We start from the raw sequence: 121,442 nt of genomic DNA, 5'->3' as shown, positions 1-121,442 counted from the left end.
CCTAATGGAATCTAAGTAAGGTAACTAAACCATCTTCCAAGGATCGCAGCGTAATGAAAATTGGCAGCTGTGTGTAGTTCTGATGGCAATACAATAACATGGTTCAGTCAAAATGGCCTGATGATGGAGCCGGAAGATAGACGTTGGCATTCCATGATGGAGTATTTTAAGGGTATTTTGACTAACGCCTTGTATCATCTTCATCCTCCTGCCTTTATCCCAATTTTAAAGCATGTTTTCTCCTTCCATACTCTTCTATCTGCCGTCATCTCACAAGTAGGTAACATTCTTTCTAACCATATCGACTTTAACACAATCCACCCATTGTATACCTACAGTTAAGTATTTCTTCTTCCTGCCTTGTTCCCAAGTCGAAACTTTTCTTCCATTTTCCTTCTTATTTATGTATTCTTCCAGTCAATCAATCCATCTTTTCCTAAATCTGCCTCTACTTCTCAATCCTTTGACATTTATACTTAGCACCCCTACAGTACTTAGCAAAAGTAAAACCCACAACTCCTGTCCGAGGTATCCCTATTCCACGGTATGACGTCATCAACCCCGTCGCGCCAGAGTCAATATTTTGACAGCAGAACTGAAACAGCAATAAGTACGAAGTGAAGAGTACTTGCTCTAATTTGTTCGTAGAAATGGGGTGCAGGAATAGTTATTTGTCCGTAGGAAAGCTTTTTGCAAAAGGTTTCTCTAGCGGTTTATTTGAGTACCTACATAAAAGATCTATGAAGGAGCATGATTGGTTTTAGTCAGTAAAGGGGTCTACACACCAAAGCCGCTGACCCGGCGGCACAGCCCGGCGGCACGACTGCCGCGGCATGTGGTGTTCTAGTAATTGTCAAATACTCTATGAAAGCCGGCGGCATGATTGTACAAAATACGGCCGGCGGGTTGGGCCGCCGGCTATGCCGCCGGCATCAGCGGCTTTGGTGTGTAGACACCTTAAGGCTCTAGACAGACGGACTGCATTTTCAACAGCTGCAGTTCAACGGCAGTTTGAATGCAGTTGATACGACTGCAACAGAACTGCAAATCAAACGTGCAGTCCGATTGCAGTTGCATTGCAGTCGGTGTGCAGTCATGTTCTGAAGTTGATTTGCACTTCTATTGCAGTCGTATCAACTGCATTCGAACTGCAAATGAAATGCAGTCCGTCTGTCTCTAGAGTCTAGGGCCTAAGAGTCTGACACTTTCTCACCGCTGCTAACCCACAGTGAGAGGAGTCATTTGATGATTTTCTACAAAAATCGGCCTGATTTTCTGTTCTACAAAAAGTCTGACGTGGGAAGGTAAAGACACAGTTTTCAAACCTACACAGGCAAGGTATCTACAATTCACCCATATTACTTAATAACTTATGATTATGACCCAATACTAATTAGTAGTTTCTAGAGCTTCTTCGTACATAAATAATTATATTTCACGGATTTCTTGCGTGGGATTAAACTATGGGAAAGTACAGAGGTTTGCTACAAAATTAGACCTCTTTCGAAATAGTTTCGGAACAGAAAACATATGAAAAGGTCAAAGTAATTTAAGTAGCTTCTTGGTTTTACCTCCTATATTATTACTGTGGTTCTAAATTAAGATGCAGGTGCTTATAACTTAATTATTTATGTGGAAATTTCCTCGAAGTTTGTCTGTTTTCCCATTGGAACTTTTTGAATTACGGAAATGGCCCTCAAAATTAGACCATCTTTGCTAATCTTGTGTATTTCGAAAATAACTTAACAGGCTAATTCTCTAAAAGAATTAAACAGGGAAGTAAAACTTTTCTATAGTAAATTGAACCATTATTTGATATTTTTGGTCGTGAAACCGAATTAACCGGGCGGCGAGCACTGTGTAAATATTTGATTTGGTAGTATTTTTGGATCATGCTCTTTAAAAATGAACTTGTCGATAGAAGTAACGCCTAATTGCCTATTTATGTGTTATTTTTGGTAGAAGAGTATCAAAAGGTATGATAATAATTAATGAAGTTATTTCACTACCTACTTTAAATTCTATTTTTTATAGGTATTTAGCCAGCATTGAAGCTTGTAGGTTTTCGTAATGTTTCCATTCGTTATAAGTTATTAACCGCATAAGAGACCAGCATATCATGTGAAATTATAGCTGACTATTTTACAGATTTTACATAGAAAACCATATGAGGCAAAAGACCACCTAACTAATCTGAAAGAAATAAAAAATAACACGATCAGTCACTGTCTGTCACTGTCAAGTGTGTCAATGTCATTGACGTGACGAAGATGTCAGTCTTGTTTTGGTTTTGTAAACATTTCAATACTTTTATTAACAATTATTACATACTAGCTGTTGCCCGCAACTTCGTCTGCGTGGGCAATATAGAATAGTCAAAATACTACTTATCCCGTAGGTGCATTCTTTCACGTGACAGTATAATTAGGATTAGCACTTAGCAGTCGCATAGATTCATTGATCAAGGTTGTGTTGTGGATGTGACCATTTATCTAAACAAAAGAAGTAAAGTTTGTGACGTTGTGAATATCTCTGGACCTAGTCAGCCAATTTGGAAAATTATTACGTACTAGCTGTTGCCCGCAACTTCGTCTGCGTGGGCAATATAGAATAGTCAAAATACTACTTATCCCGTAGGTGCATTCTTTCACGTGACAGTATAATTAGGATTACCACTTAGCAGTCGCATAGATTCATTGATCAAGGTTGTGTTGTGGATGTGACCATTTATCTAAACAAAAGAAGTAAAGTTTGTGACGTTGTGAATATCTCTGGACCTAGTCAGCCAATTTGGAAAATTATTACGTATGGTGCGTAAGTAGTTTTCACAGGAAACGGTTATAATCTATGTCTATATGCTTTGAGTCTGACAAAGCTGTCATTTGTACATTTTCTGCAGCTGCTGCTACTAATCAGAAACCAGAAAGTCTGTCAGTCTTACCATGGATATCGGCTTGTGTAGTTGACTGGATTGAAGATAGGTAGATAGGTAGTCGCTCCAAGCAAAATATTGGTACTCAAACAGATTCGGTGACTGGAAGCCAACACCAACATAGTTGGGGAATAGCTGGATGGATGATAAAATGAGTCATCATCATCAGCAGGCGCATAGGGTAGGATAGTTTCACTACTGGGGAGAAACACTTGTATGACGGGGGTTTTCTGTGCACTTACTCACTATGGTAAGGCTGACCCCACATTAGGCGTGCGCGATCCTCGGGCGTGTGAGTAGCGCGGGCGTCGCGAGCACGCTGCATGAACGTCGCGTTTTGCTGCCCTGCGGCATGTGTGAAGAGTGCAAGCGATGCGCTCGCGGAGAGCACGCGGCGCTCGAGTTGCGTTCTTACCCCTTCGCCAGCTATCCCCGCCGCCCGCTAAACGCCTTAGCAGTTAAACGTCAAGGAGAGCGGCGCGTGCGCGCCGCGAGCGCGCTGTAGGTAAATGCCGCAGGACAGCAAAACGCGACGTTCATGCAGCGTGCTCGCGACGCCCGCGCTACTCACACGCCCGAGGATCGCGCATGCCTAATGTGGGGGAGGCCTAAGCCGGGACTCCACCGAAATGTTTGCATTAGTTCACGAATAGTCAAAATGTACGTGTCTGTGAGAGTCCACTTCATTTGTTCGTACTTGAAACGTGCAGTTTTGCCAAGATTTTCAAAATGTAGGTACGCTTGCAATTTGTCATTTCTTGGTGGAGCCAGCAAATCGAAAGAAACATAAGTGTTGTATACTGTGCGTCACTACCGCACACCGGGAAAATTTCGCTCATGCGGAGGACGTTTATATACCATATTTTGTGTCACACAGGACGACAGTAAGTATCTGATGAACGAACAAATCAGACCTAACTTGGTCACCTGGGGCCAATCAGAGCTCTATGAAGCGATAATACGCTTTGGCTCCTACTGTTATTGTGGTTTCTGAAAATTTATTCACCTCATTCAACGATGAATGTAATTCTGATGGTACTATTAAGAACACTTGCTTAGCGCAGAAGCTGACGTTGGCAGGTCGACTCTTTTGACTTCTCGAATAGGATACCATTGGTTTTTGTGTAATGCACACCTGCAATGCATGCTGGATTAGGATAGGATACAGGTGGATAGGATTTGCAACAGAAAACAATTCTGTCTTTGTGATTGAATGACATCAAACGTAGTTTTATATAAAAGGTGTTTTTTTAGACTTGGCTCGGGTCTTACTGAGACTGTTCGTAATCGTGAACAGTGTATTTGCGATCAGAAGTTGAAAGTAAGCATGTCTCTGGTATGCGACGCGCAATTTGTACGTTTTCAGACGCATAAAGCATTTTACGTGTGTATGGTATTAAATCGAGAAAGCTCCCATTTCTTATCTGCACTTTGTATCTGGGCTTGTTCTTAAAGCTACAGAATCCTACATTACCTACCTACCTCACGCTTAGCAGCGCTTGCGAGAGACAGATCCTCCTTTCTTCTAGAATAAAGTTTACATATTTTGCATCAGAAAAAATAATGAAGGTCTACTTAATACTATTCACTCAAAGTAATTTGTTTTAAGGCCACCACATTAGTGGAAGATAAGCTAAACTATGTTTATGAAAAAATCCTGATATAAACTCCATCTGTAACTTTAAATGATAATTAATTGTTATACTAAAGTCATCATTTTTGACATAATGTTCGAAAAATAATTTAGATGGCACTGTTTTAAATTTGGCTGAGAACTATTATTTTCCTTTCATCAAGGTAATAATTATAATTGGATTTTGATGTGGCACGGCAAACTGACAAACACTATTGAAATGTCTATCGAAAAATTACACTACGTGTTAAAATATGGTGAATTACGGAAAATACACAACTCCATCTGTTGAAATAATAATCCTCTATAAAGAATGTATGGTAATTTATTGTCATTTACCACCTCGCTCCTTTGACAAATTTTATGTATTTTATTTAACACAGATTACCACAGATGGAGCTACTTTAACCTTGGCTAAACACAATTTTCATATTTTTTTTTCTTCCGAAGTTACTTATGAAGGTGTGATTTTCTGTGTAAAGGTTAATATAGGCCGATCAACTAATATAAGTACAACATTCAAATGTACAGTTTTGTTTAAACAGATTGCATGTCGAAATTTTTTTTCATCTTGAATTCACAAAATTAATCATATCTTTTGATAGAGTGAATCGATTTCGATGAAACAAAAACTAAGTAATACCCCAAGTTACGTAGAATTTTTGTATATAAGCATTGTCTGCATTGAATTCGTAGATTTTGCGTGAATCCCGAACGAACAAACAGATAAACAGACATGAATGACAAAAATTATGGAAATGGGTTCTGTTAGTTATCCTTTAACATGCTGGCTATTTTTTTTGCCAATTTCTTCAATGTACAAAAATTACTTTTCTACAGATTTATTATATGTATAGATGTCGGCGCCGCCATAGAGAATATGAGAATACGTCGGATTAGAGTTACAGCTGAGGGAGTGTCACTCTGACGGAGCGTCAAGTTGGGAGCAGCGCGGGAACTTTGACATAAAGAAAAAGGCCCGCGCGCCCTCACCAGGCGAATCGTCTCAATTCGACGTCGTAATTTAGTTTATTGTTTGTTTCTCACCATAATTGTTATTTCTAACTATAAAGTGTACTCAAGACAGTGCTGGCATTATTATTCATTATAAATTAAGCGTCTGCGGCTAGAGTAAACGATGGAGATTTCTGATGTTGGTAACGAAGAGCCGACATCAGAAGTGGGATGCAATCCGAATGCCCACATGCGTTTCGAATTCGCCATGCGAAGATAAATTTCTACCCACTAACACAAAAAATAATGTAACGTCGATAATTTGAAATAGAGTTTGTAGTAGAAGATTTATTAAGAATTTCAGCGAAGGTACAAGTATGGTAACCACGGTTATGGTAATGGTATCGTTTTCCATTGTTACATGTCAAGCTAGTTATTAAGGGTATGCTAGAAAATTAACCGAATCTGTCTTTTTTTTCATGTTTCAACAATGACGGTGGTTATTGTGCAATATGGCGACAAAATTACTGCGGAGCATCCCAGCCGCCTGCCAGGAGCCCAACGTGTCATCGTGAGTTCGGAGTGTTGGTGCTCGTGAATCTCCGTGGCTGGCTTCACGTTCGCGAAAGCCGCTGTGCTGCGCGCCATGGCGATGTGCGCATCGTCACGCACGTTGAGTGGAAACCCGGTGAGACCGATCCATTTTTGCTTTATGTTGAGGTTATTTGCCTTACGACATTTATAAACTTGAGAGGCAGTTTCAGTCTCGTTGTTTAGTGGGAGTGCTTATTAATTAGTGGAATCGTAGATAATCAGAATCAGAAACCGTGAACCTAGGTTTGATCCCAGAGTTGAAAATTATTAGTTACCTGCCGAATTAAAGAAATTTTGTACTGAGCACAAAATCAGTCTTAATTTCATTGCAACAGGTTCTAGTAGAGCGAATGGTCAAGTAGAGAGAGTCATGAGAACGTTGAAAAGCTTGCTTACGACAGTAGAAAATGAACAGAACAAAACATGGCGTGACGGACTAGGCAATATTCAGTTTGCGCTAAATAGTACGAAATCCACAGTGACTAAATACTCACCAACAGAATTAATGTTCGGGATTCGCGCACAATCATTGGGTATGTCTAAAATTTCAATCGCACAATCGGACGAGGAGATTAAAAGGTTAGATTTAGAATCCGTTAGAGAGAATGCGTCAAATAATATCGAAAAGGCTGCATTAGCAGACACTCGTCGGTTTAATCGTAGTCGCGCCAATATCAAACCATTCACCAAGGGTGACTTTGTTTTTCTCAAAACCGGTGAACGAAACCAAACTAAATTAGACAAGAAGTTTAAAGGGCCATTCATTATAACATCGGTATTAGAAAATGATTGCTACAAACTGAAAAATATTAACGGTTCAAATCGCGTTTACAAATATGCTCATGAGAACTTGCGCCCAGTACCTAAGGGACATACCGGTTTACTTGAAATCACTGACAGCCTATTGAATGAAGAGGAGGCCGTGTCGGCGTCGGATGAATTGACACAAAACAGTAATGATTTCGGTGATACTCCAAATTTCGGGGATATGTTGCGTGCAGACTCGGTCACTGCTTCAGCTGATTCTGAAACGCTCACTGCGTGGTCAGATACACTTATCCTCTATGACTCTAACACCTTAGATGTACAATATGAAGTCGAAGTTCATACTGAGCAGGATCGTCCATAACAGAAAGGTTAGTTACTGTGTTATGTATTATGAATGAGTATGTGTGATAGATCAAGGTTGAGAGACAGTGCAGTCCGGTCTATGTTTGGGATGTTGTGTTACACAAGCTGGTCGAAGGGACAGTGTCGTCCGGTCCATGTCGCTTTGGCGGCTGGTCGAAGGACGCACTCGTCCGGTCCATGCTTGTGACAAACTGGTCGAAGGGCAGTGTCGTCCGGTCCATGTCGCTTTGCCGGCTGGTCGAAGGGACGCACTCGTCCGGGCCATGTTTGTGGTTGTGTTATACAGGCTGGTCGAAGGGCAGTGTCGTCCGGTCCATGTCGCTTTGGCGGCTGGTCGAAGGGACGCACTCGTCCGGTCCATGCTTGTGACAAACTGGTCGAAGGGGCAGTGTCGTCCGGTCCATGTCGCTTTGGCGGCTGGTCGAAGGGACGCACTCGTCCGGTCCATGTTTGTGGTTGTGTTATACAGGCTGGTCGAAGGGGCAGTGTCGTCCGGTCCATGTCGCTTTGGCGGCTGGTCGAAGGGACGCACTCGTCCGGTCCATGCTTGTGACAAACTGGTCGAAGGGGCAGTGTCGTCCGGTCCATGTCGCTTTGGTGGCTGGTCAAAGGGACGCACTCGTCCGGTCCAAGTTTGTGGTTGTGTTATACAACTGGTCGAAGGGACAGTGTTGTCCGGTCCATGTCGCTTTGGTGGCTGGTCGAAGGGACGCACTCGTCCGGTCCACGTTGTGGTGTGTAATGTTACGGTGTATGAAGTTATGGTGTGTAAAGTTGTAGTATGTAAAGGCGCCGTGTGTAAAGTTGTTGTGTGGGCAAAATGTTGCTTCTGTATTATGGTAGACATTATGGCATTATGTTCGTCAGGGTGGACGAGCGGATCATGAGCCGTGTACTGTTTTGATCTTTCCAGGACGCCAATAAACTACTACGTCCGAGGACGGACGATTGTCAGTCTGGCCGTGTCGGCGCCGCCATAGAGAATATGAGAATACGTCGGATTAGAGTGACAGCTGAGGGAGTGTCACTCTGACGGAGCGTCAAGTTGGGAGCAGCGCGGGAACTTTGACATAAAGAAAAAGGCCCGCGCGCCCTCACCAGGCGAATCGTCTCAATTCGACGTCGTAATTTAGTTTATTGTTTGTTTCTCACCATAATTGTTATTTCTAACTATAAAGTGTACTCAAGACAGTGCTGGCATTATTATTCATTATAAATTAAGCGTCTGCGGCTAGAGTAAACGATGGAGATTTCTGATGTTGGTAACGAAGAGCCGACACATATATAAAAGAAAATGCCTCCGAAAAAGAAAAACTCGGAATTATCAACGAAAGAAGAGTTATCAAAACTAGATAAAGATGTAAATAACACTCTTAAATTAACTTTTCAAGAACATAACCTCTCCTCATGTATTTTTTAAGTTTTTTTATTTATTTACAGGATTTAATAGCAAAAATAATACAGTTAGAAGCTCATAACTTGCAGCTAAAGAATATTATAAGTAAGAACTTTTCGGAAGCTACTAAAAAGGATGAGAAGGACCATAAAATAAATTGGATTTTAGCAAGTAAGTTTTTTGAAGAATTCTTGTTTGGGCATCGATAGTGGCTTACAGTAGAACTTTAAGTAGACATACTCATATATATCAAGTTGCCACAAACATACACCTCACTATTCAATATAAGATTTAACACTACCTATCAAAAACATTATCCCTGCCTAGCCTTTTCCCAACAAAGTTGAGACTAGTCTAATTGGATGCAACTATTCATTATTATATTGAGTGACTGCCTATTTGACCTCCTCAACCCAGATACCTGAGCAACCTAATTCTTAGACTTGTTTTCAGACTTTCTGTCTTCCGACTGACCATTCCAAAAACAAAAGATAATATCTTCTAATATTCAAGAAACAATAATTACATGTTCCCAGGTGCCACTTCCGAAGAGTACTCCTCCGGATCCTCTACTTCGGTTGGGACTACAATGGTCTAGCGGTACAGGAAGACACGAATCAGACGATCGAACATCATTTGTTCCATGCGTTAACTAAGTCCTGTTTAATACAAAGTAGGGAGACATCTGGTTACCATCGATGCGGACGCACTGATAAGGGTGTCAGTTCGTTCGGCCAGGTAATTAAAGTTTAAGCTAATTCGTTCTAGGATATAACGAAGGAGATCAGGCACAGGACAGTCATTAACATGCTCGTGCACACGGGTGAAACGATCACCAACTTCCAGGCTATGGGGTGCTTCGTGAAAGTTTCTACAACTCACAAAGCGATAACCCGGTAATCTAACCCGAGACCACAAGCATAGCAGTTGTACTTGCAACCACTAGAACAAGGAGGCAGTCAAAGGTATAGTAAGTCATAGAGTCCTCTACTTTCGTTAGAGCAGTGTGGGAAGACACGAACTAGACGATCGGACATCACCTGTTTCATGCGTTAACTAAGTCCTGTTTGATACAGAGCAGAGAGACGTCTGGTTACCATCGATGCGGACGCACTGATAAAGGTGTCAGTTCCTTTGGGCAGGTAATTTAATATTTGACCTGATTACAGTTCTCATCAACTTATTCTACAAATGTGAAGTTAGCTATTTGATTCATTGAATTTGCAAAGAAACGAGAAGCTTTGCTTGTCTGAAGTTGACTAATGTTATGCTTATATTAGACTTTTAAAGTTATTCACAGAAAGTAACTTTGTAACAGAAGTTGGCTACTAATAACTTCTACATTTTGCCTTTTGGTCAAAATGCATTGATGAATAATTGAAAATAACATTATACCTAATAACATTGGCATTACAAAATCACCTGTTTGATACCCTACACTTGTGTAAATGCAATTTCTACATATGTTTTTACTGTTTCCCAGCAAATAATAGCTTAACAGAGAGGTGCAGCATATAACTATAATTGTACCATTTTTAGATGGGTCTCAGATTTGCAATTTCATGGCTGATTATGGTTTGGTAATCGTTATAGTTAAATGGTGCAACTCATCCTTTTCAAATTCTTTTACAGGTCATATCAATATCACTACGGAGTAAGTTTCCACCTTCAGAACAAAACACACAAGAGGCCATAGACAATGAGATGCAATACTGTAAGATACTAAACAGGTTGCTACCTAAAGATATTAAAGCAGTAGCTTGGATGCCTATACCTGAAGATATGCCTGAATATAGTGCTAGGTAAGATTGGTATAATTATTTTATTGGTTTTAGCTTTTGCCCGTGGACAAAAAATTAGTGTACATGGATACTTTCACGTTTATAAATATGCATCATCTGCTTAGACTTTCCTCAAACTATGTTGTTGTCAGCCTACAGTCTACTAGCCGGATACAACTGAATACACACGCTGGTGTTTCAGTCGAGTGCTTGCCTATCTGACCTCCTTGACCCAATACCCGGCCAACTCGGTACTCCTTTTTAAGACTAGTTACCAGAGCTTCTGTCTTCTGAATACTCGTACCTAATACCAAAGATGCCGGGGAACCATCAATTTAACGTGCCTTCCAAAACAAAACTCCATAACTTGTCATGATCACCCTATACCCACCTGCGTGCTCTTGTCACTTGTGAATGGTCTGACGTACCCTTACTGAAAAATACTCTCTCCAATTTCAGATTTGACTGCAAGAAACGCCAGTACAAGTACTACTTTCCCCGTTCAAACTTAGACATACAAGCGATGCTTGGTGGGTGCGCTCGGCTTGTAGGCTGCAATGACTACCGTAACTTGTGTAAGATGGATGTCGGTAACGGCGTGCTGCAGTTTACAAGGGAGATCATTAGCGCTCATGTCTTACCTGTTCATAGCGCACATGTGGACCAGCGTGAGTATGCGGCTAGGCTTTTTGATTTAGTGTTTTCGATGGAAAAATGTGGCAACTTTTCTGCGCACCTGGATAGAATTTAGCCAGTAGACTTTGTGGATAAATGTGTTATATAAAACTGAATACATGTACCTACTTTATGTGGTTTTGGTGGTGCTTCGACAACTTCCGGCATCTGGATAAAAAAATGTCCTTGTCTGGGTAGGTTTTGGGTTCATTTGGCTAGGCTTTTGGTTTTGTTGTGTTTTCTTGGGTTTACTTTTTTTCGCACTTGGCTAGAATGTAGCCTATAGTATTTCTTGAAAAATCAACAGTTCCTGATTTTAGCGCGTTCAATATACCTAACAAGCAAACTCTAGATACACAGTCTAGCTCTTATTTATTTAATACAAGCAGTTTCTCATGGTTCCACCCATGTCTCGTGGAAGCGACTTCCCGCAGTCGGTTAAAAAAGCCCTTCCTAAGCTTCTAGGATTTTATGCAAATCCGTGGTTTTTTGTTTGTTTGTGTTTATATCTAGCTACTGTAGACATACAAGCGATGCTTGGTGGGTGCGCTCGGCTTGTAGGTAGCAATGACTACCGTAACTTGTGTAAGATGGATGTCGGTAACGGCGTGCTGCAGTTTACAAGGGAGATCATTAGCGCTCGTGTCTTACCTGTTCATAGCGCAGATGTGGACGCAAGTGAGTATGCGGCTAGGCTTTTGATTTGATTAGGTAAATGTGTCTTTGGTGTGCTTCGACAACTTCCGGCACCCGGATAAAATTACACTTCAGATTCATAATCTACATTTTTTCTGAGATTCAGCCGAAAAAGTGAACTATTGGGATTGACAATCTAAAATTATAAATAACTAGCTGTTTCTTTAGTGTAATACTTCACGTACCGGGATAAAAGTAATTTTTAATGTTCTAGACTTTTGAAAATCGGTATGCGGCTTGCAATAACCGATCCATCGATTGTTTTTCGATGAGAGATTCAATTTTGACATTATTTATATGAAGCTAGCTTTTCCCACTTCCCAGGGGTACTACTTCCCGCATCTGGATAAAAAGTCCTTAGATTCTAGACTACGGATTGCAATACCTTATCCATCCACCGTTTTTCGGTTAGAGATTGAAATATCTAGCTACTGTAGACATACAAGCGATGCTAGGTGGGTGCGCTCGGCTTATAGGTAGCAATGACTACCGTAACTTGTGTAAGATGGATGTCGGTAACGGCGTGCTGCAGTTTACAAGGGAGATCATTAGCGCTCGTGTCTTACCTGTTCATAGCACAGATGTGGACGAGTGTGAGTATGCGGCTAGCCATTTTGTTTTACTAACTGTGATAGTGTGCTGAAGGTACTGTTTCCGCATCTGGATAAGAAGTCCCTCCTTAGGCTCTAGCATTATGGAAATCGGTTCCTTGGATTTCAATAACCGAACCATCCGTTGTTTCTTCGATTAGATATTGAAATTTGACCATAATTTACATGAAGCTAGTTTTTCCCTTACCAAGGGAACTACTTACCGCATTTGGATAAAGAAATACTTGCTTAGCTTCTAGACTTTTATGGAGATAGGTTCATTGCGGATTGCAATAACCGATCCATCCATTGTTTTGCGATTAGAGATTGAAATATCTCGCTACTGTATACATACAAGCGATGCTTGGTGGGTGCGCTCGGCTTATAGGTAGCAATGACTACCGTAACTTGTGTAAGATGGATGTCGGTAACGGCGTGCTGCAGTTTACAAGGGAGATCATTAGCGCTCGTGTCTTACCTGTTCATAGCGCAGATGTGGACGCAAGTGAGTATGCCGCTAGGCTTTTGGTATTAATGATTGTTTTTGTGTGATTTTGATGGCGTCTCTAGACAGCTTCCAGCACATGGATATAAAGTACATACTTGATGCTACTTTACATAGGCATACAAATAGTATCTACTTATGCGTTCCTCATAAAATGAGTTTTTTAGTATCTATATCTAACCCTGAAACAATAAAATTGACATCCAAAACTAATATTTTTGAATTGGTCCAGCTGTTTTTGAAATTCAGACGAAAAAATTAACTGTGGGATTTACATGAAAAAATGTTTTTTTCTTGCTGTTTTACCCGCCTCCCGAGGGACCTACTTTCCGCAGTCGGATAAAAAATACTTCCTTAGGTTCTAGTATTTTATGGAGATAGGTTCATTGCGGATTGGAATAAGCGATCTATCTATTGTTTTTCGATTAAATATTGAAATTTGACATCATTTATTTATATGAAGCTATCTTTTCCCACTTCCCAAAGGAACTACTTCCCGCATCTGGATAAAAAGTCCTTAGATTCTAAACTACGGATTGCAATAACCGATCCATAGCTAGTTTTTCGATTAAACATTGAAATATCTCGCTACTGTATACATACAAGCGATGCTTGGTGGGTGCGCTCGGCTTATAGGCTGCAATGACTACCGTAACTTGTGTAAGATGGATGTCGGTAACGGCGTGCTGCAGTTTACAAGGGAGATCATTAGCGCTCATGTCTTACCTGTTCATAGCGCACATGTGGACCAGCGTGAGTATGCGGCTAGCCTCTTAGTTTTACTAACTGTGATAGTGTGCTGTAGGTACTATTTCCGGCACATGGGTAAAATGTCATTTTTAAGGTTTTAAAGCCTTACTTATAAAAATCTCTAATCACCTTCTAAGCAACATTTTAACTAATCACTACTTAAAGTCGTGTAGTAGTGATTAAAGTAGTAGTAAGGGTGTTAGAATCTAGACTGTTGCAAATCGGTATGCGGCTTGCAATAACCGATCCATTCGTTGTTTTTCGATGAGAGATTCAATTTTGACATCATTTATATGAACCTAGCTTTTCCCATTTCCCAAGGGGTACTACTTTCCGCAATCGGATTAAAAGTCCTTAGATTCTAGACTACGGATTGCAATAACCGATCCATAGCTAGTTTCTTTGATTAGAGATTGAAATATCTAGCTACTGTAGACATACAAGCGATGCTCGGCGGGTGCGCTCGGCTTATAGGCAGCAATGACTACCGTAACTTGTGTAAGATGGATGTCGGTAACGGCGTGCTGCAGTTTACAAGGGAGATCATTAGCGCTCGTGTCTTACCTGTTCATAGCGCAGATGTGGACCAGCGTGAGTATGCGGCTAGCCATTTTGTTTTACTAACTGTGATAGTGTGCTGTAGGTACTACTTCCCGCATCTGGATAAAAAGTCCCCTCCTTAGGCTCTAGCATTATGCAAATCGGTTCCTTGAGGATTTCAATTACCGATCCATCCGTTGTTTCTTCGATTAGATATTGAAATTTGACATAATTTATATGAAGCTAGTTTTTCTCTTACCAAGGGAACTACTTCCCGCAGTCGGTTAAAAAAGTCCTCTCTTAGGTTCTAGACAAATCGGATCATTGCGGATTGCAATAAGCGATCCATCTATTGTTTTTCGATTTTGACATCATGTATATGAAGCTAGCTTTTCCCACTTCCCAGGGGTACTACTTCCCGCATCTGGATAAAAAGTCCTTAGATTCTAGACTACGGATTGCAATAACCGATCCATTGCTAGTTTTTCACTAAGAGATTGAAATATCTCGCTACTGTGTACATACAAGCGATGCTCGGTGGGTGCGCTCGGCTTATAGGCAGCAATGACTACCGTAACTTGTGTAAGATGGATGTCGGTAACGGCGTGCTGCAGTTTACAAGGGAGATCATTAGCGCTCATGCGCAACCTGTTCATAGCGCAGATGTGGACCAGCGTGAGTATGCGGCTAGCCACTTGATAATACTAAAGTTAGGTGGTGTGCTCTAGAAATTACTCACCTTCGCGCACCTGGATAAAAAGTAGCTTATAGCGTTACTTCACAAATGGGTTAGCTAGCACAGAAATATTTTTCAAATCCGTCAAGTTTCTCTGAGATTCAGCCAAACAAATGAACTCTTAAGATTCACAATTTACGATAAATAAACTTCTCGCAGTCGGATAAAAAACTTTGAATAAAACAAATGAACTCTTAGGATTGACTGTCAAAAATTTGATAAAAATGATAAATTACTAGCAGTTTCTTGGTTATCCCTGCTTTCCCAAGGGAACTACTTCCCGCATCTGGATTAAAATGTCATTCCTTAGTTTTTAGACTTTTATGGAAATCAGTGTTTCTTTTGTTTGTTTGTGTCTATATCTCGCTACTGTGTACATACAAGCGATGCTTGGTGGCTGCGCTCGGCTTGTAGGTAGCAATGACTACCGTAACTTGTGTAAGATGGATGTCGGTAACGGCGTGCTGCAGTTTACAAGGGAGATCATTAGCGCTCGTGTCTTACCTGTTCATAGCGCTGATGTGGACGAGCGTGAGTATGCGGCTAGCGTCTTTGTTTTACTAACTGTGATAGTGTGCTGTAGGTACTATTTCCGGCACATGGGTAAAAAGTAGCCTCAGGCGTTCCCCACCTGTCATTTTGTTTTGTGTGGTTTTTGATAGTGTGCTGTGGGAGCTACTTCCCGCATCTGGATAAAAAGTGCTTCCTTAGCTTCTAGTCTTTTATGGAGATAGGTTCATTGCGGATTGTAATAACCGATCCATCTATTGTTTTTCGATTACATATTGAATTTTGACATCATTTAGGTATATGAAGCTAGTTTTTCCCGCTTCCCAAAGGAACTACTTCCCGCTCTCGGATAAATAGACATAGTTAATTTGAAGCTACTGTAGACATACAAGCGATGCTTGGTGGGTGCGCTCGGCTTGTAGGTAGCAATGACTACCGTAACTTGTGTAAGATGGATGTCGGTAACGGCGTGCTGCAGTTTACAAGGGAGATCATTAGCGCTCGTGTCTTACCTGTTCATAGCGCAGATGTGGATGAGCGTGAGTATGCGGCTAGCCATTTTGTTATGTGTGGTTTTGATAGTGTGCTGTAGGTACTATTTCCGGCACATGGCTAAAAAGAAGCCATAGGCACAAAAGATAGCCTATGGATTATCTAACACTAAAATATATTTTACGAATCGGTCCAGTAGTTCTTTTTCAGAATTTCAGATTCAGAATTTGCTTAAATCTTAAATTACTGCTAGTTTCTTGCGGTTTTAGTTTAGGAAACAACATCCCGCAGTCGGATAAAAAGTACTCTTAGTTTCTAGACAAATCGGATCATAGCGGATTGCAATAACCGATCCATCTGTTTTTTTTTCGATTACATATTGAATTTTGACATCATTTATTTATATGAAGCTATCTTTTCCCACTTCCCAAAGGAACTACTTCCCGCATCTGGATAAAAAGTAGTTCTTTAGATTCATTTTGGATTGCAATAACTGATCCTTGGTTTATTTTTCGCTAAGAGATTGAAATATCTAGCTACTGTATACATACAAGCGATGCTAGGTGGGTGCGCTCGGCTTATAGGTAGCAATGACTACCGTAACTTGTGTAAGATGGATGTCGGTAACGGCGTGCTGCAGTTTACAAGGGAGATCATTAGCGCTCGTGTCTTACCTGTTCATAGCGCACATGTGGATGAGCGTGAGTATGCGGTTACCCATTTTGTTATGTGTGCTTTTGATATAGCGGGAACTACTTCCCGCATCTGGATAAAAGTCCCTCCTTAGGCTCTAGCATTATGCAAATCGGTTCCTTGCTGGTTTCAATAACCGATCCATCCGTTGTTTCTTCGATTAGATATTGAAATTTGACCTAATTTATATTAAGCTAGTTTTTCTCTTACCAAGGGAACTACTTCACGCATTTGAATAAAAAATACTTCCTTAGCTTCTAGTCTTTTATGGAGATGGGTTATTTGCGGATTGCAATAACCGATCCATCTGTTGTTTTTCGATTACATATTAAAATTTGACATCACTTATATGAAGCTAGCTTTTCCCACTTCCCAAGGGAACTACTTCCCGTATCTGGATAAAAAGTCCTTAGATTCTAGACTACGGATTGCAATAACCGATCCATCCATCTTTTTTCGAATAGAGATTGAAATATCTAGCTACTGTGTACATACAAGCGATGCTCGGTGGCTGCGCTCGGCTTGTAGGTAGCAATGACTACCGTAACTTGTGTAAGATGGATGTCGGTAACGGCGTGCTGCAGTTTACAAGGGAGATCATTAGCGCTCGTGTCTTACCTGTTCATAGCGCAGATGTGGACCAGCGTGAGTATGCGGCTAGCCACTTTGTTTTATTTGTGTTTTCTATAAAAAAGTGGCAATTTTTCTGCGCACCTGGATAGAATTTAGCCAGTAGTCTTTATAGCTAAATGTGTCATATAACACAAACACTGAATATATGTATTTTGTGTGGTTTTAGAGGTGTGTTTGCGAACTTGGATAAAATGTAGCCTATAGGTAGGTATTTCTAGATAAAAGTCTTATCATGCAATTAAGTTCATCCGTTGTTGTTTAATTAGAGATTGACGTAATTTATGTAAAGCTTAGATATGTCAAAAACAACGACTAGGTCGGTTATTATAATACATAGGTAATTAATTGTTTTGGCGAGAAATCGGAACAGAAAGACTAAATAATTGCCCTATATTTTGTTCCAGCCACCTCAATGTACTACCTGAACATCGAAGGGAATGCCTTCCTCTGGCATCAGATCCGGTGTATCATGGGGCTGCTGCTCCTCATAGGTGAGGGTAAGGAGACGCCTGACGTTATTACTGAGCTGCTGGATGTTGAGAAGTGTCCTAGGTATGTGTTAATATGATTTGTGTATGTTCTCGTTGTTAGAATCTCGTTGTTAAAATACTATTAAATGACATCATAAAATATATTTAATTAGCTTCTATTTTTTTAACTCAGTACGTTTAACATGTAAGCAAGCAACATGCAGCAAGCATCGCTTCTGTCACGGCTCCGGCGTTGCGGGGCTCCGGCGGTCCCATGCGAGCTTATCGTCGCAAATGGTTTTCAAAAACTACCTGCGCCTCAGCTCGCAGGCCGCCTCGCCCCTCCGCGCCTACGCGGTTTTGAATTGCACTCTAGGGGTACTGCAGACAAGACTACGTGGAGTCGGTTTTGCAGCGATTCGTTTTCGTCACTAAATTCAATTTTTAATACAATGTTTTTTAATTGAAGGTTATAAATGGCAATATACTAAAAACGATGCCGAGTTAGTATGTATAAATAATGTATAAATAAGAAGGACAAGTCACAATAATTGATGATCTTTACTTGAAGCTTTCTATAAAATATTTAGTTGGCGTTGTAAAAAAGACGAATTAGTTTATTAGAGGCTATGTCATTTCCCCGTTGCTTAGTTATAAAATTAGAAGTTTAATCATGTGTTCAATAAATGATTTTGTGGCTACACATATAATTTCCCATAGCTTAATAAAAGAAAGACAGAGAAGTTTTAGTCTTCTAGTAAATGTCCCTTTAAAAATAAACACAGAATCTTTTTAGCTGTCGGGTAGAATGAACTTAAATATCTAAAAGTAAACATCCTTTACTCAGCTCATTTTGTCAACTCCCGACGTAAAAATAGAGAAAATTCGTCAAATATGGAATACCATTATAGTAGTAGTAGTGCTGTAAGTTCAACCGCTACGTATGTATGTCTGTCTGTCTGTGGCACCGTACCCCCTAAACGGACAAACCGATTTGGATGCGGTGTTTTTAGTTGACAACTGATGTTCCTCCTATTAGTGGCGCAAAAGTGCATAAACAAGTCTTATTAAATGGTTTATTTTCTTTTAATCTTGTTTTTTTTTTCTTTTTTCACAGAAAACCTCAATACAACATGGCATTGGACCTACCTTTAAACTTATTCCACTGTTCATACGACTTACCGGATGGATGCAAGTGGATTTATACGAAGCAAGAGATTTCTGAAGTTTTGACGCAATTACAGAGCGAATGGACTATACATAGTATCAAGTAAGTTATTTAATTAAAGCTCCCTCTAGTACTATTAATTCGTTCCGGCAATACCTGACTTTCGGAACTAATTAATTGTATAATTACCTAAAGGTTCTTCTAACTTAAAATACCGAAAAGTGTTGTGGGAGTTTGGTCCACCGAAGTGGTGGAACGAACTTTGAGATAACCTAGTGTACATAAATATATCTATAACAATTTATTTGTATAAAAATGAATGTACATAACTACATACAGTCTTATGTATGGTTTATTCGATGTGATTCAGATTTTTAGCTTAGTTTGAACAATTGGGAAGGTCCCTACCTATCTATTCCGTGCACCCAGATAACCGACCCCGATAAATGGTCTTTCTATCACTGAAAGAATTTCAAATCAGTCCAGTACTACCAGAGATTAGCGCCTTACAAACAAACAAACTTATATCTTTATATGGAGTTTCTTGCCCGTTCTACTCCATAGGAAGCTACTTTTGGAATGGGCAACTAGAATCAAACTTAGTTATAATTTTGACGTTCATAAGTGCTTGTAAAGGCCTAAATGAAATAAATTTTAAATGTTTTTTATTTTAATATTAATCTATAATAGGGAAATATTAAAACTAGGTATCAAAATATTCATCCGCATCGCTGTCTGGGATCGTGCCCAAAAGGCTGGCTGCATTGCCACGCTGGATGGCAATGCATATCCTTTGACCGAAGTATAGGCCAGCCCTTTGGTCACGAGTGGACTCCACTAATCGCTTACTAATTTCTCGAAATAGTCTGTGGGCACTTGGGCCCCATGGTCCCAGGGTTTCAACCCCAAACGGCTCAAAAATGCAATTGCCGGTGAGGTTTACATATTTGTGCTGTTTGAGGTTTTCCGCGGCTGCAGCAGCTGCACCGACACAGCTCGCCGTACTGGGAAGGTGGGAAGGTGCAAGGGTGTCGACGCAGGTTGCGTCCCACACCAAAGACCTTCCCATCTTCCAAGGCATTATAGACATCCCGTCTGGTCTCTTGCCATCGTCGCGTGCCAAGCCTCTGGGTTCTAAAATGGCTGGCACTCCGGCGGTGACAAGAGCACGACGGATAATGTCATTTATGCTGGCGTGTCGTGCCATGCGACCAGCACTTTTGCTACAGGAAAGACCATGGTGCCCAAGGCGGTCCACAGATTCACCACACTGGCAGCGATGCGGAGCCGCAGTGGGAGCGCCGAGGCGTAGGCATGTAGCGAGCCGGAATGTAGTGTCACCCAGCATGGTCCCAACGCTGGGTGACGGCAGTGCGTGAAGCCATAGCCCTGACTCCCACTCTCCCACAGCCAGTAGGCGGGCACGCTCAGCAGTATTGACAGATGTTTCAATTAGTTTATTTCTCGTCAATCTGCAGAGCGGCTCGTCCCACTGTCTCTGGGAAGCCGGGTTTTCAGGGAAGGCTGTGTTTGGGCAAGCCACTTTCCAGGCGTTCATGCCATCAGTCAGACACGGCACCTCAGAATCGACCAGTGAAGGGGCTAAAATTATTCTGGTCAACTCCTTAGTGCCGCAGACCGAGGATAGGAACGCCGGTAGACTTAAACTGGAAATTTTGCGGACACCGAGGCCACCGAATCTGATCGGAAGGGTGGCTTGAAGCCACGCTCGGTCGTCCAAGGCCAAATTAAAAACAGATGTAAGAGTAGTACGGATAATTTGGTCAATTCTGTCTAAAAGATGTGGCTGCTTCCATAAGGGAGAGGAGCGAAGGTTGTATATAAATTTTGGGCCAAAACAACAGTATTTTACTAAGGTAAAAGCCGAATGAAGATTAATTTTAAAAAGTCTATCCGAAATGTCATTAAAATTTGAAATTTTGTTATCTATGAATGTTGTGAAACTTTCTTCCAAAATAGGTGAACCTAGGAGGTGCAATGATGTTTCGTCCAGAATTTTAATTTGAGGTGCTATGACATTAAATTTTGATATGACTGTCTGTCTGTCCGGGATGTCAGGAACAAAAATTTCACATTTTGATAAATTTAGATCCAGTCCAATCGAATGAAATTTTTCTTTTAGGAATATGAGGTCTTGGTAAACAGTTTCACTGTCTCCTCCTAGGGTCCCGTCATCCAAATACCAGGCGTTAAATTTTGAATTTAGTTTCTCTATTATGGGGTGAATAGCCAAGCTGAAAATGACCGGCCCAAGGGGGTCACCCTGTTGGCATCCAACTGCAGATTCCAAAACATGGTCCTTGTATCAGTGGCGGCGTAGCATCGGATGGCACCCGGGGCGGCTACCTATAGAGCACCCCAAAGATTTTTGTATGGATTAATTTTAAATGCATACTACATATTCCTGCCATAAGTGCCGTGTGCAAAATTTTTCGAGTTTTTGGGACACAAAAATACCCAAACAAATTCAAAGAAACCAGCGTACAGCGCAAAAGCCGCGAGCGCAGCGAGCGCGAAACTTTTTGAGTTTAGGGGTACAAAAGTACCCTAGACAGTTAAAAGAAAGCAGTGTAAATGTAGGAAAAGCCGCGAGCGTAGCGAGCGCGAAATTTTTCGAGTTTTGGGTTACAAAAATATCCAAAGCAGTTAAAAGAAAACACTGCAAATTTGGAAAAGCCGCGAGCGTAGCGAGCGCGAAATTTTTTGTCTTATGGGACATAAAAGTACCCAAAGAAGTAAAAAAAAGTACTGTAAAGTGGAAAAGTCGCGAGCGTAGCGAGCGCGGAATTTTTCGAGTTTTGTGTTACAAAAATACCCAAAGCAGTTAAAAGAAAACATTGCAAATTTTGGAAAAGCCGCAAGCGTAGCGAGCGCGAAATTTTTCGAGTTATGGGATTTAATAGTACCCTAGGCAGTTAAAAGAAAGCACTGTAAATATAGGAAAAGCCGCGAGCGTAGCGAGCGCGAAATTTTTTGAGTTATGGGATACAAAAGTACCCTAGGCAGTTAAAAGAAAGCACTGCAAATTTTGGAAAAGCCGCGAGCGTAGCGAGCGAAAATTTTGAGTTTTGGGTCACAAAAGTAATCAGTCAATTTATTGTGATTTTGGCGCGAGTCGGTGCGCCAAGGATGTGAGTGGAAAGAGAGGGTGACACTCGGACTGTGTCACCCCTCTCAGTCCCGTGGCGATGTCTCGGGCCGGGCTTGCACTCTGTGAACCTAGGCTTTGCAGATTATTAAAGCCCTCCGTGAATGCTCCCTTTTGCCCGTGCCATCCTGGTCATGCAGATATGTGCCGACCGAGATGGCACCCCCTAGACGTGGTACCCGGGGCGGACCGCCCCCTCCGCCCTACGCCGCTACTGCCTTGTATAGTAATTTAGAAGGGTGCCTGTAAATTTAGAAGGGTGCCTGTTAAGTTTTAATATTTCCCTATTATAGATTAATGAAATAAATGATTTGACTTTGACTTTGACTTATAAAATAAATTTAACTAATTTTCTATTTCCAGAACAACAATGATTCGCGACGTCATAAATGAGTTAGAAGCTAAATACTCAGAACTATGTGAGAGCGAGATAACAGATGCGGATGGCAATAAGAGAGAAGGACAGAGTTATAGCTTATACGGAATGTTTGCTTCAGGGCGTGAAATCTAGAGTTTATAAGCCTTTGTTAAAAGGGATACTTGTTGTAAGTATTAAAATACTACTGTCTAAAATAGTATAAAATACTAGCATGAGTATAATACTAGTTTTTTAGACATGTACTGGGATAAAATATATCCTATGTTACTCGGGAATAGTGTAGCTTCTTAACAGTGAAAGAATATTTCAGATCGCTTCAGTAGTTTTGGAGCCTTTACCCTAAAGGCTAACAAAAAAATGTTTCCTCTTTATAAAATTTTTAACTTTTCTTGCATTTTTTTACCCGAGGGAACTACATCCCGCATCCGATAGACAGTATATGTCCTTTCTCAAACTCTAGCTGGACTCTGTAAATCGGTTCAGTCGTTTTGGAGTGAAAGCACCACAGACAGGCCGCCACTTTCGCTTCTGTAATATTAAGGATTACTCCTAAGTATCATTATAATCCATTCCATAGTTTTTACTTGAAAAAGTATTTATATTTTACCCTTCTGATCTGATCTCCTCAGCCCCGTTACCTGGCTATATGACTACCCGTAACGACTGCCAAAAATCTTTAAATGACAGCCGTTTATAATATTATCTCTATTTTGTTTGTTACAGCAAGCTTAGAAGAGAGAATTGAACACTACAGGAAGAAAAGAAAAATAGCTGATCCCGCTGAAGATGTAAATAGTAAATAAATATATGTTTTGTTACAAAAACACCTGTTTTTATTTAAAACACACCCCAGCATTAAAAATCTCTCCAAAAACGCGCGCATTTTCTAAATAGGTGCTGCTGTAAACCTAAGCTCGCTTCAGTGGCTTGACTCGCGTCCCGAGGGAACAACTTCGCGCACCCAGATAAAAAGTAGCCCATGTCCTTTCTTAGAGTCTAGCTTAGCTAGACTATCTCTGTGGTACTGGACATTTAAATTGGTTCAATAGTTTTGGCATGGAAAGCCGGACAATTAGACAGATAGAGTTACTTTCACATTTATGAGATTAGCAAGGATTTAATTTTATAAAAATCAAAAAGTTTTTCACTATGTAGGTACCTATAATCTCACTATCACTGTATTTAGGGCCCTCGCGACAGTACAGTCGTGATTATGATCATCGCATTATTAAAATAAGGTCATTGAGCCATTCCACTATTAAAAAGCACGCAAACGACCTCAAACAGTAGCGGGACTATTTTGTGCAGTAATTGTCTCCATAATTATTGTGGCATTGTAGGTACCGTGAAATGCTCCAACTTTGCCACCAGGTAAATCTTTGCCCCAAACATAATTTCTATGAAAATCTACTAATTTCACAAAAACTACCAAACTTACGACCACTTTAGTAATATTGGTAGAAAATCGAATATGCATTTGGCAACACAGAATATAACGTTCGCTCGTAACTTCACTCAGTTACCAGTCGAAACTTGTCGAACACGGAGTGTATTTTTGTGGGCAATTTCTGTGAATATTTGGAAGTTAATTTGTGCATTATGGCGAATACACCGGTAAGTTTAATCTATTGTTTATGTGTAAAATAATGTCCTGAGTCTTTTGATGATAGTTTCGTTGCTGTAATTCATGTAAATAAAAAGTTATGATAACGGGCAATGTTACCCAGTAATGTTCAGCCGTATCATTGTCAACATTGCCCGCTTTAACGAAACACCTAGGGTTGACACTTCTTATTTTATTTTTACACGACTATCAAAAAATGGGTGTATGTTTTAGGGTTCATATCTTTGATTTTATAATTTCTAGATGGAGCGCGTCTTAAACCGCAACAATAAAAATGGCGCAGCTTCGAGTCTGAGCATTAGACGCTCATTTATATAGGTTTTTTGTTTGACCATAACTCACTCTATGTAATGTCTGGGGCAGAGCTTGTTATCGGTTTTTTCATATTCGTCAAAGTCAAAATGCTTTTTAATGTAAAAAATTATCTTTTCTTTTCTCTTTTCCCGTCTCTTCTCTCCTCTCTCTCCTCTTCCTTCTCCTCTTCCGTCTTCTCTTCTTAACCTTTTTGAACATAAACTATCCGTATACGCATTTGCATTTTTGTATTTCAGAAAAACACACATAAATCACGCATTAGACAAAGAAAGTCAAGACGAGAACTGGGATCACGAATGTACAAAAATTATTCTTACGAAATGTTGATGCTTGCGTGTGAAGCTGTTCAGTCAGGTCAAATTTCATCAAGAGATGCTGAAAGACAATTTGGAATCCCAAGGCGTACTATAGTTAATAAAATAAAACAAGTACATTTGAAACCCGTTGGTCGCCCTACTGCTTTAACAACCAAAGAAGAAGATCAAATAGTTAAGGTTTTACAAGCTTCTAGCACCTTTGGCTCCCCGCTAACAAAATTAGATCTGAAGCTATTGATTCATGAATATGTGAAGAAAAACTCAAGGGATCATATTTTTAAGAATAAAATTCCTGGTGATGCATGGGTACAGAGCTTTTTGGTAAGACATGCTAATGAATTGACTTTGAGAACTACCCAAAATATTTCAAAGGCGAGAGCTGAAAAGGGATCTCAAGAAATACTTAATTATTTCAAGAATTTAAGTACAACATTGAAAGATGTACCAGCTGAAAACATTGTCAATTTCGACGAAACTAACCTTTCCGACGACCCAGGCTCTTCTAAGAGCATTTTTAGAAGAGGGGTGAAATACCCTGAAAGAATAGTGAATTCCACTAAAGGAAACATATCTCTGATGTTTACAGCTACCGCTGCTGGTAGGTGCCTCCCTTTATATGTGGTTTATAAAGCAACAAATTTATACTCTGAATGGATTAATGGAGGACCGCCAGAAACCAGATATAATTGTACTAAGTCAGGCTGGTTTGACAGCGCCATGTTTGAGGATTACTTTGAAACAATAATTATTTCGTGGGCAAAAGAAACTGAGGGGGCAAAAGTTGTCATTTGCGACAACCTATCTAGCCATTTCAGTGTCAAAGTAGTAGAGTTGTGCGCGCAACATAATATTAAGTTTGTATTCATCCCTCCGAGGTCAACACATCTTACACAACCACTAGACGTTGCTTTTTTTGCGCCTTTAAAAAAGTGCTGGCGTAAAATTTTGTACCAGTACAAGCTCAAAAATCCGACCCAAACTACGTTAAATAAAAAACATTTCCCGAAATTGCTCAATGAATTAATCGAAGTAATTAAGATAAATGAAAAAAGGAACATAATAAGTGGCTTTAGGGCATCAGGAATATTTCCATTGAATCCGCAAGAAGTTCTGAAAAAGATCCCAGAAATGCAAGAGGAAATAATATCATATGGAATCGATCAAGTACTAGTGGATTATTTAACAGAGACCAGGGCGCAAAAGCCTATGCAAGTACAGAGGAGTAAAAAAGTCAATTGTGAGCCAGGCAAATCGGTAAGCATTTCTGATATAAATGTTGGTACCTGCAATAAGAAAGTAAAAAGGCAATCCGTTAAAGTTTCTAGTGTTCAAAAAACAAACGATGAATCTTCCTATTTAGACGAAAAAACTGGCTTTTATGTACCAGGAATTGTTGATCTTTGTTCAGAAATTAATGATAATTATGCTCAAGACTTGGAAAATACTATCAGTATCCCCCAGTGGCAGGATACAAATATTCCTGAAAGTCTTAGCAAACAATGTATTGATGTAATAAATTCTTATTTAAGCCAATCATTGCGTATTGAAATGACAACATCGTCCTCTGACCTTTTTAAAGCTTCAAATGATACCACAAACACATGTCCTGCTAAGAAAAGTAAAATAACAATTCTTTCGAATATTCGCATAAAATCTCCAACACCAGCAAATGATGTTTGTTTGTTAAAAAATGCTACCACTATGGCAGAGAATATGCCGTTTGTAGCTGCGTTTAAAACAGACTTGCCGATATGCCTACAAGACGGGAAGAAAAATAAATTAAAGAAAAAAATAGAGAAGATAAAAGATAGAAACAATAAGAAAAGTAATAGTAACCATGCAGTAAGAAAAAATCGAAAGGGGATAAATTCAGTCCGAAGATGTTCTTCAATAAAAAGAAAACATAAACAATATTCTGATACTGAGTCAAGTTCTACATCGAAAGAATTTTTAACAGTTGATACCGATGAAGAATACGAGACAATAAATGATTTTTACATAGCTGAATTCCTCCAACAAGAGGATAAAGAAAATTTTGAGCCCCCACAAACGACTTCCTTTGGATTACATGACATTGAATATTTTTCTGAAAATCAAGAAAAAATTAAAGAAAATGATTGGATTATTGCTAAGTTTGCTACAAAAAAGAGTTTGAAACATTTTGTAGGTAAGGTTTTATCGATTAATGGTGTAAATCCTGTGGTAAAGTTTTTACGCAAGGTTAAAGAATCTAAATGTGATACAGGAACGACTTTTTCTTATCCAACAGTTGACGACATTTGCACCATTGAACATTTAGAAGATATTGTAACAGTTTTACCCGAGCCAACAATTACTCGACGCGGTCAGATTATATTTCATGTAGATTTCAGTAATTTTAACATTCAATGAAAATTTACTTGCCGAACTTTTCTGAATTATTGTTTCTTAGAATTCCATTTTTCGAAAATAATTTCATAAGTTGGTAAAAATGTTAATTATAATCCCGTAAACTTTAATTGCAACTGAGTGAAATACTGTTTTGAAATATTGTTTTGTTGATTGTTTGACAGTTTCCAATCTTATTCAATCATATATATAGATAAATAAATAATACATAGATTATAATGATTGATACTAGTAGGTAAAATGATAATAAATATACCGTGAAATTTTAATGGTTGTTTTCCCGCAGCGAAAAAATACAAAGCAAGTAGTCCAGTTGATTAATTTTTTTATTAATATGACAAGAAGTTTGTTCTACGAAGTCGAAGATTATTTTGTCTTTATAGTGCGATTTGTTGGCCACTGTAAGATAACTGTATTTTTTTAAACTAATAAAATCTATACATGTGTAATGAATAAACTATATCTACACAAACATAATAATATATAGAAAACAACTATTAAAACACGGTATGCAACTCAGTGCATTGATTAGTTGCTAAAAAAATAAGTTAAATTACTGAAGTGATTTGTTAAAGACTGTGTTCTCCAAAGAATATTTTAGTATGTAGATTGAAAAAGTGAGAATTTATACCATTCCTCGCGTTATATTCGGGGAAAGATAATTATCTAGTTGAAACATTATTAGGTTTACATTTTATAATTAATAATAAAAATGTTAATAGGAGTGTTGACAATTTTTTTAAAGTATAATTTTGATGTTTATGTAAAGAAGCGTTAAAAACAATTTTAAGAATTCTAGAAAAATTAAATAAAATCTTCTCATAATGCCAGAGATATTAGCGTCCAAAATTCGAGGAGATATCGCTATCCTCTTCTCGCTCGAAGTTTGACGGTATTGACGCCACGGCAAAATAATGCCTTCATTTTTCATTATTTTTTTACATTTGATATTTTTTATTTGGTTCATTTCCGTGCGATCTATTTCATGAAAAGTGTAACTATCTGCAATAGGTAGATATACTTTTTGTGAAATAGATTTCTTGATAGAGACTTTGAGCTTGTGAGGTTAAAGACTAATTATTTTTATGTTTTTTTTTTTAGTTACTTACGAATAGGTATTTAATTTTGTTTTGTTTAGTTATCAGATTTCTTTAGTTGATTTAAAAATCTCAAACACAATTACGAGTACTTACGATTGATTTGACTTAATAAACCACTTTGTACCTAAAATGTTTTATTCCCTGACTTTGTAGAAATTTATCCAATGAGACAACCCTGGCACTTTTAAATCGCTATAGAGCGTTTGTATGGAGAAGGGAAAAAATATCAGGGTAAGATTGCCCATCCATTTTAATAGGAAAATATTCATGATATGGCATAACTTTATTTAGCTATCGCTTACATTGCCAGAAAGCTTTAGCTAGTTTTTATGGCATTGAAATAAGGGTTATAATTCCACTAAAATCATGGTGGGTAAAGTTGGCTAAAAGTCCAGATAACTTTGCCCGCCTTAAAATTTGTTTATATGATCAAGAACGCGATGTCAAAATTTAAATATTGGCTAACCAATGCATGCGTTTAATCTTAGTGTTGCCACAGATAAAATATATATCCCAGGTTACATACAAAAATCTTGAAGTATCTTGTTTTATTCAAAAAATGTGGGCAATGTTGGCGTATTTCACGGTATATTGTACCTGTATTACCTGTGCGTAAACCGGCCGCTACGGCGAACGGCCATTACTATCTCGCGTTATTTCTTGAACAGTAGGTATTAGAAGGCCGCTGCAACCGGACAGCAGGCTCGGCCGCGTAAAATTTCGAAACAGAAAACTTGGATATCTTGCTAAAAGTAAAACAAAACGCACCATTTAATTTTTTTTGCGCCATTTTTTTTCAAACTATAACCTAACTAAATTGTATAGGCGCGTTTGTGGGAATACTTGTTCCGTATCCGTGTTCCATTTTTTTCGATCGGGTAATATATATAATTTTGACAGTTCAATGAAAATATTTACGTGTCGTGACGTTTATGAAAAACTTTTTGCGATAGAATAAGTTTTTAAATGTAAAAGTAATGGTTTAGTGACTGTTTTTTGTTTGAAAAAGCTGTAAAAATAATGTTGTGAGTGTGTGTTGTTAAGTGATATAAATGTAAACCCTTGGATTACAATTTCGAGGTGTGTATTATTTTTTTACGATTTATAGTTAGCAGTTTTCAAATTATATATATTTTTATTGTTCACTGTGTTTGAGTAGTATTTGAAACTGTTAATATTGTAGCGTAATGCATAATAAACAGCGTTATTAACTAATTCCTGTGCAATTGCTGCAGTAACTTCAATAATATTAGATTTAGATTAGGTAACAAACCTAAACTTAGGTAAAAAAAAAAAACAATTGAAATCAAAAACCATTTCCAAATAAGTAGATTTAAATTAAAAACTCTAAAGACACAAAATGTTCTTCATAAATTATTTAAATTTACTGAAATTCTTCTAACATAAAATGTGAAAGGTGAATTTAAGCCATGAAAAATGTTTTTCTAGTAATTTAATCTAACATACAGTCATGTCATGATTAGAAAAAACTTATCACCATCTCTTAAGCTTCTTTCCCAACTATGTTGGGGTCGCTTCCTGTCTAAACGGATGCATCTGAGTACCTATCAGTGTTTTACAAGGAGCAGCTGCCTGTCTGACCTGCACAATCCATTTACCCGGGCAACCCAATACGTACGAACCCCCTGGTAAGACTCGTTGTCAGACTTACTGGCTTCTGACTACCCATAACGACTGCCAAGGATGTTCAATGACAGCCGGGACCTACAATTTAACGTGCCATCCGAAACACTGTCATTGGTGTCCAAGATATACTTAGCAAGTACATACAAACTTAGAAAAGTTGCATTGGTACTTGCCTGACCTGGAATCGAACCCTCGCCCTCATACTTGAGAGGTAGGTTCTTTACCCACTAGGCCACCACGACTTCCAATCATGTATCTGACATCCAATCATGATAGTAAAAAACTCATGTTCAAACATTATTTACAAAAGGGCAATTATAGGCTGAATGAATTATTTCCTATGCCATTATTCACCTACAAAAGGAATTAATAAATTCATGTTTCTTTCTGGTTCCTTGGTCCACTTAATTTATGACTGGCAATAAGTATAATTAAGTCTTTAAGAATGCCACCAGAATTATTTTCTAAGGGGCCATAGAGGACACTTGTGGATATACCAACTTCGAATTGTTAGGGTCTATTTATTTTTGAGTGTTATAAATTAACAAAGTAACATAGTTATTTTACTAAACTTCAATACCTAAAAGTTAGGTGCGATTGAACAATCCCAATGGTGCAATGGTCACCATGCCGTTCTGTCGAACATGAGGGCCCAGGTTTGATTTATGCTATGGATGACATTTGTGTAATGAGCATGCTTGTTGGCCATGGTCTGGGTGTTATGATATGTATTGCAGTTGTGTTAGCATCCATAACACATCATGTTAATTAATAACATACTATGGGGTTTACCAACGGTGTGTGAAGAGGTGTCACAATTCTTAGAATACCAACTATTTTACTCAATAAGTGCACCTGTTTTGTCATGAAAGCGTTAAAACAAACAAACCACTTTGTTAAATCATAATAAGGATTTTTATATTTGAATAAATGGAGCGGTTCTGTGGTAGGTACTAAGTACCTACCACAGAACCGCTCCATTTATTCAAAATGAATAATGATAAAATCTTTCATATTAATGCAGTGCGATAAATACTGCATGCTCGTTCGATAGATGGCGTTGTCCTGGTCTAAATCGCGCTACGGTTTTTAGTAAAAAAAAAAAAAATAATTTCATGTGATAGCGCCATCTACCTCTGGTAGGTACTTAGTACCTACCACAGAACCGCTCCATTTATTCAAATATAAAAATCCTTATTATGATTTAACAAAGTGGTTTGTTTGTTTTAACGCTTTCATGATAATAATAATACCTCCACGAAAGTCGTCTTTGGTCCTCGTGGCCCCTCTAAAAGGCAGAAGACGGCACAAACGCTGAGGTTTTTAGTGGGTGCAAGCCCCACATAACCTCACCGTCTCCCCGGGCGGTGTGTGTATGCGTCAGGCATTTTCCTCAGCCAAAAAAAAAAAGGTACTTAGTACCTATGAGTAGGTATAGAAACTTAAATTAAACAGTAAGTGGGGCAAATGTATTTTAGCCTTCAAAGAATTATCAGTGTTAGGGTTCCATACCCAAAGGGAAAAACTGAACCTCACCATGTTAGGTATATCTTCACAGGAAAATAACAAGAACCGTAAATTGATAAATTTTCTAGGTAGGTAGTTGATCAACTCTCAGGCACGAGTCTAACTCGCACTTGGCCAGTTTTTTGTGATTTTACAGTATTTACGTAGTTACAAAGTTTTTGTTTATTTTGCGTGTTTTTTAAATATGTTTTTGGGCCATCTAGACACACGGCAGTGTGTCCGCCAAGTTCGAGCAAAAGGCGACACACCGGCCGTGGGTTATATTACACGAACCATTTCGGGCCAAATTCGACCCCTGTAACTCAAAATCTATTTTATTTACGCATATCAAATTTCTAGTATCTGTTGAGACCCCCTCACTTATCTAAAATACAAAATTTCATTAATATACCTATTGTAGGTCTTGAGATATTGACGTCAGAAAATCGCTATTTTTACTATACACTGATTCACTGATTCACTTATTCACTTATTCACTTATTCACTTATTCACTTATTCACTGACTCACTCATCAAAAACCTAGACCACTTCCAATGGTCGTATTGACTTGAAATTTGGCATGGAGGTAGGTCTTTATGTCAAGGTAAAGGGAAAAATCTGAAAATGGCCAAGTGTGAGTCGGTTTCAAAATAATGAAGGTGTTTTATACCCGGTGTAAATTTATACCCCTAAGGAACTAAAACGAACTAAATTTATCTATATTTATATAATATATCTTCGAATGGTTCAAAGGTTTGTATTTGGTCAAAGTAAAGTAAAAATCTGAAAACGGCCAAGTGTGAATCACTTTCGAAAATAACGAATGTGTAACTTTGATCCACGAACATAATATAATATATGATAACATGTCATGTCAGTCAGTTGGTAAATCTAGTCATAGTTAATCTAGTTCATTTCTTTGTAAGAAACATAGTGCATATTAAAAAATCTAAAAGATAGTATAAATGAGACATTTCTTTAACTAACTTCATCATAAGAAAAAAATAAAATAAACAACCTTACAAAAATAAATGAAATCCCACCCAAAACAAAAATGTGAAAGACTGCCAAGTTCGATAATATGGGAATGCTTCGCCTATAAAAGAAGTGAGATCTGAATAAGTACCAAGTTCCATACACATACCTCAGTTAAAAATAGTTACTTTTTAATGATGATTACTTGGCAAGTTTTAATAGAAAATTAAATACTTGATTCATTGCGTTTAGTAGGTTTATAACAAGGCGTATGAAAACTTGCCAAGTAACATCATTAAAAAGTAACTATTTTTAACTGAGGTTGCTTTGTCTTAACGCCTTTGTACCACGCCTTGTATGCATAATTAATGCCAACTCTAATATGGTACTGCCCTTTTTATATTCCAATTGAAAATATCATTTTAATGTTAGACTAGTCACTTTCCCGCGGTTTCACTCGCATCTCTTGCGAAATACCGTACCGGGATAAAACATAGACTATTACTTGGGAAAAGTATAGCTGCCCAACTGTTACAGCCTTTTCATCGTCCCACTGCTGGGCTGCGGCCTCCTCTCACACGGAGAAGAATTGAGCATTAATCACCACGCTTGCTCAATGCGGGTTGGTGATTTCAGACTATATAGTCCAGGTTTCCTCAAGATGTTTTCCTTAACCTTTTTATCAGTCGTTGGTGTCCAAGATATACTTAGAAAGTACATACAAACTTAGAAAAGTTGCATTGGTACTTGCCTGAACTGGAACCCTCATACTCAAGAGGTTGGTTCTTTACCAGTCAAAAACGACTTTTTGACTTTTTTGAGCTGCCCAACAGTGAAAGAATTTTTGAAGTTGGTCCAGCAGTTTCGGAGCCTGAGATTTTTTTTCTTTAGGTACTGCATTAGTGTAGAAAAATACTTTTGAAAATGTATTTAAATGATTTTCTTTTGTTTCAGATCCATCAACTATAAGCATGAGGCACCAACAAAAAGAATTAACAAAAAGTTTTAAATAATAACAAATTACTATAAAGAGGCCAGTATTTATTTAAATGTAGTTTTTTCAAGTATGTGATTCTCTTCAAAACTTCTTAGTTGAAGGCCAGTAATGTAATATTAAGTTAAAAGTAGAATGTTAAGTTGTGTTTCTACCATGGAGCATAGAATACCGTTCCTTTGTAAGTATTTTTTCCAATTTATTTTAGTTCTTTTCTAGCGAATTTGGCAGGAGTTATGAATTGGGGAAAAACGTTTAAAAATCTTGATTGAGAACCCCCTCTTTTTTTGGGAAGTCAGTTCAAAATAATTTCAATTGGTTACTCTGAAAGCAGTACACACTGAAAATTACTTTGATGATTAGAGAAAATTAAAGCTCAGATAAATAAAAATGGTTTTTGCGCAACGACCCGCGTAATATTTCGTGATGACAAAAAGTTTGGCGTGAACTTTAATTTTGATTGAAATAAATCCTACCTATGTAAGTACTAATCTTCTGAAATGATTGCTTAATGGTCTTTCCTTGCCCCCCAGATCGCGAATACAGCATGTGAGGTGAAGAACGCACTAAAGGAGTTTCATGGTTTATATGGTAAGTAAATACCTATACAGTTACTGGTAACCATAACTAAGACTTTGCTGTCCGTCCGTCGGCAGCCTGTAACTCATGTACCCTGATAGACAGTTGAAACTTGCACAGATCATGTACCTATTATTTTTCCGGTACAACAAAACTACTGAAAATATATAAAAATACTACGAGTATATCTTAGAGGACTTCCCTACAACAAAAGTGCTCAAAACGCTCGTTTCATAGATAAAGCTTCTGCTAGTGGCTCACCCGCTTTTTGAGGTAATTCCTTACCGCACTCGGATATAAATATATTCTATATGCTATTCTGATATATAAGCTATATTGCTGCCAAGTTGCATCAAAATTCATTGGATAGTTTTGTGCGAAAGGCGAACAAAATACAAACTTTCGCGTTTATATATTAGACGGATGGCACACAAATATTCGTACATGAGGCCTAGTTTAAGTTTTCTTAACTAAAACTAGCTTCAATCCAAAGATGCCACATGTAAGCCTAATGAGCGGAGATTCGCCGAAGGTGTGGTAAGCAGTGTGTCAAAATAGAGCGGCGATGTCCTGACCTTGCTATCTCGACCATCGCTACTAGTAGTCTCACTTAAGGGCAAGATATAGTCCCAAGCTTAAAAGAACTCAATTCGCGTCGGTGTTATGGAAAGTTTTCACCAAAATGGTTCGTGAACAAAAAAGTGTGTACTCGTCGGCAGGAGTCATTTTACAAATGAATGTTTCTTTGAAACAGATGCACGTAGATAGGCAAAGATTTGAATTTGTTAATGAGGGTAAAGTTCGCGCGTCATACAATAAGGGCTTGCTATTTATTACATACATAATTTCATGGTTAAGTTTTAATCGTTTCTTTTTACAAGAAATAAAAATGAGGCCGTAGTAGTGGTTGGATCCAGTTGGAGCTGGATCCAACAATCAGCCTTACAAAAGGGTATCATGTTGCCTGGATTACTACGTTGAAAAAGTCAGATATGCAGTCACTCCTTGTGAAATATTAGTACATAGCTGTATCCGGTAAGACTGAAAACAGACCCCAACATACATAGTTGGGAAAAGGCTAGGCAGATGAAGATGAGATGGTTAAGTAGATCAGGAGATTATCCCAATGTTTGTAATCTACCTCTTCATAATATTAGTTTACTAGTCTATATGATGTTAAAACTACAGTTACGGTTATAAAACTAAGAGCTTCGCCTTACGAGACGAGCTCATCAACGAAGTCGTGTCGCAACACACGATTTGATACATTCGGACACGAACATGCCTTTTTATCGACCTTACTGTACTTGGAAATGTAACTTCTACACCTTCAATTAAGTTTCAAGACGCCCTTTTTGCAGCTGGGAGAATTATCCGTAATAGTACTTACCTATTTACTGAAAGAATCCAGACTCGATGTATTTCATACTTAGGCCTTGATGAAATTTTACAGAGGGTTGAAATGGAACTTAATGAAAAAAATATCGTTAGCCTAGCTATGAATTATTTTGTTGTACCTACTTCCCAAAAATGAGCAGGTTTCTAGTTCAACAACGTAATACAATTTTTATCTTTGCTTGACGTGTGGTAGTTAAAAAACTCTCTTATTTTTTTACTCCCAAAGATCAGGTAGTTCCGCTATCCATCCATACCAATATTATGGTGAAAGTTATGTTTGTATGTTTGCCCTATTTATTGAGGAAGGCTAGACTTTTCACCCGGTGGCGTGAATTAGCCACCTCGGGAAGCCGGTAAAACTGCTGCCAGAAGCTAGTTCTTTCATATTGACCTTTTATTTGCTAAAAGTACCACAGTCAAAGTCGCAGAACAATACTAGTTACACTTATGATTCGCCTTTTAAAACTAATCCACTTAATAAGATCGTGTGGCAAGCCACGACTCAGCCTCTTTACTGACCTTCGTAGGTAACTCTTTGAGGTCATGTTGTATCCTCTTCCTTTTTGAAATACATGTTTATATGTTAGTAATAATATTAAGTAATCAGAACTTACCCGCGGTTCTTCTGTGTCCCGAGGGAACTCACTTCTGCACCTGGATATGTACTAGCCGATGCCATTTCTCAGGCTCTACACTACACCATCTATCAGGTACCTAATAATTCTCATCGGTTCAGTAGTATTGGCTTAAAACTGTTACCGTAAAAAATAAAGACCATATACTTAGTTACTTTTATGTTTATTATAAACTTAAAGAGTTTATTTGGCTGAACGCGCTAATCTCAGGAACTAGTCCGATTTTCAAAAATCTGCCAGTGTTCGTGGAAGACTTGATGGAAATTACTGTTTTCCATGTGTTCGAATTTATTTCCTCGGGACGCGGGTGAACTCTAAAAATATAGCGAGTGATGCGAACCTGTGAATCGGTATGGGTAAGCAAAACCACATTGTTTAACTAGTCACTTATCTCAATATAAATCTGACCGTCCTGCTGCGGCAAAACTCTAGAATATTTCAACGGATTTTCATGGATTGGTGAAAACTGCATGAAAATCCGTTGAGTTATTCTAGAGTTTTGAGTTTTATGAAGATTTAGTTCTGTAATTTCGACACATTATATCCGAATCTCTAATGAACAATAGTATAATGTTATCATTTAAATTCTAAATCAGCAGATGAGTAGCAGTTTACCTTTAACTACTATACAGGATGAGTTGGCGCCACTAGGTGAAGGCCGAACAAGATGGCGGCGATGCGCCTGCGCAGAACTCCTGTAGTCTTCTATCCATACTACTTAATATAATAGAGGATTTTTTGGTGGAGGTTTTGAAGGTTACGAACCTACTGAACCGATTTGAAAATGCTTCAATTTGAATATTGCTAAAACTATTACTGTTGGAAAACTAGACTAGCTCCGAGTAACATATGTCATATTAGGTCTCTGGGGTGAAGTTCTCACGGGATGCGGCTGAAATTCGAGAAACAGATAGTTACGTTTATGTATGTGAATCAGGTAGTTTAAGCCTCTTATGGTTTTTTATACGCAACTAGCCGTTTTCCCGCGGTTTCACCCGCGTCCCGTGGGAGCTACTGCTCGCACCGGGATAAAATATAGCCTATGTTACTCGCAGATAATATAGTTTTCTAATGGTGAAAGAATATTTAAAATCGGTCTAGTAGTTTTTGAGTTTATCCATTACAACCAAACAAACAAACAAACAAAGTTTTCCTCTTTATAATATTAGTAAAGATATAAGAGATTCGCCACAAGAAAACTTAACTTCGAGTCAGAAATCATAACTAGTTTGTTTGTCGTGCTTCTCCGAAACGGAAAATTTTGTGCCCACTGCTGGGCACAGGCCTCTATCACATAGAGATATTTCAAGATGTACCTATAACAAAACTGATAAATCATGGTTTTGTTACCTTAGTTTAAATAAGTTCAATGAAACTCATCAAGATGCTACAATTACAACTGCTAACTGAACCGGAAACTATACAAGTCTTCCACAATGTACATATGTATGTAAACATACATAGTTCTGCTTAATATGGAGCCTACATGTAAAATGACAGCTGACCTTGTATGGGAACTGAATACACACGGATTGATAGGTTGTGCAATGTTGGTAATTCTGCTGGGAAAATACAACTAGATTGGGTATATGCAAGTGTGAAACATACATGAAAAATACCTGGCTGATTTTGATAAAAAATGACAGTAATATAGGTATGTAAACTTGTATTAGAACAACATATGTAGTATTTACGCTTTTTTTCGAGGGAGACTCTCACTGTAAAAGTCGAATGCTATGTCGAGCTGAAATTGCTGTGTGGTTTTTTAAGAAACTTTTACAAAGCTGCCCAGAGTTTAGAAGTTGATGAGACACTTTTATAAAACGGCTGGCAGGAGCTAGATGCGAGAAGCCGAAAATGGATCTCAGTGGCGTGCACTTGGAGAGGCCTGTGTCCAGCAGTGGACTGCGATAGGCTGATGATGATGATGATGATAGGTACACTTTGGCGTCAGAGACCTCGTTAATGTCAGTTTTGCTTATAATCTCTTTCTGGTGATATAGGATTGACGACCCATCGCGCGCAGAGAGTGAAGGAATAGTGAGTGCACCTGTGTCCAAGCAAATACTTGTGCCCTATTAAATGTCCTGAGCCATTCGCCTCCGGTCTAGATGCCGTCACTATTACCTATTCGTTGGGAAAAGGCTCGATGATGAAACAGCCAACATGTTCGCTACCTATCTACTCCGTGAGTCTCACAACACATTTACTTCAACAAATGTATCGTGGGAACAACATAGCATTTTGCGCTTTCACTCGACCGCTTGAAGCGTTCGCTTGTCAATCTTCACGATGCTAGATTTACTGCCTAGCGCCGATTTGCGGTTTTGGTTGTAGTTTTTGTGGATATAATATGAAACATAGTGCTCACTTAGGCCGTTCTATCTAAAGTATGTAAGAGCTAGCGCGCATTGGTGACTATTATCACCGTGACAATTGTGGATGGATGCCAGATGCCACCCAGTTGTCACGTCGTAACATGCGCGCATATTCATACACTAGCTGTTGCCCGCGACTTCGTCTGCATTCTCGTGCATTTAATCGTTCATTGCTCATCCCCGTAGGTGATAGCGTGATAATATATAGCCTATGTGTTGAACCGGCCCCAGGTAATATTCATGCAAAATTTGATTTAAATCCATGCAGTACTTTTTGAGTTTATCCGGGACAAACATACAGACATACAGACAAAAATTCTAAAAACTACATATTTGGGTTCAGAATCGATTATGGATCACCCCCCAAGTATTCTTTTAAAAAAAGATTCAATGTACAGTTTTGACTTTCCTATCATTTTATTATATGTATAGACATCCACGGACTTAATAAGTGCCAAAATTTTCACCATGACAAAAGTCACCAGTGCTCGCTGGCTCTAAGAGTCTGGTTCGATTCTAGGTCATGAAGTACCAACTTTACTAAGTTCTTACTTTCAAAGTCTTGGACTCTAATGACTGAGAAAAGGTGGAGGAAAACAATTTGAGGAAACCTGGACCTTAATGTTGGGAATTGCCAATCCGCCTTGAATGATTGCTTCTCTGTACGAGATAACTCCTTACATTGGGATAGCGTATAAAGCTGATGATGATGAAGGATAGTCAATATGGAACATAGCACAAATCAACTTGATGTCTGTATGTTTGTCAGTATTTAATAATGGTATTATCTTGTTTCAGGATGAGAGGGAGGGCGCGGGGCGTCGTGGAGGCGCCGTGCTGCCCTCTACAATGGAGGTGAGTACCTCCCATTACTTTTACGACAACCTTTACCAGCCTAAGAAAGGGCATTGGCTACGATTTATCCGGGTGCTGAAGTAGTTTCCTTAGGGTAGGAAGATAAAAGAGGTACAGAAATGTGAACGCGTCGCGTTGGTGCGACTCCATGACCATGTGTTCGCTCATAAAGGTTGTTATTCCACAGACATTTTAGAAATGTCCACAGGTCTGTTAATGTTTTTAGAGCTAGTAGACCAGAAGAAACATTTGTGTACGTCCCAGTGCCGCTTTCCGGTGCCTTTAGTCTTACAATATTGGCTTCAACTTTGGAGTTAATCATCCTCCGAGCCTTTTCCCAACTATGTTGGGGTCGGCTTCCAGTCTAACCGGATTCAGCTGAGTACCAGTGCTTTACAAGAAGCGACTGCCTATCTGACCTCCTCAACCCAGTTACCCGGGCAACTACTTTGGAGTTAATATTTGCAGTAACAGTTGGCATAAGGTGTATAACTATGGGAATGAGCACAGGTGATGACCCTATCTATTCACCATGATATACCGTCTGATGTATTGACGCCTGACAACCCTGAGTGACGACTGTTAATTTTATAACCAATAAGCTTGTGGTATTGGATTGCATTTAGTTTGTCATCACAGTATTTTATATTCTTTTTCTTCTCGTCTCTATCAATCCAAAGGTTGTCTGCAAGAGTTCGTTGTAAGCGATGAGACCGCCCATTATGTCACCTTCTTTTAATAGTTCTGCTGTAATTTGTGTCTTTAATGTGCTAAAGCTAATTTGTCTGCGTGTAAAAAAAATATATGAGATATAATTTCTGAAAATAAGTTATAGTTATAAGTTACAGGTCACATCCGATAAAAAAAAACTTAAATAAAGGTAAACCCTTTGGTTTTATATATTATTTAAGTTTTTTTGGCACGAAGGACTAAGAATGCAGAATTCTTCATCTTCCTCTTATTTAAAACTACAGCGTCGGTTATTTTATTTTTATACAAAAAGTTCCTAGTTTCTGCAAAAGATACCATTTTTGAAGCACCTATGTATAAGTAGATAATCAAAACCTATAAAATGGTAAATATTCTAGAAAATTCTATCATGAAGAAGTCAACAAGATTGCATGGCCGACCAGTATCTTTATGAGAAATAAATGGCCAACGGGCGTGTCTCCATAGAATATTATTACGTGTAAATTGCGCCTGAGCAATTGTTTTTACCATAAAAGGGGCTTTATCGAGGTAAAGTCTGTTTAATTTGAATAGAGGCAACCTCTAAAAATATTGTAACCTTAGGAATAGTAAATAAAAGAAAACTTAAATGGCTGACCATCTCATCATGAGTTCCTCCGCGTTTCGGAAGGCATGTTAAATTGGTGGGTCCTTGCTGGCAATTGAACATCTTTGGCAGTCGTTACGGGTCAAAAATTATCATCTGGTAATTGGGTTAAGGTCAGATAGACAGTCGCTCCATTTGGCACACTGTACCTTTCACCTGGCACCTGGGTCCACTGAAAGCCAACCCCAACATAGTTCGGAAAGAGAGAAGAACTCTCCTACTTCTTAAAGCTGTGCCCTACAGGGTCCATATTGTCACAAATCAAAATGTACCACCTGTTGTGACTTATGGAATTCTAATAAAGAATTGAGTATTGAGACTGAAACATCATAAAGACGGGATTTTGCGAAAATTCAACCCATAAAACGTAAAAAATAAATAAAAGTTAGTATGAAACTCAATGTTTTAATAAGTTAGTTGTATGTTGTATATATATTTATTATTTAGATATTGTAAAAAGTTATTTGTAAATAAATTCCAAAAAAAAAAATCACGCTCACTATCTTCACCGAGAGTTTTCATATAAGTTTAAGACTTAACACCTTAAATTAATCTCCACTACGTTAGAATATCACTTATACGTTACATAACAGTAGTTTAACCTATAATAGAGACTACCGTTAAACCAGTAAAGACGATAACTGAATCCAACCTAACTTTAACACCAGTAGCCGAGTTACACTTTTACTAACCATAAGAGTACCACACTACAAACTTTTAGTCGGCCGATAGTTTGTTTGGGCTCATATATCAGTATGAAGATGAATGGTGGGCTGCGGGATTGCTCGAAAGAGTTACCGCGGCCCTGGTACATAAAAGCCCTACGACGGAACACGATGGTTTTTAGTCAGTAAGAGTCTGACACTCCCTCACCGCTGCTAACCCACAGCGGGAGGTGTCATTTGATGATTTTTGACGTCGTTAAAAAAATAAAGATGAATGGTAGTACGCACATTAGGATGATCAGGTATTTAGCCGGTATTAGAACGACTGAAAACTTTGATTGGATTCAAGATTTTCTTTCAAAAATTGGCAATCATCGGGTCAATTGTCGGCCGACTGTTTAGTCTACAGTATGTGGGTAGTCTAAATGCCATTATATTCACATGAATATCCTATAAAAGCATAGGAGATAAACATAACGATAGGAACCTTCAGAATTCTCAACATCGATGAAATAAGGCACTAGATAATCGATTCCGTATCGAATAGGAATCGGGAATCGCCAACAGACAGCAAAATGCAACCGTTGCAAAACTCATTCCAAATAAATTCTAAATTTAAATGGACCAATGCGATACACCGATTTGAATATGGAACGTTCGAACGGACCAATCGTAATTGATCTATTGATTTGTCAGTTATCTGATTGTGCGACGGGATTGGGCGATTGCGAAACGTTTTCTATTCGGGTTCCATTCGGGAAAGTTCGGCTTTTATAGTGTTGTGTGAGTGGGTTGGTAGCACGGAGGAAGGAATGATAGCAGAGATGCCATAATTCAGATAGGCCAGGCGCATTCTTCTAGGTCAAATACATAAGGTATGGGCATAACCAAAACGATTAGTTACAAGTGAACTATCGAGGCGTTCACGTTCTTTGAGACTTCTGACATCGATTTTTGGTACTACCAAGAATGTATCGGGTCCAAAGAAGGCGTTTATGGACGAAAACAGTCAAATTCTTCATCCTCCGAACACCCGCATGTTGTCGCGCTACTTTCTTAGGAGATATTGCGTTATGACATCTCCGCTAGTCATTTTGTTATCCATGATCTGGTTTATGCTGATATTAATTTAATTAAGGCGGCTGAAGTTGTAAAATATGAGGTAATATAAACTAGATTTGTGCTACAAATGCCTTTATGTTATTTGTAAGGTTCTAACGAAGTGCCTTATTGGTTCTGCTTTCAAAATTAAGATTTAGCGCCGTGGTGACCTAGTGAAAGCTGGTCCTGGACCTGTAGATTATCGGGGCTGTGAGATTGTTTGAAAGAGTTACTGCTGTCCTGGTATATAAAGGGCTTCAGAAGGAACACATATGGGTATTACTTAGTAAATTTATAGAATTCGATCCCTCTGCACCCACTAGTTTATCTGGGACGCCTTGAAACTTTCACAAATCAGCCCGGAGACTGGACGTTTGTGATTAATACACCCGTGCATCGGTGAGAACGTAAATGTCAGTCCTGCGCCTGATCTCTCTCCGGTGGTGTCGGATTGTCGTCCCATCGGGCTATAAGAATGAAATAATAGAGAGTGCACCTGTGTCCAAGTAAATGCTTGTTCACTATAATATGCCCTGCGCAGCTGGCTGATTTCCTTAAATAAGAACAGCAACTTTAAAAGACAATTGGCCTCGACGCCATTATTATAGATACAGAATGTGACAAGAAATATACTCCTTATAATGTCATCAAAGGCCGATTTCGGGTACAGCGGCTGTACTCATACTCTTTAAAAAATGTGTCATGTACAGCAATGGGTATTAGTCTAACCAAGGGTTATTGGGTTGCCCGGCTAACTGGGTTGAGGAGGTCAGATAGGCAGTTGCTCCCTTGTAAAACACTGCTACTATGCTGCATCTGGTTAGGTCGGCCTGACCACAACATAGTTGGGGAAAGGCTTGTGAGATGATGATCATGTACAGCGTTGGCGTCTCCAGTTAGTTCCTGATCTAAGAAACCAGCGATATAGTAAATCATGATGACGTACAAGCTAGGCGCGGTCGGTTTCCTAACGCTGCTTCATCGGTAACATCCTAAAGTTACGCAAACTGAACTGTAGTTAACGATGTGGTGTAATTTCATGATCGTTTCGTGGAGTTTAAGTTGGTTATTTTGGGAGGTTTTTGTTTTATACTATGGAAATTGCGTCAAAATTATCTTCAACCCGAGGTTTCACCCTCGACCCTTGGGTGTAGGTCCCACTTTTTATCCGCGCATTTGTATAAAAAGTTGCTTCTCTCGATAAATGGGATATCTGGCACTGAAAGAATTCTTCAAACCGGCTTCTGAGATGATCGTCTTCAAATAAACAAACTCTTCAATTTCATAATATAAGTAAATAAATAATGTCTGGACACATTTTTACACACGGTCGGTTAGCCCCATGGTAAGTTATTAATTAACTTGTGTTATGGGTGCTAACACAACTGATAAACTAGATATATATAGCTGCATATATACATATTGATAAATATATATTGTAACACCCAGCCCACGGCCAACAAACATGCTCATCACACAAATGTCGACCGAACCGGGAATCGAACCCGGGACCCCATATTCGGCAGTCCGGCATGGTGACCATTGCGCCATTGAGGTCGTCATCTTCATACGTTATGGTAAGCATAAAGATGGGACTTTTGAAAATTCACCGTTTAAAGGGGTCTCACAAGTTTGAGTGTGTCGGGTCGATTCCAGGTCACGCAAGTAGGTGCAACTTTTCTAAGTTTGTATGTACTTTCTAAGTATATCAGGGACACCAATGACTGATTAAAGGTGAAGCAAAACGTCTTAGGAACCGTCGATTAAAAGGCTGATGATGATAATGACTAGGTAAAATGGGAGTGCAAAGTTATTATGAAACTTTGTCGTTTTCTTCGGGACTCAGCTATTCAGCAGCAGTAGAGCAAAACCACGGGAAACAGCTAGTAATTCATAGAAAGAAACTAAATAACTATGTTTAGGAAAACGCTAGGTATGTAACCAGTACTACTGACAATACCGGCTGAGGTAGCGTGCTTGGGCGCGGCTGATTTCATAAGCGGATGTCGGCGCCATCTAAAGGCGTTTCACATAAACAATTATAGTGTTTCTACCATCAGTTTTACTTCTTGAAGGTACTTTACCTACATACTTTCTTAAATCTTCATGGATTTATGTCTGCATACCATTCTACCTAAAGTTTTAGTGGCCTCCTGAAGGTACTCTACATACTTTCCCAAAACTTGATGGTTTAAAACTGTCTTTATATCTATTATCATCTGTCTAGTCTTTCTCAACAATGTTGGAGTCAGCTTCCAGTCTAACTACATGTAGCTGCGTACGAGTGTGCCACAAGGAGCGACTGACTATCTGATCTCCTCAACCCAGTTACCCGATACCTCTTGGTAAGACTGATAGTCAGACATTCTGACTTCTGAATACCCTTAACGTCGAAAGTCAGATGCCTGAAAGTCTAACAACTAGACTAACCAAGTGGTTTCGGGTTAGCGAGGTCAAATAGGCGGTTGTTCCATGTAAAACACTGGTACTAAGCTATATCTTGTTAGACTTGAAGCCGACCCCCACATAGTTGGGAAAAGACTAGGCTAATGATATTTTTTTATGAGCACGACATAATTGTGACCTCTTTTCCTTCGCAGACAAGTTAATTTGTACATGTCCACGCACGACAATGTAATCACGACACAATTAGGGCTGTTCACGTAGTTATCGATAAAAATCGTGATGTTACACAAGTGTGAAGGGGCGTGTCTGCTCGGTGTGTATGCGCAACTCGTTGCGTTGTGTGCGGTTCGTTATATAGCGGATTATAGTTTTTCTTGGGTAAAGCTTGTTGACTTGAAATTTCTTATCGAGTTAGGTTTTGTCATCTGACAAGTCCTAGTGTCAGAGTTTTCTCAAATCCGCCTCTGACGAGAATTGTAACGACTGCTTTTGAAATGCGGCGGCCTGAAAATATATAAAACAAACAAATGAGTAAAATCTAGTACGGCTGTTAATGAAAATCTCCATAGACACGAAAGTAAAAATCCTCTTCTGTCTGTCTCTTTTATTTACATCGCTGTAGAAGTCGGTGTATCAAGGTTTTTATGTTAATTTTGCCACCGACTACTAGAGCTATGTATAATTCCTCATACATATGAGAAAAATATAATATTTTTGTACTGTTGAGAGTTCCAAAAATATTTCCATAACCATTTTAAATCAACAATAATGCAAATCACGTCTCTAACACTAGACCCTCCATATCCCACACGACCTACACACGAAGATGCACGATCAACGCCGAACTGTAATTCTATGTAGTGTTATAATTCTCAAGTAAATTATGTGTTATTAACGGCTCAAACTAATTGTTTCTTCAGGTTGAAATCTTGCAGGACTTTGTTTTATGATATGTATGTAGTAATAAGTACATTATTGTTTGCCTAGTCTTTTCCCACCTATGTCGGGGTCGGCTTTCAGTCTAATCCGGACAGCTCCCATCACCTCCCGAGCGTTTCCAAACTATGTTGAGGTCGGCTTCCTGTCTAACTGGATGCAACTGAGTACCAGTGTTTTACAAGAAGCGACTGCCTACCTAACCTCCATAACTTAGTAACTCAGGCAACCGGATAATGCCTCTTGGGAAGACAATTTGTCAGATATTTTGGTTTCTGCCTACCCGTAAAGACTGCCAAATATGTTCAAATGACAACCTACCAATTTAACCTGCCTTCCGAAACATAGAGAAAATCGTCATGAAATGATCATGACTTCACGGACTACGCCAAGCATTGCTAAACCTTATGATCTATCGACCCGAGTAACTGGTACTTAGCCACGAGCTCCTCCACTTAAAAACTGCTTAACCTTGGTCTCATTACGAAGCCACTCCCCATAATACAGCATTTCCACCAATTGAAGTTAATAACATTTAAATTAATACCAAACGCGGCTCTATAAAAACAGGTATATCCGAAACTAATAAAAAACTCAAACGTTTAAAACCAGTTGTTAAACTTACTCCGTTTCCTTTAGGGTTGCCTATTTGAATATTAATTTTACATAATTAGTGGTTGTTTTCCTCAGTTTCATTCGCATCCCACATAACAGTTTCTAGGGTCTTCTTGACCCATGCTTTTCATCTCAGCCTGTTCATTAGTAAGAGCCTACAAACTTACATTTTGCATTCTAATTAGCCGAACAGCTGGTTTACTTGAACGCGTAAATCTGAGGAACTACTGGAACGATTTGTAAAATTCTTTCAATGTCCCGAAAATTCTAATTGTATGCTCAGAACTTTCTAATACTAGATTCTGCCAGCGGTTTCATCCACGAGCCGTAGTACTAAGCTTCGCACAACGTAATGAAAAATAGCATTTTATCGATGTCAAAATATTTTACTGTTTCATCTCAATTAGTACCTAGAATATAACATCTTCTCCGTCCATCCACTATTCGCTACCACAGCAGAAAATCAATACACAAATCGAAAAACTAATACTTCTCAACCACAGAGATAATAAACAAAATCTGACAACCCTAATAACCACTGCCGTTTTCATAGTAATCGTTGAAAATTTCATATTTAGCGTCATAGTTTCACAATTAACGACGTTACTGTTGATTTATCCTTAGGCTTGTTCATGCTTTGTTTAATGGCGTATGTGGAAGAGGTCAAATCATTCATTAGTTGGGGTACTGTTGGTTTTTTTAAGGCATCTACCTATTGCCATGCATCGTAAAATTCCTCCGGTGCTGTCTCTTTGTTTTCATTAAGTTACTGACCGGTGTTTCATCCACGTATCAGTAATTGATTATTTATTATTATTTATTTATTATTGCTTACAAGGTACATTATATTATTCTAAAAGGTACAAAATGTCCAACAAAACTGTATACAACAGTTTGTCTGTTGGATCAGATTTTTTTAAAACTATTGACTTTGGAACATTGGTATTAACTATTAAGTTTACAATTAATAATATTAGTATGTAGATAATTCTGTATTTCTAAATATGTAATTAATATTAAGTAATATTAAGTACGTAAGTATGAAAGTCGAAAATTATATAGTAAAATTAGTATAGATATAGATAAGCTTTGTGATTGCTTAGATTGTGATCCACGGGAGCTTTTCAAGCTGTTTCCAGAGGGAACTTTTTCAGCACTTATCTGTACCTGTACCTGTACCTTGGTATTTAAATAGGTTCGGGAAATTATAATATAGGTAACTAGGGATAGTCTTGCCAAGTCGGGTTGATTCTGAAGTTACACACGAGTGTCTCAATTATTTCTGGATCTTAACAGGCAGTTGTCATCAATGTAGATTTTAATATTAAGATAAAATCCAAGAAAAAGCTCATCAATGGCACTGCTAGTAGGTTTCTATGCTAGAAAGTGATATAAGCCGTCGAAAGGTCAGCGGTTCGAGTCTCGAACGGTGTAAAGGTGGCGCGCATCTTGCCCTATTGAACTACTAGCGTAACTTGTTTTATTTTCAATATTTACCTTATACCGTGGAATTAGATGAAGATTACTGATATAATTGAAATACATAACTTATGTCGAATGACCCAAATAACTCATCCTCATCCTCCGAGCCTTTTTCCCAACTACTTTGGGGTCGGCTTCCAGTCTAACCGGATGTAGCTGACTACCAGCGCTTTACAAGGAGTGACTGCCCTATCTGACCTCCTCAACCCAGTTACCCGGGCAACCCGATACCCCTTGGTTAGTCTGCTCTCAGACTTACTGGCTTCTGACTACAGGTAACGACTGCCATGGATGTTCAATGACAGTCGGGACCAATGATTGAATTTTTACCAATTTCTAATGACCCAAATAAGAAGCAACGGAGGGAAGGTATGATGGACCAAGGAGTATCGTGTGGCCCGGTTAACACTGGTACTCAACTGCAACCAGTTAGACTGGAGGCCAAAGAAAGGGCTTAGCACATAATGAAATCCAGAGAAACTTGAATGACTTGTAGTGATGGTTCTGGCAAAAAAAAACTTATTTTAGTTTAAAGTTAGATTAGCTGCTATTTACAGGATCAAAAATCGTTTTAGATGGACTGTCACTTACAAAAATAATAAACAATTGCAAAAGAAAATCTTGTTCCATTTGTAGTTGCACAGGTATTTAAACCGATAAATTGTTCGTCTCATTGTTACAGGCTTGCGTGCCGCCGATCCAGTTGGAACCAGTAGACCTGAGCCTCAAGCGACCACCTACTCCTAGAAGACGAGGTCGTACAGTTGGTAAGTTGCTGTAGCATAAGTCCTTATTCCAGTTGACTCCATTCTGGAAGGCCTAAAGCGCTTACTAATTAGGATTTAGTCAGTCAGAAACTTGTGGTTCACAATGCTATTTAGATTTGGTTATATATCACTTGTCTCAATTACTGAATTATTCAGGACGACTGAATTTAGTGAATTGGGGTAAGGGCTATGACGCTAAAAGTGTTTTATCCACTTTTATGTAATATTAAACCGGTTGAAGGATTGTCCGAAAGAGATACCGAGGCGGGGAAAAACGCTGGTAGGTTTTAGTCAGTAACTCCCTTCCGCTGCACATTCGTTCAAAATGCCCATTTATATATATTATATTATAAAGCAAGCCCGTTACTAGATGCCTTGTTCACCGCTAAAATGGAATGAAAATACTAATAAATTAATCAAAATTCCTTCTGTGATAGAAATAATATAAGATTTAATAAGAATTCTCACTGTACTTCGTGCCTTATAGAATTCATCTGTGCCTATTCCTATCATTGAAATACCTGGTTGAATTATTATTAGGGCCTACCTACTGCCAATTATTACGTTTTAACACAGCATACAGAAGTAGCTTTCGCTATACCATGACGTCACAGCTTGCGTGAACATAAGTGCTGGTACTCGGTTTTGGTCATTTGCGACACCATGATGGCTCTCGTTACGGTAAAGATTGCTGTTACAACATGGACGCTATTATCCCGTACTTAGGTACCAGTTGATTTTAGTTTAATGTTTCTTTTGTATGTAGTTGATGTTTTTGACAGGTTTATGTATTTAGAGAATAAGTATTTGTCTGGTAGCATTTAGTTTATTCTATAGTCTGATCAACATGTCTTCTTCTTCTTAATGTGACGTCATCTCAAGTTCTTTTTAGTCATATCATCGTTCACACTATTTGTGGTGAAATATCTTTTATTTGATAGTTATATTGCTCTCTTTCCACATGCTGTAATTATGTCCTACTACCCTATCCTCTGGATGCTGGATGCAGGTCGCCTCCAACAGGTATCTGTGGAGATCTAAGGGGGAGGCCTAGGTTCAGCAGTGGACGTCCTATGGCTGTGATGATGATGATGATGATGACCCCTATCCTAATATGACCTAAATGCTCTTGTTAACCGATTTCCAAAAAGGGGGTTCTCGATTAGGATGTTTATGTGTTCATTCAAAAGTTCTACTAACACTTACCTATACATAGTCCTATTACCTTTCCTTTTAAATAGGTATCGAAATAGGTAGAACCTGTGATGATAGTTGTTTGTTTTGGTGAATAAATAAATAAATTGGCACTTGATTGTAAATAGTTTTCGCGAGGACACGGCGACAAGGATGTACCATGCCGGATCTCTACTGGTTTTAATAGGTATAGGCTTCTTGTATTATCAAGTATTTATATCGAAATATGTTAATAATTATGCATATTGACAACATATTTTGATTCTTTTGTAGGCTTGCAAAAAGTAAATATCTTTTTTTGAGAGAACACACGCACATTGACATTCATAAAATTATGATATTAATAGGGATGCGTAAGATAAAGTAAAACTGAGCTCCCTGGTCTTTCTCCAACTATGTTGAGGTCTGCTGGAAGCCGAAACATTTTTTGTTTCTTTGTGGGTACAAAAAGAAACACATTTTTTGTTTCTTTGTGGGTACAAAAAGAAACAAAAAATGTTTCGGCTTCCAACTTAAAGGCGTCTAAACTACTGAACCGATTTAAAAAACTCCTTCACCGTTGAGATAGCTACACTCTTCCCGAGTAACATCATCAGTACATAGTATAAAAAACGAAGTTGCTTTTTCTGTCACCATATGCCTATGTATGCTTCATCATCATCATCATCATCTCAGCCATAGGACGTCCACTGCTGAACATCGGCCTCCCCCTTTGATCTCCACAGATACCTGTTGGAAGCGACCTGCATCCAGCGTCTCATCAGCGTCAGGTATCTGTGGAGATCTAAGGGGGAGGCCTATGTTCAGCAGTGGACGTCATATGGCTGAGATGATGATGATGATGATCTTTCACTGTTGGAAAGCTACACTCGAGTAACATAGGCTATATTATGCCCTCTGCAGAGGTAAGCTCCTCCGGAACGCATACCCATAAATCCGCGGGAAACGGCTAGTTATCAAGTAAACTTACTTACATTATACTTGAACCCACTTATAAGTCGTGTGTTTGAATTATTCATACATAATAGGCGGAAATGTCGCCTCCAATCAGCGATGCTCAAATTGATATACAGCGTTCTCGAGGTCGGCAGGACTAAACGGATGTATTCCCGGATCTAGCGACAGATTTGTATTAGTAGATATTTTTTTGGTTGGTATCAGCTGTAATGATCGATCGATAGATTGGACTCTGGTTAAGTCTAGATTCTTGCGTACTTTAAAAATGACGAGATTTTTTGGTATTTGAATGCATTCATCATCTGCCTAGCCTTTTCCCAACTTTGTGCGGGTCGGCTTCTGGTCTGACCTGAAGTTGACGCAGTGTTTTACATGGAGCGACTGCTCTCCACAACCTAGTTACCCGAGCAAACCGACAACCCTTGGTGGGATTGTTTATTGGCAAAACACAAGCTTTCTGGTTTCTGACCATTGATATACAGAGCTTCTGACTATTCGTAATGACAACACATCTGTACCGATACCATTTTATCGTGCTTTCTGAAACACGAAAGAACTCGTCAATACAAGATGCCACCCGTCTACGGATCCATCCCCGGAGGAAAGCATATTGGGCTTTTTATCCGGGTGTGCAGAGAAGTTCTTACAGAAAGCAGGTGAAATCGTTGATGAAAGCTAGTTTTAGGATAATCTACTAACGCGTCAATTAATCTCTGAACCACTATGACACAACAAGCCGTTAACTAGAAAACGCCATTCAATAATAATATTCGTTACAAAACGTTGATACACTTGGGTGCAATAAAACGGGGCGTTATATAAACTGAAACTGCAAACAAGATAATCGTAAAATTGACGATCCCGTTAACGCAATTGTCAACATGTCGATCTGCTGAAGTGAGGGTCCCAGGTTCGATTATTGGTACGATCCACTTTTGTGTGATGAGCATTGAGCATGTTTGATCGCTGTGTAAATGTAGTTTATCGGTTTTATTACCATTTACTAAGCTTAAAGTGCTCATTTGACGTTAAGAACCTTTCATTCTTTTCCATACATGTCATAGGATTTGAATATAAAGAAAGAATCAGGTGAAAACAGTGCTATTTCTTCCAAACAGACATAACTATAAATAAGTTATAGCAATAAGCATAGATTACACACTTTTTCGGCAGTAGTGCACGATGCTTTAGAAGAGATGCTCTAGAAACTGAAAATCTTTTCCACGTTTTGTGTGTATTGTCCAAAAAATATATATAATGTGGGCAATGAGAGTTGCACCTACCACTCCTATTTCAATACCACCCTAAGGTAGACTGAGGTAGAGAACGCCTATGGCGTTATAAATAAATAAATAATGTTCTGACCCAATTTCCACGCAGCACACTGTACCTATATATCGGCAAACATTTGAAAGTAAACTCGCTATTTACATAAACCATTATGTTATCTAGTTGTGTAATCCTTTCCCTTTAACATGGTGCACTGGTAATTAAATAGTTATAGTGAGACTTACACCAGTCTAACTAAGGGTATATTGGGTTCCTCAACGGGGCCCAGCAGGGCCAAGGTCTGCCGGGGCTGCGGGATTGTTCGAAACAGTTACCGCAGCCCTGGTATATAAAAGGCCTACGACGGAACACGACGGTTTTTAGTCAGTAAGAGTCTGACACTCCTTCAACGCTGCTAACCCACAACGGGAGGGGTCATTTGATGATTTATGACGTCGTTAAAAAAAAGGGGTATTGGGTTGCCCGGGTAACTGGGTTGGGGAGGTCAGATAGGTAGTCGCTCCTATTCCGGTTATACTGGAAGCCGACCCCAACATAGTTCGGAAAAGGCTCGGGAGATGATGGTGAGACTTACTGGCTTCTGAATACCCGTAACGACTGCCAAAGATGTTCAATGACCGCCGTGTGATTATACCTATGTACATAATATTAAAAAAAAATATATTGTTACTGACTCAATTTACACGAATTCAAATCAATCAAGTCAAATCGTTTATTTTGCGGAGAATATGGGTACAAAATAAGATGTTAAATCTCAACCTATACTGGAATATTTTTAAGCAGTGCGCAAACTTTGACCACTTACCGTCGTACCACAAAAACTTTTAAACGTCAGCTGAACACTTGTCTAAAAGATTATGTTACAGATTATGTCGTTAAAATAAGGTCCGTTTTGCTGCTACATGTGTTTAGACAAGTGTTCAACAGATGTTTTAAGATTTTGTAGTTAGGCCATTATAGTTAAACTTACTATACTTCTTGGTGGAAGTCATGGTGGCCTAGTGAGTAAAGAACCAACCTCTCGAGTATGAGGGTGTGGGTTCTATACCAGGTCAGGCACATACCAGGCAACTTTTCTAAGTTTGTATGTACTTTCTAAGTATATCTTGGACACCAATGGCTGATAAAAGGTGAAGGAAACCTGGACTATATAGTCTGAAATCACCAACCCGCATTGAGCAAGCGTGGTGACTAACGCTCAATCCTTCTCCGTGTGAGAGGAGGCCGCAGCCCAGCAGTGGGACGATAAAAATTCTGTAACAGTACTTCTTAAAATATACTATATATCGTCTAGCATTTTGAAAGTAAACTCGCTATTTACATAAACGTTCTGTTATCGGTTGTGTAACCCTTTCCCTTAACATGGTGCACTGGTAATTAACTAGCGATGGTGAAAGGGAAGGGCTGATACAACCTGTTTGTTGGCAGATATGGGTATATGAAGGTTTAGTATTTCTAAGACCTATGTTTAAGAATAAAATGAAGGATTGAAGAAACTGTTTATCTATACTTGTCCTCCTAGCCGATTATAATTATCGGCCATGGCGGCTTTTCTCATATAGCGAGAGCCAGCTTGCTTACATACTTCTATGATTTCTGAACCCCATTTTTACATATTTTATTCCGGAATGGCATGTTGACACAAGACACACAAGTACATAAAAAAATAAATTGTTACAGCCTTTTTATCGTCCCACTGCTGGGCTGCGGCCTCCTCTCACATGGAGAAGGATTGAGCATTAATCACCACGCTTGCTCAATGCGGGTTGGTGATTTCAGACTTAAAGTCCAGGTTTCCTCAAGATGTTTTCCTTCACCTTTTTATCAGGCTTTTAAAGTCGTGGTGGCCTAGTGGGTAAAGAACCAACCTCTCGAGTATGACGGTGTGGGTTCGATTCCAGGTCAGGCAAGTACCAATGCAACTTTTCTTAGTTTGTACGTACTTTCTAAGTATATCTTAGACACCAATGGCTGATAAAAAGGTGAAAAAAATAAATGTGTGTGCCAAATTGGTTCAGTAGTTCAAGCATCTTTGACTGTTTCCCGTGGTTTTGAACTATACTTCGGCCGACGCACCCTTAAGAAGCATTCCTAGATGAATGAGCTATTAACAACCCTGTTTTTTTTCTTGAGAAACCTTTGTTAAAGACTGGTTGTCAGACTAACATAATAATGTAAATGTTAAGTAATCTAAGAATAGCACAGGGCTATGTACAAATGTGCATATGATTCGTAAGATTATAACGGTATACAAATCTTAAGAACACCGCTAGAATGCCTAAAACACTGAGATTTGGTAATGCCTAGTCACGTTGGAATATTCGTATCTTCTTTCTGAATACCTACTTATGGGGTTTTTTGCACATCCAAAGCTTAAGTAGATATGACTGTTACCTGTACGTACGTTGGTACGTATATCTAGTCTTACTCTCTTACTGAATGCTGTGCTGTCAGGTCTCAGGCAAGATTCTCGGTTCGGGTCCAAAACGCTGACTCTAGCAGTTGGTGATTGATACACCCATGCATCGGAAAAAAACGTTCGTGTCGGTCTTGCAACTAATCTCTCTCCGGTGGTGTCGGATTGCCGTCCCATCGCGCTATGAGAGTGAAGGAATAGTGAGTGCTCCTGTGTCTGTGCATTGCTTGTACAGTAAATGTCCTGCGCAGCTGGCTGATCTCTTTAAATGAGAACAACCAATGTGCCCGATAATCGGCTAGGACATTACATGTAATGTAATCAGTACGTAACTTTAAAAGTTGTTTTTCGCGATTTTTGTATGTAAAAATAAAAACTTAATTATATACCTACAAAAACATCTTAACGCCCATCTTCGCGATATTACAATAAAATAATAATTACAGTACCAATAGTTGTTTTCCATTTTTCCATTCAAATTGGTAGATCCACTTTGTGTAAACAATTAAAATCAATGCTATACCGGTACCTAGTACCTAATTATTATTTTATTGTTACCAATAAAATTAATACGTTTATTTAAATTAAAAGGTCGATGCGGTACTTAAAATGCTGATGCTGTTTAAGACCCTTTGAAAATCTACCTATCTTCTTTGTCAGGAGCTCCCCTTTAGTTTCAATAAGTACCTTAAAGTTTAGAAGAGCTAGTGGTTAAGCTAAATCGAGTGAAGAATCGATCTATCTTAGGTCACGTAACGCTTGACACGGTCGGTCCATGGCAGTATGGACTGGCTTGTCCTGACGAATTCTTGATTGTTGTTTCTTGTTTCGGATGACACAATAAATTGGTGGGTCCCGGCTATCATTTGTACATCTGGCACTTTTTAGCTTCTGAAAACGCGTAGTGTTCAGAAGCTAGAAAATTTGACAACCAGTTTTACCAAGAGGAATAGACCTGAAAGAGAGGTCAGATAGACAGTCGCTCCTTGTAAATCACTACATACTTAGTTGCATCCGGTTAGACTGGAAGCCGACCCCAACATAGTTGGAAAAAGGCTAGGCAGATGATGAGGTACCTTTAAGTTTATAGCTCTAGCTTTACCGACAAATAAATATTCTTCAAATATTGTACTGTTTATTTTAATTCGTTATAAAAGCTTTCCATCATTTTACGTAAGTCGGTGCATCAAACAGCATTCCTACCCATCCCTCTTAGCTTTATAGGCACGTAACTTATGTTTAAGTCAAAAGTTTATCCTACAAACAGCTCACTTTCTATGTGTTTGAATCACGGAGTAAATAAAGATATATGGAGACGCCATAATGCAGGGCCTGCGGAATTGTTCGAAGGAGTTAACGCGGGCCTGATACATTAAAGGCCTACGAAGGAACATGATGGGTTTTAGTCAGTAAGAGTCTGACACTCCCTCACGCTGCTGACCCACAACGGGAGGATTCATTTGATGGTTTCCCATAAAAAATCCTACCTTTAATGCTAATAGGTCAGGCGCCTTCTTCTAGATCTTTACTGTGGATCATGATCAAAACGATCGGTTAAGAGAGAACTAAAGAGTTCGGGTTCTTTGAGACATCTGTTAATGATTTTTGGTATTACAAAAATGGTTGGATCCGAAGAAGGCGAATAAGGGCGAAGACAGTAACGTTCCTCGTCCCCTTACACCTGCATGTTGGCGCGCTTCTTTCTTAGGAGATTTTTCGCTATGGCACCTCTTTTCGATGGTAAATCATCAAATGACTCTCTCGCTGTGAGCCACGTTCCTTCTAGGCTTTTTATGTACCAGAGCTGCGGTAACTCTTTCAAACAATCCCGCGGCCCCGGCTCCATTATTGCACCTCTGCTAGTGATTTTATTCTCCGTGGTTTGTTTGTATGTGTAATCGCGTATCGATGTGCAGTCCATCTGCCGCGCCCGTCGTGATGTTACCGTTCTTTGAATTTAGACTAGTGCTGGGACGTGTATCGATAAAATTTTGTCGATAGTTTTAAATTTAGTTCCTACTTGTGTATAACTGGTACTCAGCTGCGTCCGGGTAGACTGGAATCTGAGATAGTTGGAAAAAGGCTAGGCATATAATAAGTTAGAATTTTATATCATATGTTTAAAAGAGGCGTTTGTGGTGTAGCGTCTTTATTTATAATTCCCTACAACTCATTCGATCTTGAGGTATATGAATAAAATTACATAATTAGATTGAATAGAAAAATAATAGAATTATCTGTTGTTTAGCTACTAGAGCTTAGGAATTTAACATTATTTGTGTATGAGGCTAATGTAAAGATTCTATATCTAGTAAACAAATCAACAAATAGTGAAGAACAGAATATTAGGAACGGCCGTAAAACGACAGTGTTTTAAAATTTTAATCAGTTTTCAAATTAGAAATAATGAGGGTTTTTAATGATTTATTGATCCTAATTGTTAACAATTTGCCTATTTATAAGTAGCGCTATTAAAGGATAATTGCCAATAACTTACGTAAGTAACAACAAATTAATTAAAATGATAATGTTTCTAATTTGCTCAAAACAACTTGTTTTCTATGAAATTGTGAGAATAAAGTGTTGCAGTTTTAATTAGATTGCTATGTGTCATGAAATCTTTAGATTATTTTCTGTTAAACTTTATTGTTTTGTAGATTAAGTATATATTTGTAGGGCAAAATGCTTGTGCGCTATATATAATATGTCCTGCGGAGCTGGCTGATCTGCTTACTTAGAGCAGCCTCTGTGGCTGGCAATCGGAATGGACGCCATTATTATTGAAATATATTGATCAGTTTTAAGAGATAATTTAGGAGATATGATATTATAGATACGAAAAGTCCTGGACTGCTGCCTCCCCCAAGGTTCGCCACTTTGCTGGTCTGCAGCAACCAGCATCCACTGCTTCCCGGCAACCTTGGCCAGATCGTCCATCCATGTTGTAGTACACTTACTGTTCATACGAACCTCAAAATCAAGGCATAGTTGATTAATGTTTCATAATAAATGAGATATAGACAGAAATATCTTTCACTACGAGTTTTCTAGTACAGATATAAATAGTTAAACGCTTAGCGTGTTTTCATAAATAACCTAATATCCACTCCGTAACAAAAGTGCCATTATGATAATAACACTTAATTATTATCGACCTAAATTAAATTCAAGGTTATATAAATAGTAGATTTGTACAGAAAATCGTTTTTTTTTGTACATATTGGTCTATTACCTTCCGCCAGCGGTTTTAACTGCGTCCCGTGGAAACTATTTCGCACACTGGATAAAAAGTGTCATAAAGCCTTTCTCGATTGATAATGATAAAGGGAAATAGTTTTAAAGCGGGCTAGTAGTCTTAATAGTTAACAAACAGCTTAGTTTTAAACAAAAATTAAGGAGCTCTAAGAACTTAGCACGGTTCCCCAAGAAACTAGAAACTTTAGACTGATCTGCAAGAAACTAGACAGGAATGAAAGAAAAATCAATTTTGTACCCAGGTAATTTATCTAGCCCGTAAAGCTTACGTACTTGTTCGTACTTCGTATATTTACGAAACTAAAAACTATTGTGCCGAGGATACGGACTGAAATGTAGGTTATAAAGGTGTCTATAGTTTTCTAATTTTAGTTGATCACACTCCATTAAAAGACATTTGATGATTTCCCCGCTCGAAAACAATTGTATCAAACAAAACTTTTTTTTTTCCCAAAATTTGCCCCTACGCAAGAAAGTATGTATGATCACAGTGATTTCCAACTCCATTACCTATCGATTTATTACAATTTGTATAATTATTTCAGTTCAACCTCAAATTACGCTATTGATTTATCGATATCATCAGATAATGATGTCCCAGCACGCGACTTTTGGTCTCTTTTAGTAATTGTTATTTATTAACCGTAGTTTTAGATAGGAGTCTAATTTATACATTAAGGTGAATACTGTGATTTTTAGCGCGAAATTCTAAATAAAATGTTTGAGTATTATCTATTAAAAAATCGTGGTGGCCTAGCTGGCCAACCTCTTAAGTATGAGTGTGGGTTTGATTCCAGGTGATGCAAGTACCAATGCAACTTCTCTAAGTTTGTATGTACTAAGTATATATTGGACACCAATGACTGTGTTTGGGAGGGCAGGATGGATAAATTGGTGAGTCCCGACTGTCGTTTGAACATCTTTGACAGTCGTTACGGGTAGTCAGAAGCTAGTAACTCTGACAACCAGTCTTAAGTGCCTAAGGGTTGCCCGGGTAAATGGGTTGAGGAGATCAGATAGGCAGTTGCTCCTTGTTAAACACTGGTACTCTGCTCCATCTAGTTAGACTGGAAGCCGACCCCAACATATTTGGGAAAAGGCTAGCCAGATGATGAAGTTGAACCATTCTCCTTAACAGTACTTAGTAAGATAGTAGAAGTTTTATTCATTTATACATTAAATTATGAAATCCGGTGTTTATTACTTAGCGAGAAAATCTTCAGTTTGTCGACTGTTTTTTTAAATTAACTACTGAGATAATTGCAGGCGCTTGCTTTGATTGTTTGGCCCTTTTTGAACTAATTACAAGGATATTTATAACTTTATTCGTGTTAATGTGGTTTGCGGTATGATTATTCAAATATATTGAAGCAAAAAACTATGTCTTGTTACTGATATTATGAATGTAAGGAATTAATGTTGAATCAATTTCTGATTTATATATTTAATACTAGCCGTTTTCCCGCGGTTTCACCCGCGTCCCGTGGGAGCTACTGCCCGCATCGGGATAAAATATAGCTTATGTTACTCGCAGATAATAAATGACTGTTACTAAAAGCTTCACCTAGTGATGCAAAGAAACGTGCTTTCCCAGTAAACTGTGACCGTAAATTCAAAACGTAACCCTTTTGGGAGAAAACAAGAGAATATTCATGTGCTTTAAATTAAACCAACAACTAAATAAACTGATTTCAAGTACATATATAATTTTCAGAAGCTTGGTGGGTAAAATATAAAATAGCGAGAAAAATCTTATCGATAGTTCACTATTTATCGATAACACCGCACATCACTAGCGTACAGTGGGTGCAGCATCTCGTCCTAGTTGCGAGCGATGTTACTCAAACACGCGGCTTATTTAGATGCGCGCTATTTATTTATGTTGCATTCATCAATTTGGGAAATGTCTCGTTTCGTGGCAGAAGTCGGTATTACTTCTAGGAGTAACTGAGTTCCTAAATATAAAAGTTATGGTGTGTAGTTTTTTTAAATATGGCAAAATTACTTTTGGGAGTTTTTTTCCAGCCTCTGCCCCTTCCCAAAAAAATATAAGGAGCCCATGTCTAACCGGTTGAAGCTGGGTAACAGTAAGCCACTTGGAGCGACTGAGTGACCTTCTCAACCCAGTTAGCCGGGCAACCCGACACATCTTTGTAAGATTAGTTGTCAGATTTTCAGGCTTTCGGAAAGACAAGTAGTTTGTTGGCTTGAACTCGCAATCTCAGAAACTACTAGACCAATTGGAATACATCTTTCAGTGTTAGGTAGCTCATTGATAGGAAGATACTTTCCGGGTGGCCTTGTGGTTCCCACGAGACGTGTCCAGAAGCTAGTAATATTATAAAATCGCTTGATACAGCAAATCTACTTAAGTACTCAGATAACCCTAAGCTACCTATTCCCTTAAACGTAACTTAAAGCTAACTTAGCTAAGTATTGGCAAACGTTTACCGTACGTAGCCCTAAGTGACATCACCCGTGCTTATTTAACTTAAATATAAGTTATGTCGCTGTTACTGCCACTGGGATACTTATTTATAACTTAATCTTGGATCGAGGGTGAGGTCTTAGAAGAGCGGAGTGATTTTGAGTGAGAAAAATCCTCATCAGCTTTTATGTCGTCCCGTTTAGTTGCTGGGCACAGGTTTCCTATCATGCAGAAAAGAATTGAGTATTAATCAATAGACAAACAAAATAGCAAAAAGTGTAACAGCGCTTTCACACTGGCGGATTATACACACAGTTTTTCCGCGCGTGGCAAAACACGCGACACATTTTGATAGCGTCATATTTGTACTGTGAGTTTTCAATTGTTGGCTGTATTGATTTTGATGCAATCTTTCTGAAAATATGCAAACAAATTATCATGTATCATGAATTATTTACACAAAAATAACAAAGTTCAGGCAGCACTGAAACGCTATTAGAGAACCGCTTATAAGCCCGCTTACGCTTATGACTATGTCCTGCCCATTACCCAGTCTAGCTCACGACCTTATTGGGAGAATATAATAAATTATAATTTATAATAATTAACCGATTTGATGACAGAATTATGTTTCGTTATAACTTGCTTTACAAGATACCTATAGGGCTTAAAGGGCCAAGCAGAATTTTAGGTTATGTATTTACAATTATTGAGTTTATTTGATAATAGCTGTTTCCTGTGGTTTCAACCACGTCTCTTGGAATCTACTTCATGTATGTGGAGATCACTCGGGAAGAGTGTAGCTTTCCAACAGTAAGATAATTTTAAATCGGTTCAGTAGTTTCGGAGCCTTTAGGGTACAAACTCTTCAGCTTTATGATTAGCACAGAAGTATAAAATATAATGAAATAAAAACCTTTGGCTTTAAAGAAAGTTTATGCAGTACTAGGGTTAATCACGGAGTCTACTGAAGTGATTTTGAAAATTATTATATAAATAAATAAATCGTTTATTACTTTCTGTTTGTACATGGCTTTACAAGTGATGATGTATGATTTATTAGGTTACAATTATAGATATATTATTAGATAGACCGTTAATCGGCTAAAAAGGTTTAGGTACGAGTAGTTCCCACGGGACGCGCGTGAAAGTGCTGACGGAGGCTAGTGTTATTAATGTAAACTGCTGACCATATAACCCTACGTTCGATTCCCGGATCACCACAACTAGGGCGATGTCTCAACATTAATGAATGCGAGTCAATTAGTACTTTACTACTAGATCACAAATCTTAAATGTTTGTAATCCAATAAATATCTTATCTTTGAATTTGTAATACGGTCATTTGTTACTTAGAACTTACTTAGATAACTTAAGTTGGTATTACATAATTGTTATACGGTTAATATATTATTGCTGTGTTAATACACAGTTTGTCGCGTCTGTCTGTCCGTTTATTTGCGATAAGCTCAAAAATTAAGCATTAATTTTCACGCGGTTTGCACCAATACGCAAGAGTGATATCACAGTGATACTATTACTTTAGTAGGTAATTTTGACTGAAATAAAAATAACATGAAACCTAGTTTAATACAACTATGTACATTATTGTAATATACAATTATTCAGCGTGCGGCACTGCTGAGTAACTATTTTTGGAGGGCGCGTTAAACTGTAAGCCCCTGTTGTCATTGAACATCTTTAGCAGTCGTTACGGGTAGTCAGAAGCCAGTAAGCCTTACACCAGTCTTTCCAACGGGCATTGAATTGCCCAAGTAACTAGGTTGAGAAGGTCAGATAGGCAGTCGCTCCTTGTAAAACACTGGTACTCAGCCGCATCCGGTTAGACTGGAAGCCGATCCCAACATAGTTGGGCAAAAGGCTCAGGAGATGATGAGCGTGATTTCTTTTTCAAATCCTCTTCGTGTCTGTGAGGCAGGAGCGTGCACCAAACTCCACATTTTCTGTAGATAATAGATTAATCAAACCACACCTCATACAAACAGTTTACAATAATTCGATAACGAACTATAATCGCTTCCAGCCATCACTTAGTTTCCTCGAATTTACTGTAACAATGTGTAATAGCCAAAAAACTAAATGAAACTCATGCATTTTAATTCGGCTGTTTTCTTGTTGCAATATTGTTACATAGGCTTTGTTTGCTGTTGTTACTAGGCATGTATTTAATGTTACTCTTCCTCGTCTTGAGGGAACTATTTCCAGCACACGGATAAAAAGTATCCTATCTCTTTTCTCAGGCTGATAATTCGTTTCATTGATATTCAGTTCAAGTAACAATACATCAATACGATACTAAAAAGAAGGAATAAACATTTTTGTGTAGCCCTACAGGTTCCGAAACTACTGAATCGATTTAATTACAGCTGTCCCCGAATAACATGGCTATATGTATTTTGTCCGGGAACGGGAAGAAGCGGGTGAAACCGCCGGCGTATTCTCATGCGGGAACTCCTCGATGCGATGGTTAAAGGCTATTCGTATATATTACGAAACTGCATCATTTTGTAGAAAATTTACACCTACATATATTTCCTTTAGGTACATTGTACAACCAAAAAAATTATAGCAAGTAGATTCCTAGAAACACTTGTAACAAATTATACACCAAAAACATATATCTCAAAAACGAAATCTTTACCTCTAAAACGACAGCTTCCCAGCTTAAAAGCATTATACATTCTCTCGTTAACCGTACAAGCATTTCGGTTAACATCGCCGATCGTCGCGATACTGCAAGCTATACGCTATAAAGTATAGCGATACATATCTTATGGGAGAAACTTCCCAAAAACGAAATCCTTACCTCTAATAGCTGCTCCCAATATTCTATCTATCCATGGATTTACTTACCAGAGATAGTAATTTGACATCCCTACTATCCCTACTAATATTATAAATGCGAAAGTAACTCTGTGTGTCTGTCTGTCTGTTATGCTTTCGCTGATCATAATAAAATTTGGTACAGCGATAGAGGTGACCTTGAGAAAGAACATAGGATAGCTTTTATCCCGAACTTTTGAAGAGTTCTCTTGGACGCGGGCGAACCCGCGGGCGGAAGCTAGTTACTTATATGGGGCTAATGTCAAAATTTCTATCTCTAGTGATCAATTCAATGGATAGATCGAATATAGGGAATGGCCTTAAAACGACAGCTTCCCAGCTTAAAAGCATAATACATTCTCTCGTTAACCGTACAAGCATTTCGGTTAACATCGCCGATCGTCGCGATACTACAAGCTATACGCTATCGATCTTAACGTGCGTGAAGTGGTAGTGATGCTTATCGTAAATGGTCTGTTTAATGATTAGCAATAAGGATATAGAGACTGGTGTATAAATGGTGTATTTTCACAACGAAGTGTTACTGAATGCTATTCGATAGTAGTAGTTACAATTCCACGTCAGAGGCCTTTTTTTTTTGTTGTCGCTGGGCTAAAAATGCTATTACGCATCCCCTTCCCGTCGGGGGACGGGAGAGGGGTATGTGGGACTCCCCGGTTAAATCGGTATACCCACTAAAAAGGCCCAGCGGCACTCCGACCTCGCCTGAGTGGAGGGGGTCTGGGAATCTATGGCGTCCAGTCCCCCACCGGCGATTGCCCGCCTTACGGCAGGCCCCTCATACCTCCCCCTAGTAGGGAAGGGTCCTTATAATGGCCGGAGCGCAGGGGTTGATCCTTGTGATGCAGGCGGTGGCGCCCCCGTGCCTGTCGCCCGCTGATCACCCCCCGGGGCGGATGGGGACGGACATCGTGTTTGTCGTCTTCTGCCCCTTCTTCGTCTGCGAAGCGGCACCGCGAGAGGGTCGTTCTCCCGCATGCGCTCCGCCGCTTCCTTCTGTGACATGATGTCCTCACAGAAGGAGGCTACCGCTTCCCATGCCTCCTCACTTCCCAGCATGGCGGCAATCACGCTGGGAAGCGAGAGGTCGTTCCCGACCACTGTCATCAGGGCGCGGCGGGGTTCAGCCCACGATGAGCACACCTGAAGTGTGTGCTCTGCTGTATCCACCGTGGCTTCGCAGTGGTGACACTGTGACGTCAGAGGCCTCGAGGCGAATTTGAGAAAACTCTTTTCATTTGGTTAAAGTAGCTCATCCTATGATAAGAAGATGAAGGTAACCAGACATTTTCAATAAATCTAATAATTAGCAATGCAGGTTAAAATCATTTCCTTAATATTTTCGATTCTTGAGGTAACCTTCAAATATATAAAAAAAGTACTCCATTTTAAAAGGCCGGCAACCATGGACAGCAATAATTTCATACAATCAGTCGATCCGTAAGCTAGTTTGCTCTTTCGCATGAGGCTCAGATTTTGTCTAAAGGTGTCTACACACCAAAGCCGCTGATGCCGGCGGCACAGCCCGGCGGCCCAACCCGCCGGCCGTATTTTGTACAATCATGCCGCCGGCTTTCATAGAGTATTTGACAATTACTAGAACACCACATGCCGCGGCAGTCGTGCCGCCGGGCTGTGCCGCCGGGTCAGCGGCTTTGGTGTGTAGACCCCTTAAGATTGTAAAAGAAAAGAAGAGGGTGACAACAATTTCTATACTTAGAAGGAGTCAGGAAATTGGAAAGGTTTTGTCACAATTGTCACAAAAGTTTAAAAAAGATTCCATATATCCCTGATTCTATTTCCCACAAAACGTCCTACAACAATTTACCGCTATCTGCATCATCGCATCGCCTCACTAACAGTGCACAACGAGCCTACATTTCGCAACAAACAGTAACAATGTCTGTGAGCGAATAAATTCGCGCGTAACTACACACTGTGAGAGTCTGTTTGTTTGTGTTGTGTGTTATGAGATGTAGCGATTTTAAACTTCTTTTAAAACCAAGCTAATTTATATGCCCATGTAGACAGATTACCTCATCATCGGTTGCCTTTACCCAACTATGCTGAGGTAGAATTATAGTCTTATTGGATGCAGCCGAGTACAGGGTGCCTCATGGAGCAACTGCATCCTCAACAGTGACTCTTTTATTCCTAGGCATGACTGGTTGTCAAGTTTACTGACATCTAAGTACCTTTTACTGTAAAAGATGTACAAATGACCACTGATAGGTACCCCACCAATGTAACGTGCCTTCTGAAAGACGGAGGTACTCGTCAACGTAAGATGGCTCCCGCTCTATAAACCGACCGTGCTAAGCGTTTAACCCTATGACCGATCGGCCATTGCTACCGTCACTAAGTCACGAGCCTTACCAGCTAATATGATAAGTAATGTAGTTACTGTCCCCAGTCATATTTTTCAGAAAAACAAATACATCATGCACATAGGTAAATTTATAAATTGTTATGGCTAATAATACTTGCCGCTTCATATAGTTATCTGTTATCGCTTTAAGCCCATAACTTACACCCTATTGAAAGTCCGACCGAGCTAATCAAGTCGGTAGTCGCCCTCTATCGGCCAAACTCTGCAACCGGAGTGGACACTATATGGTCATGGGGCCATTAAATAAACGATAAGCTAACATATTTTAATAATGTTCACGGTCGGTTAGCCCCATGGTAAGTTATTAATTAACTTATGTTAAGGGTGCCATAACACTACTGATAAACTACACGTAGCTACATATCGTAACACCCAGACTACGGCCAACACGGCTGTAATTTTAGATATCTTATTTCCCAATGTATTTACATTATAATTTACGAATCCGGATGCGCTCATTAGATCCTCCCGCTAGCAAGTTTCAGAGCACAGTGTACATGCTAACACTCACCAATTTCACGTGCCTTCTGTACCTCGAAGCATCTCACCATGACAACAATTGCTTAACCTTAAAACTGATCGATCCGTGCGGCTGTTACTTAGCCACGACAGTTAATAAATAAACGACGACTTTTACACACAAATAACAATACAATTTAATCGCTGTCTTTATAGCCGAACTGCGTAAACGTTAAAATCGCCAAGATCTGCATCTCAGTGGAATAGTGAAAGTGTGCTACTAAACCACGGAGTAAGGAATGATGAAGAGATGCTATAATGCAGGTAGGTCTGGCGCCTTCTTTTAGGTCGAATATGTAGGGTGAGCATGACTAAAACGATCTGATACAAGTGAACTGAGGCGGCGTTGGGATCCTTTGGAACATCTGTCAACGATTTTTAGATATCATCATCTCCCGAGCCTTTTCCCAACTATGTTTGGGGTCGGCTTCTAGCCTAATTGGATGATAGTCAGCGATTTTTGGTATTACAAAAAAATATTGAGCCCAAAAAAGGTGTAAAAGAACAAAAACAGTAACACGCATTTTGGCGCGCTATTTTTAAGGCGATTATCCATCATAGCATCTTTTTTATGGGAAATCATCAAATCAGACCCCTCCCGCTGTGGTTTAGCAGCATAAGAAAGTGAATCTTACTGACTAAAACCCACCATATACCTTCTTAAGACCTTTATGTACCAGGGCCGCGGTAACTCTTTCGAACAATTCCGCGGTCCGTTATGGCACCTCCGCTAGTCATTTTGTTCTCCATGGTAACTAACTGTATCTCAGTAAATTAGACTGGATGACGTTCCTGGTTCGATCCCGGACGTGTTACTGAAGTTTATTGGTTGGGAAATAGAACGGTTGGTAGTTAAAGTATTTGTTTTATGTGTCCTAGTTAAAGGGGATATATTTTTGGTTTAATTATTGCTGTTTAAAGGATTGCATTTAATTTATTGAGTTGCATCTTAAGGTTATGTCTTTAGCTATCTCTTACACAGATAATTCTATGATTTAAATTGCTTATCTTTTCACTTCTGCACACTTATTTTAGGGACGAATTTCTCCCGTGTTTCGAAATGCATATTTAATGGATGTCTCGGCTGTCATTTGAACATCTTTTGCAGTCGTTACGGGTACTCAAAAAGTCTGAAAATCAGTCTTACTAGGGGTATCGGGTTGGTTGAAGAGGTCAGATAGGCAGTTGCTCCGTGTGGCATACTGGTACTCAGCTGCATCTGGTTAGATCAGCAGCCGACCCTAATATAGTTAGCAAAGTCTAGGCAGATGAATTGCTGCATGAACGACAGATTACCAAGTTTTTTACTCAGTAACCTCGCTGGTTAACCATTAATTTGTAGCCACGGTAAACCGTTGCGTGGCTAAGTGGCTTGGACAAAACGGTATGCACTACAAACCTATATTGATTCGAGTATGTCAACATGCGTTACGCAGATATAAAGTATACTAGATGTGACAAATTACACTAAGATATAAACATTGCTGAATGGATGTCGACGAAACTTAGCAGTAATATAGCGTTTACGTCAGATAAGTGTAAAACTGCATGTGGGAGCTAGGTATATTTTTGTTGTTAACATGTAAATAGTACAAGGAATAAGGAAAACAGATGTCATAAATTTTCCCAACTAACTCAGATTCTGTGTTTAGTAGATCTAAGCAAGCAGCCTGCCTGTGCAGATATGGCCTAATAGAATCCCTTGCCATATCCAGTGGAGATGTTATCTATGCGCAGTATGGCCATTAGAAAGGCGTTCATACTGGAGTGTTATCGCCCTTCACTTGTTTATACGGGGTAGTAAGAGACAGACATGTGTTGCTGGTACGTAGGAAGTGGTGAAGGGGGGGCGTTTTGGGGGCTGTCTTTGTTTTTACGTTCTAAAGCTGCTGATTTATCTAGGTTCAGCCATCTGGCCTTTCTTAAGTCATTTTGCATTTGTATTTTATTTATTTATTCTTTATTGCACACTTAACAACAAATATATAAAAATACAGACAGTTTATGTACAATGGCGAGCTTAACCCAGAATTGGGTTCTCTTACAGCCAACCTTAAAGCCATAGAGAGATTCGATAGTGGTAGGGTAGATTCAAAAAAGTGCACAACAAACATTAATAAATAAAGAAAAAAAAATATATATATACATATATAAAATAACAATATACTAAACATATATATGTAGTAAAACTACACAATACATAAACATAATACACATAAAAAATATATATAATACATACAAATATAAATGTCATTCATGATGATAAATAGTAATCCTTTACTCGTCTCTTATTTTTTTTTTTTTTTCGTATTCTATTTTTTTTGGCTTTTTAGTTGGTTTTATCGAACCAGCCTGACAAAGACAGATTTTTGTCAAATCCGCCTGAATTTTAAAACTGCAAGAAGGTAATAGTCGTTGACGACGATTTAAAGTCTCTAACGGGGGTGTAACACCATCAACTTCTAGACTCCAGGCTGCCAAAGATTTTTAGCCAGTCTGAAATTCCTCCCGCTGTAGGTACAAAAAAGGCGCTGCATTGCAAAAAAATCTAAAAACTCGATGATAACGGATGGTAGCCTGTGATAATGGCACGACAAGGCGATCAAGAGTAAAAATTTGAGTCATCATCATCATCAGCCTATCGCAGTCCACTGCTGGACATAGGCCTCTCCAAGTGCACGCCACTGAGTACCTTGCTGGTAGATCAAAAAATCATTAGGTATGTATTTTCGAAATTATACCGAAAATGATACTTAAATAAATAATGACGTAACCAAGATAACTTTCTACAATCCCTTAACAAGATATTCCCACCGAAACCCAAACCTAAATCCGTCGATCTAGAATTCTAGACCAAAACTAGCGAGTCACCATCTCTTCGGTCCAGTAGCACAATATTTATTTGTCAAACATAGGTATGAAATGAGGATCTTATCACAAAAAAAGTGCGCTATGTTTTGCCGTGAACAGTCGATCCATTTTAAATACTGGTATTTCTTCACGTACCTGTATAAAAAGTAGCCTTTAAGTAGGTATATAGCTTCCCTTCATAAATTGGCTACCTGATACTGAAATATTTTTCAAAACGGCCCCGTTTTTTTTTGAGATTAGCTCTTTCAAATAAACAACCTCGGGTATATAAAATAACAAACCTAACTCGGGTATATAAACTAGCAAACCTGGCGAACTTCGTTTTATGATTTTTTTTGTTTTATATTTGTATAAATCGCACGGAGCCCGAGGCCCGAGACCTTTCCAACGAATGCAAAACCATGGAAAATGGTTCGTGCGTTCTGGAGTTTTAGCGTCAGGAAGGAAACCCGACTTATTTTTATATAGGTAGTAGATCACACAATGTAGTACGTGTATCAATATTTTACGAAAATACCACTAAATTACTTATTACACAACTAAACCAAGATAACTTTCTACAATCCCTTAACAAGACATTCCCACCAAAACAAGCCTAAATCTTTCGATCTAGAATTGTAGACCAAAACTAGCGAGTCACCATCTCTTCGTTCCAGTAGCACATTGGTTGTATGTAAATCGTGAGAATTGGGCCACTCAGAATCTTCGAAACTAAGTTATGACCATCGGTGTTGCAATGCTTGTACTACGGTTCTGTGAAAGTACTTGTTTTATTTTATATCTGTACTGATATTATAAAGCTTTAAGTTTGTTTGTTTGGACGTGGTAATAGCAGGATCAAATCAAATCACCTCCCTGCCCTTATCTTATTCCTCCTTGCAATAATCACACACAGCACACATTCAATCGCACAGCCAACACACACACAATCATACCACATTAAACACACATACAACCCGCAATCAAGACACATAGGCTAGCACTTGGCTTCGGCCCGTGCTAACCTACAAAACCCGGTAGATAACTGCCGAGATACAAAAATGTATAACAACTAATAATAATACATAGGACGTGGTGAAGGGTTTTGGGACTTTTTCTTCTTAGCGTTTATCCCGTCTTGTGACGGGGTCTGCTTTCCGTATCTTCTTCTTTCACTTCGTTCTATCCAGGACATCTTTCTCTTCGAGTTCGCAGATTTTCATGTCTGTCTTTACAACCAGCGCAATTTGGACTGCCTCATGTAATTCTGACGTTCGAAAAGTCATGATTTTCTTTATAAACGCTTTTTGATTTTATCTGAATTTTATTTGAGATTGTTGCAGCGAGGTATGTTCTTCCATACTTTATATGCCGTCATCTCACAAGTAACTAAACTAACTAATCGCAAGTACACATATATGAAAAATTCTTGCAATGTTTTTAGATCGCCCATTTATCGAAGTAGGTTACTTTTTATCCGGGTGACGGAAATTGTTACCTGAGGAAGGTGATACCGCTGGTGGATGCTAGTATTTCATAATTATCCTACTAATATTATAAACGTGAAAGTTTGTATGTATGGATGTATGGATGTTTGTTACTCTTTCACGCAAAAACTACTGAATGGATTTTAATGAAACTTTACAATAATATAGCTTATACATCAGAATAACACATAGGCTACAATTTGTAAACATATTGTTCGAAATACTAAACCTGCGCAGACGAAGTCGCGGGCACCAGCTAGTCGGCTAATAATTAAAAAGACCTTTTGATCATCCTTCCAGTCAACTTTAATAGGACGTGTTATAATTATTTTCGATTTGACGCGTCCAAACCGTTTAGCGAAACATATTACAAACACATTAATATTAATAACTTAAAATATCCGACACCAATATTTTTTACAGCTAATTAGCACATAATTATAGCAATAATTTCATATCGACAATCTTTAAATTAATAGGCCTAATGATTTTGTAATGTTGTACGTCCGTTTGTAATCAGTTTTTGACAATTGCAGTGTCAGCCTTGACCAATTAGAATTTAATTAGGTATTACCGTTACAACACTGTAACATATAAATGAGTAGGTACTGGCTATTCCCCGCGGTTTCACCCACGTCCGTAGGGAACTACTACCAGCATTCGGATAAAAAATTGGAGAAACTGTGGCTGCATATTTTATGAACATATAGCCTACATTTTTTTTACGTACATTATCCTTTCTTAGCGTCTAGAGTGGACTATTTGTGGACTCATTTAAATCAGTTCAGTAGTTTTGGCGTGAAAGCACGACAGTTACTTTCAAATTCATAGACCATATATATATCCAGAGATACATAGACCTCCTTTTGTCTCCCAAAATATACGCACAAAAGTTTAGAATTACCGTGGCCCTGGTAGGTACACAAAGGGCTTAAGAAGGAACATGGTGGATTATAGTCAGTAAAAGTCTGACACTCCCTCACGCTGCACCCACAGCGGAACGGGACACATATAAGACTATTTACCATTCACGAAAAAGAGGCGTTACCATTGAGTACATATGTAATAGTGTTTGAGCTTTACGAACCAGTGAAACGCATATATGTTTACAAAGGAAAGTTAGAATTAACACAACAAATCTACAGCCTTTAAATGTACCACTATTCTGGTACAACCGTGTATTTTCTGATTTAAGTGTTTTTAGTAAGCGTGGACAAGCAAATAGTAGAAATGTAAGGCTATGTTCGACATGAATCTAGTCTATACATCCTACTAAAATTAGTGGCCACGGCGACTGTTCTCTCTAAGCAGATCAGCTGCGCTTAGGGCTGCCATCTCGAATTTCGCCAAACCCGGACAAAGAGTAAAAAATAACCCGGACATTTGACGTAAATCGCATTTTTTCCCCGGACGGGTACTCTTACACTGAATGAAGTTAGTGTTTTGTATCATATCATAATGCCGATAGATACGTAAATACAGTAAGTTGCTTTCTTACATGAAAAGTGTCCGGGTTTTCCCCGGACGCTTCTTGAAAACCCGCCCGGACGTCCCCCGGACAGGGTCAAAACGAGGACAAATCCGGGGAAACCCGGACGGATGGCAGCCCTAGCTGCGCTGCGCAGGACATATTATAGTGCACGCACATTTGCTTGGACACAGGTGCACTCTCTATTCCTTCACTCTTATAGCGCGATGGGACAACAATCCGACACCACCGGAGAGAGATCATTCAACCAATATGTTATGTTTATTGCGAAACTACGCTTTAATTTAACACAGGAATTTTGAAAAAACTTGGCAGTAATATAGCTTATTTATACATAAGGATAACATAGGCTACATTCTTTCCTGGCGTTGGTAGTTTTCAAAATATTTTAGTTTGAGTGAAAGGAAGCCTCAAACTGTAAAAAGGGAGTATGTACTAAGCCTATCTAGGTAGCAATAGAAAAAGAAAAAAAGTAAATCCATCAATCACATCACAGACTAAATAGCCACGAATTAAACCATAGACTAAACCATTTACTGCATTCTTGTGATTCTTTGCTAGACTCTATCGAGTTCTACTTGGTGCTAGGGTTGTCAAAGGTTTAACAAATTTTCTAAAAAGTAAAAGAAGTGCATGTGATATTTAAAAGATCAATTCAAAATGGGCATAATTAATCATGTGATGCTATTGACTATGCACGTTAAAAAAACTAAACCAAAACCTACTTGGTACAATTAAACACTATTTTTCAACGGAGGAATATTAATTTGTAACCAAGCCAGCAGCTAGAAACTTGGCTGTTCCCAGCAGCTCTAACAGACCTCAGACGGAGCTACTTCCCGCTCCTGGATTATTTAAGCAATATATGTGTACCGAACATTTTAATTGGTTCAGTACTTTTGGCGTGAAAGTAAGACTAACATTTTCTATGAAAGAAAACTCTGATAGATAATATTATAACTTTTACCTTCCTTAATCTATTTACCAAACACTTTTATCTAATTCTAAAACCCTATTACCACTGCAAGCGGTATTTGCCAATAAAAACGAAGTCCCTTTGTCGTATACCGCCGCCGTCGGCGCGCACGCACCTAAATTGTACGTTTAGTAAAAAAATTTGCTCACACAGAGTAGGAAATACAGAAAACCAAAGGAAAAGAAAGGGAGATTTATTTGACCGATAACTATGTTTTCAACAATTTTGAAACTGACTGAATGAGCTTCTTTAAAAGATGCCCGGTTATTTTCTGACCCTGTAAAATATTTCCATGAATTAAAAGCTTAATTTTGATTAGAGTTTACTTCAAGGTAACCATCATCATCCTTCTGCCCTTATTCCAATTTTTTATTCGTGGTCAGCGCAGCATATTTTCTTCTTCCATTCTCTTCTGTCTGCCGTCATCTCACAAATTATATATTTTCTAGCTAACCCAAGAACCCTGGAAGGTAACCCAATTGTGGTTTAAACTTATCTTTCTACATAGTTGTTGTATGTCATGTTCTCAAAACAATAATAAATAAAGGTTACAATTAGATAGGTTATTATTATTTTTTTTTTTCTAAAAAATCTAATGGAATTTTTGTAAAATGGACCTTCTCTGAAATCCTATATCGTGACCATGCGTTTGCGCACCGATCGTCGGTGACATAAAAACTAAAGCATTTCACTTATTGACGTGATGGCTACCGTAAAAACTAGCTAATCGTGTGCAAGGATTATTTATTTCTTTTCTTTAAAATTGGATCCCTTTTTGCAGTAACTATTGACTTCCTTAATTCATCATCATCCTCCGAGCCTTTTTTCCCAACTACCTTTTATTTTTTAACGACGTCAAAAATCATCAAATGACCCCTCCCGCTGTGGGTTAGCAGCGGTGAGGGAGTGTCAGACTCTTACTGACTAAAAACCGTCGTGTTCCGTCGTTGGCCTTTTATGTACCAGGGACGCGGTAACTCGCGCGAACAATCCCGCAGCCCCGGCAGAGAACGCAGATTTCCCAACTACCTTGGGGTTGATTTTCTTAACTAGAACCGTCGAAACACTGCTGCTCTGGTACTCTGCTGCATCCAGTTAGACTGGAAGACGACCCCAACATAGTTGGGAAAAGGCTCGGGAGATGATGATGAACTAGAACTCGTGGCTAAGTAACATTCGTAAAAGTGGATCGATCAAACTTTGCAGGTTAAGCAACGCTGGGTCGAATTTTATGTAATAAATTCCGTTGCTAATTTTTCCTTTTTATATTTACAGGTGGAGCGATTCCTACTTCATCTAAAATCACTAGGGAAGAAACCACATCTACCGAACGAATATTTGAGTGAGTATCTTTTAAATCAGTTAAGTAATGTTGGGAATGAAGGTGTAATAGACCAATAGACTTATTTTTGCATCTAAAGATTAATGTGTTTAACGCAGAAACCTAATTAAGATTGAAATTTTATTCATTTCAGCTCAAGTCACCAAATGCCTAAAATAAAAATGGGCCCCGATCTCAGAAGTGCGAGAAGACCGAAACAGTTATTGAACAAGTAAGTTCCATCTAATATTAAGATGATAAATAAATAAAAAACAAACTAGCTACACTGTATGAAAACTAAGCATGGAAAACTTTAACTGGAATTTGCTGCTCCTCTATTTTTCCTTATGGCTATATTTGTCGGTATAGGTAAATCAGCTACCTTTTTACCACTCTTTAAAGCCCAGACTCCACGAAAACGAAGCAGACCGGAGATACTTTTTCACCTACTTCAAAAAAAAATGTTCAACAACATGATATGTATTGATTACCGTGAAGTTATTAGCCGTCAGTTGCACAAAAATCCATTAAAGTCAAAGCTTCTTTAAATCTATTGCTGACTCTTTCTTTGTCAACAAGATAAAAAGTGTCAGCAATAGATTTAATGAAGCTTTAACTTAAATGGAGCTTTGTGCAACTGACGGTTAGAGACAAAATTACTAGATATACGCTAACTAGAATTTTCTCCCCTTTTCAGACTAAAACCCCCACCAACGCAAACACAACCGACTCCTTTACCGACCCTAGAGCTATCAAAACCTTACTTACCACTAATCCCTTTTATCCCCCCTCACAAACCAACGACAGACGCTCAAATCAAATCATTTCTCCTAAACACGGCATTACAAAATGCTCTCTCAGACTCCCTAAACCAATTCACACAGCGAACATCAAAAGACCTGAAGAAGAACGGAGAAGAATATAGGAATAACAACGAAGATTCTCCAAATAGGAGAAGATTGCATAAATGCGATGTGGCTGGTTGTCATAAGATTTATACGAAAAGTTCGCATTTGAAGGCGCATAAAAGAACGCATACTGGTAAGTTTTGATAGTTTTTTGTCATCTGCCTAGCCTTTTCCCAACGATACCGGAGTTGGCTTCGAGCCTACAGATCCAGCTGAGTACCAGTGTTTTACATGAAGCGACTGCCTATCATCTTCATCATCTATTTACCTAGCTATTTCCTAACGGTGTTTGGGGTCGGCTTCACAGTCAATCCGGATGCAGCTGAGTACCAGTGTTTTACGTTAGAGCAACTGCACATCTGGTCTTCTCAACCCAAGTTTCCTGATATAGACACCTTAGTCAGACAGAATATCATATTTTCTAGTTACCTATAAAGATTGCCAAAGATGTTTAAATGACAGCCAGGACCCACCAATTTTGCGGTCCTTCTGAAACTTAAGGATCCACGGAACGACCGATCTAAGTGTTGCTTAACCTTCGACCCATCGACCGCGACTGTTACCTAGCTCCAAACTCAATAAAAAAGTATATCTTATATAAATATTTTTCTATTTTCCAGGCGAAAAGCCCTACTCCTGTGGTTGGGCCGGCTGCGAGTGGCGTTTCGCCAGATCCGACGAGCTGACCCGTCACACTAGAAAACACACAGGCCATAGACCGTTCACATGTCCACTGTGCAGACGATCCTTCGCCCGGTCAGACCATCTTGGATTGCATATGAGGAGACATTGATTTACAAGAAATAGGCTTGGGGAGTGAACAATCTTGATACTTGCGACTTTTTATTTAAAAATTTAAAAAATCTGTTTAAAAATAAAATGCGGCTAAAAATCAATGTAAATACTAAAATAATTATTATTTGATCAATTTGTATATACTTCTATTTGATTTATTTTTCACACTAGCAAAAAAAGTTATTTTATTTCAAAAATATATTAAAAATTTACATACAACTAAAACAATTGTTATAATTACTACACATAATTTAATTAAACAAAAACAATATATTTGTTTAGTTAAATTATATGTATATTTATATGTAGTAATTATGAAGCCGACCCCACCATAGTTGGGAAAAGGCTCGGAGGATGGATAGTTAAATTATGTATGTTATTTGTATAAAAAGTATCAAGATTGTTTACATTTAGTTAAGTGCTTACTCAAATGGACTAATGGCTACTCAGCTATCGTGACTATAGTTTTTAACGTGAAAATGCTTATTATAATTGATCCGTCTTTTAGATTTTGGTAAAATTTGGACAGTTAGTTCTTGTTACAAAGAAGAATTAAAAAATTGAGTACAATGATATATGTTGTTAATTTTGGATAACACAGGCCGCCATCTTGGAAAACACTAAATGGAATGAATAAATGAGGGATATTTTTGGATTGTTCTTGAAAAAAAAAAATAATGGCAAAAGTACTTAATGAGATTTCACCGATAATATAATTCCAAAATGGCAGAATGAATTCCAGTGTATGAATTTAAAAAAAATGTGACTCCTCATTACAAGTGAAATATTTTTTATATTTTATAAATAGAAACCAAATGTGAATGAATTTACATATTGACATTTTAAAACTGGAAATACTGAACTAAAATATACATTTTTTTAATCTATGATTTGAATTAAGGACTCGAATTAAATAGACAAAACATTAAATAAAAGTGAATCGACTATTAAGTAGCTGTCGTAATATAAATTGTCAAAGTTGTCGATTATCCGTTAAAAATATACAATATATGGTGCTATTTAACATTTTATTAGCTCTTTTCTGTCCTGGGGCTCAATTCTGCTAATCTAATAATGTGTCAATTGGATATCAATTGAATCTCAATAGCAGTTTTAACCTTAGCGGGAATTCTGCTACTAAAATAAGACATCTATCGTTTTCCAATGACATTCCGTTGGCTTGCCATTGGTTTGCCAGTTACCTGTCACGCACTGCCGATTTTTTTCCCTCGGAGCCTTTTTCCCAACTGTGTTGGGGTCGGCTTCCAGTCTAACCGGATATAGCTGAGTACCAGTTCTTTACAAGGAGCGACTGCCTGCCCTATCTGATCTCCCCAACCCAGTTACCACTATCAAACTAAATCTATTCATGAGACACAGTTTATATTACGATAGCTATTCCAATACTCCTCAACAAAAAACTAAGAAAATTGTTATTATTAAATAACAATTATTAATAACTCAAGGGCATTACCTATGTGATTTATTGCTCAAATGAAATGACAATAATACTACTTTAGTACTTAAGTATTTTTATATTAAGCTCACGTTACTTAGAAGATTTGGGCACGACTAGTTTTGATACTTTGATGTGGGATTTTTTTGGATTTTATTTGTTGTCTGTTATTTTTGAATTGTATGTAAATATACAGATGGAAATTGAAAATGTTTGATTAATGTAATAAATAGGAAATCTATTAACTTAATGACTATATCGGGTGTGTCGTTCTCAATCACATTAAATTAAATGCGTTAATATACTGGTTAATATATGTCTATTAACACAAAGAAAAATACGTAAAAATAAAAAAAATATTTTCAAACAAAGTAAATAGAATAAAAATTAGAAAACCATATAAAAGTCAACAAACAACACACCCTGTATTACATATTTCGGATGTATATATGTAATACTACTGTATATAAATTACAAAAAAAAACACAAGTATTAAACATTTTAATATATTTTCAGTTTCAATCTGTATATATTTTCTTGATAACATATAAAATCCTATTCCTAATTTATTGTGAGTATATAATGTGGCATTATCCTTAAACAATTAAGGCCAGTAATTTTATTTTTAAGTTAATTATTTTACATAGTTTTAATATATTTTTTAGTATCTTACCTATAATTTAGAGAGATAGTAGTTGCTACTCAGTAGCAGTCGTTGTTACAACTCCACGTCAGAGGCCGTCAGGCGGATTTGAGTAAACTCTGACACTAGGGATTGTTAGGTGATTAAACCTGCAGCTCACTCGATAAGAAGAAAAGATGGTATAGTGTAAATTGTAGGTGTATTATGAGCAAATGCCTATGTGTATGGAGTTAACGATATTATCACCGATATTAATCGAAGAAAACTTGACAAATATATTGCAAAATAATCGGAAATATGTCAAATGGAATTTAAAAAGCTTTAAAACTGTATAACTAGATGAGAGAAAGTACATAGTTTATGTTTATACGGCAAAATTAGATAATTTCGTTACTTCCTGAAGCTAATTTATGCTTGCTTTTTTTGTAATTATAAAGGCAAGATTCCACACTATAAATATTATTAATTATAACTTTCTTGCGAACTTTTCAAAAATGACTCGCTCCGATGCGTACAAAATTGCTCGTGAACTAATGTGCACTTTTGTACAAAAATTGTGCACCTTGTACAATTTTGGTGAAAATCCTACACATGTTTGTTTCTTTGGATCTCAGATCAAGATCTTTTTATTTCAAGTCTAAAAAAAGTATTTCAATTAATTGGTGCAGAGTTATGATTATATTTTTAGATATTCTTTATAGAGAAATTATCAACCTAAAAATAATTATATAATATAATTGACAAAATCTCAATTCAATTCAATTTATTTATTTGTGAGCGTAGGTACCTATATGTTCTACCAATTCCATTTAGTAGAACATAGAGCTCTGACATGTTTAATTCTAATGCCTTTCTGTATACTTATACTCACAAATAAATACATTGAATTGAATTGAGATTTTATCAACCAAGGAAAATAAAAAAATCTGAAAGCATGGAAAGTTTTCACCATGTATAATGTTTTTTAACGAATGCCTATACTATTTTTATATAATGCTCAAAAATAGTTCCGTATTAAATAAATTAAATTTATACAGGGCAGTAGTGGCAATATTAGTGTTAATTTAAAAATTCCTATTTTTATAAATAATATTTTATTATTTTTCGTAATTTTTCAAGCATAGAGATATTATGACTTTGTTTTGTTTCAAATGTTTATGTACTTAATTAGTTATTTTTAAATAAGTTAAGTTTTTTTTAGTTTAATTTTAAGATTACTAGAGTATTAAGAAATTATTTGGGGGCCAGTATTTCAGAAATTAATTAGAATTAGGAAATTATACATACATAAATAAGTAAATAGTTTAATTAAGTGACAAAAATATATTTTTCAAAGCTCAAAAATAATGATAAATTAGAATTTTCGCAAAAACCTGTGATTTTAATCATATATACATTTCTCGAAAAGTAATCTAAAATTACTGTAGATTAAATAATTTTGTACCTTTCTATATTTTTATGATCTCAATTGGTATTCCTCTTTATTCGTTTGTATGTGAATTTGATCTCAAAAAACAGTAAACTAACAATATATTTTCAGTATAATGTATATTTGAAAATAAATAAATCGAAGGAATCTTTCATTTTTCTTTTAAGTTAGCGCCTAGCAGTACCCGGAAAAATGTCGGTCCTGCTTGTGATCTCTCTCCGGTGGTGTCGGATTGTCGTCACATCGCGCTATGAGAGTGACAGAATAGCGAGTGCATCTGTGTCCAAGCAAATGCTTGTGCACTATAATATGTATGTCCTGCGCAGCTGACTGATCTCCTTGTATGAGAACAGCCGCTGTGGTAGACAATCGGATACCATTATTATGTTAATAAATATGCAATATGTATATTGATGAAATTGTTAAAATTAAATTAAAAATGCCTTCGAATTATTAATTTTTAAACGAAATAAAAACCAGTACTTAATTTAAGCTAAATAATCATACAACACGCATTTTAACGGCCAGTAAGCGTAAATGCAAATTTAATTATAAATAAATATAAATATTTTGTAAATTATAAGTTTTTACCTTTATTATATTCTCAGTTTAGTTTTTAGATAGTGTATTATAATTTTATTTTTGTGTATTATTTTTTCTTGGGAAATATTTGTGTATTTTTCTCATATTATCGTCTTTTCAAATTATTATAAAAAGTTGTCAAGAAAATTGGATGATGTGTATTTTGTGATCTTTTATTGTATAGCTTATATTTTTGTAATTATAAAGAGTGGTGTTATAAATTCTAAAATTATATTTACTTAAAGCCAAGCTTTTAAATGATATTTTAAACAAAATGTATCTCACTCATAAAATCGCTCACTATTTGAATTTAAAACTTATGGTGCTGGAACATGGTTCTATATACGTAATGCTGTATTCTTATATATTTTCCTTTTCAATCATAATAAAATTGTGAAAAAAATATATTTCTACTTTTATTTTACCTTATTTTCGTTACTAACCCAACTATGTTGGCGTCGGCTTCCAGTCTAAACTGATGCAGCTGAGTACCAGTGTTTTACAAGGGATGACTGCCTATCTGACCTCTTCAACCAAATACCCCCTGGTAAGCCTGGTTGTCTGACTCGGTATTTCTGGGTTCTGACCGTCATCAATATCTACATTAAAATCGGTACTTGTGGAGATCTAAGGGGGAGGCCTACGTTCAGCAGTGGACGTCCTATGGCTGTGATGATTATGATGATGATTATGATGATCACCAATGTATACCTACGAAATCTATATAGATACTTTTTGCTGTCATGTTTTTTTTTTCATACTTTCCTCTGTCATGTCATCGTGAAATTTCATTCTGTCATAGAAAATACTATTATAAAATCTCGAAAAAAAAATCTATAAAATATTAAAAATTCTCTAGTAAAGATAAAATATTTATAATGAAAAAATGTAGTGTATTTACAAAAAAAGTGTAAAATGGCGTAAGTAAATATATTACGTTTTATGTTTTAATAATACCACGACCCGGAAAACACAGCGTGGCCAGGTTAGTGGGGACTAGATGGACGATCTGGCCAAGGTCGCTGGGAAACAGTGGATGCGGGTTGCTGAAGATCAAGCAAAGTGGTGAACCTTGGGGAAGGCCTTTGTCCGGCAGTGGACTTCTTTCGGCTAAAACGCGATAATACTTGCTGTAATATACCTAAATCTTCCTCATGAATGTATCTCTTGGTGTAAGTTAATCGCGTTGGAATCCTGTCAGTAGATTTTGAGTTTATGAGGAAAAACCAGCAGCGGTAAACTTCATTTTACTAGCTCACTCACAGCTGTTTCACCTATTTATTGAGGGATATACTTCACCCACATTATAAAAAATAGCGTAGGTAGGTATATATTTTCCTGATTCCTATAAGCTGCCAAGTTTCATCAAAATTCTAATGTAAAAGTGGAAAACCCAACCTGCTATGTAAGGAAACTAGTAACGAACCGCCATTAAGTTTGGCGAGACCTAGTACCCTAATAATTCTCTTCCAGTTGCGAAATATGCGAGCACTGTCAGAATCCTGTCCCGAAAGTCGAGCGGGTCACCATCCCTGAGGGGTATAGCTACCACAGGAAATGTCATAAGTGCTGTTAGTATCATCTGCCTAGCCATTTCCCTAGTTTAGAATCAGCTCCAATTCTAACAGACTGCAGTAGACGTAGTAATGGTGTCCAGACCGATTATTATCAGCTACGGTGGCTGTTTTTCGCAAGGAAACCAGTCAGCTACGCAGGACATATAGTTCACAAGCATTTGGGTATTTATTCCTTCACTCTCATAGCGACATGGGTCGGCAATCCGACACCACCGGAGAGAGATCACAAGCAGGACTGATATTAACATGCTCTCCGATACACGGTTGAATCTCCAGCAGCATTCAGACTCCTTGAAAAGAATAGAAGCCGTTGCTGACCACCAACCTGAACGTACAAACGGACGTAATTTTTTTTTATTAGGATGAGTCCTTGGAAGAACTCATTAGGTATGACACAGATGGTCTTTATCCACAGAGCTTAAATAAATAAATACTTAAATTCTTCCTACATCTTCAGTAGTACCTATCCCTGGGCGGCGGAATTCTTTTGGTTGCTTAAAAACGTTTACGCTTTGGCAAAATCTGGGCCATTATAGCCACCAGTTCCTTCTAAACTCCAGATGTATGCAGCGAAACCAATCTGCAAAACGCGGAGGTGTTCAAGGGCGTGATATTCTGCTCCAGCTGTTCCCAGAGGATATTCCAGGGATGCTCCACCGCTCGGAAGACGAAGACCACCAAGCGTGGTCGCTCCAGAAGGACCAGGTAAGTCACATAAGTAGATTATACATCGCTGTATACTTATATGGAAGAGAAATAGCTGATTAATCACGAAATTTCAGAATTTATTAACCTTCAAACTTTTTTTTTATATATAAGTGTTTGCCCTTTATATTTCTGCCAGTCTCGGATAGGCCATTAATCGAGAAACGGTTCCATTCGCATCCCGTCTACCTACTCACGCTTTTCTCCTTAAGTGAGTTTAATACCACTGAAATGTTTTTCGAAATCTGTCTGACTGACTGAATGGTGAGATTAGTACTTTCAAGCAAACAAACAAGCTTAAGCTTTATAATAATTGTTTATGTCGCAGTCGCATCGGGCTGCTACACAGCTTATCTTTTGCTTTGCTTGCTGTTATGAAAAACAGGGCCAATTTGAACTAGGCAGCTGAACGTAGCGGAATAAATAACTCTGGAATGTATTCGCTGAAATACGCTGTAAAACACTACTAGCCAACTACCATGGTCCGCTTTCTTGAAGAACATGTCACAATGAGAATCCCGCCCCCCTCCTACCCTCTCCTGAAAGCTCACTTATTATTTTTGCCTCTATTTACCCAGACACGACAGAGAGAGGTCCAAAGGTCAAGACAGGAGAGCTGACAGCAGCCGGGACGGCGTCATCGAACTGTCCGTACTGGTGGGATCCGCCACAGACTCAGAGGAACAGAAGAAAACGCAGGAGAAAACTAGGTAAGAAACTGGCGAGAGATATATTCTTTACATGATCACTCTACGCTTACATATTCACATACATACATCCTATCCACGGAGGCAAGAAATTTTGCAAAGATGCCACAAGGACGCCTTCTTAAGTCGTCTTGTTGGTCTCGGTAACGTATCGTCTCGGGTTTGATCATTTACTAGAACAAACGAGGAGTTCGGGTTGCTTGTTAAGTCAAAACCTATCTGTCACAAGATTAGTGTAGATTGTTTAGTGTAAGGGCAGAGCAAGGAACGTTCCTCGTTCCCCGAAAACACGCATTTCAGCGCGCTGCTTTCTTGGAAGATTTTGCGTTATGGGGTCTCCACTATATCTCACATAGAAACACTACTACGCACACGCACAATAGGTCTCATTTCACTACTAACAAAAGTTTTTAGCGTGTGTGTAGGTATGTCATGTTATTTCTTTATTCGCAAATTGCTCAGCAATGAAACTTGACACTAATGTAGCATGTACCTAATATCAGAATAACGTATAGGCTACTTTTAGCCCAGCTCCTTGGGAAATAGTTTCGTCGGGGGGTCAGCGAAAAAAATAATTTCATAACTCGTTTTTGTTTCAGCAAAAGTCCGTTACCAGTTGAAGTCTTGCAATCTGAACGAGTAAGACAAGAAGTAAGTTTTATATTTTATCACGTAATAATAACGATTGTTGTAGAGGAATTCATTAAGAACGGTTCATAGGTCGAAAATGTTTGTAAGAAAATCGTATTTTACATAAATTAGGTTTCGATTAGTTAGACAAAACAGGCAGTTTTTTCGGAGACTTTAGTCTTTATTTCTGTGTGTCAATATTTCTGAGAAATCTTAGGTTCAAATCCCAGGATAACAGTTTGAATTTTAACTCAAAACGAACGAATCGCAAAAAGATATATATTTTTTTAATTCCTACCTGGCGAACAAAGAAGGTGGTTTTGTGGAAATTCTTCAAAACGAACGCACTAGCTTCTTATTTTAGGCGCGAATTTGCTTTCAAGAATTGTATATTTATTTATTTCAGACCTGCTTTTATTTGCAGCAGCCTCTGTGCAAGATTATGAAGAAAAGTACAGGTAACTAAATAAATGTATTTACTTATCTTACACAGTTCTCGTCAAATAAATTTGCCAGTTTGAAATTAGCCATTTGACCAGTCTAACCGTATGCAGCTTAGTGCCAGCGAGCCATATGGGGCGACTGCTTATCTGACCTACAGTAGATCACCTAGTCAACCCAATTTTCTGGGTAATAACCATTACAACCTGGCTTATGATTTTCCGCAAAGACTGCTTAAAATGTTTAAATTAGAGTGATAACGCGCCTTCTGTAATATGGGGGAACTCGTAATGACAGTAAAACACCCATTTACTAAACTAAACTTAGTAGCTAATCCGAAACGTTGCGAAATGCAGTTATTCCACAAAAACAGTAAATTATCCACAGTGTCAAAGAAGTTTTCAGAACAAAAGCAACAACTAAGATTTCATGTAATTTTCAGAAATGGGAACAACAACCAATGTTACTCAAGAATTACTGAGACAAATAAACTGCCCTATACCGGATTGCAAGTGAGTACCTATCTGTATCTAGAAAATAAAATAATCACCACACATAAATAAGCGGGATAAAAAAGCTCTTGGCTTGCATTCTAGTAAAATTTCAGGAGGTTGGCATAAAATACATAAATAAATCACTTGAAAATACGGCATACGGGAAATAGCTGATATATGCTACTTTTTAGGGTTCCGTACCCAAAGGGTAAAACGGAACCCTATTGTTTTCGCTCCTCTGTCCGTCCGTCCGTCTGTCACCAGGCTGTATCTCATGAACCGTGATAGTTTGAGAGTTGAAATTATCACAGATGATGTATTTCTGTTGCTGCTATAACAAGAAATACTGAAAACTAGAATTAAATAAATATTTTGGAGGCTCCCATACAACAAACATGATCATTTAAAATAATGGTACGGAACCCTTCGTGCGCGAGTCCGCCTCGCAATTGGCCGGTTTTTTGTTCTTGTAATTGTATGTATGAGTATGTTTTTCGTTCTTTCTTCCAGGGCTAAGCATTCACCAGAAATTCTAGTACCTCCAAGGAGACGACATAATAGAAGGAAAGAAATAAAACATATAATTGAACCGGTTGTAAGTTATCATCCGCCTCGCCTTTTCCCAAAAAAACCTTTTTACCAAAGTTGGGGTCGGCTTCCAGTCTAACCAATGCAGCTGAGTACCAGTGTTTTACAAGAAGCGACTGCCTGTCTGATCTCCTCAACCCGGGCTACCCGATATCCTTTGGTAAGACTGGTTGACAGACTTTCTGGGTTCTGGCTACTCGTAACGACTGTCAAAGATGTTCAAATGACAGACGAGATAAATAATACCCATCGGGCAACTCGATACCTCTTTAGGTAGGACTGGTTGTCAGGGTCAAGAAGAATTGGCGAATAAAACATGCCTGAAGTCCTGTTTATGCAGTTTGGTTGTTATTAAGTATGTGTCTTTTCTTTACAGAGAAACAGACCTATCTGCAGTGATCTTCGAGTGGCGGGTACGTTTTAACTGTCTCCAAACTTTCAATATCAGAAAATCTCAATAATCATACACCATCTGCCATCTCACAAAAAAGCAAAAACACGCCTCGTCTGCTAACTTTGCTTTTAATAACTTAAGTTGGCTGTTCAATGCCCTTTTTATTGGAAATCATCAAATGACCCCTCCCGCTGTGGGTGTGGTGACAGTCCCTTACGCTAGCAGCGTAAGGGACTGACTCAGACTCTTACTGATTAAAACCCACCATGTTCCTTCTTAAGTCCTTTATGTACCAGGGTCGCGATAACTCGCGCGAACAATCCCGCAGCCCCGGCAGGTGCTATTCAATGACTCGCGCATGAGAAATAGTATTTTTATTAATACATTTTGGCAGTTTCGCAATCATTACTCGCAATCTTTTTTCTTTCAATTTAACTAATCTATTGAAACTTTTGCTGTCGTTTTAAACATCTCTTGAACACTTGTCTAAAAAAATACAAATTATGACGTTGAAAACGGGTTTTGCAGCCACACTTTTTTTTAAACAAGTGTTCAATAGATGTTTAAGTTTTTGTAGTAAGCCTGTTGGGGTTTTTTTCCAGAACTTGGCGTTTCAACAGAAATAGCCAATATGGCACTCCGCAAGAAGTCTGAAATGCCTGTCATTATAAAATCTAAGTGAGTGTTAAGAAATATAGAGAAAATACTATAGTATAACTAGACATTGGATATTATATGAAACTGTCTTACCGTCATCCCGGGGAATTATTCCCGTAGGTACCCAGATAAAATATACCTAGCCTATGTTACTCAGGGATAGTTTGGCTTCCAGACAGTTAAAACATTTTCAAATCGGTTCAGTAGTTTCGGGGCCTTTAGGGTACAGTTACAGTTACAGCCTTTTTACACTGCTGGGCACAGGCCTTTAGGGTATAAATAATAAGAAAATTGATTCCTATTTATTGTATTACTTAATTACTTAAAGTATAGATATATCGTTAGTTACTCGGGGACAGTGTAGCTTCCTAACAGTGAAATTTTCAAAACGGTTTTCGGACCCTTTAGGGTACCTACAAAATAATCCTGTTATTCCAACTGCTCAATGAAACTTACTCTTTATCTCTATAACATCTTACAGTTATTTATCATAATTATTTTAAACCATGCCCTTTTCACAGCAGTCGGTTGCAAGAAAAAACTTCGCCCGGCATTTCAACACTGAAACACGAATTAGGAATGCGATCAGGTGATTAACATATTAATATTTACTCCATTTTATTAGGTTGACCTGGGGCTCGATTCTTCTTATTTTACTAAAGCGACATAAGATTTATATCCAACTGAGATCCAATCACGACTCAATTACGATTGAAGCGTATGTGGCATTCCGCTATTTTTTCTTTTAAATATCTGATGATAAAGCTGGAAGATATAAACTGGAACTTTTTGCTTTTAACGTGCATAATATAAAAGTGTTTTTATAGCTTTTAAAATATTAATTACATTATTTATCGTTAAGCTTCATATCTGAACTATACTTATAAAGTACATACAAATTTTGAACAAAAGTTTTTTTTTTATTTCGGCAGATATGACTTATCTGAATGACAGCTCAGAGTATCTGGATTCAAATTACGGTACCATGTCTGATTACAATTCGAGGTAAGTACAATAATATATTCGTCACGAGCTCAAAACTATGCGCTCTATATTATTATATAGCTAGTATTTAGAACACACATAGTTGATCCGATTCATCGATACTAATATTATAAAGAGGAAAACTTTGTTTGTTTGGTTGTAATGGATAAACTTAAAAACTACTGGACTTATTTTATATATTCTTTCACCATAAGAAAGCTATATTATCTGCCAGTAACATAGGCTATATTTTATCCCGGTTCGGGCAGTAGCTCCCACGGGACGCGGGTGAAATCGCGGGAAAACGGCTTGTAATTAAATAAAACTTTACAGATAGAAAAACAGAAAGAAACTTAATTATTATTTATTTGATTTACATGACTTCAAAAATTCAATTACTTAAATCAGAATAGAGATAATACATGATTATATTGTTAATTTCAGAAGGGTAATGGACAGACGTCTCGGCAGCATATTAAGGATACCTTTAAAATACTGTAAGTATTGTATTTTAGCCTAACTACCATATCGAGTTTCCATGCGAATAATAATGTCGGGACACCTTTTCACACACGGTCGGTTAGCCCCATGGTAAGTTATTAATTAATTTGTGTTATGGGTGCTCACACAACTGATAAACTATATATAGATACATATTGTAACACCCAGACCACGGCCAACAAGCATGCTCATCACACAAATGTCGACCGAACCGGGAATCGAACCCGGGACCTCAGGTCCGGCAGTCCGGCATGGTGACCATTGCGCCATCGAGGTCGTCAACTCATCATCATCTCCCGAGCCTTTCCCAACTATTGGGGTCGGCTTCCAATCAAACCGGATGCAGTTGAGTACCAGTGTTTAACAAGGAGCGACTGCCTATCTGACCTCCTCTACCCAGGCTACCCGATACCCCTTGGATAGACTGGTGTCAGACTTACTGGCTTCTGACTACCCGTAACGACTGCCAAGGATGTTCAATGACAGCCGGGACCTACAGTTTAACGTGCAATCCGAAATACAGTCATTGGTGTCTAAGATATACTTAGAAACTACATAGAAACTTAGAAAAGTTGCATTGGTACTTGCACTCTTACTCGAGAGGTTGCTGGTTCTTTACCCATTAGGCCACCACGACGGTCCTTGCCTATCAGTTACTTCCCATTTAAGTCATCATCATCCTTCTGCCCTTATCCCAATTGTATTTCTGGTCGGCACAGCATGTTTTCTTCTTCCACACTCTTCTATCTGCCGTCATCTCACAAGTAACATTCTTTATAGCCATGTCTACTTTCACACAATCCTTTAAAGTATCTTCTAATCTTATATTGTATTTCAGTTAAAAGGAACATACTGACTAGAAGCTCACGTATTAGCATTCTTACAAGTTCTGATGACGAACGGACAAAGTAAGTAATTTGTCTGTAGAATATGAGATAATTGGCTTGTTTAAAACATCATCTGCCTAGCCATTACCCAACTATGTTGAGGTCGGCTTCCAGTCTAACCGGCTGCAGCTGAGTACCAGTGTTTTACAAGAAGCGACAGCCTATCTGACCTCTTCAACTCAATTACCCGGCAACCCGATACCCCTTGGTAATACTTGTCAGAATTTTGGATGTAACTAAAACCCATGTTAATTATTTGTTCCAGCAGCATTTTCCGAAAGATTAAACGCCTTTTGCACGAAGATATTGTGGAACATCAAAGTATGTATCTAATGTATTTATTATCTATACATTTTTGTGAGTAATCATCAAATGACCCCTCCCGCTGTGGGTGCAGCGTGAGGGAGTGTCAGACTTTTACTGACTAAAACCTACCATGTTCCTTCTTATAAGCCCTTTGTGTATCAGGGTCGCGGTACTTCTTAGCGACTTTTCTACTTTTTACTTTCGAGAAAACATTTTTTTTCGTACCTTCGAGGCTCTGAAATTTCTGAACCGATTTGAAAAATTCAATGTTTAAAAGTTTCACTCTTCATGAGTAACATAGGATATATTTTTTCCCGATACGGGCAGTAGTTTACACGGGACGCGGCTGAAACATCAAGCTATACTTCTATTATCTAAAATATTCAATATTTTTCAGGGCGTGGTGTCAGAAAATTATATTCTACGATCAACCGCAATCAGGTACCACATAGATTGGGATGGTAAGAACATTTATACTTTTTAACTGACCTGTCTACATCATCATCATCCTCCTGCCCTTATCCCAATTTTATTTGTGGTCGGCGTAGCATGTTTTCTTCTTCCATACTCTTCTATCTGCAGTCATCTCACAAGTAACATTCTTTCTAACCATATCGACTTTCACACAATCCATCCATCGTTTCTTTGGTCTTCCTCTTCCACTATATCCGTCCACGTTCATACTCATCACCTTCCTCACAACATGACTCTCATTCCTCCGCATCACAGGCCCATACCATGACTGACGTATCTATAGGAGAGGTTTACGGATTTTTGCTTTTACATAAAATGGGCCAGTTCCAAAGAAGGCATGTAAGGGCGGAGCTAGTAACGTTCCTCTTCCCCCTCGCCCCGCATGTTGTCGCGCTACTTTCTTAGGAGATTTTGCGTTATGACATCTCCGCTAGTCATTTTGTTTTCCATGATTTTAACACTTTTAAACTTCATCATCATCATTCTCCGAGCCTTTTCCCAATCATGTTGGGGTCGGCTTCCAGTCTAACCGGATTCAGCTGAGTACCAGTGCTTTACAAGAAGCGACTGCCTATCTGACCTCCTCAACCCAGTTACCTGGGCAACCCGATACCCCTTGGTTAGACTGGTGTCAGACTAACTGGCTTCTGACTACCCGTAACGAATGCCAAGGATGTTCAATGACAGCCGGGACCTACAGTTTAACGTGCCATCCGAAACACAATCAATAGTGTCTAAGATTTACTTAGAAAGTACATACAAACTTAGAAAAGTTGCATTGGTACTTGCCTGACCTGGGATCGAACCCGCGCCCTCATACTTGAGAGGTTGGTCCTTTACCCACTAGGCCACCACGACGCACTTCATAACAATGTTTTTCTTTCACAGGGTTGAATTAGTTGCTAAAGTGTCAAAATTGAAGTAAGTTTATCCCTTATTTTTACTTCATTATTTTGTATGTCTCTACCAGACCTCGGGACTATAGAGTCCCGGATTTTTGGGAGGCGAACGTGGGGCCGAAGCCAACACGCTGAAGCCCTTTTGAGACAACTTTAATGAAATGGTGACACAAAACCGACGATTATCCCTGTATACACTATAGAAATGTACCCAAGGATAATCCTCGGTTCTGTGCTAAACTATTGCTACCTATGGATGAAAACTACTTAGGCTATTGTGATGGGATGCTAATGGACTAGGAATGGGGAAACTACGGGAACTACTTAATTATATTATTATTGTAAATATGAATTTTCTTCTTGCCTGCACGTGTCACCGGCGTCCCCGAATGCTACTCACTAGCAGTCGTTGTTACAATTCCACGTCAGAGACCGTCAGGCGGATTTGTGAAAACTCTGACACTAGGACTTGTTAGGTGATTAAACCTGCAGCTCACTCGATGAGAAGTTGACACTAAAATATTCTTTATTCTGTTACAGAGATCAAGATATCAGTTATTGTAAATGTCCCCATAGGTAACAAACCATTTTAATATTATTACATATTTACGTACTATATTACTGTTTCCTATTTGTATCGTCATCTGCCTAGCCTTTTCCCAACTATGCTATTGTAAGCTTCCAGCCTTACCGTATGCAGCTGAGGACAAGTGTGCCACAAGGAGCGACTGCCTATCTGACCTCCTCAACCCAGTCACACAAACACAATATGCATGTTAAATATACACACACAAGCATAGCTTACCCGCGTTCGTGAGATAAAACATTTTTGATATTTTTTTTTGTTTTTTTTTAGATGCAAACATTACAGACGTTCACATAATTACCGATGCATGAGAGATCATGTCATGAAGTTAGCTGGCCCTACAAATAGCGAGTAAGTTACTAAATTATTACTACTTTTACATAGTTATTAGAAATATAGATAAATAGTTATTAGAAACACCAAGGCAGTCAAATTGGCGACAAGGCATAGTTCATCATCATCATCATCATCATCTCAGCCATAGGACGTCCACTGCTGAACATAGGCCTCCCCCTTAGATCTCCACTAGGCATAGTTATTGTTAAATATTTCACAAACAATGTCTTCGTTTCTCTTCATATTTTATGTCTTTTCCTAATTTGCTATTGTTAAGCTAAATATATATTTTATTAAAAAAAAAACATTATATGGTATACGAATTGACCGCTGCAGTCTTTGAAGGTGTAGCACGAAGCCCGGCCCTTCTAGTGTTAATATGTTGTTGTAACTTTTCAGGTTGGCATGCTATAGAAATAAGATTAAAAACTTCATAGCCCCGCAATGTATCAGAACATTAATCTGCAAAAGTAAGTATCTACTTTATTATCTTATTGTTACCGAAACATTAGCACCAGAGTTAAGTTTTTCAATACTATTTCTTCGTAAAACTCACCAAAATTCCTTAATTAAGGTTTGAACAATCATAAGACCCCCAATTATCACCTAAGACCCCAATTGACCGGGGCTGTGGGATTGTTCGAAAGAGTTACTTCGGCCCTGGTACATAAAAGGCCTACGTTGGAACACGACGGTGTTTAGTCAGTAAGAGTCTGACACTCCCTCACCGCTGCTAACCCACAGCGGGAGTGATCATTTGATGATATTAGCCATCGTTAAAAAAGAGGTGCCCAATTAACACTAATAACTACGGAGGAAGGAAAGATAGCGGAGATGCCATAAGAAAGGTATATCACGCACATTCTTGTAGGTTAAGTTACGTACGGTAAACGTGTTTAGTTACTAAAACTAACGAAGCTTTCGGGTTTATTGCCAAGTCAAAACCAATCATTCAAAGATTGTTCTTTATTGATTGGTGATTTTATTTTGAAAATACTAGGCGGGTTCCATAGAATAGAAAGCATGTAAAAGGTGCTGAGTAATCCACATTTGCACTTGGAGAGGCCTATGTCCAGCAGTGGACTGCGATAGGCTGATGATGATGATGATGATGATGAATCCACATTTTGGCGCGCTACTTTCTCAGGAGATTTTGCGTTATGACATCTCTGCTAATCATTTTTGTTCTCCGTGATGATAGCCCTTTAACTCTAAGACCCCAAGTCCCCAATTAACACTACCCTTTAAACCCGAACAGCCAGTTTCTTCATCAAAAATAAAAGCCTATTAGTTTTGCTGTTACTTTAGCTTTAAAAAAACGAATTTGACCGTTACTTATGGCTTTTACTTTTCACGAAGAAACTGGCTGTAAGACCCCTTTTAACAATAAGAGCTCTACCTCACTGGGACGCCATGGCGACGTCGCCAGCGGCACAGGTCTGGCTACTTCTGGCATCCAAATGTCGCCAAGTCGAGTGGCCATGGCGTCTCGACAGTCAATTGTTTACGTCGTCGCTCAAGAAATTGCAAGCTGACTGGCGACCACATTGGCGACTGTGTGAGGGAGGTGCGCTTTACCGTGTACATTATAGTGGCTACTGTGGCCACGTCGCCAAGTTGCCACGGTAGCCAGAAGCCACATAGGGAACTGTAGCTCGTGGCCACGCCTCCAATTTGGCGACGTTGCCAAACCGTCGCCAAGTGAGTTAGGTTCCATACATTTCAATACTAACTGCTTGGATACGTAGCCGGCGACGTCGCCATTGGCGTCCTAATGAGGCAGGGCACTAAGTGTTTACGGCAGAATGGCCACAACTTTGGCCATTAAGTATGGTCGTTTCTCTTTATAGATGACGATTATCCAAAAGTCAAGGTGTCACAAGGTTGTGGAAGATCGTTCAAGTCATAGCCAAAACGTTAATTTCGACTCACGGATAAGTATAAAAAAAATATGTAAAATGTTCAATAAATGATAATACACTTTTGTCCAAAAAACACATGTTTTATTTTTAGTTTTTGGCACTTCTCTTATTTTTTTCTCTGACTAAAAAATTTTCGTAATATAAAAAAAAAACTTCTTCCTATTTATAATCTATACCTACTAATATTGTAAAGCTGAAGAGTTTGTTTATTTGAACGTACTAATCTCAGGAAAAACTGGGCCGATTTGAAAAATCTATTTCAGTGTTAGATTCATCGAGGAAGACTAATTTTATATTTGTTTGTTTTCACGCGCTTATATTAAAAACAACTGGTCCGATTTGAAAAATTCTTTCAGTGTTAGATAGCCCATTTATCGAGGAAGACTATAGGCCATGAATAGGTACTTTTTATCCAGGTAGGCGGAGTAGTACCCAAAGGATGCTGGTAAAACCACTGGCGGTAGCTAATCTCTTAATAACACGCTTATATTAGATTCACTTGCAACTGTGTATGTAAGAAAATCTTGGAATCTCAATTTGACCCACTTTCCAGTCTTCGATTAGGATGAAATTTTGCACACGCTCTGAGTTCTGATGACAATACATGACTAGCGTGTTTTTTAATTTTACTATTAAATAATTATAATCTAGGCTTAAATTATCATAAATCTTCATTTTCATCATCTGAATGATACTTGGTTCCTCGCATCTTGGAGAAATAGCCCTTTCTCCAAAGTAGTACTAGTACTAATACTATTGGAAATGTCACTACAATACCTGGAAACGAAAAAATCGATTTCAGACTTATTGTAAAACGGAAAAATCATAGTAATTAATGATGTGCCGACTAGGGTCACGGCGACTGTTCTCATATAAGGAGATCAGTCAGCAGCGCAGGACATATTATAGTGCACGCACGTTTGCTTGGACACAGGTGCACTCTCTATTCCTCCACTCTCATAGCGCGATGGGACGACAATCCGACACCACCGGAGAGAGATCAGGCTCAGGACCGACATTTACGTGTTCTCCAATGCACGGGTGTATCAATCGCCAACTTCCAGGCTTTGGGCTGCTTTGTGAAAGTCTTCTAAAACCCACAAAGAGATTTCGGCCCGACTCGGGAATCGAACCCGAGACCTCGTTCTTAGCAACCGCACTTGCGACAGCTAGACCAACGAGGCAGTTTACTAATATTATACCGATTTGAAAAATACTTTCACTGCTGGTATCCCCTAGCTGCTACACTATCCCCGGGTGACATTAGGGTATAAAAATATTTTTTCCGAAAGTCTCCACAGGACGCGGCTGAAACACCCGGGGTATATTTCTCATGTGTGTCTAAAATAAAACTTGGTACTTTTCGGATTTTATCGCGGTTTTAGGAACATATTAGGTAATATCACGTAATCCCGACGTTTCGGATCCTTCATAGCATCCATGGTCACGGGCAGTGCAGAGCAGATAGTTTTATTAAGTGGCTTATTAAGGTAATTATTAAAACCTTACCGATCATAATTCCTAGTATAATAGCCATATTTGAGACCATTGGGAGGTCCGATATGCTCTCAGACTCCGGACACACGAGGATTTTAGATGTGTTGTACAACTGGGCGAAGGTCAGACCTCTAAGATCTGAAGGTTTCTTGCATCTGAAATGGTAAGAAAATTATATTACAGTTTCACGTGCAATATGAAATGAAAATGGTGGTTTAAATTTAGGTAAAGGGGGGGAGGGCTCTCTAAATGCGGGTATAAATAAATTCTGTATTTCATGAAGATTTCAGGTAAGCCGTTGTGTGCAACTCAACCACTACTGAGCGCTCCCGAGCTTACACATACAAGGATTATGTGTAAGGACATTCACACACACACAAGAATTTCTTACCCGTTGTATTTATTTTGCGAAAAGGTTTAGAATATTGATTGAATTCATTCATTTGATCTCCTTATCACCAATTTGAGTTTATATGAAAACTAAGGGCCAAGTTTACCAATGAAAGTGCGTTTTTCTTAAAACAACTGTTTACTTTGAATCTTGAAGGTGCACATTCATAATAAACAGTGGTTTTATGGAAACTGACGTTAAAATTGTCGGTCAACTTGGACCTAAGAAGAATTTTTACCTATATTATTTCGCATATGCCTACCTATCCATTCTACTATTTCACCAACATTAGCTAGTTTTCAAAACTATAATATACTCACACCATACTATTAATAGTAGCGTTAGTAGGCATGCCACTGAGTACAGGAACCAAGACATCGACCATCCACTGGTTATTACAATCACAATTATAGGGATTTGTGGAAAAATCACCAGTCACCAGGTCTTTCCAACTGTCTAGTAGACCGGAGTCTATTCCTGATAGGTTGTTATTGTTTAAGTATAGCTGGAACAGAAGAAAACATATTTATTTATTTAAGGGGTTATCAACAGCTTCTGTGTAGATAAAGCTTAGACTACAATTGCTGTTATAACTAGGACTTACACTGTACAATTAAAGGTTAGCCAACATACACAAAATAAATGATAGGATATAAGAAAATAAGGAAAATAAGGCTGTTGAAATCAAGAGATATTGAATTGCGAAAATAATATTATAATGCGAGATCCTGAAACCCTAGGAAACACGTTATGAAGAAAGTTTTGAGCATGAATGTGGATGGAAGCATTTAATGGAATAGGACGACCGATGGATGAATTGTGTGAAAGTCGATATGGCTAGAAATAATGTTACTCGTAAGGTGACGGCAGATAGAAAAGTATGGAAGAAGAAAATATGTTGCGCTGATCACAAATAAAATTGGAATAAGGCCAGGAGGACAGTGATTCCTAAAACTTTAGAATTTGATTCAGATGTTTCTGGTAACCAAACTTACCTCTTTAATATTAGGCCACATTTCCTCATCATCTTCGTTCTTCCATACCATGAAGTCAGGATTCAGGTTAGTCAGCCTAGGATTATAGTTCAGACGTAGTATTGTTAAGTCTGAAAGCCCTGCCAAGGCACCAGCTGAAATGTTCTGTAGTCTGCTCAATCGACTCATGCTTAGTTCTTGCAGTTTTGTCAGGTTTGATAAGGCTCTGAAATTAGGAAAAAAAATAAATTAGTGAAACACAGAAATGAACTAAAAAAAGTGGTTTTAAAACGTTCAAAAGGATCCTTATCCAACCCAACCGGGCGAGAAGTAGTTATAATAATGGCGTCAAATAAAAAGATCAGCCAGCTGCACGGGATATATTATAGTTTACAAACATTTGCGCAGACACAGGTGCACTCTCTATTCCTTCACTCTCATAGCCCGATGGTACGGCAAGCCGACACCACCGGAGAGAGAACAGGCGCAGGATCGACATTAACGTGCTCTCCGATGCACGGGTGTATCAATCACCAACTTCCAGACTTCGGCCTGCTTTGAGAACTTTCTAAAGCGATTTAGGTCCGACCCAGTAATCGAACCCTAACCCTCACTCTATGCGACAAGTAGACCAATGAGGCAAAATAATATTCGTATTGACAATCTCCTCCTTTTTGGAAGTCGGTTTAAATTACTTACGTATTTGCTTCTAATGTCTGCATGGGTATTCTATCGAGATTCAAGTAGACTAAGTTTGGGGCTTCTCTCAAAACTAAGGGTATTGTAGTAAACCGGTTGTTGCTGAGGTCCAAGTGACGGAGTTTCCTCTGCCTTCGTAATAAACCATCTGGTAATGTTTCTAGATCACACCCGCTGAGGCGTAGCTCCTGTAAAAACCGTGAATTGTTAATAATGGTTTTGTATAACAGTCTTCTCTTCATCTTATCCCAAAGGGCAGCATGCTTTCTCCTTCCATACTCTTCTATTTGCCGTCATCTCATTTTAGTATAGTTAAAAGAAATAAATAAATGTAATAGAGCTTCCTCGGGAGCCTGTCAATGTGAATATTACGTTTGGTAAGTTTTAATTTTTTGGATATTTCGGAAAAAACTGATTACTGAAGTCACAACTATACATTATGGCCTATAGCTTACAACAGACTCGTCAAGATATATCGGACTTACATAAGCATGTTGAATTTCGCAATCATAAAAGTGAACCATGAAACTAGGTCATAATTAACATTTTCTATGTCGCTAATTATAAAACAATAGTAAATCAATTATGTCTCGCGTATATCTGCGCTCCGGTATACAAAGGGTTAACATAAGTCAGTTGGGCCAATTTGCAAATTCCTTTCAATGATAGATAGCCCATTTATCGAGGACGACTATAACCTTTTAACCGAGCGCGCGGAGATCCCACAGGATCCCGAAGCTAGAAATAAAGAAACTCACCCTCAAATTCTTCAAATCCGATATAGACCCCATAGTGACCTGGTCTATATACGCCAAGGGGTTACCACTCAAGTCCAAGCTGGTAAGAGTTGGCATGAACATGAAAATATCTTGCGGTAAAGTATGAAGATCATTGTTCGCAAGGTTCAAAGACTGCATCCTTTTGAAGTCTTCGGGACCTCCACCGGTAAGGGGACCCTGGAAATTAGAGCAGAGTTTAAAATTAGCCTTTTTCTATTTTTGTTGTGGTTAAAAGTAGTATTTATCTAAATACAAAGATTGGTATTCACTTGCAATCTACGTTTGGATGTTGGTTCCTCTTTCGAGCCAAAACTTCCAGATAGATTTTGATAAAACTTGGCAGTAATATAGCTTATTTATCTTATAACACATAGGCTGTTTTTTATCCTAGTATGGGAAGTAGTTTCCTCGGGAAGCTGGTGAAATCGATAGCAGAAAGTAATAACGTCTGCCAAAGATGTTCAATAGCCAGGATTTTCATAAAAACATTTAGTTTAGACATTAATTGGCCTATAGGCTGAAGGTTTCGTTGTAACATTCGAAAACGTCCACCACTTGACTGCTGACTCCATGCGTGGTAGACACGTTTGCCCATACTAACCGGGCTGGGCAAGACTATGTCGGTTTTCCCCCCTTGAACCATCTGATTTAAGGTACAGAAACTCCAGTAAAAACTGTACTTACCACAAAAACTTTCCTATTAATAGCTGCTGTGGAAATCTTGTTATTTGACAAGTCCAAAACCATCAAGTCTTCAAGATATAGAAAACTGCCGTCCTCCAATGACGAAATTTCGCAGTACGATAGATTCAGCACTTGGATAGGTAGCTTGCTTATTCTCGTTACAGCAGTTATTGGGTTTAAGCTTAGATTTACTGTGATTGGGTTGAAATCTTTCAGAGCTGAAATGAGAAAATTATAACATATACTAGTGTCATAGATATAGAATAGTATATAGATGGGCAATCGAGCGGTTTTAGGTTTTTTATGGGAATAGCGCATATTAGGGGCGCAAAGAAATTCAGTCTAACCAAGGGGTATTGGGTTGCCCGGGTAACTGGGTTGAGGAGGTCAGACAGGGCACTCGCTTATTGTAAAGCACTGGTACTCAGCTGCATCTGGTTAGACTGGAAGCCTACCCCAACATAATTGGGAAAAAGGCTCTGGAGATGATGATGACTGGTAAAGTAATTCCCAATGAAAGCGTAGCAATGAAAAAATATTGTGGACAGACGACCTTTTAAAGGATATAGCGGAAGACGCTGGATGCAGGTCGCCTCCAACAGGTATCTGAGATCTAAGGGGGAGGCCTATGTTCAGCAGTGGACGTCCTATGGCTGAGATGATGATGATGATGATGATATGGACTACTCACCATCCCAATCAGGTATTTCAAACAAAGAAGTAACATTTAGACTAGCGCAATTGACAACGCCATCTGCGCAGGAGCATAGCGAGCATATTGTTGTACTAGGCGCGTCTGTCGTTTCTGTACCTGAAAATGTCAAAGATATTATAATATATTTATCATTGTCAAAATTTCCCTTTGAACTTTGATAGTACTTATTGCAGAGTGGGTTTTTCAATAGGATTTTAGGCGAAAAGTAGGTACTCCCGAATACGACGTCTTAGGTTCGATTACTGGGTCGGGCTGAATTCGCTTTGAGGGTTTAAAAAACTTTCACAAAGCAGCCCAGAGTTTGGAAGACGATTATTTATACACTTGTGTATCGAAATACCTGTGCACCTGTGCTTTTGTACTATAGTACAAGTAAGTAGTATCTTGCAGTGAAAATCGGTCTAGTTTAGTGGTTTTTGCATGGTAGCCGGATATACAGACAAACAGCAAGACATAGTTATTGTCGCATGTATAATTTTAGCAAGGACAGTAAGGACTAAATAGCACCGATATACATACTTACATAGGTAGTATAAACAACATCAATTGTACAGAAACACAAATTTCGTTATTATCTATTACAAAACACTAAACTTTGGTACATAGGTACAAACACAAATGCCCTTCATGTATATGATAGGTATGTATCGTATTACGAAATCTATTGAAATATGTATAAGCCATATCCATATATATGTACCACTACTTTTTTAGACTAAATTTTTACTCTGAGATTTTGTTTTGTAACCACTCATCCTAAAATCTAATGACCGGATTGCAAATCATCGTATTGCATTTTATAGGCACGTTTAATATTTATCTAAAACTTGAAATGAACTTTTAAAAATGTTATAAACAATTTTAAAGAGTACATATCTACATAAGGTAGTTTTTAGGGCAAATGCGGTTCAAATCGCCAAAAAAATCTGATTAGAATAAAAATGTCGACCGAGCCAATTTTCAGCCACGATGGTTGTTCTCGAAGATCAGGCGGCGCAGGACATATATAGAGCACGCACATTTGCTTAGACACAGGTGCACTCCCTATTCCTTCACTCTCATAGCGCGATTTGACGACAATTCGACACCACCGAACAGAGATCATATACTTAAGTTAGCAACTAAGTTACTTACCAACATCTTCCTGTGTTAAACTTAACTTAATTGTCACTAAAATAATTAAAACTGCACTTAACCTAAATAAGTTAAATAGAAACATTTTGCGACAAGCGTCCTCGCACTATTTTTAACAAAATATAACTGAATTTTTGTTTGATAAGAACTTAAAAACGTCAGTTACAAGATAAACGATACAAAAACGATATTACTTCAAGATATTTGGGGCAAAGATTAGAGAAAAACAGAGGTGTCTTGTGTTAGACGCGGGTTTTATGCCTATGTCTTTAGTGCAAGCTACAGCGTAAGAACACGATAGCCTCCAAGAGGAAAAAATGGATGGAGTTAATTTCTTGTTGGTGAAATTTCAGCAGGATGAAATTCTTATTTATGACAGACTGTATGTACGTTCACCGCGGTTCTACCCAAATAAAAAGTAATTCCTGAAGTTTTGGTTTAAAAGCCGGACAGACAAACAGAGTGACTTTTGCGTATTTTAAAGAATGATTATGAAGCACCATTAAAAAAACTTTTACGTTAAAAAAATATTACATTCTTTGTCTTAAAAAAGTAAAAAATACTTTAATTCTACGTATTGGGTTGCCCGGGTAACTGGGTTGAAGAGGTCAGATAGGGCATTCGTTCCTTGTAAAGCACGTACTCAGCTACATCCGGATAGACTGGAAGCGGACCCCAACATAGTTGCTCGCGCAAGTTTACATTTTAATTTCATTAACTATATTGTTTCTAATACAATTTCTGAACGCATCTTTTCTAACATTTTATACTTCCGCAACCGCACAGTATGAGTTGGCTATCCTTCCCTTTCCCTCCTATCCCGCTACAATACACCAGAAAGAGAAGGAAGATGCGCCGCGCGTACCAACTCTCGGCGCGACTAGCGCCGCAACGCTCCCGCCGTTGTAGGTATTCCAAAAACTTTTCGAATCACCGCAACACCGCTCCGCATTTTATGTGAAAGTAAATTAAATAACCGCACCGCTTCATCTCAAACCGCATAAAAATCAGTGTTAGTGTAGCCGGCACACAAGAACTAATCGTGAGTGACAGTGTATTTAACCTACGCGTAGAGGAAACAGCATCGCAGGCCTGCGACAACGTGCTCGTCCACCATCCAGCGCAAGTAAGTCCTTTTTCCTTTCACCAAAACCCTTTAGCTTCACTCATACTGTGTCTCGGTTCGCCTAATCACTGACCAAGCTATTTTCCCGCACCCGCTACGGTCCTTCGTTTACAATCCCCCATCGGTGGTGTAACAACACTGCACCACCAATAGTTGAAAAAAAAGTCTCGGAGGATGGATTTCAATTCTACGCGAAGCTTCGCAAATCAAAGAATCTACCTTTCTGCAACCACACCTAATCTTTGCAGAGACGATAGCTTATCTCAAGATAAAACCACACGAATTTATAAAAATCTGTAAATTATGATAAACATACACAAATACTTCATTGATATATAAGTAGGTATAAATAATATACTGCAGTGGCTTGACCCTGTAAGAGCTCGGTCATAAAGTTAAGCAACGCATCGCGTGGTCTGTCCTCGGATGGGTGATCATTTTGTCATGACGAGTTTCTCCATGTTTCGCAAGGAACGTTAAATTCGTGGGTCCCGGCTGTCATTTGAACATCTTTGGCAGTCGTTACGGGTAGTCAGAAGCCAGAAAGCCAGACAACTAATCATACCAAGGGGTATAGGGTTGCCCGGGTAACTAACTGGGTTGAGGAGATCAGATAGGCAGTCGCTCCTTGTAAAGCACTGATACTCAGCTGCATCTGGTTAGACTGGAAGCCGACCTTAACATAGTTGGGAAAAGGCTAGGCAGATGATGAAATTTAACAAACAGATTTTTAATTTATAATTTATTAGCAAAGATTTAATTTAATACCTAAGACCAATTACTCATATGTTTATCTTTTATTTACCTACTTGCAATCTTGAAGATTACGATTATTGGTACATATATTGTTACCTATATAAATTGCATCAGATAAAAGGCTTAGAGTTCAAGATAAATCGTTGGGTGCACTTGCTTTGGTCTGGGTACATGCGAATTATAGGTTACGTCCAACACTGGGTCAGAGGCCATTCCATGAAATACGTATACAACACAATAGTTGTTTTAAAGTATGTTTTAACAGTTGTTACTAGCACTAGTTTTAAGTTTTTCATGCTGTTATACTAACATTTTATGGATTTGTGGGTCTGCAATAGGTAAAAGTTTTTTTATAAGTAGTTACCATAGACGTGAACCCACTACCGCTTAATAGATCGGCAATGCGTGAAAGATCTCCTTATCTCCCTCATCATCCTCATCTCCTTAGAATTCTACGTTAGAATCAGTCGCTGCGCTTGATTTAAACAAAGTCTTTCGTTAAGTAGCTCGGAATTCAAAATATGCACTCGCAGTAAAACAACATCTTAGCTCACTTGTAACTCAAATAACTTTACCTATTCGCGTCAGCACGGAACTTCCGGCAAAATGATTCATTGATAAAATAGGCAGACGTTATGTCTAAGTATACATATATCTGCCTAGGTATTTCTATATCTATTCTCAAATAAAAAAAAGGAAACAATGTTTTGTTTGTTTGTTTCATAAAGACTCGAAAATACTGACCCGATTTTAAAACTCTTTCTCTATTGAAAAGCTACACTATCCATACTATAAAATATAGCATAGGCTACCTAAATTATCCAGGGCCAATATAGCTTATGCTCAAGTTATATTTTATCCGGGTACGGGCTGATATTTCACGGGACGCGATTGAAACCCCTGGGAAACTGCTAGTGGGTAATTAAAACCGTGCAAAGCCGTGGCTATATGAATACTGAAAATACGCCCTGAAAACACGCTAATAAGGCGGGCGAAACCACAGCAAAGGACTATCTTTATACCAAATACTACAAGATAAGATATGAAATCTCCTTATTCTTTGTCCTATTAAAACCGGAACTTTCAGTACATTTACGTAATCAATTTATATGGAATTTGAATCATCGAAATTATTTGTAAATCTACTATTGTAACAATAAAGGAGCGCGTGACTAACTAACAGCCATCTTTGGTAGATCAAAGGTTAAGCCGCGTCATCGCAAAATCGAGTAGCCAGAAAGTCTGGCAACAAAGCACATTTGTTTTTCGAAACTAATATGATAGTACTTATTTAGTTAAACTAGCTGTTGCCCGCGACTTCGTACGCGGATCCTGTCCCTTATGCCAGCGACTACGGGGTCAGCAAAATCAAAGATCTGAATAGTCTGATATTGAATTTTAAGGGACCGAAGAGAAACGTTCTATATACTTAATTTTTGTACTTTAACAGCAAAAGCACAGCAGACTAAACAAAACGCTGAGAACTGAACCGCAATAGACGTGACCATAGGGATAAAAGTAGTGATTCTAATTAGTCCGCATTTGTGTGTGGCAAAAATATTACACAACTATTATTACGTCGTGGTGACTTAGTGGAAGTCGTGGTGGTTTAGTGGGTAGAGAACCAATCTCTCAAGTATGAGCGTGCGTCTTTGATTCCAGGTCTGGCAAGTGCCTGCCAATGCAACTTTTCTAAGTTCATATGTACTTTCTACGTATATTTTGGATACCAATGACCGTCATTTGGAGGGGATGTTAAACTGTAGGTTCCGGCTGTCATTGAACATTCTTGGCAGTCGTTATGGGTAGTCAGAAGCCAGTACGTCTTACCAAGGGGTGTTGGGTTGAACGGGTAACCGGGTCGTGGAGGTCAGATAGGCAGTCGCTCCTTGTAAAACACTGGTACTCAGTTGCATCGTGACTGGAAGTCGACCCTAACATAATTGGGACAAAGGCTCTTGAGATAATAACGACAATAATAATGAGATATAGCTACCGCAGGACATCTGAGGCTGGGAGACGGGGAGTAGCGACCCACGGGGCTATATACTGGGGAGAGTATACTGTCCCCATCTCCGGCCGGTCGGAGTGAATCATGACGGGGGTAGGTCTCACGCCTCTGGCTTGGCTTGGCCGTCCAGAGTGGAGTAAAGCTAATAAAGGGATAATCGTCGGTTTTGTGTCACCATTTCATTAAAGTTGTCTCAAAAGGGCTTCAGCGAGTTGGCTTCGGCCCCACGTTTGCCTCCCAAAATTCGGAACTCTATAGTCCCGAGGTCTGGAAGAGACATACAATATAATAATGAGATATAACGCAACAAAGTTGGAGAGTGGGGCTCGTGACGTCACGTCTAGGTATGTAAAATTTGTACTAAGCAGTGAATTCAAGCGTTGTTGTATCTTCGTTATTATTTGTTTGTGAGAGAGAGAAAAGAAAATACGTGTCTAAAAGACGGACTAATTACTTTTTGATTCACCATACCTATTTCATATCTATACATTATTATATTATCTATACATTTCAAGTGTAGTATTGCTCCTGAAGTTCCACATCAGGTGTTCCAGATTTTCGATGTTTATACGTCAATAGAGAGTGCATCAGATTGAACCACTTTTGCTAAAACGTCATATCTTCATATGCTATAGTCTAGCTGGGCTCCTGGAGTTCCACATCAGGTGTAGGTGTGGTTCAATTTTTATAAGTCAACAGAGAGTGCTTATCAGATTGTACAACTTTTGCTAAAACGTCATACCTCTATATGCTATAGTCTAGCTGGGCCCCTGGAGTTCCACATCAGGTGTTTTAGATCTTCAATTTGTGTAAGTCAATAGAAAGTGCTTATCAAATTGAACAACTTTTGCTAAAACGTCATACCTGTATATGGTATAGAGAAGCTGGGCTCTTGGGGTTTCACATCAGGTGTTCCAGATCTTAAAATTTATTATCTCAGCTGAAAATGCTCATCACATGAAACAATTTTGCCATGGCACCATTTTGTATCTCTTATAGTTTTGTTGGTCTGTTGGAGTTCTGCATCAGGTCTTCAAGTTTCGAAGATAAATTATAGCCTATAATGTTGACCAGGCTTAATACTGATACAACAAAGAAAAAATCATTGAAATCCGTTCAGTAGTTCGGAAGATTAGCGTGTACAAATCTAAGAAGATGTATACAAACTTTCATCCCCTATTTTATCCCTTTAGGGATGTAATTTATCAAAATCCTTTCTTAAGGGTTGCCTACGCCATAGTAGCTTTATGCATGCAAAGTCTCAGTCCGATCGGTTTAAAATTGACAAAGTTTCATACAAACTTTCATCCCCTATTTTATCCCTTTGGGGGTAGAATTGATCAAAATCCTTTCTTAGCGGATGCCTACGTCATAACATCTACCTGCATGCCAAATTTCAGCCCGATCCGTCCAGTGGTTTCAGCTGTGCGTTGATAGATCACTATGTCAGTCAGTCACCTTTGAGTTTTATATATTTAGATAGGAAAAAAACATTTTTTGTTTGTACCTCTGCTGTAAAAGCTTCGAAGCTAATAAACTGATTTGAATGATCTTTCACTCAAATCAAATCAAAATCATTTATTTGTTTATGTACTGTTGGGAAGCTCCTATTTCAGAATAACATAGGTTATATTTCAACGGGGTACAGGACTAAGTTCCTCTGAGTTGGTGGGTTTTATAGCTGCATAGTTATTATTATAATTCGTCACTTTTACAAGGATTCCTTTTATCATATTTGTCGGCGCCGCCGTAGAGAATATGAGAATACGTCGGATTAGAGTGACAGCTGAGGAACTGTCACTCTGACGGAGCGTCAAGTTGGGAGCAGCGCGGGAACTTTGACATAAAGAAAAAGGCCCGCGCGCCCTCACCAGGCGAATCGTCTCAATTCGACGTCGTAATTTAGTTTATTGTTTGTTTTTCACCATAATTGTTATTTCTAACTATAAAGTGTACTCAAGACAGTGCTGGCATTATTATTCATTATAAACTAAGCGTCTGCAGCTAGAGTAAACGATGGAGATTTCTGATGTTGGTATCGAAGAGCCGACATCAGAAGTGGGATCGAAGAGAGATCATGCCGTGGATACGCAGCCATCAAAAAGCGACCCTGCAACGCAACTATTGTCAAGCATGGAGTCGCTCTTATCCCGGTTGGTCTCAATCCCACCGCCCCAGGCAGCAGTGAGTTCTAATGTGACAACAAAACTCATCCCATACGATCCTGACGATAAGGCCGCAGATATCGAAGATTGGTGTGCACTAACCGAAGTCATAGTAGAGAACAAAAATCTCGATGGTGTCGACTTACTAATGGCACTCACTAGAGCACTCAAAGGTCGTGCCGCTACCTGTTTAACCAAATTAAACTTGAAGAACATATCCTGGTGTAGTATTAAACAATTGTTATTGGCTAGATTTGCCAAACCGAAACTGATTCAAGATCATTTTGATGAGATATTGCGATTTCAAATCGAGGCTAAAGAAACTGCATCTGAGTCTGCGTTGCGCTTATGGAGCATGATCGAGCAAATTCCAAAAGCAGAATTATCCGAAGAGGTTATTACTGGGTTTGTCATATCTGTTTTATGCCAGAAGGACAACTTGATACGTAGAGAGCTAACATCCCATGTCGTTACTACTCGCGCTCAGTTATTTCGAATTCTTAATGGCATCTCGCTGAAACGCCGGACGGATAATACGGACGGGTGTCAAGACCCTGATGTGAAGCGACCGCGGGTGACAGATACGAGGTTTCTTGGCAAATGTCATCGTTGTGGCGTAAGGGTCACAAACAGTTTGAATGCAAATCGCGTAAGGAAGATCAAGTATCGAAGCCTTCAGATTATTCAACTTCCACCAACAAGCAAGACAAAGCCATTACCTGCTTTTCGTGCGGAAAGACTGGACACACATCACCAACTTGTCCCGACAAGAAGAGGCCCGGTGGGTTAGCGAACAAAGAAGTCAACCTCTGCGGTCATCACCCTCCAGATCCTCGCTGGAGACATCTTCCGGTGAGCGGTTTCCTTTTCTATTCGATAGTGGATCATCTTGTTCACTCATGACTGAAAGTCTCTCTAAGCGGTTTCCGGGTACTGTACGCAACGATTTAGTTTACCTTACTGGTCTTGGCGGTAACGACGTCAAATGCTCTAGTCAAATGTTAAGCACAGTTACGATTGGTGATGTTCCGGTTGACATTACATTTCACATCGTGCCTGATTCCGATATTTCTGTGCCGATTATTATAGGTAGAGATATTTTGGACAAGGGTTTTTATGCAACAATTGATAATAACAAAGTTGTGCTTAATATGAAACAGGAGGCTAACTTTTGCATAAGCAAATGTAATGCTCGCTTTGTTTCTGAGGTTGACACGGACTTAGTAAATGAAGATAAAGAAGCACTTTTAAGAATACTGAACAAATATTCTGATTATTTTGTTGATGGTGTACCAACTAGGCGCGTTAAAACAGGGCAGTTAGAGATTAAGTTGATAGACCCCATAAAGTAGTTCATAGGTCACCTTATCGTTTAGCACCGGTAGAAAACAGGTAGTTCGTGAAAAATACAAGATCTTCTTGACGCAGGAATTATTCGTGAGAGCTCCTCCCCCTTTTCAAGTCCTATACTTCTTGTAAAAAAGAAAGACAATACGGATAGAATGTGCGTCGACTACAGGGAGCTTAACTCAAACACTCATCCAGAACATTATCCATTGCCTCGCATAGAGGAACAGATAGATCAATTGACTTGCGCTAACTTTTTCTCATCACTTGATATGGCTAGCGGCTTCCACCAGATCCCTATTCATCCGGATTCAATTGAAATGACAGCCTTTGTAACTCCTGAAGGGCAATATGAATACCTCACTATGCCCTTTGGTTTACGTAACGCTCCATCCGTTTATCAAAGATGCATCAATAAAGCCTTGCAAAATCTCAACGACAAGCCTCTAATTTATATGGATGACGTTCTCTGCTATTCCTCTGATATTTCTCAAGGCCTGCAACGCTTAGATGATACCTTGTATGCCTTGACAGTTGCTGGTTTTCCCTAAACCCCAAAAATGTAAATTCATGAAAGTTAAAATCAATTATCTGGGTTATTCAATACAAGCTGGCGAAATTAGACCAAACTCACTTAAGATTCAAGCTTTGGCAGATGCACCTCCTCCAAAAACAGGCACACACGTTCGTCAGTTTATTGGACTCGCGTCTTACTTCAGAAAATTTATTCCCAGTTTTACAAATGTCATTGGACCTCTTTATCCTTTAACTAAATTGAAGGGACCGATTAAATGGACTGACAAACATGAAGATATCCGTAGCAAGATAGTTGAGATTCTGACTTCCGAACCAGTTTTAACAATTTTCGACCCAGAACTGCCTGTTGAATTACATACAGACGCAAGCGCTGATGGCTACGGAGCAATTCTCATTCAAAGGAAAAACCTCTTGCCTCACGTAATAGAATATATAGCAAACGTACATCCGAAGTAGAATCTCGCTATCACTCGTATGAATTAGAGACTTTAGCCGTCGTACGAGCGGTAGAACATTTTAGGCATTACTTGTATGGCAGGCGATTCACCGTTTATACAGATTGTAATTCGCTAAAGGCGTCAAAGTCAAAAGTTGACCTCACTCCACGTGTACATCGCTGGTGGGCAATTCTGCAAGCGTATGATTTTGACATTGTCTATCGCGAAGGTCGCGGAATGGAACATGCTGATTATCTCTCCCGTAATCTACAACCCGAAGAAGGTGCCTCCTCTAACATATCTCCTATTAAGAAAGAAGTTAAATTTGTAGAACTACATCAAGGTTGGCTTTCCGTGGAACAGAAACGAGATAGCGAAATCCAAGACCTAATAAACAAGCACAACAACAATGATATGCCTGATTCGGTAGCTCGCACGTATGACGTTAGAGATGGTATTTTATATAGGAAAGTCGAACGAAATAAAGCTACTGTGTGGTTACCTGTTGTTCCCCGATCCCTTATTTGGACACTAATTAACCATGTCCATAACGAAATACAACATCTCGGTAGTGACAAAACGTTAGACAAACTTTATGAACAATATTGGTTTCCCAAATGTCTAAAAGTGTGCGACAATTTGTTGATTCGTGCATAGTTTGTAAAGCGTCTAAAGGGCCTTCGGGAGCTCAGTCAGTTCGCTTGCACTCTATCCCTAAAGTACCCGTGCCATGGCATACGATCCATATAGATTTCACTGGGAAATTGAGTGGTAAAAGCGATCGCAAAGAATATTGCTCGGTTATCATAGATGCGTTTAGTAAATACGTTCTTCTCGAGCATACGGCGTCACTCGACGCCACTAGTGCCGTGCGTGCTCTAGAAAAAGCTGTCCATCTCTTTGGGGCCCCTAAACGTGTTATTGCAGATCAGGCTCGATGCTATATTAGTGCCGAATTCAAGAAATTTTGTACTGAGCATAAAATCAGTCTTCATTTCATTGCAACAGGTTCTAGTAGAGCGAATGGTCAAGTAGAGAGTCATGAGAACGTTGAAAAGCTTGCTTACGATAGTAGAAAATGAACAGAACAAAACATGGCGTGACGAACTAGGCAATATTCAGTTAGCGCTAAATAGTACAAAATCCACAGTGACTAAATACTCACCAACAGAATTAATGTTCGGGATTCGCGCACAATCATTGGGTATGTCTAAAATTTCTATCGCACAATCGGACGAGGAGATTAAAAGGTTAGATTTAGAATCCGTTAGAGAGAATGCGTCAAATAATATCGAAAAGGCTGCATTAGCAGACACTCGTCGGTTTAATCGTGGTCGCGCTAATATCAAACCATTCACCAAGGGTGACTTTGTTTTTCTCAAAACCGGTGAACGAAACCAAACTAAATTAGACAAGAAGTTTAAAGGGCCATTCATTATAACATCGGTATTAGAAAATGATCGCTACGAACTGAAAAATATTAACGGTTCAAATCGCGTTTACAAATATGCTCATGAGAACTTGCGTCCAGTACCTAAGGGACATACCGGTTTACTTGAAATCACTGACAGCCTATTGAATGAAGAGGAGACCGTGTCGGCGTCGGATGAATTGACACAAAAAAGTAATGATTTCGTTGATACTCCAAATTTCGGGGATATGTTGCGTGCAGACTCGGTCACTGCTTCAGCTGATTCTGAAACGCTCACTGCGTGGTCAGATACACTTAGCCTCTATGACTCTGACACCTTAGATGTACAATATGAAGTCGAAGTTCATACTGAGCAGGATCGTCTATAACAGAAAGGTTAGTTACTGTGTTATGTATTATGAATGAGTATGTGTGATAGATCAAGGTTGAGAGACAGTGCAGTCTGGTCTATGTTTGGGATGTTGTGTTACACAAGCTGGTCGAAGGGACAGTGTCGTCCGGTCCATGTCGCTTTGGCGGCTGGTCGAAGGACGCACTCGTCCGGTCCATGCTTGTGACAAACTGGTCGAAGGGCAGTGTCGTCCGGTCCATGTCGCTTTGGCGGCTGGTCGAAGGACGCACTCGTCCGGTCCATGTTTGTGGTTGTGTTATACAGGCTGGTCGAAGGGGCAGTGTCGTCCGGTCCATGTCGCTTTGGCGGCTGGTCGAAGGGACGCACTCGTCCGGTCCATGCTTGTGGTTGTGTTATACAGGCTGGTCGAAGGGGCAGTGTCGTCCGGTCCATGTCGCTTTGGCGGCTGGTCGAAGGGACGCACTCGTCCGGTCCATGTTTGTGGTTGTGTTATACAGGCTGGTCGAAGGGGCAGTGTCGTCCGGTCCATGTCGCTTTGGCGGCTGGTCGAAGGACGCACTCGTCCGGTCCATGCTTGTGACAAACTGGTCGAAGGGCAGTGTCGTCCGGTCCATGTCGCTTTGGCGGCTGGTCGAAGGACGCACTCGTCCGGTCCATGTTTGTGGTTTTGTGTTATACAACTGGTCGAAGGGACAGTGTTGTCCGGTCCATGTCGCTTTGGTGGCTGGTCGAAGGACGCACTCGTCCGGTCCACGTTGTGGTGTGTAATGTTACGGTGTATGAAGTTATGGTGTGTAAAGTTGTAGTATGTAAAGTCGCCGTGTGTAAAGTTGTTGTGTGGGCAAAATGTTGCTTCTGTATTATGGTAGACATTATGGCATTATGTTCGTCAGGGTGGACGAGCGGATCATTAGTCGTGTACTGTTTTCATCTTTCCAGGACGCCATTAAACTACTACGTCCGAGGACGGACGATTGTCAGTCTGGCCGTGTCGGCGCCGCCGTAGAGAATATGAGAATACGTCGGATTAGAGTGACAGCTGAGGAACTGTCACTCTGACGGAGCGTCAAGTTGGGAGCAGCGCGGGAACTTTGACATAAAGAAAAAGGCCCGCGCGCCCTCACCAGGCGAATCGTCTCAATTCGACGTCGTAATTTAGTTTATTGTTTGTTTTTCACCATAATTGTTATTTCTAACTATAAAGTGTACTCAAGACAGTGCTGGCATTATTATTCATTATAAACTAAGCGTCTGCAGCTAGAGTAAACGATGGAGATTTCTGATGTTGGTAACGAAGAGCCGACATATTCATTTTTCAGACGTAGAAGAAATAAACGTTAATCATCGCCATTGCTCAAGTTTGATTAATGATTACTGACTTTACAGATTATGTATTCAGAATCCCCCTTTATTTAGGGTTCCATATTTAAATTGAGCGGATATTCTTGAGGGGAAAATAAAACCAAAACACATATTCTTACGTCATAAAAAATACTTTTAATAAACTCTTAACATTAAAACTTAACATACAAAAAAATATTAAACTAACCTAAACTGACTCTAAGATTATCACAAAATTATGATATCTCACGAATCTACTGACTGACTGACTGACTGACCGATTGACTAGTCGTAAGAACACAAAATATTTCTTAAAATAACATTATGAAATATTTAATCATTCTTTACCGACCTTCAAAAAAAGATGTGTAACAAAATTTTTTTAAAATTAAGTAATGGTACAATTTTGATCATACTTAGGATTTTTTTTATTAGCACATTAAGTTTTATGTAACTAAAAAAAGAAACTTATAAAAGTTACTTCGGTATCATAAACACATCTAAGTACGTAATTGCAAAACAAAATCATGAAAAAAAAACATATTTATTAACAAATTCAAAAAAATTTGCATCAAATAAGTAAGTCTTAACAACAACCAAAAAAATTATTGAAAAAAAACATATTCTTTCAAAACTCAACGGTGCCAAAAAGTTTGCCTTCAACAAGAAAATGAATAAAAAATACAATCAGCCAGTCTCCCTATACATTCAATAGCTGTCATCAGCGGGGGCTCTCTTGTAGAAAGCGCGGGACACATCGACAGGGGGGCGAAGGCCTAGCCAGGCGAAGTACCCGTGACGCCAGAGAAGCATCAAACTCAGCATTATTGGTACTGCTAGAAGCACACCTGGGGACAAATAAATAAGTTTACTAGAAAAAAATAGAAGGGCCTTTAGATATTCAATTTATGTGTAAAACCTTCTTCTAGGTGTGATAAATATGTAGTATGCTGAAAATCAGTTCGGTGAAACGTGAGATAATCACGCACAAACATACAAACGATATAAAAACGGTACAATTAAAATATTAAGGTTTTTGGTACAAATCACAGAGTTAAAGAAGTTAGAAGGCACATTAAATTGGTGGGTCCGGGTGTCACTTGAACATGTTTGGCGATCGTTACGGGTAGTCAGAAGCTAGAAACTGATAACCAGTGTTGCCAAAGGGTATCGTGGTGCCCGGGTAACTATCGCTCCTTGTAAAACACTAGTACTCAGCTGCACCCGGTTAGACTGGAAGCCGACCCCAACATAGTTGGGAAAAGGATAGACAGATGATACAATAAGGCGCTTCTTTAAAAATTTGTATCTTGAACTTTCTTGCCGGTTCTTTTCCCTAAATCCTATTATTTCACTTTTCACATAAATTTTCTTTTATGTTTGAATGTAGTCTACTTACAATATTCGTAAGAATTCATGGAAATAAAATTATACTTACCAATAAGAGTTCCAAGCAATATAGCACCATCTTTCTCGGGCCTGTGACCATACTTGTCGACACAGCGCATTGTGCGGTGGATCTCATGAAGATGCTTCATTGTGTAGCCTCGCATCTCAATCGGTTCTTGGCAACTGAAATAAAAATATCATATTATTAGGCACATCATTATTTTACCAGGACACCACGTTGGTCTAGCCCTGAAGTCGCGGTGGACTAATGGGTAAAGAACCAACCTCTGAAGTATGAGGGTTCGATTCCAGGTCAGGCAAGAACCAATGCAACTTTTCTACGTTTGTATGTCCTTTCTTAGTGTATCTTGAACACCAATGCCTGTGTTTCGGAACGCAAGTTAAATTGATGGGTCGCAGCTGTCATTTAACAGTCTTGGCAGCCTTTACGGATAGTTAGAAGCCAGAAATTTAGACCAAACAGTCTCGCCAAGGTTGGCCCAAGTAACTGGATTAAGAAGGTCAGTTAGGTAGCCTTTATGGCTTATTGATACTCAGCTGCATCCAGTTAGACTGGAAGCCGACCCCAACATAGTTTTAAAAGCCTAGGCAGATGCTCATCATAATACTCACACATATTTATAAATAATCGGGATTTAAATGCGATACTACATATATAAAAAGGTGATAGATAAGTCAAAGTCAAACATTTATTTGCGTTTGTGACTCATATTTTTCTCCTACCTTGTTTTCTGGTTTTACCATGTTTTTTTGTATTTTGTAAGTATATTTGCTTGTCTGTTTTGTGTCCTATATAACCGCGAAATATTCGGTTTTGAGCATGAACGTGGACGGATATTGCGGAAGATGACGACCAAAGAAACTATGGATGGATTGTGTAAGAATGTTATTTGCGTGATGACGGCAGATAGAAGAGTATGGAAGGAGAAAACATGCTGCGCCGACTACGAATAAAATTGGGATAAGGGCAGGAGGATGATGATGCATCTTAACTGCGAATAAATGCTTTCACTTTGACTTTTGTAAGTCAGATACCAGTCTAACCTAATACACAAGGGTATTGGGTTGCCGGGTAACTGGGTTGAGAGGGTCAGATAGGCAGTCGCTTCTTGTAAAGCACTGGTACTCAGCTGCATCCGGTTAGACTGGAAGCCGACCCCAACATAGTTGAGAAAAAGGCTCGGAGGATGATGACTTTGACTTTGCCCTTTATAATACTTACACCATGGTAGAAGCATTTCCTCCCTTGGTTTCGACAACCGGAGTGAGGATATCAACCATCCACTGCGTAGAGCAGTCGCAGAGGTAAGGATTGTCAGACACATCCACCTTCTCTAACAGGTCCCAGCGAGAGATCAGGCGGGAATCCACGTCAGACAGGTTGTTCGATTTTAGGTACAACTGGAATTAGAAAATATTGGTTTCATGATAATATATTAGGTACCTTCAAACTTTCTTTTTTTAGTTTTGGTTTGTTTGGGTTTTGGATTGGGGTAACTTGACCTATGTTTCTATTCGTTCTAAGTTACTTATAATAAATGTGTAACTAAGGGTCCGTTCAAACAGACCGGTTCTGAGAGCATTGGCGCGCATTTTTCATTTCACACAGACCGGAGCCAATCGGATTAAAGAGCATGCTATCGGAGCCAAGAAAAAGTACGCGATCGGAGCCGGTCGGCTCCTCTTATTATTTCACACTGAGCGCCTTCGAGCATTCTTAATGACAAAAGCAGCAGTGCACATAAAAAATAAACCTCACTACAAATACTAAGTATTCAATTTTCAACGTGTTAAGAATTTGCTCTTCTCCCCGAGCCGGTCTGTTTAAACGGACCATAAGTCTGTAGGTATATCTGTGGCGTTTTCACGCCAAAACTATTGAACCAATTTAAATGAAATATGGAACACAGATATAGTGGAGTTAGAGCCTGACAATATACATAAGCTACTTTTTACTGGCTATTATTTTTACTAGTTTTTGTTTCAAAATTGGAAACATCTAAAAAATCTAAAATTGGTGTTTTTTATTTATTGACCAATTTGAACTAAGCAACTGACCGAATACTATAACACCTGAACTCACCTCTTTAACAGCAGGCCAATCATAAGTTTCCCCAATATCATCAGGCCTGGCTAAAGCCTTAGGGTCGATCTCACTAAGAGAAGGGTTGAAGCTGATATGAAGCTTCTGAACTGACTCCAGTCCTGCCAGGGCTCCCATGCCGATACGACGGAGTTTGGGCATATTACACATGTGTAACTCTTGGAGTTTCCGAAGACGGGGGAAGCCACTGGAATTGAGAAAGGATTTTAAAATAAAATATAGTGTATAAGCTATAGGTGTTCATCTGATTGGCAGTGAAGAGGAAGATATTTTTTAGTTTTGGTTTTTTGGTTGGTCCGTGAATGGGTGTTCGTATTTCGGATGGCACGTTAAATTGGTGGGTCGCGGCTGTCATTTGAAAATTTTTGGTAGTCGTTAAGAGTAGTCAGAAGCCAGAAAGTTTGACAACCTTATTAGGGAGTCGCCCGGTAACTTGAGGAGGTCAGATAGGCAGTCACTGGTAAGACTGGAAACTGATACCCATTACCCAGCATGCAAGTTTATAAACTACAAAAAATAAAATCTTCCACCATGTCTGTTTATCAGCCATAAACTCAAAAACTTCTGAGAGGGTTAGACTATTAAATTTAGATATCATGTCTTGTTAAGAAACCCGGGTATTTTGCTAGATTTATTTCAATTAAAATTTCCATTAAAAACTTACGGATAATCTTCCGACGTCATATCCAGTTCAACAATAGGATTCTGGTTCAAATTCAAGTACACCAAGTTCTTGGCTTCATCCAGCTCTTGAGGAACGGCAGACAGACGGTTGTCGCTGATGTCCAGGCGCTCCAAGTATCGAGGAGTGTGGAGGAACTTGCTCGGTATCTCTGCGAGTTGGCAGGAACGCATTCTTAACGACTGCAAAGATTTTATGTTTAAGTTGGTGACAGCGCCATCTGTTGGTGAGTAGCATGTTCTCTGCGGGTGTTTTGTTGTTTTATATTTTATTTTATGCTTTATTTAACACATAAGTACTTATTGTAAATGAAGTAATTATATTTTTTCTTAAAACAACAAGAAGTATATTTAATTTAGCATAATTATCATCTTAATGGGCTGGTTAGTTGAAATTATCTGTACTTAAAATCTCTTTAAATATTGTCCGTCAGTTGCACAAAGCTCCATTAAAATTAAAGCTTCATTAAATCTATTGCTAACACTTTTTATCTTGTTGACAAAGAAAGAGTCAGCAATAGATTTAAAGAAGTATTAATTAACTTTAATGGAGCTTTGTGCAACTGGCGGTAAAATCAGTCCATATTATAAAAGTACCGTTATTAAGATGCTGTAATTATTTTAATAATAAATATGTATAAATCTTTCTATTTGCTACCACTTGTCCTTCTCACAAATATTTTTCTGTTTATCGCTCAACACTAGATGTCACTAACCTTCAACATTGGCAGACTTGAAATGGCAATTAAAGTGACATGATCAATAGTTGTCAAGGGGTTTCCACTCAAATCCAGTTCTTCCAATTCTGGTAAATGCTCGAACAAGTCTTGGTGAAGCGAGTGAAGGTCGTTGTAGGCCAAATTGAGGACTCTCATGGAAGCTAGAGGCTCATACTCTTCGGGAGCGAAACGACCCTGAAAACATAAAATTCTTTATTAAACTGTACTGTTTTGGTATGACTTGGACATCTCTAATATCAATATAACCGCGATAAAACCCGTAAAAGTAGTTTTATTTAAACGTCTAATTTGCGCGAAAGTGTCAGAAATCAATATCGTTAATTCCCCTCGAGCAATCGTGGGGATTAACGCCCATACCTTCTCTGTGTCAGAAGAGACTGGGAGATTTCTGTGATCTACATATATTTGGGGTTGGGGACTTACCTCAAAAGCATGGGGGCTCAGTTTCTCAGTGGTCAACTTATTGTAGCTCAAGTCTAGAACCCTCATCTCTTGCAGGTCTCTAAAGCTGGCGTTTTCAATGAATTCTATGCTACATCTGAAGAGGTTGGGGACTTACCTCAAAAGCATGGGGGCTTAACTTCTCAGTGGTCAACTTGTTGTAGCTTAAGTCCAAAACTCTCATTTCTTGCAGTTGGTCTCTAAAGCTGGCGTTTTCAATGAACTCTATGCTACTCCTGGACAGGTTGAGGACTTACCTCAAAAGCATGGGGGCTCAGTTTCTCAGTAGTTAACTTATTATAGCTCAAGTCTAGAACCGTCATCTCTTGCAGGCCCCTAAAGCTGGCGTTTTAAACGAACTCTTGTTAAACTTGGAGAGGTTGGGGACTTACCTCAAAAGCATGGGGGCTCAGTTTCTCAGTGGTCAACTTATTGTAGCTCAAATCTAGAACTCTCATCTCTTGCAGGTCTCTAAAGCTGGCGTTTTCAATATACTCTATGCTACATCTGGGCAGATTGGGGACTTACCTCAAAAGCATGGGGGCTTAGTTTCTCAGTAGTCAACTTGTTGTAGCTTAAGTCTAGAACCCTCATTTCTTGCAGGTCTCTAAAGCTAGCGTTTTCAATGAACTCTATGCTACACCTGGACAGGTTGAGGACTTCAATCGTCAGGTCAGCTATCATGGTGATGTTGGTGAAACGGTTCTCGCTAAGGTTTACCACTTCGGGCTTGAAATCGATGAGACCTGGAATTTTTCAATGGGTTATTTATTTATTTGTTGGCACACCAACAGTATTCATCATCTCCCGAGCCTTTTCCCAACTATGTTGGGGTCAGCTTCCAGTCCAACCGGATTCAGCTGAGTACCAGACTTTTACACAAGGGGCGACTGTCTATTTGACCTTGTCAACCCAGTTACCCGCGCAACCCTATGACTGTCAAAGATGTTCAATGACACATCACCAGCATTATAAACAACCAATTATAACAAAGTAAAATAGGTAACATTCTTGTTCATTATAGCTAGTGTAGATTATGGTGAACGCAAATCATTCCAGTTTAAAATTCATCGTCAACCATCGTAAAACTATGATTTTGTTCTTAACAGTGATGCGCGGTTCTTATACATAAATGAGTAAAGATTCGTCTAAGTTACGGACGGTTGATGTTAATTCTATGAAGCTTATATCTATGTGAAAAATAGAAAATAAGTTTAACTTACCTTCCCATTCGACTGTGGTGAAGAAAGTGGAAATGCCCTGGTCGACGCAATCTACCTTATTGTCTGCACATTTGCAGAGTTTGCAAATATTATTGTTTGCAACTGCATTTGACTCTGGCTTGACTGTTGCTGCAAAAATGTTGCGATTAGTAGCGCTATTCGATACGAGATGGCGCTGTTTTAAGTTAGCGTCATTGACTTACGCTAAATTATTGTTAGTCATTGTTTCATGAAATTATACAATTCTTTTACATTATTTATATTTAAAGAAACCATTTTAATATAGAAAAATTAAGTTTACTATAGTAAAATCTAATGTTTTGCTCTATTGGCTACTAGATGGCGTTACTTACTTTCATCTTGACATTGCACGCCAATCGCTAGGAGCGCAAAAATGACAGTCGTTACCACGCGCCCTCCCATTTTCCTGTGAAAAACAAAGAAAAATATCGGTGACTAAATATTGTCAGTGTGTAGGTAATATTGTCATACACTACTGATTATGTTAAAGATAATAAAATGTATCTATCTACGATTTTCAGACAGCTACTAACCAACCGACAAAAACAATATTTTTTGGTTGGCAACATCTACATTTTAGTAGATATTCATATTATTTTAGTATTCTCTAATAGCTAGCCTTTGTTTTTTTATACTCTAAAACAAAAGTTATGAATGTAGTAAAATGTTGTAGATACCTAGGTATTTAAATTGGCTTTGCTTTTTTAATGAGTTTCAAGAACTACTGGAAAGTAGTGTGGGTTATTAATTGCACACAGCTTTCCTCCATTAATAGGCAATTCAATACTGAGAGAATTTTTCAAATCAGTATATTCATCATCCTCCGAGCCTTTTCCCAATCATGTTGGGGTCGGCTTCCAGTCCAACCGGATTCAGCTGAGTACCAGTGCTTTACAAGAAGCGACTGCCTATCTGACCTCCTCAACCCAGTAACCCGGGCAACCCGATACCCCCTGGTTAGACTGGTGTCAGACTTTCTGGCTTCTGACTACCCGTAACAACTGCCAAGGATGTTCAAATGACAGCCGGGACCTACAGTTTAACGTGCCATCCGAAACACAGTCAATGGTGTCTAAGATATACTTACTTAGAAAGTACATACAATCTTAGAAAAGTTGCATTGGTACTTGCCTGACCTGGGATCGAACCCGTGCCCTCATACTTGAGGTTGGTCCTTTACCCACTAGGCAAATCAGTATATTAGTTCCTGAAATAAGTGCGTCCAAACAAAATAAACTCTTCAGAATTAAATATTATGAGCATTATGTAGATGTCCCTCTTCTTCTACCTACCATTAAACCAAAAAGAGTATCTACTACAGTCTAAATAAGTACAATGTGACAATATCTAGATTTCACTAAAACATAGGTAGATACAAGTTAGCAGACACTGTTCCCGGCTATCTAACAGATAACAATTTATCAGTTCTACATTACATTATCAGATTCAATGGAAATACATGAGCTCAGAGTTGTAAAAAGAAAAATTTTCGTGTTTTAGATAAAAAATCTTATTTGCAACTTGAAGATTTTTAGAACAAACTTCTTAAGTATTAGGTGCTGCTTATATAGATATAATATTATACAGCTGAAGAGTTTATTTGATTGTCTGTATGTTTGTTCTAAGGTCCGATTTGAAGTTTTCTTTCAGTGTTAGATAGCCTATTTATCTAGGATAGCTGTAAGTTATTTCTTATCCGAGTGCGCGATTTAGTTGCCATGGGATGCGGGTGAAACTGCCGGCGGAAGCTGGTAGCTAATTACTTTAAAACGGTTGAACCAATTTTTATCCAACATGTCTAAGCGTAAGACGTCCACCAACAAGATGAACAGACGACCTTATAAAGGTCGCCATCGACGCTGGATGCAGGTCGCCTCCAACAGGTATCTGTGGAGATCTAAGGGGGAGGTCTATGTTCAGCAGTGGACGTCCTATGACCGAGATGATGATGAATAAGAAACACTACAGGGCAAAAGAATATCAGGTTTCTCCATAGTGACAGTAGCATAAAGCGATTCTCATTTATCTTTTGTTTAATATAACAATTCAGTCGTGTTTTTTGCTCTAGTAAGTAGTTGTCAAACAAATAACATTGACATAACAGAATACGTTGTTTCTCCTAAAACTTAAAAGTACCTATGTATGTATAAACAAAGATATATTTCTATAGGTATAGAAAACCCAAGATTTTTTTTTTCAATATCTGGATTTTATGGAATGGGAAACTAGCTGTTATCCCGCGGTTTCACCCTCGTTCCGTGGGAACTACTGCCCGTACCGAGATAAAATACAGCCTATGTTACTCGGGAAGAGTGTGGCTTTCCAACAGTGAAAGAATTTTTCAAATCGGTTCAGTAGTTTCGGAGCCTTGAGGGTGCCAAGAAACATACATACAAACAAACAAAAAAAATATATCCTCTTTATTACAGTTTTATAGATTACATTATAACGTACCTTTATATGCAGTTCCAATAATCTAACACACCTATACATATATATTACCAATTTAATGGTCTCTTATCGATAAGAATTTTAAGTAGATATGTAACTATGTACTTACTCGAATTGCACCTTTGAAATACTCCTATATCTAATGCTCTATTTGTCTAAAAATAACTTGCAAAATCTTACATCAACAAAAATAAAAATCTATTCACCTTTTCTCCCCCAAAATCTCACAAACACATGAACAATATTTGATAAAACTTTGTTGAAACACACTATATGCCTGCTCCAATACGTTTAGGAGACTGAAAAACAAAATGTCGGCCGTCCTATCTTATCGCTTATCGTTTGTTATCAAGGTGTAAAAAGATATGAGTCACGCTAACACTTATATGTATAGGAAAATAAGGTATTGTATTTTATTGCCTTTAGTATCTACTTGTATTCTTTATGCGTATAACTGAACTACTCCTTCCTCCTAGCCGATTACCGGCTACGACGGCTGTTCTCATGTAAGGAGCTGCGTAGGACATATTATAGTGCACAAGCATTTGCGCAGACACAGATGCACTCACTATTCCTTCACTCTCATAACCCGATGGGAATATATAATATCTTAGACACCAATGACCGTGTTTCAGAGGGCACGTTAAACTGTAGGTCCCGGCTGTCATTTAACATCCTTGGCAGTCGTTACGGGTAGTCAGAAGCCAGTAAGCCTGACAACCAATCTAGCCAAGGAGTACTGGGTTGCTAGGGTAACTGGGTTGAGGAGATCAGATAGGCAGTCGCTCCTTGTAAAGCACTGGTACTCAGCTGCATCCGGTTAGACTGGAAGCCGACCCCAACATAGTTGGGAAAAGTCTATGCAGATGATGATGATTCCATAATATATTCGATTTTATTGTGTTATTACAATAATCATTCTTAAAATATTATTATTGTCTTTCAAGCGTTTCCTTCTAAGAAATATTTGCTGAGTCAATTCAAATGAAAACCTTTGTCATACCTACTTCCGTAATCCGGTTAACATTTATCTTATCGCTGACACAAATAAGTGGAAGTTGTACTATGTTTCCTAAATATGGTCTCGCTTATCTAAGGAAGATCTCATGGCTAGTGGCTAAGTAATAGACGCACGAAAACCGACAAAATATCCAGGTGCGCAAAGTAGTTCCTAGGTTCAGTCTAACTAGGCGTAGCTAAATACATACAT

At 38.6% G+C, this 121,442-nt stretch overlaps 5 protein-coding genes and 1 long non-coding RNA gene across 10 annotated transcripts; 4 read left to right on the top strand and 2 right to left on the bottom strand.

Annotated features, from left to right (window-relative positions):
• Positions 1–8,064: 8,064 nt before the first annotated feature.
• Positions 8,065–23,230, top strand: LOC110378509 (tRNA pseudouridine(38/39) synthase). The gene is given in 12 exon segments (XM_064042523.1): positions 8,065–8,136; positions 8,536–8,604; positions 8,685–8,815; positions 9,177–9,378; positions 10,273–10,442; positions 10,881–11,089; positions 17,646–17,793; positions 18,829–18,981; positions 22,412–22,501; positions 22,503–22,573; positions 22,576–22,593; positions 23,151–23,230. Coding segments are annotated over 12 exon segments (1,413 nt in total).
• Positions 23,231–23,765: 535 nt separating this feature from the next.
• LOC126054213 (uncharacterized) lies at positions 23,766–28,301 on the top strand. Its single transcript, XR_010277960.1, has 2 exons — positions 23,766–24,041; positions 24,603–28,301. It is a non-coding gene; the product is annotated as an uncharacterized LOC126054213 (long non-coding RNA).
• A 461-nt stretch (positions 28,302–28,762) lies between these two features.
• On the top strand, positions 28,763–75,729 carry LOC110378525 (Krueppel-like factor 8). The gene is made up of 9 exons (XM_064042564.1): positions 28,763–29,251; positions 33,255–33,475; positions 33,828–33,885; positions 39,083–39,139; positions 48,363–48,447; positions 73,838–73,904; positions 74,038–74,115; positions 74,581–74,924; positions 75,412–75,729. Exons 3-9 carry the CDS (start codon positions 33,874–33,876, stop codon positions 75,582–75,584), a joined length of 816 nt encoding a protein of 271 aa, XP_063898634.1. The 5' UTR covers positions 28,763–29,251; positions 33,255–33,475; positions 33,828–33,873; the 3' UTR covers positions 75,585–75,729.
• A 4,747-nt stretch (positions 75,730–80,476) lies between these two features.
• On the top strand, positions 80,477–92,884 carry LOC110378519 (uncharacterized). 5 transcript variants are annotated; one of them, XM_064042683.1, is made up of 21 exons: positions 80,477–80,616; positions 81,170–81,267; positions 81,834–81,978; positions 82,557–82,688; positions 83,285–83,336; positions 83,722–83,773; positions 84,199–84,268; positions 84,761–84,845; positions 85,215–85,251; positions 85,835–85,910; positions 86,411–86,478; positions 86,822–86,894; positions 87,318–87,370; positions 88,213–88,282; positions 88,527–88,582; positions 88,965–89,028; positions 89,930–89,962; positions 90,481–90,516; positions 90,797–90,877; positions 91,262–91,332; positions 92,692–92,884. In XM_064042683.1, the coding sequence occupies exons 1-21, from the start codon at positions 80,612–80,614 to the stop codon at positions 92,769–92,771; spliced, it is 1,437 nt and encodes a 478-aa protein (XP_063898753.1). In that variant the 5' UTR covers positions 80,477–80,611; the 3' UTR covers positions 92,772–92,884. The 5 variants fall into 5 exon arrangements, with proteins under 5 accessions (XP_063898753.1, XP_063898756.1, XP_063898755.1 ...); XM_064042686.1 differs by having other exon boundaries at positions 83,740–83,773; positions 92,692–92,883; XM_064042685.1 differs by having other exon boundaries at positions 86,414–86,478; positions 92,692–92,883.
• Positions 92,885–92,914: 30 nt separating this feature from the next.
• LOC110378510 (slit homolog 1 protein) lies at positions 92,915–99,812 on the bottom strand. Its single transcript, XM_049851355.2, has 9 exons — positions 99,658–99,812; positions 98,500–98,619; positions 97,809–98,026; positions 97,104–97,301; positions 96,346–96,533; positions 95,668–95,872; positions 94,993–95,177; positions 94,294–94,436; positions 92,915–93,561 (listed from the first exon to the last, which is right to left on the bottom strand). Exons 1-9 carry the CDS (start codon positions 99,740–99,742, stop codon positions 93,446–93,448), a joined length of 1,458 nt encoding a protein of 485 aa, XP_049707312.2. The 5' UTR covers positions 99,743–99,812; the 3' UTR covers positions 92,915–93,445.
• Positions 99,813–111,292: 11,480 nt separating this feature from the next.
• LOC110378523 (leucine-rich repeat neuronal protein 3) lies at positions 111,293–120,595 on the bottom strand. Its single transcript, XM_064042682.1, has 10 exons — positions 120,439–120,595; positions 118,114–118,187; positions 117,761–117,889; positions 117,066–117,283; positions 116,073–116,270; positions 115,340–115,539; positions 114,655–114,862; positions 113,794–113,972; positions 112,600–112,733; positions 111,293–112,009 (listed from the first exon to the last, which is right to left on the bottom strand). The coding sequence occupies exons 2-10, from the start codon at positions 118,181–118,183 to the stop codon at positions 111,870–111,872; spliced, it is 1,476 nt and encodes a 491-aa protein (XP_063898752.1). The 5' UTR covers positions 118,184–118,187; positions 120,439–120,595; the 3' UTR covers positions 111,293–111,869.
• Between the last annotated feature and the right edge of the window lie 847 nt (positions 120,596–121,442).

Source organism: Helicoverpa armigera, chromosome 29 (genome assembly GCF_030705265.1).
Source record: "Helicoverpa armigera isolate CAAS_96S chromosome 29, ASM3070526v1, whole genome shotgun sequence".
Classification (NCBI taxonomy): domain Eukaryota; kingdom Metazoa; phylum Arthropoda; class Insecta; order Lepidoptera; family Noctuidae; genus Helicoverpa; species Helicoverpa armigera.
Note: the sequence above shows the minus strand (reverse complement) of the source record. Positions and strands in the feature narration are given on the sequence as shown.

Excerpts from the sequence above, each read along its gene's own strand:
- LOC110378525 (XM_064042564.1), top strand. Across the intron at positions 48,448-73,837 it reads AAGACGAGGTCGTACAGTTG|GTGGAGCGATTCCTACTTCA; the intron begins GTAAGTTGCTGT and ends TTATATTTACAG. Across the intron at positions 74,116-74,580 it reads CCGAAACAGTTATTGAACAA|ACTAAAACCCCCACCAACGC; the intron begins GTAAGTTCCATC and ends TCCCCTTTTCAG.
- LOC110378519 (XM_064042683.1), top strand. Across the intron at positions 85,911-86,410 it reads CCTGTCATTATAAAATCTAA|CAGTCGGTTGCAAGAAAAAA; the intron begins GTGAGTGTTAAG and ends CCCTTTTCACAG. Across the intron at positions 86,895-87,317 it reads ATGTCTGATTACAATTCGAG|AAGGGTAATGGACAGACGTC; the intron begins GTAAGTACAATA and ends TGTTAATTTCAG.
- LOC110378510 (XM_049851355.2), bottom strand. The coding sequence starts at position 99,742 with ATGTTTCTATTTAACTTATTTAGGTTAAGTGCAGTTTTAATTATTTTA. Across the intron at positions 95,178-95,667 it reads TGTGGCCTAATATTAAAGAG|CTATACTTAAACAATAACAA; the intron begins GTAAGTTTGGTT and ends CTTCTGTTCCAG. Across the intron at positions 94,437-94,992 it reads GCTACTATTAATAGTATGGT|ATGCAAGAAACCTTCAGATC; the intron begins GTGAGTATATTA and ends TTACCATTTCAG.
- LOC110378523 (XM_064042682.1), bottom strand. The coding sequence starts at position 118,183 with ATGGGAGGGCGCGTGGTAACGACTGTCATTTTTGCGCTCCTAGCGATT. Across the intron at positions 115,540-116,072 it reads CAAGTCTGCCAATGTTGAAG|TCGTTAAGAATGCGTTCCTG; the intron begins GTTAGTGACATC and ends AAATCTTTGCAG. Across the intron at positions 114,863-115,339 it reads ATGACGTCGGAAGATTATCC|TGGCTTCCCCCGTCTTCGGA; the intron begins GTAAGTTTTTAA and ends TCTCAATTCCAG.